The sequence below is a fragment of the Chionomys nivalis genome, chromosome 8, assembly GCF_950005125.1.
Source record: "Chionomys nivalis chromosome 8, mChiNiv1.1, whole genome shotgun sequence".
In the NCBI taxonomy this organism is placed as follows: Eukaryota; Metazoa; Chordata; class Mammalia; order Rodentia; family Cricetidae; genus Chionomys; species Chionomys nivalis.
In genome coordinates, this window is record NC_080093.1 from 44,182,211 (window position 1) to 44,326,389 (window position 144,179).

The 144,179-nt window shown below is 39.7% G+C and overlaps 9 protein-coding genes across 15 annotated transcripts; 2 read left to right on the forward strand and 7 right to left on the reverse strand.

Annotated features, from left to right (window-relative positions):
* Positions 1 to 2,714: 2,714 nt before the first annotated feature.
* Positions 2,715 to 12,835, reverse strand: LOC130880593 (glycine N-acyltransferase-like protein Keg1). The gene is made up of 5 exons (XM_057779703.1): positions 12,758 to 12,835; positions 10,482 to 10,589; positions 8,468 to 8,594; positions 5,869 to 6,040; positions 2,715 to 3,117 (listed from the first exon to the last, which is right to left on the reverse strand). The coding sequence occupies exons 1-5, from the start codon at positions 12,833 to 12,835 to the stop codon at positions 2,715 to 2,717; spliced, it is 888 nt and encodes a 295-aa protein (XP_057635686.1).
* A 12,305-nt stretch (positions 12,836 to 25,140) lies between these two features.
* On the reverse strand, positions 25,141 to 26,079 carry LOC130879767 (olfactory receptor 5B3-like). The gene has a single exon (XM_057778569.1). It carries the CDS (start codon positions 26,077 to 26,079, stop codon positions 25,141 to 25,143), a length of 939 nt encoding a protein of 312 aa, XP_057634552.1.
* Positions 26,080 to 32,751: 6,672 nt separating this feature from the next.
* On the reverse strand, positions 32,752 to 33,690 carry LOC130879770 (olfactory receptor 5B3-like). The gene has a single exon (XM_057778577.1). It carries the CDS (start codon positions 33,688 to 33,690, stop codon positions 32,752 to 32,754), a length of 939 nt encoding a protein of 312 aa, XP_057634560.1.
* Positions 33,691 to 39,151: 5,461 nt separating this feature from the next.
* Positions 39,152 to 39,748, reverse strand: LOC130880191 (60S ribosomal protein L19-like). The gene has a single exon (XM_057779127.1). The coding sequence runs from the start codon at positions 39,737 to 39,739 to the stop codon at positions 39,152 to 39,154; it is 588 nt and encodes a 195-aa protein (XP_057635110.1). The 5' UTR covers positions 39,740 to 39,748.
* A 17,468-nt stretch (positions 39,749 to 57,216) lies between these two features.
* LOC130880277 (glycine N-acyltransferase) lies at positions 57,217 to 101,104 on the reverse strand. Of its 4 annotated transcripts, none has more exons than XM_057779236.1 (6): positions 101,038 to 101,104; positions 67,846 to 67,940; positions 64,729 to 64,836; positions 61,816 to 61,942; positions 58,812 to 58,983; positions 57,217 to 57,635 (listed from the first exon to the last, which is right to left on the reverse strand). In XM_057779236.1, the coding sequence occupies exons 2-6, from the start codon at positions 67,924 to 67,926 to the stop codon at positions 57,233 to 57,235; spliced, it is 891 nt and encodes a 296-aa protein (XP_057635219.1). In that variant the 5' UTR covers positions 67,927 to 67,940; positions 101,038 to 101,104; the 3' UTR covers positions 57,217 to 57,232. The 4 variants fall into 4 exon arrangements, with proteins under 4 accessions (XP_057635219.1, XP_057635218.1, XP_057635216.1 ...); XM_057779235.1 differs by lacking the exon at positions 101,038 to 101,104 and adding an exon at positions 78,734 to 78,823; XM_057779233.1 differs by lacking the exon at positions 101,038 to 101,104 and adding an exon at positions 70,001 to 70,147.
* Positions 74,001 to 74,734, forward strand: LOC130879326 (cytochrome c-like). Its single transcript, XM_057777668.1, has 2 exons — positions 74,001 to 74,005; positions 74,416 to 74,734. The coding sequence occupies exons 1-2, from the start codon at positions 74,001 to 74,003 to the stop codon at positions 74,732 to 74,734; spliced, it is 324 nt and encodes a 107-aa protein (XP_057633651.1).
* Positions 75,719 to 101,150, reverse strand: LOC130880278 (glycine N-acyltransferase-like protein). Its single transcript, XM_057779237.1, has 6 exons — positions 101,038 to 101,150; positions 87,695 to 87,790; positions 82,305 to 82,412; positions 79,720 to 79,846; positions 78,734 to 78,908; positions 75,719 to 76,236 (listed from the first exon to the last, which is right to left on the reverse strand). The coding sequence occupies exons 2-6, from the start codon at positions 87,770 to 87,772 to the stop codon at positions 75,834 to 75,836; spliced, it is 891 nt and encodes a 296-aa protein (XP_057635220.1). The 5' UTR covers positions 87,773 to 87,790; positions 101,038 to 101,150; the 3' UTR covers positions 75,719 to 75,833.
* Positions 101,151 to 107,203: 6,053 nt separating this feature from the next.
* LOC130880037 (serine protease FAM111A-like) lies at positions 107,204 to 117,336 on the reverse strand. Its single transcript, XM_057778855.1, has 4 exons — positions 117,289 to 117,336; positions 113,428 to 113,512; positions 112,640 to 112,762; positions 107,204 to 110,066 (listed from the first exon to the last, which is right to left on the reverse strand). Exons 3-4 carry the CDS (start codon positions 112,718 to 112,720, stop codon positions 108,309 to 108,311), a joined length of 1,839 nt encoding a protein of 612 aa, XP_057634838.1. The 5' UTR covers positions 112,721 to 112,762; positions 113,428 to 113,512; positions 117,289 to 117,336; the 3' UTR covers positions 107,204 to 108,308.
* A 16,690-nt stretch (positions 117,337 to 134,026) lies between these two features.
* On the forward strand, positions 134,027 to 140,790 carry LOC130880050 (serine protease FAM111A-like). 4 transcript variants are annotated; one of them, XM_057778873.1, is made up of 4 exons: positions 134,027 to 134,061; positions 134,898 to 134,997; positions 136,626 to 136,716; positions 138,151 to 140,790. In XM_057778873.1, exons 3-4 carry the CDS (start codon positions 136,675 to 136,677, stop codon positions 139,864 to 139,866), a joined length of 1,758 nt encoding a protein of 585 aa, XP_057634856.1. In that variant the 5' UTR covers positions 134,027 to 134,061; positions 134,898 to 134,997; positions 136,626 to 136,674; the 3' UTR covers positions 139,867 to 140,790. The 4 variants fall into 4 exon arrangements, with proteins under 4 accessions (XP_057634856.1, XP_057634857.1, XP_057634858.1 ...); XM_057778874.1 differs by having other exon boundaries at positions 134,901 to 134,997; XM_057778875.1 differs by having other exon boundaries at positions 134,033 to 134,061; positions 134,898 to 134,978.
* The last annotated feature ends 3,389 nt before the right edge of the window (positions 140,791 to 144,179 follow it).

Below are 144,179 nucleotides of genomic sequence, written 5' to 3' on the forward strand. Positions count from 1 at the left end.
GTTCAGATTGATATTAAGGTCTTTGATCCATTTGGACTTGAGTTTTGTGCATGGTGATAGATATGGATCTACTTTCATTCTTCTACAGGTTGACATACAGTTATTCTAGCACCATTTGTTGAAGATGCTCTCTTTCTTCCATTGTATACATTTAGCTTCTTTATTGAAAATCAGGTGGTCATGGGATTGTGGGTTAAAATCCAGGTCTTCTATTCAATTCCATTGGTCAACTTCTCTGTTTTTATGCCAATACCAAGCTGTTTTCAATACTGTAACTCTGTAATAGAGTTTGAAGTCAGGGATGGTAATGCCTCCAGAAGTTCCTTTATTATATAAGATTGTTTTGGCTATCCTGGGTTTTTTGTTTTTCCATATAAAGTTGATTATTGTCCTCTCAAGATCTGTGAAGAATTTTGATGGGACCTTGGTGGGGATTGCATTGAATCTATAGATTGCCTTTGATAGAATTGCCATTTTTACTATCCTCCCAATCCAAGAGCAAGGGAGATCCTTCCATTTTTGGTACCCTCTTCAATTTCTTTCTTCAAAGACTTAAAGTTCTTGTCAAATAGATCTTCCACTTCCTTGGTTAGAGTTACCCCAAGATATTTTATGCTATTTGTGGCTATCGTGAAAGGTGATGCTTCTCTGATTTTCCTCTCTGCTTCCTTATCCTTTGTGTATAGGAGTGCAACTGATTTTTTGGAGTTGATCTTGTATCCTGCCACGTTACTAAAGGTGTTTATCAGCTGCAGGAGTTCTTTGGTGGAGTTTTTGGGGTTGCTTATGTACACTATCACATCATCTGCAAATAACGAAAGTTTAACTTCTTCCTTTCCAATTCGAATCCCCTTGATCTCCGTATGTTGTCTTATTGCTATTGCTAGAACTTCAAGCACTATGTTGAAGAGGTATGGAGAGAGTGGACAATTAGGGCTGATGCACTGGTTTTTGATCCTACTGCATGTACTGGCTTTGTGGGAGCCTAGCCTGTTTGGATGCTCACCTTCCTAGACCTGGATGGAGTGGGGAGAACCTTGGACTTTCCACAGGGCAGGGAACCCTGACTGCTCTTCGGACTGGAGATGGAGGGGGAGAGGAGTGCGGGAAGGGGGAGGGAACTGGGAGGCAGGGAGGAGGCAGAAATTTTATCAATTAAAAAAAAAAAAGAAAGGCATATTAAAGTCTTGTTTTAAAATGAACCCTTGGCAGTTTTGATTTTAGATTGAAAAATAAAGTAAATATTCTGTCATTTACAGGAATCATGAGGGTGGAAAACAACTAAAACAACTGTTTGGGGCCACAGTACCGGCATCAGATGGATTTGAGTGCTGGAGGGAAGAACTCAGGAGCTGTCTGCTGTAGGAGATTTAGACAGTTGTTGCTGCCAACATATTCAAGAAAATTTACTTAAATTCAGCTAATAAAATTAAGACATAACATTTACCCTCTCTAGTAAAGCGATGGTCTTTCTACAGTTCAAGATCTCCCTCCCTCTTTCTTCTCCCGTTCCCTTAGCCCTCCAGTTTGGCTTCTCTTCTCCTTCTTCACCCTCTCCTTTTTTGTCTCTACTATGTAAAAGACATCCACTTTCCTGGTTTGAGTGCTGTTGTTTCCTCCTCTCCCTCCAGTGCTTTCCCTTCTAACATTTAAGCTTCCATAAATAAAGAATAGTTTTATTAAATATAAACATTAGTGTGACGTAACAAAGCTCAACCTTTAGAACAATGTTAATTTCTTCTTCCTGGTGTGGGAACAAATGGTGAAAGTTATTGTAAATTACAAAAAACCTAGTCTTTTCTTAAAATTACATTATTTATTTGTGATTATACATGTCACAGAATACCTGTGGAGGCCAGAGGATAACTTGATGGAATTGGTTTTCTTCTTCTAGGTAATACTTGACTACAAACATCTGTACTTGCTTATCCCAGGTTTATTTCTTAATAATTCTACAATTTCACCACACATATTGTGCATCTGTGCATGCATGTGTAGTAGTTTTTACATACTAACAGTGTAACAGCTAGGAAGTGACCTGATAGAGAATGATTTTGAATAGGTATTTATAGGTGACAAGCTACTCCTCTCCAGTCAATAAAAGAAAAACAACAGAAAGCCAGAAGCAGTATGAATATGTGGGGTGCAGCAGGTCACAAAACAAACCTACTTGCTAATGGGCATGGATCAGAGGCTATAAAAGCAAAGTAGAAAAGAAAATGATTTAGTTAAATCATTAGAGCAGTGTTCTCAACCTTCAGATGGCAAAACGTTTGGGGGATTGAACAACTCTTTCACAAGGGTTGCCTAAGACCATCAGAAAATTCAGATATATATTTTATGATTCATAACAGTAGCAAAATTACAGTTATAGTAGCAACAAAAGTAATTTTATGATTAGGGTTTAACACAACATGAGGACCTGTATTAAAGAGTATCAGAATTAGGAAGTTTGAGAACCACTGTGTTAGAGGCATCCTGAGAATGTGAGACCTGTGACAGAGTTGGAGCGGGAGACAGTGACCTTCTGCATGACAAGGAAATGGAGTTAAGTGCGTGAGCAATGTGAGGGCAGAGAAATGGTGTGTGCAGTTCATCATATACCCCTGCTTTCTAGAAACACACCTCCACCTAATGACAATTTAGTACTTCTCTCTGTTCACTCAGCTGTTTCTCCATCTACAAGGACTGTACCCTCATCACTCTGTGCATCTTCATAGAGGCTCATAATTCCACTGGTTCCAAGTACAGGGCATGAGGACATGAGCCAGCCTGGCAACCACTCTCTGAATGGTGAAGTTAGCTTTATCCACATGTGCATACATCGGGAAGCCAAGATCATTTAGAGTCTGAATCTGGTGGGAGCCAACATGGTAAATGAGACCCTGGTTCCGGTACTGAGGCAAGGTGCCACCCATTCTCAATTCTCCAGTGTGGTCCATCAGGCTCCACGACACGGGAATCCCCTCAGGCCCCATAATACAGAAGCTGGGGAAGGTGTGGATACAGCGCTCAATGAACTTCTGACTTTTCTCATTGCCACCAAAATGCCAGATGCTATTCACCAATGCAGCATGTGTAACATCCAGGGAGGTGAGTTTGAACAGCTCTTGATTACTATTGGGAACAAGAGGAGAGAGCAGCCCTTAGTCACATAGGTTATGAATAATTTTATTAATTATCCCCTAAATTGCCCCAAGAATTGGACAATAAACTCACTAAGACTGTGTGCTCTGTAGCCAGACTGCCTGAGCTCCTAACAAAACTGTGCGCATTAAGTGTTGGTTAATTGTTCTTCACTTTTTGTGTTTCCCCATCTAATGAGTAGGGCTAATAAGCAACTTGCACTATAGACTAGCACGTTAGTGTGATGGGGGCTCAGATTCAGTGCCTAACAGCAAGTAAAAAATGCTCCACGCAACACTTGCCGTTTTTATTTGCCCATGACTCAGCTAGAGAGTTCAAATATGATCTTTCAGTTAGGGAGCTTCAATGTTATCAGTCTTGTTTTATGTAAAAGGAAACAGTTTTGTGGACAAGCAAACTTCCCTAAACACATGTAGAAAGAAGAAACCAAAGTTCAGAATAATAGAATTTGGTATCTTGCAGTCCTAAGGCATTGTGTTGAGCAAAAGATAAAGTCAAGTACAAAGATTCACAGGAACGTGGAATGAAGATAGCCCACATTACTGAGTCTGATGCCTGAAGATACCTGCAATGGTGTGGGGAGGCTTCAGGAGTCATTTTGGAATGAGCTCTGGAGGTGGAGCTAGACACTCTTATTTCAACCCTGGTTCACTCATCCATGTGCTAAGCAAACTATTCCACCACTAGATTCGCTTTCTGTCAAGATTTGGGCTTTTAGCTCACAGTAAGACAAAAGTTCCCAGTAGCTTGTGGATGGGAGTGTTCTCCAGGTTCCCATGTAGTATACAGGAGAACAGGGTACTTCCAGGAGGAAAATTCCACAAAGGGCTTTAGAATTGAGCATCCTCAAGTCACATGCTCACTGCTGGCTTCTGGTTCTCCTCAGGATTATGTTAAACATAAATGGGGACAGTGTAAAATGTGTTCAAAATTGGTTTATTAGGATTCAGTTGTTGCATGAAGAGAATTCACTGAACACATATTGGTTTAAAACCCACTGTGTGGCAGCTCCTGATGATCCTAACTCTTGCAGGGTTTTCATTATTGGTAGAGGATGAATCAAACATCAAATCTGTAGGATAATTTAACTAGTTTCAAATACTCATGAGTGCTATGAGTAAAATAAATGTGAGTCCTGCACAACGGTGACTTTTATTGAAGTGCTTTACCCAGGACGCTGATGAAGGAACTTGTGAGCTGATCTGATCTGGATAACAAGTAAGTCATTAGTGTAAAGACTGATCGGCATAGGAGAGAAATTTTAGACAGAGGGGAGCTGATCTTGGAGACCTGAGCTCATGAAGGTCAAGTAGAATTGCAGCAAAGCTATGGCATAGCATCAGTACCTTCTGCATTTAGCTCTAACACTAGAAACAATGTCAAATCATTCACATAATGCTTCCTGTCACCTAACCAATATGACAGTGTTAATTGACTTTCTGAGAGAGAGAAGGAAAGAGCAAGAGAGTGAGCTAGTGAGTGAGCAAAAGAGAGAGATAGAGAATTTGAATGAGGTTCCCTTTCCTCTAAATCTAACCAAAACAATTAACAAGAAGTAAACTGATGTGAACCAATCTGTCAAATTCTAATGTGTGTCTTCCTTTTCTATTTTATGTGGGAAATAACACTGAAATGACAAAAGTTTGCTTGTGTTATTTTAGCTTAGCTCAGTCTATAAAATCAACCTCTTTCTCTTTAGACTACATCCATGTGAACACTAGATTGAAAGAATGGCTCAACCTCTGATTTTAGACTCATTTCTAAAAGACAGGTTATGTTTTCAAAATAAACTTGTAATATTTTTTAAAATGTCTGGAAGTTTTGTAGGGAAGAAACAAGATAAGGCCTGAGAAGTAGATGAAAATCTCAGCTTAGTGGGCTGAGAAGTTCAGAGAGATTTGAAAGCATGTCAGGGAGCTTTGGAATTTTGTTAGCAGGAGAGAGACGTGATCCTTATTTAAATTTTATTGTAATTAGAAAGCTACTCTGCAGAATATAGTGGGATAGGTAGCAGGACAAAAGCTAGCAGAGGTAGTGCAGGCACGGCTAGTTAAAAGGTAACCTACATTCAGCTTGTATAGGCAAGTAAGATTTTTAGTTGCATATGTGTGTGTGTATGTATGTATGTATTTTACATGTTCATGTATGAAAATCAGAATAACAATTTTGGGAGTTGGTTATCTTCCTCATCATGTAGGCCCCAGGGATTGAATTCAGGTCATCAGACTTGTTAGCAAGCGCCTTTAGCTGCTGAGACATCTTGCTAGTCCTTCATGCAGATAATACAGTTTAAAAAAGGATTTTTGAACATCAAGTCTAAGACTTCAATATAAGCTCATCTGGGTTATTCTGTGGGTCCCAAATCTATTGATAAGTGTCCTCACAACAAACAAAAGAGGAAAAGACACAGAGGATAAAGAAGGTCGTGTGAAAGTGAGTTTAGTGAATGGAGCATTGCAACCCAAAGCCAAGCTACTCCTGGAATGGCAATGTATGTTGAAAAAGAGCATAAGGAATTCTATCCTGTGCATTACAATGCAGCACAGCTTTGCTAGGATCTTGATTTTTTCCTTCTAGACTCCAAAACAATGATGGATCACAGTGCTTTGATTTTAGCCCTATCCTTTAAGGTGGCCTTCTAACGATCACTTCAGAAATCTAACACAGGAGGCATGTCATTAGTAAGATAATGATTGGTGCAGACAGCTTGGAAACACTTACATGGGCTTGGACGTGTCACTGCTGCGTACAAACTTATTCCCATCCACCAAGGAAGGAGCCAGTTTCCTTGCTGTTTCAAGTATCATAAAGAGAAAGCACTGTGTATGCTTGACCTTGCCCAAGTTAATGGCTCCAAGAGTTTCTATCACTTTGTCCAGGCTTGACTGTGAACCTTGATGGGGAAACAGGGCAGCAAGTGATATACCATTATTCATCTTAACATTTGGGAAGGTAATGCAGTGTAATCAAAGGGAATATGAGCATAGCATCATCAAGTCTTGTTTTAATCATGACCAGCTTCATATGATAAAGGTTATATTCCTCTCTTTTTCTAAATTTAAGTTTTGGATGGTATCACAAACCCTAACTACTTAAGACTACAGTTATATTCAGGAGTTATGGAATTAGAGAAAAACATGGTGCCAGGTAATCTCCCAGGGAAACACAAGGATGACCCCAGCTAAGACCCAGAGCAAGAGTGGAATTGATGCCTGAACTAGCCTTTTCCTGTCATAATACTGGTGACCTCCCTAGTAGTCATCAGAGAGACTTCATCCAGTAACTGATGGATACAGATGCAGAGGTCCACAACCAACCACTGGGCCAAGCTCCAATAGCCCGGCTGGAGAAGGATGAGGGATTATATGAGCAAGGAGCTTCAAGATCATGATGAGAAACCCACAGAGACAACTGACCTGAGTTTGTGGGAGCTCAGGACTCCAAAAAGGCAGCTAGACAGCCTGCATTGGACTGACCTTGGCATTCTGCATTTGGGTGAGAGCTGTGTAGTTTGGTCTGTTTGTGGGCCCCTGTAGTGGGGCCAGGACCTGTCCCTGATGCATGAGCTGACTCATTGGAACCTATTCTCAATGGTGGGATGCCTTGCCCAGCCGTGATGCACTGGGGAGGATCTTGGTCCTGCTTCAATTTGATATGCCCTGTTTTATTGACTCCCATGGGAGGACTTGCCCCTTCTGAATGAAGAATGAGACGAAGTGGATTGTTGGTGTTGTAGAAGGAAGATAGGGGAGGGAATGAGAAGAGAGGAGGAAGGGGGAACTGTGGTTGGTATGTAAATTTTTTTTTTTTTAAAAAAGTACACTTATAGCTACCAAACCAGGTGAGTTAGCAGTATGGTTACTGAAACTGAAGAAACATTTCTGTGTACGCAATCCATTAAGTTGTCAGTATAAGTTTCTCAGTATCTATCTATTGCACTAATATGACTCCCTTTACCCTTAATTGCTTTGGTTCAGTCATAAAACTTGCTTGGGTTTATGGGAAGAATGTGATTTAGTAAACATAGTTCAAAGAGTGCACTGAGATTGAATTTATTTTCTGTTCCTAATCCTGTGACATTTGCATGTCACTCAATCCCCTTCCATCCCTGAGGTTAAGAGTTGGCACAGTGTTATTATGAAATACCAGACTTGGGATCACGGTGAGCTATTTCTATGAGCTCATCATTAGCCTCCAGACAACTGAGCTCATATGTGTGAATCCAGGTGAGACTAGCTGAGCTGCCTAATGGAGACCAATCCAAATTTCCTACCCATGCAATTGTAAGCTAAAATAATTGTTTTAACTGATATTGAAAAGTTGAGCCGGGCAGTGGTAGTGCACGCCTTTAATCCCAGTACTCGGGAGACAAAGGCAAGAGAATATGAGTTCGAGGCCAGCCTGGTCTACAGGAATCAGTTCCAAGACAGGCTCCAAAACTACAGAGAAACCCTGTTTCAATAAACCAAAATAAAAAAAAAGAGAGAGAAAATAATGAAAATTTGAAATTCTCTAAAACTAGATAAAATATTACTGAGAAGATTCTATTAAATATTTTGGAGACGTTTTTATTAAATGTCTCATTTAGTCCTAAGAAGTCTATGTTTGGAATAGTATTATAATCATTTTTTTCTCACAAATCTTTGGTCTCCAAAACACAAATTACTCAGTCCTTCTCCCATAGATAACAACTGGTTCAATCAGAATTCAGTCTTAGATCACACTTCTTTAGAAGGCATAGTCCTAATTACTAAAATATTCCTATGAAAATGTGACAATATAATAAAACAGAGATGGAATGGGAGGTTACATTGCCCCATGTTTATGTTCTTTAGTAAAATATGGGCATGCTAAAGAAGAAATCTTAAGTCCTAAGGCAGTAAGGAATTACATTAAAATTTCCTTTGTACATTTTACACCCTGCAGCTCTTGAGAGTTCCCCTTGCAGGTGGTAGATGCTGAGCCTAGAAACAGATAACAGCATGCTAATTGTCTACAGCTTGCAAAAATGTGTGTGGGTTCAAGCTGGGCGGTGGTGGCGCATGCCTTTAATCCCAGCACTTGGGAAGCAGAGGCAGGCGGATCTCTGTGAGTTCGAGGCCAGCCTGGTCTACAAGAGCTAGTTCTAGGACAGGCTCCAAAAGCACAGAGAAACCCTGTCTCGAAAAACCAAATAAATAAATAAATAAATAGAAAATAAAAACAAATTTCAAAAAAAAAATGTGTGTGGAATATAAGGTGTTGTTCAAGAGGAACAGTGACTTCCACCATGTGTACACAGGAGATAACAACAGTCACATACATACACCCTGGTTCTTACTTTGAATCTGTAGATGTTGTTTCCAGTTAATGACTTCTGATGAGCTGAGGAACTTCTGACAATTCTCGGGATCCTTAGAGTAGATTAGGTAAGTGTTGGTGTAGTGGTCCAGGTCATCTTCCATATCCTGTTTTCAAAAAGAATAAACCAAAATGTTTATGGATGGGTTGGTGTTCGGTTATATTGGTATTCAGTATTCATTTACATTCTGAGAAATTAAAATCCTAAAAGTAATGGCTCCTGTGGATTTATGTTGTAATTATTTACAGTGCAAAAACAAGAAGAAAAGCCTTGACTCAATTCAAAGTAAAATCACCTTGAAAAGCATTATCCAAACTCAAGGGAAACTAGAGTGCTCTAAAATTCATTTAGAAGAATCAAAATAGCAAAATAAAAGAAGAACATTTTTCTAAAAGAATACTCCTTGCTTTGGGCTATGAATACTCTGGTATTAAAGTCTATACTGAAAACAGAATCAGAATATGACCCCATAAATAGGAAGCATTGCTAATGCTAGTAAGCTAGGTAATCCTTCAAAAATAGCTTATTAATGTTTAGTAAATGACAATCTCATAAAGCAAGTAAATGAGCATATATATACATACATGGAACAAGTTTACAAACCCAAAATGGGATTATTTAATTGTCAAAGAATATATCGAAGAAATATTACTTCTACTAATATATAATCTGAATGCTTTTACTCCTCAAATTTTGGTGAAATATTGACTAAAATGTTGTATACTTTATAGTGATACTGCAGATCAAACTATTAATTTTCTTGTTCTGTCTTATTAAATATTTAAGTAATGTTCAACATTCTTGGTATTGAGAATAAACTCTAATTCTCTCCCTGTAACATCAACCACCCTAACTATTTTTTTTCTACCTTCTTTTATTCACTTTGCCTTAGATAACTGACATAGGAAGCAGAGCAGCATCTCAATGGGAAGCTGATATTACAATGAAAATTTATGATGGAGTGGGAATGAGATGGATTATTTTCAGTCCAGTTATCTTTAAAGACAAGAGATCTGTTTTACCCTAGGATAACAGTTGAAAATGGAACTAAGAACTAACTTGTTACAATATACAAACCTAGCTTAGGTATACCTTTTTCTCTACAGATTTCCTTCTTTTATTGTATAAATATGAATGTTTTACTTGCATGTATATATGATATCACATGTGAGTGATGCCTGTTGAGATCAGAAGAGGGTGTCAGATTCCATATAACTAAAATTCCTCACAGTGGCAGCCACCACATGGGTGCCTGGTTCCAAACCCTAGTTCTCTGCAAGAACAGCCAGTGCTCTTAATCACTGAGTGATCTCTCCAGCCCTCGGGAAATGTTTTGATGTTTATAATAAAATATCAAGCTATTTTTTTGTGTATCAACATGATTTTGTGTTGATAATACTTCCCATCAGTTGCCTCTAAATCCTACAAACAAGATGTAAGAAATAATGAAGTGCTGGGCGGTGGTGGTGCACGCCTTTAATCCCAGCACTTGGGAGGCAGAGGCAGGCAGATCTCTGTGAGTTCGAGACCAGCCTGGTCTACAAGAGCTAGTTCCAGGACAGGCTCCAAAACCACAGAGAAACCCTGTCTCAAAAAAAACCCAAATAATAATAATAATAATAATAATAATAATGAAGCGATAAAGTGCGCTCGCAGTTCAAATCAGCCTCTGCTGATGGAGGAATTATGCTGCCAAGTAAAACAAAAGATCGGATAAAAATGAAAGTGTACCATCTGTACCTTTAGTTACCATTCTCCATGACTCATTACTATACCTTTGTGTATTTCCCTTCTTGAAAGTTTTATAACATTCTGTAATTTTGGTGGACTTTTGTGAATTATCCTTCAGGCAGGGTATTGGTTGACATTAGTGTAATTCATGTCTATTTTTCATGATGGGATTAGGCAGTGGCATCAACCATCCAGCCAGACACATGCTAGGAATGCAACACATGTGGAGATACAGGCATATTTATTCTATATTGCAACTTACCTCCTCCCGGGGCCGAATAACAACAGTATTAAAATCAGGCCACTTGTCCACCAGAGCCTTGAGCTTGAATGGGTTTCCCTGATTCATGTGGAAGACAGTCCCATAAACCTAAATATTTCAAGCCAGCAGAAATGTCATCATATTACAAAGAAACAGGAAGCTGCAGCATATTTGACTAGAACAATGATCATTTCTATGAAAATATGAAATTTTTTTGGAAGGATGTAATAGATGAATTTTTCAAATGGTTCCTAATGTCTAGTTGCTTATTGTAACAACAGTGTCTTTTAAACATTGAGATAAAATATAAAAAATGATGCAATTTATTAATAAACTCATTAACTCTCTTGATGTAGAATCTAATAAAAATTTTTTCATAGATATCATATTTATTTCTTTTTATGTGCAGACAAATTTTATGAGGCTGAGACATTTCAGAAATGGTTTCCATTCATTGCAAGTGTTTTTTTTTACTATGCCTTGAGAAATTTCTGTAATTGCTGCTTTAATATTCATACTATGTTATATTTATTTATTTATTTATTTATTTATTTATTTATTTATTTATTTTCCCATTTATGGGTGACGCATGCGCAGTTGCACACAGACAGACAGACATAGACAGAGCCGGGATCCGAACCGGCCACCTCCCTCACCCGGGGCGGCGCCCCTAGCCTCTCGGCCAGCCCGCAGACCGTTACTACGTCATTTTTAGATCTGCAGCATCTGGCTGTTGATATGTGTGGATCACTGTTTCTCATCTAAGTTAAGATTTAGCCAGGGTTAGTGATACATGTCTGTTATCTCAGATAATAGGGAGGCTGCGGCACTCAGGTTGAAAATTCAAGGACTGCCTGGAATAAACAGAGAGTCCTAGGTCAACTTATAAAAGTTGGGTTTCCTTGCCATTAGTATATTTTATGTCAGACAATTTTACCTCATCTTTTCTGAGAACATATATAGGCCAAATTCTAGTTCTCTGAAAATTTCCATAGTGAGTTATGTCAAACATAAGAAAAGAACTAGAAATTCTTATACATTAAATCTTATTTCATTGAAATAATATATGCTACAGAGGCATCTGGTGATACACATTTTAATAGATTTTATACTTCAAAAAGATCTCCTCTCTTGGGAATGCAAGCTTGTACAGGCCCTCTGTATGTCCATGTGGCAATTTCTCAGAAAATTAGGAAACAACCTTACTCAAGATTCAGTAATAAAACTGTTGATTATGTATCCAAAGGATGCTCAATTGTGCCACAAAGACATGTGCTCAACTATGTTCATAGCAGTGTAATGAACCTGGAAACAACCTAAATGCCCCTCGACTGAAGAATGGATAAGGAAAATGTGGTACATTTACAGAATGGAGTACTATACTACACAGCAGAAAAAAAAATAATGACATCTTGAATTTTTCAGGAAAATGGATAGAGCTAGAACACGTTATTTTGAGTGAGTATACCAGATATAAAAAGACAATTATCACATGTACTCGCTCATCGGTGGCTTTTAAACATAGAGCAATGAAAACCAGCTCACAGATCACAATCCCAGAGAACCTAGACAGCAATGAGTACACTAAGATAGACTTACATAGATCTAATCTACAAGGGAAGTACAAAAAGACAAGATCCGTGAGTAAATATGGATCATGCGGACCATGGAGGAGGATGAAAGGGGAAGGGGAGAGGCAGGGAGGGTAACAGAGAAAAATGTAGATCTCAATAAAAATAAATTTAGAAACTAACCTGTTAGTAGCCACAAAAAAAAAATCTTCCCTTGCTAGAGCCATGTTGGGGACACAACTAAATCAAATTTTAAATAAGATCAGAATTCTTATTAGTTAGTTTCTAATATGTTTTCAATATGATTTCAACTAAAGAGTGATTTGTCATTTAAGAATCAGAAAAATTATGTTTTCCCTTGGCAATTAAACCTAGGACCTTGCACAGGTTAGGCAAACACTATTATTGATGTATATCTTCAACATTCTTTCAAGTTTTTATTTTGTGACTGAGTTTCACAAAAATTTTGAGTTATCCTTTGGAAGTAAACAGTGACATTTGACATTTGTTTTAGACAATGGGGAGCAGCACTTTGATTTTTTAATGTTATGCAGGTGACATTATTGAGACTTCTTTCCGTTCTGGTAGCATAAACATAGGTGAGAGGAATGTCATGGTGCCAGTGCTCAGTGAGTCTTGACTCTTTCCCTCCTCTGCCTTACCGTGGTGTGATCCGCAGTTTCTATGAAAACATTCTACTCTCACCTTTAAGGCCTCAGGCAGGTGCTTCCTCAGGGAGTTCTCCAGAACCTGGAGCATCTGAGAACCTTGTAAGTAAAACATCTCTTCCGATACCTTAGATGAAAAGATTAGCGACAATAGCAAGTCAAGAGTGGGAAGATCTTTACACAGTGTGTCCAGACTACCTCTAAAATAAGGAGTCATAGGCATATAAACATCAGGAATTTATTTATCACAGGGCTGGGAAATCTGTGATCAAGACATTGGCATGTTTCTTGTCCTGTAGAACTCTGTTTTCTGTTAGATACACCTTCTAGCTGTGCCTTCTTGGGACGGAAGGAGTAGGTTTGCTCTTAGGAACTTAACCTATGAAGGCATTCATAACATCTAAAAAGGTGGCAAAGAACCTCTCCCAAGGGCTCCAGCTCCTGCTATAACCCATCATATTGGCAAAACTTTCCAACATAGGACCCTTAAAGAGAGCAAAGATTTAGATCATAGCAATGCTAAACCAGTAGGATCTGGATCTACACCAGCCTTTCTTCATATCTTCTTTTTATGACATATGATTTTGTGGTCATATCCAGTTTCTTCACTGCTGAAGGTATATATCAGCTGTAGAAGTTCTTACCATCTGTAAATAGTGATACTTTGACTTTTTCCTTTCTAACTTGTATTCCCCCTGATTTTCTTCAGTTGTTATTGCACTAGCTAGATCTTCTAGTACTCTATTGAATTTTTATTGCAATTGTGGACAAGCTTGTCTTGTTTGAATTTACTGGAATTGCTTTTAGATTTTCTCTATTTAATTTGAGTTTGGATATAAGTTTGCTGTATGTTGCCTTTATTATATTGAGGTATATTTCTTGTATCTCTATGCTCTCCAACACGTTTATCACAAAGCGGTTTTGGATTTTCTTCAAAGACTTTTTTTGGTGGGGGACATCTGATGAGATAATTGGAAGATTTTTTTTTTTACATCAGTTTGTTTATATGTGGGATTACATTGATTTTTATATGTAAATCTGTCCATTCATCTCTGGGGTGAAACCTACTTGGGCATGATGGATAATATTTTTGATGTGTTCTTAGATTTGGTTTGCATTCTAAAAGTAGTTTTACATCTATGTTCATAAAGGAAATTAGTCTGTAATTCTTGTTTTTTTGTCGAATCATTGTGTGGTTTGGATATTAGGGTGATTGTGCCCTCATAAAATGCATTTGGCAATGTTCCATCTGTTTCTATTGTGAAATAATTTGATGACTATTGGCATTAGCTCGTCTTTGAATGTTTGGTAGATTTCTGCACAAAAAACATCTGACTGTGGGCTTTGTTTTGGATTAGGCGACTATAATTTAGAGGTTAGAGGTCTATTTAAATTTATGCCCCTTTTCGTCTCTTTATTTGAAACTATTGGTCATGAAATACATTTTGATCTTCTTTCCTCCTCCCCCAACCCCAATTCCTTCCAGATCCTCCCCTCCTTCTTATCCACTCAATTTTATGTTCTCTGTCACTGTCTCTCTCTTTCTCTCTCAAATATAAACCAAGAAACAAAAATGAAAAACACAGCATGAAATAAAAATTAAACTAATAAAAAATTGGCAAAATAACAATAAAAATGGAAAAAAAGCAAGAGGAAACAAAAATGCCAGAAAGTTTGTTTTGTGTGGTTAGTATAACCAGTGACACCTCCTTTCAGAAAACTTTCTACAGAGGCTGTCATTTTCCAAAAGCTATCTCCTTGATTGTAGGTGCGACCCTGTGCTCACAGTGTTTTCCTATCTCATTGTGTGACCCCATTTGATCTGAATCCATGCAAGTTTTGGTGTGCTGCCATAGTCTCTGTGGGTTCATGAACACATTAGATCCATTTTGTCTGAAAGACACCATTGCCTTGGAATCCTCTGTGACTATTATGATCTTTTAGCCTCTTTTACATTGATCCCTGCGTCTTGAAGAGGGTGTTTATGAGTATGAGAGGGTTTAAGATGGGGGGGAGATAGGGAAGGGAGAAGAGAAAAATGTACATCTCAATAAAAATAATAAAAATATAAAGAAGAAAATGTCTTATTTATGACAAAGAGCTCCAAAATCATTCTCAGCACATTGTCTAGTTTTGTGTCTTGGGCTAATTCCCATCTACTAGAAGAAGAACTTCCTATGATGTGAGTTAAAAGAGTACTGATCTATGGGTATAGCAGTATGTCATTACAAATCATTTTATTTCTATGTTTCTTTAGTAAAAAATACAATATGTTTTCACCAAGGTCATGGTCTATCTAAACTGGGGTTCTTGGCTACAGTATCACTATCAGGCATGTGAAACATTTCACAGAGAAGGCCTTAAGGGTGATTTTACAAAGTGGTTTGTTACTCCTATAACATTTGTGCCATTATTGTACTGGTGTGTCTTGCAGGTAGACCACTGTTTTATGTCACAGGGTTTGTAGCTGGAAAATGTTGATGATTACCTTTCTCTTCCAGTGGTGTGCAAAGTATCTTCCAGTAACATGGACACTATTCAGTAGTGTGGAACTTCTAGTCAATCAACAGCTCAACTTCTCTATTCTCAATGCTATAAGTAAGTGTTGGTATAAGCAATAGGGCCTTACCATCAGATTATAGAGAGTAACCAATGAATTTACAATAGCTTGTGATGTTTTAGAAATCCATGGGACCTCTTGTCCAATAGCTCAAAAAGATTCTATGTGATCCTGGCTCTGGAGGTTTAATTTCATGGCTTATGATATCTAGTTGGGGCCCTGTCTCCCATATTATTTGGAGACTCCACTAAAATTATTTTCATATATATATATATATATATATATATATATATATATATATTCTAAGAAGCTTCTATATCAGTAAATTTCTATGTTTTTCAAGCAACATTTAGTGTTCCTTGTCTTGCTATTTTCTTACCATTCTTATATTGTCTGTAGTTTCTGTATAGTATTCTTTTCCTCATTCATGGTAATGTTAATACATGCCGTTTACTTGTATTTCTTGGTAACATTAGACCAGAGATATGCAAATTGGACTCTATAGTATTTTGGCCAAGATAATTCATTCTTTGTTTTGAAGACAATCTTGTACACTGCTGATCATATAACACAATCCACAGATCTTTAGTAGATGCCAGTGGCAACACTTTATCTCTTGGTAAAAGCAGCGAAAAGGTTTCTTACATTTATTCTAATGTCCTGGAGCGTAACAACATAGTAGGGGTCTAATATTCCTATAGGCAACTGATTTTTTCCACTGAAAACATTTTTCTGAGAGTGTCACAAACACAAAAGGCAAAATAAATTTGGTATAAAATCATAGGCAATGTTATAATGTCAGCAAACTGGATAGCATGAGAAGGTTTGAGAAATGCAGAAACACACACACATAACAAATAATAATGTACAATGACAACAAAAGTGTGATGTCCAGTTAAAAAAACAGATCGAAGTCTGAAGAAGCTACAGAAATGGGAAATGTTAGCATTGTTAATGGAAAATGTTCATTGTGGTCTTTAAGGTCTTCAGACAGAGATTTCACTTTATTGAAAATATATCTAGGTAGAACTAGTCAGAGAAAATGAAAGCAAAGATTAGATTTTATAAAACCTTTAAGGAATAGAACAAAAATACAGTAATTATATCCAAACTATGATGAGATTTTATAATCATAAACTCATAGTCTGTCACTACTCTAAGTAACTATTAATATAAATATTCTTGTACGTGTGTAGAAGCAGAGACTATTGAGTTAAAAGGATGAAACATAAAGTAATACACAAACTTTTGTTAATTATGTATGAGTTTATATACATTTCACATGCATTAATCATCAGAATATGGAAGAATACAAAAAATAAATTAAGATAAAAATCAAAATTTTAGAAACAGCTCATCACATGAACAATATAGATCAAATCTTGTAGGTTAGTTTTCTATTTTAGATAATATTGATTAGCAGTGAAAGCACTTTATGTTCTTCATATTTCTCATCACATTCCATCATACATTTGCCTGAGACATTTTATTTCCTGGTAAGTATCCAATGAAAAAGAATTAAAGACAATGTTAATTGCCCAACATCCCTGTACCATTGGAACTGAATAAAAGTTGCTGGAGCATAATACTTCTTTGCAAATATTGCTAACCAAATGTACTGCCAAGCTTTCACAATATCTCCATAGTTCTTATCTGTTTGGAATGGAAACCTGACATAGATCTTTCAAGAATTTTGACATCAACAAACACACCAAATTGGATAGAGAAAGTCCAAAAGGCCTCAAAACTACACAAAGAACTACAGTCCAGGGAGGAAATCTGGGAAATGAAGAGGCTGCCTTCCCTAAGGAAGAGTACACCATTTCGTTGTTCATTGTCAAATCAGTCCTAAAATATATGTACAGTTAAAATTTTACAGAACAGGTTAGTTATATTTAGAAATATATATGTATATAAATATTTACCTACAATAAAAATTAGTTCCAAAAGAGGCTATGAATTTGAAAGGGAGCAGGGAGGGGTGTATATAAAAAGTTTGGAGGGAGGAAAAGGGAGAAATCATGTAATCAAATTATAATCTGAAAATAAAAATTAAAGATTTTCTCTGTGGTACATATTAGTAGGTATATGCACTTCTCAACTTGAATAAACTCTCCCTTTTCACTGTCTAGGCACCCGAAAAAAAGATCAATATTTCCTTTCTAAAACCAACAACATTTGATTTTTCCAACCTTGTATCAGGAAAAGGACAGGGAATCACCATTCTTCAGTGATAAATCCTTACCTATAATTATGCATCCACACAGAAAGCCTCCTCAGAACAAATAACAAGAAGCAGATCTTTTCTGAAATGCTAGCATTCACAGTGTTTTGGTAAATGTTTTACAGAAATCTTTAGACTGAGGATGTACTCTGGACCTTGATTTTCATTAAAAAGTAAAAAAGCAAAATTCTGACTGTCTTGAGAGTCAGAAGATTCCAGTATCCCCACAGATGTGTGCCCAGGAAGATGACTATGCAAATCTGAGATCCTGATTGTGTATGTCCTCTCAACTTTTCATACATCATTTATTTTTGGCCCACAGGAAAACAGCTGACTAGGACTACAAAGAACCTGTGATTGTCTAGAAAATATCTTTCCTCATCGCCTATGTGGAATTTCCCTCTGTATGCCGTAAACATGTTTATTAAACTCTGTTTAAATTTCTCCCCTTCCCAGTTTCCTGCTACAGTAACAAGAGGAAAGCCAGAAGTGTTGGGTGAAATTAGTTCTGAAAAAATTAGTTTCTTATCCATACACTGTAGGGCACCAGCCCAGACATAAACCATTTCTTGTAGCAGAGTGGAAGTGTGGGAATAAATGAGGTACAATTCACATGACAATATCAGGAGGGAGTCTCAGGGTTCATTTAAATCCTGAAGGTTACCCACATTTATTATCCAAACAGCTTTTATATCAATCATAAACCAAGGTGGAAATTCATTAGCATTCTGTTTCCTAGGCAGCAGGGGAAATGATCTAGGTCACGCCCATAGCTGTGCTTGTTGTCAAGTCCATGCCCATGCTCATTGTGCCACATAGAATGAAAAACACCTCTTCCCCAGGTGACCTCCTAAATTACAATAGAAGGAGCAGAGCACATTATCATATGCTGACCACTTGCTTAGGGTGGCATCAGGTTGTCTCACTATCAAAAAGTTAGGTGACCACCTTCTGTGTGGGAGTTGCAAATTGTGCCTTGCATGTCATACAGAATTCTGACTGCCATACAATGTAGGAATATGGACCTGTATAATCCAGCCCCTACAATCCATCCCTTGTATTAATTTTAATAAAACCTGTGCCTCTGCAACATGACAGATGATCACATCTGCCTTAGGCAAAGACTCCTTCATTTACCCACACTTACCCGTTATCAGAAACAAGCATTCTAATCAAACAAGTTCCTATCTTAGGCATCTGGGGAGATGATTCAAACACATTTCTGACTGCCGACCTCTGTGAAACAAAAGAGATTAAGGGAGAGAAATACCTTTGTGTTCTCTGTCTCAGAGATGACCAGACCCTAAATTAATCCATTACATCACCTATTCCAAACTATGACAACATCAGGGTGCTGCAATAGTCACTGTGGAGCCCAAGCTGCAAAGTCTACACCAGATTGCTCAGATCCCCAGATAGGCTTGCTCTTCAAGTGCACTGCCAGATCCGTGCTTTTTGTCAAGATTGAAGTAAGTGTCTACCTTTCACATCTACAAAAGATGACTGTAAAGTCAAGGACAATTAAGGGACCATCAAAATGCATCAACAGGTACCCAAAATAAAGTGTTACTGACTCATAACTAGAGTGAGATGCACAAGATACCTGAGAAGAAATTTGAAATATCTGCTTTAAGGATGTTCAAAGAACATTTAGAGTTTTCTAAATGTTTATTGTTTAATAAAACTTAAAATAAGGTAGAAATACAATAATTGACTCAACATAAAAATCAATATTTATTTACATATTGAAATAAAACTTTTTTTAATGGTTGAAGTCACTTTTATTTTTTTCTTTTTTATTCTTTTTTAATTAAAATTTCCACCTGCTCCCCGTTTCCCATTTCCCTCCCCTCCTCCCAAATATTGCCCCCTCCCCCCACTCCCCTACCCCATCCCCACTCTTTTTCTCCTCCCCCCACTCCATTCCCCCTCCCTCTCGATACTGAAGAGCAGTCCAAATTCCCTGCCCTGCGGGAAGACCAAGGTCTTCCCACTTCTATCTAGGTCCAGGAAGGTGAGCGTCCAAACAGGCTAAGCTCCCACAAAGCCAGTTCATGCATTAGGATCGAAACCTAGTGCCATTGTCCTTGGCTTCTCATCAGCCTTCATTGTCTGCCATGTTCAGAGAGTCCAGTTTCAACCCATGCTTATTCAGTCCCAGTCCAGCTGGCCTTGGTGAGCTCCCTTTAGATCAGCCCCACCGTCTCAGTGAGTGGACACACCCCTCGAGGTCCTGACTTCCTTGCTCATGTTCTCCCTCCTTCTGCTCCTCATTTGGACCTTAAGAGCTCAGACCATTGCTCCAAATTGAGTCTCTATCTCTATCTCGATGGTTGGGATAGAGGAAGGATGGATACGGGAACAGCGAAGTATATATCTTAACTAAGGGAGCCATCTTAGGGTTGGCGAGAGACTTGACTCTAGAGGGGCTCACAGGTGTCCAGGGAGATGTCCCCAGCTGGTACCTTGGGCAACTGAGGAGAGGGAACCTGAAATGACCCTATCCTATACTGATGAATATCTTACATATCACCTTTGAAATAAAACTTTTTTAAAAATCAAATAAATCCGGAATCTGAAACACAAAAAATAAAATTGAAAACATAATGGAGAACATTGACTGTAGAATAGATCAAGTCAAAGAAATGGTCCATGCTCTTGAAGATGGAACATTTGAAAATATCAATTTAAAGAGCAAAATGAAAGATAAATAAAGTAGATCGAAGAAACAATTTTTGTTTTGAATTATTTTGCTTGAGGGAACGAAATATAAGGTCAAATGGTTCATGACATTGAAATTTTGTTGCTCCACTTTGCCTTTCAAAGATCAATGATTCAGCATAAGGTCCTTCCTCAGATTTTCGCATTAATCTTTAACTTCAAAGCCTCCAGAAACATGGGACAAAAAAATTCTGTTAATTATATGTTACTATTTTTTGCCTTCTGCTATAATGGTGCAGACTGAGACAAAGTGTGTTTTCAACAAACTCTGCTATCAGAATTGAATATCCACACACAAATAATATAAATGTCAAATATCAACTGTAACCATATATCCCTCAAACCAATCTACATGCAAATATTTTTTAAAGCATTGTATTTTTATTTTTGCTCCTTTTCATTGAAAAAATTTCCAGATATTTTGATATATTTTCCCCTATTTCTATTCTTTCCAGATTCTCCATACCTAACAAAATTTATGCTTTTCCTCTTTCTCAGAACAAACACACAAAACAACAGAACACAATAACAGAAATAAAAATACACAATAAATAGAACAATAAAAAAACATTCCCAAAACAAAGCAAAATGATACAAAAAGTCTACAAAAAACATTGAGTTTGTTTTGTGCTAGGCAACTACTAATGGGTATGGGGAATGCCCTGATATGGGGTTAGTATATCCAGTGAGATTCTGTTGATGACAGCAGATGTTTCCTTTACCAGTGGCTGTCAATTGAAGATAGCTTATTTGTTAGGGGTGGGAGGCCATGTCCTTGTCCCCTCTCAGTGCTGGGACCTCATCTCACTTGAACATGTGCATTCCTTGTGCATGCCACCAGACTCTGTTGGTTTATACATATTGATTCAGTCCTGTTGTGTCTGAAAGTCACCCATCACATCCAGCTCTTACAGTCTTTCTGGTCCCTCTACTACATATATCCCTAAGCCTTGAGGACAGGGTTTTGATGATGTCCTATTTAGGATTAAGCACTTCAAGTCTCTCATACTCTGTGCACTGTCACATTGTGCATCTCTGTAAATTCCCATTTACAACAAAAAGAAGCTGTTCTGATGAGGACGGAGCAAGGTACTGATCTATGGATACAGCAATAATACATCATTAGGAATCATTTTATTGCTATACTCCTTTAGCAGAAAAATAATGCTTTCCTCCTAGATCCATGACCTATCTAGTTTTAGCTTTTTGGCCACATTAGCAGGGACAGGCAAGTGTAACAAGCAACCTTGTGTAATTAAAACAGATCAAGCTAATGCACTCACTTTGATTTAGATTGCAGCTGAGCTGCTGCAGAGCACTGTAAAAACAAGGCAGAGTGGAGGGGCAGTGCACATGGGAAGGAAAGTGACTGTCTTATGAAGGAGTCAGACTCTGAATCTCTTTACAGAGAGACCTGAATGTAGTCAAGGAAACTTCGATCCAAGGAAGCAACAAATTCAAGCATCCTGATGTGGAGACATTCTTGTAGTTGAGAAGAACATTAAGGAGATTGGTGTGAGTGGAGTGAGGGGACAGATTATATGAGGGACAAGATGGTACAACTTTATTAAGGATAAATGAGCATCACTAACATTCAGAAGATCTTGCAAAGGGAAATCCTGGGAAACGTGAATGTGTCAGGGCACTTTCAAAGCAGTGAAAATGTGGATAATCATGGACCATAAATTAACAATGCCTTTGTTTTCAGTCCACTTTCATGATGCACTGCCTAATTTTTCCTTTTGAAATGTATACTATAACAAATAAATGTCTATAAATTAGTTTCACAAAGGGAAAAGAATAAATTCATTTAAGATACTTTTTTTTAACCTTAGAAGGGGAACTACAATAGATTTTGCAGGTGGACTGGGGACGGGTAGAGATGGGAACAGGAGTGATCAGGTGGGTAGGGAGTGGTAGAAGGAGAGAGTACTGGAATAGGTAATGGAATAGGGGTAATGTGAAAACCTAATGCTGTGCAAACTTCATGGAACCTATGAGGGTGACCTTAACAAGATTTCCTCATAATGGAGGGCTTGGAGCCTGAAGTGGCCATCTTTTATAATCAGACTAGGTTCCCAGTGGTTAGACTTTGATACTAGCCCAGTCACACATACCTCCTACCCACAACCTGTTCTACCTGCAAGATGTGCTGGCGCAATGGTGGCTCAGAGCTTGTGGGTTTTGTCAAGAAGCCCAAGCCTTAAGACGGAGTTCATGCCCAATACAGCCTGCAGTGCCTAGATTCAGTAGTGGGATGGTTCAGAGATTATCTTAGGGTTTCTCTTGCTGTGATGAGACACTGTGGCTCTGCCAACTCTTATAAAGGTAACAATTATTTGGAGCTGACTTAAGATTCAGAGTTTTAATCCATTACTGTCATGGTGGGAAACATGGTGGCATGCAGACAGACATGGTGCTGGAGAAGGAGCTGAGGGTTTTACATCTAAAGAAGCAGGCAGCAGGAAGTGAATGTCACAATAGACATGGCTTAAGCCTTTAAGACCTTCCTGTGATGTACTTCCTCCAATATGGTCACACATACTCTAATAAGGATACACCTTCTAGTAATGCTACTCCCTATGAGTTTATAGGGCTCATTTTCTTTCAAATCACCAGAGGTCAAGAATCAAACAAGAGTGACAAAAATAAAACAAAATAGCACAACAAAAATCAATGTAGTGATTCCCAATGATATTCTGCTATACTCATAGCTTAGTGCCTACCCCATTGTCATAAGAGTGGCTTCCTCCACCAACTTTTTTTTTTTTTTTTGGTTTTTCGAGACAAGGTTTCTCTGTGATTTTGGAGCCTGTCCTGGAACTAGCTCTTGTAGACCAGGCTGGTCTCAAACTCACAGAGATCCGCCTGCCTCTGCCTCCCGAGTGCTGGGATTAAAGGCGTGCGCCACCACCGCCCGGCTTCCCTCCACCAACTTAATGGGAGCAGATGCAAAGACTCATAGCTAAACACTAGGCAGAGCTCTTAGAACCCCATGTAAAAGGAAGAAGAAGAAGGAGCCAGAGGGGTGGAGGACACCCGAAGAACACAACCTACAAAATCAGCTAAGCAAGGTTCATAGAGGTTCACAAAGACTGAAGTGGCAGTCACAGAGCCTGCGTTAGTCTGCTCTAGGCCTTCTCAATTCATACTGTGGTTGTTTGTGTAATCTGATTGCCTGGTCTGTTATTTGGGTACCCTGTCCCTTTAAGAGACAAACCCTGGCTACCGCCAACTTCCCTCTTCTGCCAAGGCAAGCAGCTCTTCTACCTTCTCTCTGTCTGTCTGTCTGCCCTTCTTCTGGAGAGGCAGCTTCTGCCTCTCTCTCTTCTCCCTTCTCCCTTTTCCCTTTCCCTTTTCCCTCAATAACACACTAAATAATATCTATACCCTAACTCTCTCTGCATGGCCTTTATATCTGTTTGTCTCCTGCTGAGGCCTCAGGCTACCAGCCGGGGACCCACCGAGGCCATGGGTAACCCGCAGCTTCACCATTTGAAGATAGCCTTGGGTCACCAGCATTATGAATGATAACAGTTTGGCTTGGTGTCTTTGTGGGGACTCTTAACAGTGGAATTGGGGGTGTCTCTGATTTTCTTATACATAAGGCTGTGGGGTGGAGGGTTTACAGGAGGTGACAGCTAGTATCCAGAAGGTCAGCCCACCAGTAGAATGACTCTCTGATAGGGAGCCCCGCTTAGAAGAGCTGTGTAGTTACTGACTGTAAATGACCAGTTGCTCTTGTCTGTAATTTCTCTCATGTGTCACTTCATTTCTTCTATAAGAACTGCATTTCTTCCCTAAGAAGAGTTATGGGTGTGTTCCCACTGCTTGTGTGTTTATCTCATGCATATAAACCATCTATTGGGCACATATATAGTTGTTAAGAGTCAGGAAGATGATTTATGCTTAATCTGTATATTGTTCGTGAATATAAATGATATTAAAATATTTTTCATTACTCGCATAAATGCCAGGGAAGCATAGGAGGCCATTTGTAATGCCAACACTGAGACCATAGGGGAACATCTGCAATGCCAGCACTGAGACATAGGGGAACATCTGCAATGCCAGCACTGAGACCATAGGGGAACATCTGCAATGCAAGCACTCAGAAGATAGAGGTAGGATTCCAGAGAAAGGTTACTAACTAGACTGACTATTTTACCAGGTCTGTGTTCATTTGCCTGCCACAATGAATTATGTGGAGAACCATTGAGAAAGAAACCCATCCTCTGGTCTCCACATGTGTACTATCATCCACGGTATGCCCACAGATATGCAAACATGCATACATAAAAACATACACACAACATAGAGATGCAAAAAAAACCCAAACAAACAAAACACCCAAAAAGGAGTGTTCCACTTATGTCTGAATACTTTTCTGTTCTTGTAGTGTGTGCCCATGTGGGTCACAGCAGACACTTCTTCTCATGGCCTTTTCTTTGCCTCTTGTTTTACAGGTATATTAGCAGTAGCTAGTATCTTGTTGTATTCATGGTTTTCTGCATGCCCTGGTACTGACTGGAGGCTGCTTCCCTCCTCAGTTAACAATGCTTTTGCCTGCTCATGAGACCCCTTTTCTCCTACTAGGCTGCCTTGTCCAGCCTTGATGCAAGGGTTTAAGTTTAGTCTTATTGTGTCTTGTTATGTCATGTAATGACATAAATGATAAATAAACACTATGATCTATGAGTGTTTAGAAATATATAGCCCACATATATTAAAATTCCCTTGAACCATGCTAAAGCAGGTATTGTATTTACATCATTGCTTCCCTTTTCTAAGTTACAAACATTTGAAAGGAGAAGGGCATTCTATTTAACATCAGGGTAGACTGGAAATGTCACTAGGTATCTGGAGAAGACCTGAGAGCCCTGAAGCTGCATTACAGCACACCATTACACTAAGCTCAAAAGCCTAGGGAATATTTTGTCTTCTCCACAACTTTCTTGAATGCACTTTTTACCTCTTTGTTCCTCAGGCTGTAGACTACAGGGTTTAGCATGGGGATGACCATGGTGTAGAACACAGACACAATCTTGTCAGTGTCCATGGAGTGGCTGGAGCTGGGCTGTAAGTACATGAAAATAAGCGTCCCATAGAAAATGGAGACGGCAGTAAAGTGAGAAACACAGGTGGACATAGCTTTTTGGTATCCTGCAGATGAGCGCATCTTGAAGATGGTGATGAAGATGAATATGTAGGATATCAAAATAACAACAAGTGCAGAACAGATAACAAAACTTGCCCCATAAAGAAGGACCATCTCACTGATCTTTCTATCAGAGCAGGAGAGAACCATGACTGCTGGAACGTCACAGAAAAAGTGATGGACCACATTGGACCCACAGAAGGAGAGCCTGAATGTGTCCCCAGTGTGGATGGAGGAATTCAGGAGACCACCAGCATAGCAGGCTACAGTCAGACATGCACACATAGTTGGAGTCATTGTGGTGGTGTAGTGCAGGGGCTTGCACACTGCGGCATAGCGATCAAACGCCATTGCAGCCAAGAGAAAATTCTCTGCCGTAGCAAAGACGACAAATAAGAACATCTGAGCAGCACAAGCACTGCAGGAAATGACTTGGTTTCCTACAAGAAGTCCAGCAACAACAGTTGGAGTGACAGCTGAGGAGTAAAAGATGTCCACTAGAGACAAGTTACCAAGAAAAATATACATGGGAGTGTGGAGTCGAGAGTCCCAGAGAATCAGCACAATCATCCCTAGGTTTCCGACCATGTTAATGAAGTAGATGAGAGTGAACATGATAAAGAGAGGAGCCTGCAGTTCTGGTGCATTGGTTAGTCCTAGAAGGATGAACTCTGTAACCTCTGTCTTGTTCTCCATCAGTGTTGTTTGGGAATCAGGAGACGCCCTGTAGCAAAGAGAAGTAAGGAGAGTTTATTAAGTATAAAGGATATTACTAATCAACTGATGTATCTTCATACCAAAGTCATGGTTTATTTCATTATAACAAGAATATGTGTTTCAAACATTTTTATAACTAGGGCCAATGAGATGAGTCACTGAGTTAAAGTGCTTGCCATGAAGTCTGATAGTCTAAATTCAATACTCAGGTCTTAATAGTGTGAAAACAAAGAACCGAGTCTCAAAAGATGTCCACTGGCCTCCACATACTGACTGAAAAACACACACTCACACACCTCATACACAGACACACACACACACTTCCAACAAAAATGGAAGATTCTCTATAATTAAAGCATAAGGTAAATGAGAAATTTCTGCCGAAAGGACTTAGATCAATTGAATGAAATATTTTTAGAGTCCATCACTTCGGTATTAAGTCTTACGTATTTGTGGGCTGATACTTTGGAAAGTCAATGATTACCCAACATAATATTTCTGAAGATTGTAGATCAGCAAGGTTACCATTTCCCATCCTTACGCATTTACCGACTTCTGTGTGAAATGTGTCAAGGACTGCTCTCTGGAAACTTCTAGACATTTACTCCCATATCTCTGACCAAATTTGAACAGTGGCTACTTCTCTTATATTTCAGATCACCAAATGCCAAGTATTAAATACATTGACAAAGCTCATTTACAAACCAACTGTTAGTCCCAGAGGAAAAAAATGGTTATCAAATTCAGTGGTGTAACCTAAGATTAAGTCAAGTTGCAGTTCATAATTAGCCATTGTCTTTCCTGAATCACTTCAATCTTAAAGCTTTTTGCAGTAAACTAACTAATTGAGAGATATACACATTACAGATCTAGTAAGATGATCAGAGCAGAAGGGGCTTCTATAAGCACATTGATAATTATAGTAAAGGAGATAAAGGTACCAGGTAGCATCAGGTAGAAAACTTTGATTTTGGGGAGAATTGCATGCCAGACTTACTTTTGCAGCCAAAGAACAATTGGCTGACCCTGTCTCCTAAGTCAGAACTTCTGTATCTACAAAATGATGGTGATAATGTGTTCAGTGTTGAGGTATTGTTTTCTAAATTGAATGAGAAAATTTATTTTTTAAATGAACAAAACACTAATATCTAGCAGAGCTGCACGATTCCTAGCTATGCAGTCATTGTCTTCATGGTGGTCATCATCACCATTATCATTGTCATCACCATCATCATCATCATCATCATCATCACTAGGTATTAGAATGGAACTCTGTTCTTTTTGAGATCTGAGAAAAGTTTCTGGAAACATATAGGGTATCAAGTGTGCATGAATGGAAATCTAATACCCCAACTTCCTTTTTCAGACATAATCCAGTGGGTCTTAGGTGAACCCCAATCACTCATGCTCTGCTTATTGGATTGATTGTTTTATGGAATCCATATGAGCCACTCTTTTGTTGAATATTTTTTACATATCTCTATTTCAGCTTTAGTAAATTTTCCTTCTTTTGCTGAGGATGCCATAACTTGATTAAAGCAAAACTTTTTCCATAAGTTGACAGTTCATAGTTTGTGCATTATATTTAGAATCATGACTTATTATAGTTAAAATTTTATTTTTGAAGTTTTTGATGGAATCTTTTCTAATATAAGCATAATATATTTAAAATGTTTTGTTGGAATTTTTAAGCCCTAGACAAGCATCTATCCACTACCAACTACTACTTCTTCTTAGGTTTCTTCTAACCCTTCCAGAAGCTCACTTGATAAGCCTAGCAAGCAGGACTTTCTGTAAACCTTAACACATACAACCACATATACATGCTAGGTGTTACAAAATGCCACAGGAGCCTAATGAATAGGTATGAGTGTGATTTCTTGTGTGTATAATTGTGCTTGTATGAGAATAAAACATATTACCACTTTAGATTTTTTACCATTCATTGTTTGTAAAATTTAGTGATTTTCTAGTTTTTACAACTAGTTTCAAGAGTGATGATTCCATATATAAGTAGCTAAATCTTTACAAAAAGTTGTTGTACTCAAAGGTACAGTCTATGGATAAATGTCTTGAGTTAAATTTAAAATGAGATTATGGGATTTGGGTGAGATTCACTAAAATGAATATTAGCTCTTTTTCTCTTAAGTTATAGTCCTTTCTTTGGTCTAAAGACACATCATTTTAATTCATGTTTTTTAAGTTCCAGTGAGAGATCAGCAAATAGCAAATAAAATCATTACCTGACCAGCCAGTACCTCATCTCTACTGTTTCTCTAGGATTATTAGAAAGCAGGACACTGATATTTCATAAGCACCATTCAGCTCTCCAGTGACAAAATTTCAATGTTTGCAAGACAGATCTAACTCTGTGTCTTAGAAAAGGGTTCAGGCCCTTGAACTCTGTGCTCAAATGCCTCACAGTGGTCCTGCTAATACTACTTTTGTGTGAGCTGGACTTTTCACTAAAAGTGAATGGTGAATATTGAAGCTTACCTTGCTCCTTGAACAAGAGTGACAGTCAGTTCTGAACAGTGTGTTTGCAATGAGAAGTCCTTCCATGGAGTTATGCATGGTATCATCAGAGGGTCTCTCGGGCAGGGAACAATCAAAAGGTGCTGAACTTTCTAAAGCAACAAAAAACAGAATTAAAAAAAAAAAACCACTCAAACTCCCCAGCCATGAGAATAGCATGCATTCCCTGTGTCCTGAGAGGGCTCTCTTACTTTTTCCTTACTTGTAAAAGAAAGATTATATCATTGCTTCTCCCATGCAATCCATAGACGTGTCTGTAGAGCGCAAGTGGAGGAAGGTACACAGAAGAGCTTGCTAACTGGTTATTTCTCCCAGGTTGCTCAGAACAAGTTTTATCTTGGATGATTTTTTTCAACCACATTTGAAGATTCCAAGGAAATCTTCAGTTCAAAAGAAAAGCAGTGCGTGGAAGGAAATGTCAACATTCAGATGACTGAATGATAACCAAAGTGGTCAGCTTGCCATCTGGCTCCTATAATGTAGATCACCAGGATTAACTTCAAAGGGCAGTGCTCATGAGCGAGCCAGGCATTCTGGAGACACTGAGCTCTCTGGAGATGTTCCCCTTGAGGGTACCTGTAGGTCCTTATTTCACCTTTATAAGGAAAAAGCAATTAAACTCTTGCTGAATCTAAAACACATGGTTTAAATGTACCATACATTTTTATCACCCATTATTTCCTTTATTCTCAAGTAATGTATAACTTATAAACACCAATAAATAAATGATTTAGTATATCCTTTACAATTTGGTCAAAGGTATATACATGTTACTACTCCCATGATCATCCTTCATTAATTTTTTAAAAGCTCTTGCAGACTCTGCTATTCTCTCATATAGTAGACCTTCAAAACACCAAACCCTTTGTGTCCATATAATTTACCTTTGTGACACCGGCTTTAACCAGACCCTTGGGAATTGTAATCACTGCTTCTGATCCCTTTTACTTAGATTTTTACACGTGAGGTCCACTTGCAGTTTAGCCTTATTGGTCATAGAACCTTTTCTAATGTGCATTTATATTGTATTAAAAGCTGTTGGCACATTGTTTACCCTTCAATTAAGCAACACATACTGTTCTGATTATGATTGGTTTCTTTCCTTATGATTTGTGACAGGGCCTCCCTATAGCCCAGACCACCCTTAGCCTTCTCAGTGCTGGAGTTAAAGATAGGCACCACCTTGCTCAGCTATTTCCACTGGTTGTTGACTGCAAACAAAGATAGCCTGACTGTATTTTCCTAAAGTTTTTTTTATGATCACAGGCAATACTAGGAAATACTTTGTAGCCTATTCTGTGAAGTCAACATTTGTTGAAACCAATGCTGGACAAAACATCAAAGAAAGAAAATTATAGACAATATCTCTCGTGAATACACACACACACGCACACACACACACATTTAAACATGTTACAAACTATTATTATTACTATGTCATTCCAGGAATGAAAAGGTACTTCCCTATATGAAAGTCAACCACATAATAAAACAAATTATTATAATAAAGAGAAAATAAAAGCAAATGTTTTGCTGAACTAACTAAGCACTTGTCAAAGTTTTCTTTCATGATAAATATAGCTAGGGCTAAACATGAAATTCATAACATATGTGACACTCAAGAGGGAAAGTACAGAAATTGCTCATGTACTATCAAGCTCAAAGAAGATATTTCATTTTCACTAGCTTTGCAGAAGTGTATCAGAACAACAGTCAGGAAAACTAAATTGAAACAACTATATGATACTGACAAAATGAAATTGTCATGTCAAGATTCGAGAACATCCCCCCATCTTAGCATGCTAGCAGGAAATAATACAAAAAGGGAATTGTTCCACTGACATCAAAAGTTCTCTTGAATGTGGCATTTTTATTCCATAATTTCTTTCTCATTAATATGCCAATAAACAATTATGGAATTTTTTTATTTGTTTAGTGAAGATGAATGAATAAATCCATGAACAGGCGATCACAACTCTCATGTTTCTAAGCAACCAGAAGAGGACGTTATGGGAACAGATGAATTTAGTGTGCTGCTGGATTAGAGCCAGATATTAACATAAGTTTGTTTTTAGCTTAACATCATCAGGATTGTGAGATACAAAAATAAGTATAGCTTTGTGTGTACACATATAAATATGCACACTAAACTAGAGACCTTTGCATGTATTCACTTCATAAACTCTTTTCCTATAAAGACCCTGTGACTGCAGCACAACAATACTGAAGGGGCAATTACCAGGTTTTCTTGTTTTTTGTTTTGTCTGCAAGGGGCAGACAGAAGTCATCTATGATTCCCCTTTTAATAGTCAAAAAAAGAGAGATGATTCACTTGAAATGGGAGTTTTAGAAAATAATTCAAGTAGCCCACAAATGAAGCCTGCAATTGCAGTGTAAGAATAAAGATGATGAAAATGTCTGAAACACTCTGAAAATAGTCTGTGCCCCTACATGTCTAAATATAATAAGATCCGTTTATTAGGCTTTATACTGTGGTTATCACGCTTCATCAGTGGTTTGAACATTTCATGATACAGCTGGACTCAACTGCTTTAATTTATTAATTCATTTAGCAAATATGTATGGAGTATCTATAATAGGTCAAAATTCTATTCGGGTGCCATGAAATAGTGTATAATTAAAACAGATCAAGCTAATCCTCTTGTTTAGATTTAGATTGCAGCTGAGGTGCTGATGAGCACTGTGAAACAGGCAGAGTGGAGGGACAGTGCACATGGGAAGGAAAGTGACTGTCTTATGAAGGAGTCAGACTCTCAGTCTCTTTACAGAGAGACCTGGATGTAGTCAAGGAAACTTCCATTCAAGAAGCAACAAATTCAAGCGTCCTGAGGTGGAGACATTCTTGTAGTTGAGAAGAACATTAAGGAGATCGGTGTGAGTGAAGTAAGGGGACAGATTGTATGAGTGACAACAGATGGGACAACTATATTAGGAAGACCTTGCAGAGGGAAATCATGGGAAACATGAATGCGCCAGGGCACTTTTAAAGCAGTGAAAATGTGGATAATCATGGACCATAAATTAGCAATGCCTTTGTTTTCAGTCCACTTTCATTATATTCTACATATTTTTCCCTTTGAAATGTATAATAAATTAAGCTTCTGTAAAATGTCCTAGACACACAGGAATATTAGTTCATTTAAGATACTTTATCTCTCAATAAAATATACAAAGAATAGTAGTATATTTCTACATCACTAGTAGCACTTGGAGTCACACCTCAATTAAACAGAAGCAACCATAAACGGTATTCTCTTCTCACAGTAACTTAGTTAATTTGTTTGTTGAAAGCAAACAGTGAAGCAGGGAAGTGACCCAACTAACAAAACAAACGTCACGCTAACGCGAAGACCAGAGTTTAGACTCTCAGAACCCACATAAATGCTAAGAGGGAGTGAGGGCCATCTATAATTGAAGCTCTTGTAAGGTGGAAACAGGGAATTACCAGAAGAAACTAGTTATCTAGACTAGTTGATGGAAGAGATCTTGGTTTAATTGAAAGATTCTCAATCAATAACGTAGATAGCCAGTCATTGATGAAGACTCCCAGTGTCAACTGAAGTCTCTCCACACACACACACACACACACACACACACACACACACACACACATGCACACACAAAATTGAACACACATGCACTCATACACATATGAACATTAAACGTATATGCACGCAGAGCATGGATGAACACACATGTGAAAGAGAACACTTGCAGGATGCCATTCTACTATAGTTATCTTTCTACAACTATATGTGTGTGCCCAAGTGGGCTATGTGGGTAACAAGACACTTCTCATGGGCTTTTCTTTGTCTCTTGTTTTACAGATATATTAGCAGTGGCATATAAAAATGATAACTGAACACTATGATCTATGAGTGTTTAGACAAATATAGCCCACATATGTTAAAATTCCCTTGAGCCATGCTAAAGCAGGTATTGTATTTACCTCATTGCTTCCCTTTTCTAAGTTACGAACATTTGAAAGGAGAAGGGCATTCTACTTAACATCAAGGTAGACTGGAAATGTCACGAGGTATCTGGAGAAGACCTGAGAGCCCTGAAGCTGCATTACAGCACACCATTACACTAAGCTCAAAAGCCTAGGGAATATTTTGTCTTCTCCACAACTTTCTTGAATGCACTTTTCACCTCTTTGTTCCTCAGGCTGTAGACTACAGGGTTTAGCATGGGGATGACCATGGTGTAGAACACAGACACAGTTTTGTCAGTGTCCATGGAGTGGCTGGAGCTGGGCTGTAAGTACATGAAAATAAGCGTCCCATAGAAAATGGAGACGGCAGTAAAGTGAGAAACACAGGTGGACATAGCTTTTTGGTATCCTGCAGATGAGCGCATCTTGAAGATGGTGATGAAGATGAATGTATAGGATACTAAGATCAGGAGCAGTGCAGAACAGATAACAAAGCTTGCCCCATAAACAAGCACCATCTCGCTGACACGTCTATCAGAGCAGGAGAGAACCATGACGGCTGGAACGTCACAGAAAAAGTGATGGACCACATTGGACCCACAGAAGGAGAGCCTGAATGTGTCCCCAGTGTGGATGGAGGAATTCAGGAAACCACCAACATAGCAGGCCATGGTCAGACATATACACACAGTTGGAGTCATTGTGGTGGTGTAGTGAAGGGGTTTGCACACTGCGGCGTAGCGATCAAAGGCCATTGCAGCCAAAAGGAAATCTTCTGTGGTGACAAAGGCTGCAAATATGAACATCTGAGCAACACACGCATTGTAAGAAACAATTTTCTTTCCTATAAGAAGTCCAGCAACAACAGTTGGAGTGACAGCTGAGGAGTAAAAGATGTCCACCAGGGAGAGGTTGGCAAGGAAACAGTACATGGGAGTGTGGAGTCGAGAGTCCCAGAGAATCAGCACAATCATCCCTAAGTTTCCGACCACATTGATGAAATAGATAAGGCTGATCATGATAAACAATGGGATTTGCAGTTCTGGGGCATTGGTTAGTCCTAGGAGAATGAACTCTGTTGCCTCTGTCCTGTTGCTCATCAGTCTTCTTTGGGAATCAGGAGATGCCCTGTAGTAAAGATAACATAGAGAGATTGCCAAATATTAAAATGTCTTTCTACCACTGCCAGGAATTATTTCATTGTTTAAAAACACATGGATTCCAAAGATTCTTAATGTCTAGGGCCAGTAAGATAGTACACTGGGTAAGCGTGCATCTCTTAAGACAGAAGACTTGAGTACAATCCTCAGATTCCACAGTGAAAGGGAGGGGATAGTAACACATGAAAATTATCCTCTGTCAATCACGTAAGTGCCACAGCATGCATGCACCTACACACATATGTCATAAACATGGTAACAATAGAAATCACAATATTAGAAATAGTCTCACTATGGACTTGTGGATGGCCTAGAACTCATGAAGATCCAGCTGACCTCAGACTCCTATAAATCAGCATCCTTCTGCCTCCTATGTTCTGTGATTAAAGGTGTGCTTCATCATATCCATCAACGATTGAATACTTTATATCAGCATCTAGAAGAATTTAAACAGTTTAATGAAGCATTGTCAAAGTTCACCACCCCGATATTTAAATCTTACATATTTGTGAACTAATATTTTGAAATTTAATAGTACTCAATACTTATTTTTATATATGTATTTGTATGTCTGTGTGGGGGGTATTTGCATGTGTGTGCAAGTGCTCGTGGAATTCAGACTCTTCAGTTCCTCTGGAGCTGGAGTTTAAGGTGGTTATGAACCACTTGATGTGGGTGCTGGTGACAGAACTCAAGTCCTCTGCAGGGGTTCATTTTTCCAGCACCATCTTGAAAATTTAATGGATTGTCCAATGTGATGTTTGTGAAAGTAATATATCAATTATATTATCTTTTCCAATCCTCAAGCTTTGGCATACTCAGTTTGTGAATGTGCCATAAACTACCTTGTGGATATGTTTGCATATCTCTTATATATGTATTTCATCTTGAGTACATTCGTTCTATTGCTTAGGGTTGCCATGACTTGATTGAAGCACATACATCATCAAAAGTTGAAAGTTCATAGATCGTGAGCTATATTTAAGTTCATAAATTGTGTAAGAGAAAAATCTATGTTTGAAGCTTTCGTTCGAATCTTCTCTAATGTAAATACAATACTCTAAAATCTCATTTTTAGAATATCAAGTTCTTAGAGAAGTATCTGTCCTCTACCAACAACAGCTTCTTATTGTTCTTTTCCTTCCCATTTCAGCAACTCACCTGACAAGCCTCGCTCTTGAGAACTGCATGCAAGATTTAACAGAACAATCACTTCTGAATATATTAGATGCTACACCATATAATATGGAATTGGTTTGTGTGTAACTTGTTAACATACAAACGTCGTTGTATATTTTTTTCTGAGTTAACTGGGGAAAATAGGGATATTTAATGTATCTGACTTTACAAAGCAATTTGCCTTAAAGTTTGACACATTATAAAGAACACATCATAGTTCTCTGGGCTGGCGAGCACCTCAGAACACACGTACAGCTTGCATGTGGCATGGCACCTCAAGGGTTGAAGGCCCTGATCTTTATGACTCAGTCTCCTTTTCTTCTTTGTAGAGGGCATGAAGTCCTTGTGCTCTCAGATAAGCACTGGGGAAAACAAGGATGTTAAAAACACAGGGTTGTCTGCTCAATGGAGTACATATATATCCGTTTTCCACCCAGGAAGCTGGGGATGTATGTACTTAAATAGTCTGGTGCCCTGTACTATCTATAAGGCCAGGCCACCCCCAGGTCTCCCAAACTATTATGTTTATTCTACATTCTTCCTTCCTGGGGCTTTATCTTTTATTTATTTTATAAGAAGAAAACAAACTATCTTTATTTTATTTTACGTACCAATCCCAATTCCCACTCCTTCCTCTCCTCCCATACTCCATTTACCCCCTGACCCAACCACCCCATCCACTCCTCAGAGAGGGTAAGGCACATTTGCTTTGGGAAAGGTCCAAGGCCCTCCTTACTATATCTAGGCTGAGCAAGGTATCCATCCAAAGAGAATAGGTTCAAAAAACCCAGTACAAGCAGTAGGGATAAATCCTGCTGCCACTGCCAGTGGCCCCTCAGTCTGCCCAGCCACACAACTGTCACCCACACTCAACGGGTCTAGTTTGGACCTATGCTGGTCCCTTAAAATGAAGGTCATGTCTTTTGTTTATTCATTTATAAGACTTTTAAGATTAAAAATTAATCATTTTATCTTACTCTTCTAATCTCCAAAACAAAGTTGGTACTAGATAGATGAGTCAGCATTTAAGATCACTGAGCACTCTTACAAATAACCTAAGGGCAAATCCTATCACATGCATGCCAGCTCATAGTCATCTGTAACTTCAGTTCTAGTTGGGTCCATGACTTTCTCTGGTCTTGACCAGCACTAGAAATATGTGGTGTACAGACATACACACAGGCAAACTACCCATATAAATATAAATAAATAAATATCCAAAAATAAGTCTCCAATGATAAATCAATACATAACAAATAATATCAAAATATTATGAGTTTCTTTTTTTCTTTTCTTTATTTATTTTATTCTTTTTTAATTAAAATTTCTGCCTCCTCCCCGTTTCCTATTCCCCTCCCCCTCCTCCCAATATTATGGGTTTCTACAGGAGACTATGGGATTTGGGTGGGATTCACTAAAATGAATATTAGCTCTTTTTCTCTTAAGTTATAGTCCTTTCTTTAGTCTAAAGACACATCGTTTTAATTTATATTTTTTAAAGTTCCAGTGAGAGATCAGCAAATAGCAAATAAAAGCAAATTATTACCTGACCAGCCAGCACCTCATCTCTACTGTTTCTCTAGGATTATTAGAAAGCAGGACACTGATATTTCATAAGCACCATTCAGCTCTCCAGTGACAAAATTTCAATGTTTGCAAGACAGATCTAACTCTGTGTCTTAGAAAAGGGTTCAGGCCTTTGAACTCTGTTCTCAAATGACTCACAGTGGTCCTGCTAATACTACTTTTGTGTGAGCTAGACTTTTCACTAAAAGTGAATGGTGAATATAGAAGCTTACCTTGCTCCTTCAACAAGAGTGACAGTCAGTTCTGAACAGTGTGTTTGCAATGAGAAGCCCTTCCATGGAGTTATCCATAATCTCATCAGAGGGGCTCTCTGGCAGGGAACAATCAAAAGGTGCTGAACTTTCTAAAGCAACAAAAAGCAGAGAAAAGACACTCAAAGGCCCCAGCCATGCATTCCCTGTATCCTGAGAGAGCTCTCTTACTTCCTCTTTACTTGTAAAAGAAAGATTATAACATCGCTTCTCCCGTATAATCTGTAGACTTGTGTCTGTAGAAGGCAAGTAGAGGAAGGTGCACAGAAGAGCTTGCTAACTGGTTATTTCTCCCAGGTTGCTCAGTACAGGTTTTGTCTTGGATGTTTTTTCTCAACCATTGTTGAAGATTCCTAGGAAATCTCTGGGTCAGAGGACAGCCAGTGTGTATATGTGAATACCAACATTCAGATCACTGAAGGATGACCAAAGGTGGCCAATGTGCAGTCTGGTCTTCTAAACTAATGCATGTAAACAAGTTGGGCTTTATTGGTTCATTGAACTCCCTGGGGATGGTTCCCATTAAGGCATCTGTAGGGCCTCATTTCACCTTCCTAAGAAAGAAACACTCCCAGGTGAGGCCAACTAGAGGATTTAAGTGTATCTATATATATTTACATCACCCATTATTTCTTCTTTTTTAATTAATGTATAATTTATAACCAATAATAAATAAGCATTTTAGTATGTAGAGTATTGAGTTTTGTGAAAGATATATTCGTGTTATGCTGCCGTTATTATCCTTCCCACAGGCTTTCACAGTTGCCATGATCTCCTAACTGCTTGTCCTGGAAAATGCTAAACTCTTTTTGTCCACACAATTTAACCTTTGTTGCAATGGTTTTAAATAGACCCTAGGATATGCAATCATTGGTTCTAGTGCTTTCACTTAGGATATTATATTTGTGGTCTCTTTGTATTTTGCCTTACTAATGGAAGAATCTTTTTTGTAATAAAGTTGTATTTCATGATATAAACTTTATGCATTGTTCCTCCCATACATCAATTAAGGAAACTTTCTATTGTTTTTATTGTGGTGTGTGTGTATGTGTGTGTGTGTGTATGTATGTGCGTGTGTGTGTTTTGTCACATAGTCTCTTTATAACCCAGACCATCTTTAGCTTTTTGGGTGCTGGAAATATAAACGTGACCTTTCTTATCTGCTTTCTCTGTTTGCTGATTGCAAATGAATCTAGCCTGACTTTACATTTTCCTAAAGCTCTTTCTTTCTTTCTTTCTTTCTTTCTTTCTTTCTTTCTTTCTTTCTTTCTTTCTTTCTTTCTTTCTTTCTTAAAGATTTCCACCTCCTCCCATTTCCCTCCTGCTCTCCCCTCCCCCCTCTCCAGTCCTAAGAGAAGTCAGGGTGCCCTGCCCTGTGGGAAATCCAAGACCCTCCCACTTCCATCCAGGTTTAGGAAGGTGAGCATCCAAACAGACTAGACTCCCAGAAAACCAGTACATGCAGTAGAATCAAATCCCAGAGTCATTATCATTGGCTTCTCAGTCCGCCCTCATTGTCAGCCACATTCACAGAGTCCGGTTTGATCAAATGCTCGTTCAGTCCCAGTCCAGCTGGCCTTGGTGAGCTCCTATTAGATCAGTCCCACCATCTCCGTGGGTGAGTGCACCCCTTGCGGTCCTGACTTCCTTGCTCATGTTCTCCCTCCTTCTGTTCTTCATCTGGACCTTGGGAGCTCAGTCCAGTGCTCCAATGTGGGTCTCTGTCTCTATCTCCATCCATCGCCAGATGAAGGTTCTATGGTGATATGTAAGATATTCATCAGTGTGGCTATGGGAGAAGGCCAGTTCAGGCACCCTCTCCTCTGCTGCCCAAGGACCTACTTGGGGACATCTCTTTGGACACCTGGGAATCCCTCTAGAGCCAAGTCTCTTGCCAACCTTAAAATGGCTCCCTTAATTAAGATATCTTCTTCCCTGCTCCCATATCCACCCTTCCTTTATCTCAACCATTCCATTCCTCCAAGCTCTCCCCATCCTCCCCTTCTCCCTTCTCTATCCCCATTTTTCCTTCCCCCCACCCCACCCCCATGCTCCCCACTTTTGCCCGGCAATCTTGTCTACTTCCAATATCCAGGAGGATAAATATATGTTTTTCTTTGATTTCACCTTCTTATTTAGTTTCTCTCGGATCACGAATTATAGGCTCAATGTCCTTTGTTTATGGCTAGAATCCACTTTTGAGTGAGAGCATACCATATTCATCTTTTGGGGTCTGGGTTATCTCACTCAGTGAAGTGTTTTCTATTTCCATCCATTTGCATGCAAAATTCAAGATGTCATTTTTTTTTAAGGCTTGTTTTATTTTAATGACTGATCCACCTGAGGCCACAGGCAGCCCACTATGTACAGACTCGAGGGAAGCTCTATTTCTTGGTCTCTTCCTCCTTGGACAGAGTCTTCATGATCTCCTCCTTCTTGGCCTGGAGGCACTCCTCCCAGCGCTTTCTTGCTTCCTTGGTCTTAGACCTGCGAGCCTCAGTATGGTCAGCCAGGAGCTTCTTGCAGGCCTTGTCTGCCTTCAGCTTGTGGATGTGCTCCATGAGAATCCGCTTGTCTTTGAAGACATTCCCTTTGGCCTTCAGGTAAAGGCTGTGATACATATGGCGGTCAATCTTGGATTCACGGTATCTCCTGAGGAGGCGGCGCAGGATCCGCATTCTTCTCATCCAGGTCACCTTCTCGGGCATTCGGGCATTGGCAGTTTCCTTCCGCTTTCCTATGCCCATATGCCTGCCCTTCCGTCGAACCAAAGTGTTTTTCTGGCATGGAGCCCGGGAATGGACAGTCACAGGCTTCCAGATGATCAGCCCATCTTTGATGAGCTTCCGTATCTGCTGACGGGAGTTGGCATTGGCGATTTCATTGGTCTCATTGGGGTCCAACCAGACCTTCTTTTTACCACAGCGCAGGACGCTAGAGGCAAGCCTCTTCTGTAGCCTGAGCATACTCATGGCTGCGGACGCAGCAGCGAAAGGAAAGAGCCAAGATTTCATTATTTTTTACCGCTGAGTAGAACTCTAAAGTGTATATGTATATTGCCACACCTTCTTTATCCATTCTTCTATTGAGGGACACCTAGGTTGTTTCCAGGTTCTGGCTATTACAAATAGTGCTGCTATGAACATAGTTGAACAAATGCTTTTGTAGTATGATTGGGCATCTCTTGGGTATATTCCCAAGAGTGGAATTGCTGGATCCCGAGGTAGGTTGACTCCCAGTTTCCTGAGAACCCACCACACTGATTTCCAAAGTGGTTGGACAAGTTTGCATTCCCACCAGCAATGGATGAATGTTCCCGTTACTCCACATCCTCTCCAGCATAGGCTATCATTGATGTTTTTGATTTTAGCCATTCTGACAGGTATAAGATGGTATCTCAAAGTTGTTTTGATTTGCATTTCCCTGATTGCTAAGGAGGTTGAGCATGACCTTAAGTGTCTTTTGGGCTTTAGAACTTCTTCTGTTGAGAATTATCTGTTCAATTCAGTACCCCCTTTTTAAATTGGGTTAATTAGAGTTTTAATGTCTAGTGTCTTGAGTTCTTTATATATTTTGGAGATTAGACCTTTGTCTGATGCAGGGTTAATTATTTTCTTTTTTTCCATTTTTTATTGAGCTCTGCATTTTTCTCTGCCCCTCCCTGCCTCTCCCCTCCCCACTTCAACCCTCCTCCAAGGTCTCCATGCTCTCAATTTATTCAGGAGATCTTGTCTTTTTCTACTTCCCATGTAGATTAGATCTACATGATTCTCTTAGTGTCCGCATTATTGTCTAAATTGTCTGGGATTGTGATTTGTAGGCCGATTTTCTTCCTTATGTTTAAAAAGCACTTATGAGTGAGTACATGTGATAATTGTCTTTCTGTGTCTGGGTTACCTCACTCAAAATAATGTTTTCTAGCTCCATCTATTTACCTGCAAAATTAAAGATGTCATTATTTTTTTTTGCTGTATAGTATTCCATTGTGTAAATATAACACATTTTCTTTATCCATTCTTTGGTTGAGGGGCATTTAGGTTATTTCCAGGTTCTGGCTATGACAAATATTGCTATGAACAAAGTTGAGCACATGTCCTTGCGGCCCAATTGAGCATCTTTTGGATATATACCCAAAAGTGGTATTAATGGGTCTTGAGCAAGGTTGTTTCCTAATTTCCTAAGAAATTGCCACACTGACATCTAAAAGGGCTGTACCAGTTTGCATTCCCACGAGCAATGCAGAAGTGTTCTCTTTTCACAACAACCTCTCCAGCATAAATTGTTATCAGTGTTTTTAATCTTGGCTCTTATTACAAGTGTAAGATGGAATCTCAGAATTGTTTTGATTTGCACTTTTCTGATGACTAAGGATATTGAACATTTCCTTAAGTGTCTATCAGGCATTTTAGATTCCTCTGTTGAGAGTTCTCTGTTTAGGCCTGTACTCCATTTTTTTTTTATTGGATTATGTGTTCTTTTGATGACCAATTTCTTGTGTTCTTTGTATATTTTGGAGATCAGACCTCTATCTGATATAGGGTTAGTGAAAATCTTTTCCCATTCTGTAGGCTCTCTATTTGTTTTGTTGACCATGTCCTTTGCTTTACAGAAGCTTTTCAATTTCAGGAGGTCCCATTTACTAATTTTTTCTCTCAATGTCTGTGCTGCTGGGGTTATATTTAGGAAGTGGTCTTCTGTGCCAATGTGTTCAAGTGTACTTCCCAATTTCTCTTCTATGAGGTTCAGTGTGGCTGGCTTTATGTTAAGGTCTTTGATCCATTTGGACTTGAGTTTTGTGCATGGTGATAGATATGGGTGTATTTTCATTCTTCTACATGTTGATATCCAGTTATGCCAGCACCATTTGTTAAATATGCTTTCTTTCTTTCCATTAGATATTTTTTGCTTCTTTGTCAAAAATCAGGTGTTCAAAGGAGTGTGGATTAATATCCGGGTCTTCTATTCTGTTCCATTGGTCCTCCTGTCTGATTTTATTCCAGACCAGACTGTTTTCAGTACTGTAGCTCTGTAGTAGAGTCTGAAGTCAAGGATTATGATGCCTCCAATAGTATTTTTATTGTACAGGATTGTTTTGGCTATCCTGGGTTTTTGCTTTTCCATATGAAGTTGAGTACTGTTCTTTTGAGGTCTGTGAAGAATTTTGCATGGATTTAGATGGGCATTGCATTGAATCTGTAGATTACTTTTGGTAAGATTGCTATTTTTACTATATTATTTCTGCCTACACAAGAGCATGGGAGATTTTTCCACTTTCTGGTGTCTTCTTCAATTTCTTTCTTTAAAGATTTAAAGTTCTTGTCATAAAAGTTTTCCACTTGCTTGGTTAGTGTTACTCCGAGATATTTTATGCTATTTGTGGCTATTGTAAAGGGTGTTGTTTCTCTGATTTCTTTCCCAGCGCTTCTATCATCTGTGTACAGGAGGACTACTGATTTTTTGAGTTAATCTTGTATTCTGCTACATTATTCAAAGTGTTTATGAGTGGTAGAAGTTCCTTGGTAGAATTTTTTCAGATCACTTATGTAAACTTTCATATCATCAGCAAACAGTGACAGTTTGACTTCTTCTTTTCCAATTTTTATCCCCTTGACCTCCCTTTGGTGTCTTATTGCTCTAGCTAGGACCTCAAGAACTATATTGAATAAATATGGAGATAGTGGACAGCCTTGTCTTGTTCCTGATTTCAGTCAAATCACTAGAAGTTTCTCTCCATTTAGTTTGATGTTGGCTGTTGGCTTGCTGTATATTGCCTTTATTATGTTTACGTATGTTTATTGTATCCCTGCTCTCTCCAAGACCTTTATCATGAATATATGTTGTATTTTGCCAAAAACCTTTTCAGCATCTAATGAAATGATCATGTGGTTTTTATTTTTCAGTTTGTTTTTATGGTGGATAATGTTGACGAATTTTCGTATGTTGAACTATCCTTGCATTTCTGGGATGAAGCTGACTAGTTCATGGTGGATGATTTTTCTGATGTGTTCTTGGATTTGATTTGCCAATATTTTATTTAGTATTTTTGCATTGATATTCATGAGTGAGATTGGTCTGTAATTCTCTTTGGTTTGGTAATGTCTTTCTTAGGTTTGGGTATCAGGGTATTTATAGCCTAAAAAAAAAGAGTTTGGTAATGGCCTTTCTGTTTTTATTGTGTGGAATAATTTGAGGAGTATTGGCATTATTTCTTCTTTGAAAGTCTTGTAGAATTCTGAGCTGAAACCATCTGGTTCTGGGCTTTTTTTGGTTGGGAGACTTTTGATGACAATTTCTATTTCTTCAGCCATTATAGGTTTGTTTAATTTACTTATCTTGTCTTGATTTAATTTTGGCAAGAGATATTTATCCAGAAAGTTGTCCATTTTCTTTAATTTTTAAATTTTCCAATTTTGTTGAGTATAGTTTTTCGAAATATGACCTGATGATCCTCTGTATTTCCTACGTGTCTGTTGTTATGTCCACCTTTTCATTTCTGATTTTGTTAATTTGGAAATTTTCTCTCTGCTTTTTGGTTAGTTTGAATAAAGTTTTGTCTATTTTGTTGATTTTCTCGGTGAACTAACTGTGTGTCATTGATTTTTTGTATTGCTTTCTTTGTTTCTATTTTGTTGATTTCAGCTCTCAATTTGATTATTTTCTGCCGTCTAGTTCTCTTAGGTGAGTTTGTTTCTTTTTGTTCTAAAGTTTTCAAATGTTCTGTCAATTCACTAGTGTGGAATTTTTCCAGCTTCTTAATGTAGGCATTAAGTGCTATGAACTTTCATCTTAACACCACTTTCATTGTGTCCCATAAATTTGGGAATGTTGTGTGGTCATTTTCATTGAATTTTAGAAAGTCTTTAATTTCTCCCTTTATTTCTTCCTTGACCCATTGATGATTAAGGTGAGCATTGTTTAATTTCCATGTGTTTGTGGGTTTTCTGGAATTAGTATTGCTGTTGACTTCTAGTTTTAAAGCATGGTGATCTGATAAGGTACATTGGGTTATTCCGATTTTTTTTTTGTATTTGTTGAGGTTTGTTTTGTTACCGAGTATGTGGTCAAATTTTGAGAGGGTTCCATGAGGTTCTGAGAAGAAGGCATACTTTTTTCTGTTTGGATGAAATATTCTATAGATGTCTGTTAAGTCCATTTGAATTATAACATCTGTTAGTTCTCTTATTTCTCTGTTCACTTTTAGTCTGAATGACCTGTCCAGTGGTGAGAAGGGAGTATTGAAGTCTCCCACTATTAGTGTGTGGGATTTAATGGATAATTTAAGCTTTGGAAGTATTTCTTTTACATATGAGGGTGCCCTGTATTTGGGACATAGATGTTCAGTATTGAGATTTCCTCTTGATGGATTTTTTTCCCTGTGACTAATATGAAATGTCCTTCTTTGTCCTTTTTGATGGATTTTAGCTTGAAGTCTATTTTGTTAGATAATAGGATAGCTACACCTGCTTGGTTCTTAGATCCATTTGATTGATATATTTTTTTCCAACCCTTTACTCTGAGATTATGTCTGTCTTTGAGGTTGAGACGTGTTTTTTGTATGCAGAAGAAGGATGGATTTTGTTTTCATATCCAATCTGTTAGCCTGTGCCTTTTTCTAGGTGAGTTGAGTCCATTTACATTTAAAGGATATTAATGACCAGTGACTGCTATCTCCTGTTAATTTAGTTTTCATTGTTGGTAATATTAATTTGTTCATTTCCCCCTTCTTTGGGATTTGCTGCTATGAGACCATCAATTGTCTGTGTTTTTGTTTGTGTATCCAACTTCTTTGGGTCGGAGTTTCCTTTGACTATTTTGTGTGGGGCTGGGTTTGTGGCTAAGTATTGGTTAAATCTGGTTTTGTCATGGAATATCTTGTTTTGTCCTTCTATGGTAATCAAAAGTTTTGCTGGGTATAATAGTCTGGGCTGGCAGACTCTTAATGTTTGCATAATGCTTGACCACAACCTTCTGGCTTGCATTGTCTCCAATAAGAAGACAGGTGTAATTGTGATAGGTCTACCTTTATATGTTACTTGGCCTTTTCCTTTTGCTGCTCTTAATATTCTTCCTTTACTCTGTATGTTTAGTGTTTTGATTATTATGTGGCAAGAAGATTTTTTTTTGATCCAGTCTATTTGGTGATCTGTAAGTTTCTTGTATCTTCATAGGCATATTTTTCTTTAGGTTGGGAAAGTTTTCTTCCATGATTTTGTTAAGTATATTTTCTGTGCTTTTGAGTTGAACTTCTTCTCCTTCTTCTATACCTATTATTCTTAGATTTGGCCTTTTCATGGTGTCCCATATTTCCTGGATATTTTGTGTTAAGTTTTTGTTTGGTTTAATGTTTTCTTTAACTGATGAGTCCATTTCCTCTATTGTATCTTGAGCACTTGAGATTCTTCCATCTCTTGTATTCTGCTGCTCATGCTTGCCTTTGGGGTTCATGATCATTTTCTAATGATTCCTGTTTCTATAATTCCCTCAGTTTGTGTTTTTTTTATTGTCTCAATTTCAGTCTTCAAATCTTGAAATATTTTCTTTCATATGTTTGATTTCTTTTTCTTTTTTTTGGTTTTCTTTAAGGGATTGGCTGATGTCTTCCAATTTTTTGATTTTTTCTTCCATTTCTTTGAGGGAATTTCTCATTTCCTCTTTAAGAGTTTCAAATATTCTCTTGAAGTTATTTTTAGGTCATTTTCTTCTGCTTTATCTATTTTTTTTTGTTCAGGTCTTGCTCTTGTAGGGTCTTTAGGTGTTAATGGTGTTGTGTTTCTCTTTGTGGTGTTGTGTGTGTTCTTACTTTTTCTACTCATCTTTTCCTCTAATAGGTGTGGTTTCGGCTGTCTGAGATTCTGTTACTTAATTGTCTAGGTGCCAGTGAATCCAAAGCTCAGATGATTGTTCCTCATGGTACATTCTTTGCCACAGTTCTCGTTACCCAGTTGGTTACTCTGTGTTCCTGGACATAACTCAGTGCTCCTGGGCTTTGCTCTGCTACCTTGGAGTTTGCTGTATCAGGCCTTTTTTGGCCTAGTTTCCCAGCTTTGACCTGTTTCTGTAAACCCTGTTCTGAACCCCCTCCTGCAGAAGTCCCTGGCTTGGAGTTGGTCCTGCAAATGTCTCTGGCTCTGGTCTATTGCCTCAGAGTTCCCAGGCTTGGGTGTGACCAGAACTGCAGAGGTCCTGGTTCAGGCCTAGTTCCTTGGAGGTCCTAGACTCACACCCATACCCACAGGGGTCCTGGCTTAGGTCTACTCCTTTGAAGGTCTCAGATTTGCATCTGGACCCTAAGCAGTCTCTGGCTCTGGCTCACTCACTAAGCGGTTACTCCCCTGTACCAGGTCCTGCTCCCGTGGGGATCGCTATCCCTAAAGCTTTTTCTTATGAACATAGGCACTACTAAGAAATCATACAACACTCATCCTGTGAAGCCAGCATTTCCTGGTACCAACTCTAGTCAAAAATGTCAGGTGAGTAAAATTAAACAATATCTCTATTTAATATACATTTAGAAATACAAAAAATAAAAGAAATTCATCAGTTTTTATACTTAGTTTCTCTAGTAGTTTGAATGATAATGGTTCACATTGGCTCCTATATTTTAATGCTTAGCCAGCAAGTAGTGAAACTGTTTAGAAAGGATTAGATGGTGTGGCTTTCATGTAAGAGATATGTCATGAAGAGTGGGTTTTGAGGTTTCAAAAACCCAAGCTATATCCAGTCTCTCTCTCTCTCTCTCTCTCTCTCTCTCTCTCTCTCTCTCTCTTTCTCTCTGCCTGTTGCCTACAGGTCAGGATATAATACTCTCAGCTACTGCTCTAGTGCCATGCCTGTCTATGTCCTACCATGATGATTAGAGACCCTCTAAAACTATAAATCTTCAAGTAAATGCTTTCTATTATGAGAGTTGCCTTGGTCATAGGGTCTCTTCAGAGCAATAAAACAGTAACTAAGACTTAAGAAACCATTAATATTTTATTATTAGAAATATATAGGTACTTCAATATGTAAAAGTCAATGTTGTAATAAAACAAATTAATATAATGTAGAGAAAAGAATATGTGAATAATATTATTAATGTATGATAAATATAAGTTATTTCAATGTTTTCTTTTATGATAAAGTTGGGTGGATAACTAGTAACATGTGAATTACACACATACAAAAACAATGATTAAATCTCATAGCTAATGTTATACTCAAGAGAGACCTTGGGTCTTCAGTAAGTGGAGAATATGCTGCTAGCCACTGATCCATCTCTCTAGCTCTATTTGGAAATAATGAATTACCCACTTTGACATATCTAAAATAAGTAAAAAGGAAAGTAAGAAAACCTGTTATATAAGTTTTCCAACAACCCAAGTGTTATTGTTTTTATCTGTTTGGCTCAAATTTGTTCCAGAAGCATCTATCCAGAGCAAAGAGTCAAAAAATACATCAAAAGACAAAAAGGGATAAATAAAACTAGAGCCATTTTTAAATAACATTACCTTTATACTCTTTTTTTTTTCTGCTTGAGAATTTCGTACATCCTGTTTTCATCAAATCCACCCCATTTGCTGTCTCTGATTCTTCTCTTTTCCCTCCATCAATTTTCTCTCTCAACGTCACGGTTTTTCTTTGAACTTACTGAGTCTACTTACTCCTGCCTATATATGCAATGGTTGGAGGGCTACCTAGTGGAGCTTGAATAGCTTCTCAAGGGAACCATGTCCCTGAGGATGACTGACATCCATCTCTCCATCAGCAAGCATCATTCCCTCAGTTCCTCTCCCATTAGGGCTGGCATTCTGCCTGGCTTAATCTTGTGCATGTAATCAGAGCTGCTGTTAGTCTCTGTGCAATGGTGCTGGTATGTCCAGAAAATACTGTTTCACTTGCAGCCATCAACTACGTCTGGCTCTTACAGTCTTCTGACCCAACTTGAGCAATGTTTCCTGACCCTTGGGGGAAAAGACTGTGCTATAGAAGTTTCATTTAGACTTGGGCACTCTACAGTTTCTTATTCCTTGCATATTAACCAATTGTAAGTCTCTATATTAATTACCATCTACTGCAAAAAGAAGGCTCTCTGATGAGGCTTGAGAAGTGCACTAACTTATTAGTGCAAACATAAGAACTTGACCAGGAGGCATGGTGGCACACACCTTTGATCCCAGCATTTAGGAGGCACATGCAGGAAGATCTCTGTGAGTTTTAGGCCAACCTGATCTAGTTCAATTTTTATGTCTTCAAAATCTACATAGAGACACCCTGTCTCAAACTAACAAAAACCCTTAAATAAATAACGATTCTATTAATCATAATTCCAAACTGGTGTGGGATTGTTTGTGCCTTACGCCTTCATCCACCCATGCATGCTTACACAACAGCTCACATGTGTACACACACAAGTTTCATATACACATTGTACATAGACACATATACAAAATTAGTAGAATGAAATAAAAAACATAAATGCCAGTATATCAATAAATATGACATTTGGATGTTTCCATTACTCTAATTGGCACAATTATACATTTTGAAACAATGTATAATAGAAATATCAAGGTTCATTATTTTGTTGTGCAATTTAAGGTGTTTAACTTGTCTATACTTTGTAGTGGCATTTCATTTGTATTTTAATAAATAAAGTTTGCCTGGGGATTGGGAAAGTAAAACACCCATACTGGCCAGCCTTACAGACTAGCCAGAACAATGACATACACCGTTAATCCCAGTAGCCACATTGGTTGCTTCATGAAGATACACAAATTAATAGAAATAGATTAATTTAAGATATAAGAGCTAGCTAGAAAGGCCTGAGCCACCAGTCAAAAAATGTTGTAATAAATATAGTTTCTGTGTGGTTATTTGGGTCTGTGCCGCTGCAAAATGAAAATAGTCTCTGTTAAGAGCATACCAAGTACCTTCAGCACCATGAACACTGCTAGTAAGTAGGAATGAAAGCTCTGGGTTGGCAACAGCTTGATTTCTCCATGTTTACTGAGTTATGTAAGTGTCTTAAGCAATATGGTCTTACCATCAATTTGTGGAGAGCAATGAATTGGCAGCCTGAGTTGTTGGGGAGTTCCCATGGGGCTCCTTTGGCCAACAACTTGATTAGATGTAACCTGTTCCTAGAATTGTTAGCCTCATTTGGTGGTGAGAGATGTCCACTTGACGGTTTGTCTTCTCTGTTATTTGATGATTTCATTTAGTTCACCTTCATATATGCATATATTTTAGGATGCTTCTATTATATTAGGTTTCCATAAGAGCCCTAAGATAGCCCTTAGTTTTAGCTGTCCCACTCCATATTCTCTCCTTCACTTCCCTCTTATTTTCCTTCAGTTCCAGTCCTCTGCCATCAATCTATAATTATATATTCAACTTCCCTTTCCTAGGATAATGTAGTCCTTCTCTCAGTTCCTTCCTCTGTGTCTAACTTCTCTCCTTGGAAATCTGCTGGCCACATTAGCCAGGATAGGCAACTTTCACTCTCTTTTTCTGTTCTCCAAGTCCAATCCACGAGTCTCATCCCCTGTCCTGTAGCAGACCACCTGCAGGGGCCTGTCTTCCCTCTCTTCCATTCCCTGTGGACTCCACAGATCCTTGTGACAGACTCAACTTTCCTCCCTCCCACCCTCTCAGCCCCACACCCTGTTGGCCCATCCCCATTCTTGCATGTCAGCTTCCAACACAGAACGAAGTTCTACCCGGGACCCTCAATGGTCACACCTGGTGAGGAATCAGAAGCACACCTACCAAACAACCCACTGCCATCACAGGGTCCTTGGATCCAGAGAGGGCTACAGAAACTGACGACCATAAAATCCACCCAAAAAGGTAAAGTCGGTGACAACACTGAGAATTGCAATTGTCCCAAACATTTAGACATCTTAAATGTCTAAAACTCAGCATAAAAGTTCAGTCGATAACAGTTAGGACAATATGTTTCCACTAGACCCTAGCAGCCCCACTACAGTGAACCATGAGGAATGCAATATGGATGAAGTATAAAACAAGGACTTCAAAGTACCTATTATGAATATGCTCAAGGACCTTAAAGAGAATATGAATAAACCCTTTAATGAATATATTAAGACACAAACAATGGAATGAAATGAAAATTGCTCAAGACATAAAAGTTGAAACAGAATTAAAAAAGAAAACCCAAACTGAGCAGAAAAGAAATTCCTTACAGCACATAATAACCAAAGCACTAAGTATACAAAAGAAAGAAAGAATATTAAACGTGATGAAGGAAAAGGACCAAATGGCATATAAAGACAGACCTGTTAGAGAATAACACCTGACTTCTTTTTATATTGTCATCATCATTTATTTTTTATTTAAAATTCCATATACATGGCAAAATATGATGTCAGGCATATAGTAAGTATTCCATTAGTGTTTTTTACTAAATGACAGACACCACCTGACATTTCTTTTTCCCACTTTTATTAAAAATAGATTCATTTCTCATATAATATATCCTGATTACAGTTTCCGTTCCTTTTACTCCTGCCCAGGTCTTCCCCACTTCTCCTCCCATCTGGATCCACCCTCTTTCTGTCTTTCAGTGTGAAAAAAAGAGGCTTCTAAGAGCTAACAACCAAACATAACAAAATAAAAATAAGATAAAAGAAAGCTACTGGCTGGTTTTGTGTGTCAGCGTGACACAAGCTAGACGAGATCCAGCTGAAAGGCATTTTCTCATTTAGTGATCAGTGGGGGAGTCCATGTGGGTGGTTCCATCCCTGGGCTGCTGGTCCTGGGTTCTTTAAGAAGGTGGGCTGAGCAAGCTATGTGGAACAAGACAGGAAGCAACTCCCCACCATGACCTCTGCATTAGCTCCTGCCTCATGGATGCTCACCTGCTGTGAGTTCCTGTCCTGACTTCCTTCAGTGATGAACAGCAATGCAGAAGTGTAAGCCAAATAGGCCCTCACCTCCCCAGCTTGCTTTTTTGGTCAGATGTTTCATTGCAGAGTTTCATTGAAACCCTAGCAAAGACAAAAACCCATCATATCAAAGTTGGACAAGAATCTATTTTTAATAAAAGGAAAAAATAACTGAGCGGTTCCTGTTTTGTTTACTTTGTTTCCATTTTTGAAACAAGCTCTCTCTATGTAGTCCTGGCTGTCCTGAAATGTAGACCAGGTTGGACTCAAACTCACAGAAATCCACCTGTCTCTCTCTCCCACGTGCTCGAATTAAAGGCATGAGCGACCATGCTCTACCTAGAGTTGTTCTTAAAACCTAAAATCCTACGGAATTTTTCTAGAATTGCCTATTCCACAGCTTCTAGACATCAAGTAGAATCATCTACCATGGGAGCGGCACTCTGTTATACTGGGAAAATAAAGCACAATGTATTTGTACACTTAAAAAGAATAACACCTGATTTTCAATCGAGACTTTAAAAGCCAGAAAGGCCTGGACAGGTGTTCTACAAACTATAAGAGACCACAGGTGTCAGCTCCAACCGCTATACCCAGAAAAACTATTCAACACAGTAGATGGAGAAAGAAAGACATTCCAGGGTAAGACCAAATTTAAGCAGTATCTACCAGAATAAAAACTTCAACCTGAAGAAGTTAACCACACCCAAGAAAACACAAGGAATAAATTATCTCAGACCAGTAAATCAAAAGAAATCTATGGGATTAATATAGTAAGAAAGACGACCATGCTGCCAAAAGCAGTTTTTTTTTTTTTTTTTTTTTTTTTTTTGGTTTTTCGAGACAGGGTTTCTCTGTGGCTTTGGAGCCTGTCCTGGAACTAGCTCTTGTAGACCAGGCTGGTCTCGAACTCACAGAGATTCACCTGCCTCTGCCTCCCAAGTGCTGGGATTAAAGGCGTGCGCCACCACCGCCCGGCCAAAAGCAGTCTTTAGATTGAATGTAATCCTCATCAAATTTCCAACTCAATTCTTCACAGGTCTTGAAAAGTTCATTTTCAGCACCTGAATTCTCCTTTCTGCTCCCTCATCTGCCGCAGAGTGAGCAAGCAACCTCACATTTCTGCCACCACAGCCCACAGCTGCTCCCTTTCCCCGCACCCCTGCAATTGATAGCAGACCAAACCATCAACCCACTAGCCAAAACAAACCCTTCACGCTTTAGTATGCCAGGTGTTTCATCACAGCCTGAGAGAATTAACTAATGTGGAAAACTATCCAGAAAGTACTCATAAAACTACAGAAGAAGAGAAAATATTTGCGAGTCACTTAACTGGTAAAGATTTAGTATCCTGAATATGTTAAGAACCTCTATAGGTCAGTAACAAGGAAAAGTCAGAGACAAGGGAAAGAAAATATTAAAACCTGAAAAAGAACATCCTTGAGAACTGGAAGAGAGTATCTTGATGGATTAGATGTTACTGCAGCTAGAGGTAAATCATTCCTGGGCAGAAAGGACTCGAATACACCGGATGTTTGAAAGACGCCTGGGAATGGGAAGTAGGAAGTCTACACAGAAGACTCTTGCTGGGACCCTCTTTACTGGCCAGACACTCCTGCTGACTCCTTTGCTTTATACTAAATACACTCCTTCAAATCCAAAGCACAGATATTATGGTATAGGTGGAAAACAACTTGGAAGTTACTCACTAAGAAAAATTAAGGCATCATATAGATCTGCCACTCCTAATTATATGCTCAACGATTTGCAAGAACTCAAAATGAATTTCTGTACAGTGTTCATGTTTATCCACCACCTCAAAAAGGCAGGTAAATGCTAAAGCGAACTGCACTGCTGGGGATCCTCAAGATGGAGCTACGCTTGATCTTACCCAAAAGACCAAGAGGTGATCTAAAGTAGGATTTAAGTCAAAGTAGCCAGAATAGAAGGTGGCAGGCTTTGCTACCCTTTCCATACACGGAGTAGGTAAGTTTATAGAGACGAGCAGATTAGCGATTCCCAGAAGAAAACAAGTGCTGCTGATTTGCTGGTCCAAGTGTTTTAGACTGTGCAGATATGATAGCTGGACATTACAGTGTATGCAGTGAATGCCAGTTACTTTGAAAACAAAGAGTTTTATATTTTGTGGATTTCATAGCAAATTAAAAAGAGCAGCAGAGGGAAGTTAGAGAAACACAAAGAGGGAAAAGGAATGGGACCAGAGAGGTAGAGCTAAGTTCTGCATACATACTAAGTGACAAGCTAGGGATGCTGGTAACCACCTAAGGGAGAGGCAAAACAAACTCTTCTCTAACTCGCCTCTAGAGGGCGGCTCACCTGTGAGTCTCTGATTTTTCTTTTTTTTTTTTAAACTCAAGTCGTTTTTATTTATTCAAGTTCTAAAGCATTCAAGCATGCGCAGTTGCAATTTTCCAAGAATCATTAATATTTACCCATTTTAGTTTCTTTTCCTTGTCTCACTCCTTTGGTCATTGACCTTTACCCCAAATCATTAATTTTTATATTGCAAGCCAAATGATTATATATAGCCAGGGACATCTCATTCACACTGTGCCCTAGCCGGCAGCAAGCACATGTTTACAGAAAACCAGTGTGATATTTTTGTAATCAGTTGAGTGTATGACGCCATACCTCAGATATTATTTTGAGGTGTAAATCAATTTGTAGATAATCTGTATATCACTTTTATGTGGACAACAGTTATAATCCTATTCTTTAAATTGTCAAAATGGTAATGATTGCCTAAGTTTTAAACAGTTGGGACCAAATTTCTATTCTTCCTGAAAGTTTCTATGCGTAGTTTTACTTCCAAGGGAACCGGGAGCTTTAACTGAAAACATATCTAACCATTCGTATCCTGCACCAGAGAGATGTCTGACCCTTTGTATCATTTATCTTTACCTTATGTCGCATCATAGGTTTTCAGTGTCATCTTTTAAGAAACCATCTCCCAAGTTCTTAAGCTCTTTGGAATATAGTTTTCTCTTTTTTAGGGTAGTTAAATAAGCAAGAACCATTAACGTTAGTGAGTTCCTTCTGCTTACTCAGAATGACTGGAAAAACAGCCAGGGGTGGCTGGAGAAACCGGTTTCTGTGAATGACTGCAGAGAGCCTTGATTTCTTTATAGAGACTTTCAGAAAAATTATCCCGGTAAACTCAGTCACAATCACAACCGGCAAAGCGAAACTAAGAATTACCATGAGAGTAAGCAAAGGAAAAGTTAGAGAAGCCTGAAGCCTATGAGCTCCCTGGGACCAGTGCTGGGGTCAGCAGCCTCACTTCCACAGGTCCTTCTGGGTGGATGGGGTTCTCCAAAGGGCCACGCCTTAAGGACATTTATGCACCATTTTCAGAGAAGACAGCTTGGCTTCTGCCTCTTGATCCTTTGTTTTCTGATTTATTTCTGTACCCCAGATGTCAATCCTCTGTCAGCTATGTAGCTAGTGAAATTGCCTGCCATTCTGCTGCTTTCCTTTTCACCCTGTTGCTTGTTTGCTCATCTATATAGGGTCCTTTTAGTTTTATGAAGTTTCAGTTGTCAATTCTTGGTCTTAATTCCTGGGGACACAGAGTACTGTTTAGAAAATCCATTTGCACACCTATTTTGAAGGGCGCTGTTTATGTTTTTTTTATGACAGTTTTAGTGTTTCAGGTTTCATATTGAGGCCTTGATTTTTCTTTTGTGCAGTTTTTTTTTTGCAAGGAATTACATACTGTCTCATTACGCATCTCAGATTTTTCTACAAAAGTCGGTTGACCCCTACATGAAAGCATCATGGAATATGTACCCTTTCTCACTGATTAATTATGGCCCAATTTCATTCTCAGCACAAATGGTGTATCTATGATTACATAGACAATCTCAAAGTTTATAAATATTGCACGTTATATATTATGGAGAGGATTTATCCTTGAGAATGATGAGGGAACAGCAGAAAACTAACTGTGGCAAGAGTTCCCATTTATTAAAAAAATGAAAAGGAAATCCTGATTTAAAAAAAAAATGAGGGTGGCTCAGTGGTTCAGAGCATTGGATACTCTTCTAGAGGGCCTGGGTTCAATTGCCAGCACCCACATGGCAGTTCACAACTGTCTGAAACTCCTGTTCTTTGGGATCCGATACCCTCACCCTCACACAGACATGTACGCAGGAAAAACACAAGCGAACATAAAATTAAAATAAATAAAAGGATAAAATGAGGGAAAAGACAGTTCTTTGAAAGTTTGGAATACCAATAAAAAAACAAGATAAAGAACCAATAAGAACTAAGAGCTGGTTATTTAAAACTATTACAAACCTTTAGTTGGATTGATGAAAATAAGAAGATAAGCAATTGCAATTAAGAAAATTAGAGTTGTGCAGAGTTATATGACAAGAGATTTAGAGGAAATTCAGGGAGACATACTTTTTAAAAATCTGCAATCTTCCACTAAACTCTAAAACACGGAGGGATTTCTTAGTACACATGACCTACTAATGGTAAACCAAGATGAGCTTGACCTTCATAATATAATGATCCAATAATATGTAGTGATGCGCAAGAAAAAAAGTTCCAAGTAAGAAAATTGTAGGGTAAGATGGAGTCAATGTAGAATTCCAGCACTCTTCCAAAGAAGAACTTACCAGTTCTCCTCAAATTATTCTGTAAAACAGAAGCAAATGAACAGTCCCATGCTCCTTTCATAAAGTCAGTATTGCTCAGAAAGCAAAAGCAAAATAATAGCCATTATAAGGAAATTCTAGGCACTATCTTTGTTGTTTGTAGATGTAAAATTGCCAATAAAATACTTTAAAACTGTATTTAAGAACACATAAAAATAATTAGCCACCATGATAAAGTTGATTTCATCCAGGAGATGCAAGGACGGTTCAGCAAACCTAAAGTATTTAATGTAATCTAGCACATTCATAAAGGTCAGAGACAACATGACCAACTCATAAGCTGCAAAACTGAATTTGAAATTATTTACCACTTCTGAAAAACATACTTGAGAGTATAGGGATACCCAGAACACAGTTCAATATAATAAAGACAACATATGGAAAACCCACATCAAACATCATCCTAAACAGATAAAACTTCAAAGAATTTCCACTAAATCAGAAAGAAGACAAGTTTGTCTCCTCTTCTCCTGCATAAAATACTTGAAGTCTTAGCTGGAATAATGAAACAAATGATTGATTTAAATGGGGTACACACAAGAAAGGAAGAAGTCAAAGACTCTTTGCTCACACATGATAGGTTTATATACATAAAAGACTCTAGGAGTCTCTGATTTTTCATCGAGTTGAACTTAGGTTGGAAAGAAACAGAAATTATTTGTTGGGGGATGGTGTGCACGCATGCGAATGAGTTTATGGTAAAATAATTATTAAATGCCCTTTTAAATGTACTATTCAATAGTATTGAATACCTGTATGTTGATGTGTACTATTCAATAGTATTGAACATCTGTACGTTGTTGTGAACAGAATGCATGTATTACTAAGCTCCATAATATTCAAAATTAAATGCATGAACATTATGTAGTATATTAGAATATGTAATGTTTGCGATACTTATTACTGATACATATTGTCAATTTGTATCCAATGCAGACTTTTACAATGATTTCAGTCAAGTGTATAATAAATAATTATGAAGTAGTTTCCCAATTTAATTCTAGGAAACTGACATCATTGTGCTGAGTGAAAATTTAGATCAAAATATCTCAGCAAACTGGAAAATTGGTGGTATGTAAGTAGCTACAGTGCAATAAAAGTGATATCATTTAGCATAAAACTTGTGCGACCAACCACATACTCTATTTATTCTCACAGGATTGCAGTAGATTGGGAAGTTAAGTTTTTGAAAGCCACACTGCTTCATTTTCTTGGGGCTAAGATGGAACTGGAAAATCAAAGTTAGGCTTTTCCTTGTTATCTTCCTTTGCTATTTTATGTGTATTTTGTTTAATCTGATAAACTGTATGGTTCATGTATAATGTATTTAATACACACACACACACACACACACACACACACACACACACACACATATATATATATATATATATATCAGCCAGCAAAGGAGTGGCTACTTTCTTAAGAACTGATGAGAATACACTTGCTGATCACTGAAGGAAAAGCCATAGACAGAAAGGAATAAGGCACAGAAGCCAGAAAACATTATCTCATTATCACGAGCAAGGTTAGCAGACGTCTCCAAGTTGTGTATTAGGGCTTCCAAGAGGAACTATTTGGAGCTTTGTGTAGTTGATAAGGGAGTGTCATATAGATCCAGGAAGTGTGACTAAATTAGAAGAGTTCAATACAGAAGGACATAGACCTTCTTCAGATCATGAACTTAAGGGAGGCTAAGAGCAATCTGATGAACATGAACTATGGCATATCTGTCAGCCATTCACACTGCTTCCCCAGAGTACAGACAGCACCACTCCTTTGCATCTGGTTTCCATTTATTCTCTCTTTTTGGTCACCTTTATTCTTTGTCTGCCATCCAATTACATCCCCAGGTCCCCCCCCCAACACCATCTTGTGTTCAAGGCTAGCTTCACATAGGTACACACTTCCATTGGTTCCAGGCACTGGGCATGGGGAGATGTTGCAGTTTGTAACTCATTTTTTGCATGGCAATATTGCTTTTGTCTGTGTGAGAATAAACAGGAAAGCCACGTTTCTTCATAATCTGGTCTTGTGAATAGACAACAAAGGAGACAAGACCTTGGTCTCGATACTCAGGCATGGTGCCTCCCATTCGCATCTCTCCAGTTTGGTCCATTAGGGTCCAGGATGCAGGGGTCCCCTCAGGCCCCAGGACACAGCAACTTGGGAACTTCTTTATACAGCGTTCAATGAATCTATGGCTCCGCTCATTGCCACCAAAAAGCCAGAATTTATTCACCAAGGCAGCATGGGTGACATCCAAAGATGAAAGTTTAAACATGTCTTGATTGCTATAGAGGGTCCAAGAAGAAAGCAAAGCCTGTTAGTATAAGGGTATAGTCTATTCCTACCTCTATTATCTTGAGGGGCAGAGCATTGGAAGCAGCAAATACAAAGTCCTGGAATATAGATGGACTTATGCTGAAAGGACAGAAAGGTCAGTGTGGTAGGAGAAAATGAGCAAGAATAATAAATGTCAAACAGTGAACAGAGGACTTTACTTTTACAATAATGCAAAAAAAGAGGAACCTGGTCAGATTTATACTTTTGTAGATTATTCTTATCATTTTTAATTTCCCTTCTTAACTTATTTAATGACTTTTTGTGTGGGGATGAATAAGAGGGTATGAATGTACATGGACTGGGGATTAGAGAAGAATCTGTGGAGATAGTTATCTCCTTTGACCATGTTGGTCCCAGGTATTGAGTTCAGTTGCTGAATTAGTCAGCCTTGGCCATCAAAGTCCTTACTTGATGAATCATCTTGCTGGCAATATTATAATTCAAACTTTTTAAAAGTTTGTTATTTAATAATCTGATGGAGGAGTTGATTTCATTGGTTAAATAAAGAAACTGCCTTAGCCCTTTAATAGGACAGAAAATTGGGTAGGCGGAGTAGACAGAACAGGATGCTGGGAGAAAGAAGCTGAGTCAGTGAGTCGCCATGATTCTCCCACTCCAGACAGACGCAGGTTAAGATCTTTCCTGGTAAGCCAGCTCATGGTACTACACAGAATATTAGAAATGGGTTAGATCAATATGTAAGAGCTAGCCAATAAGAGGCTGGAACTAATGGGCCGGGCAGTGTTTAAAAGAATACAGTTTCCGTGTAATTATTTTGGGACATAAACTAGCCATGCGGGTGGCCGGGTGCCGGGGATGCAGCCCTGCCGCTCCAATTGCAACAATAATCCCATGAATATATGTCACTTATGTTAGTTTTAAGCACTCTTAACTACCTTCATTCTACTGTCCTCACTCTATTGAAGCTCTGCCCAATAAGTTCTTCTTTCATTTCCTTTGTGTGTGTAGTGTAACCAACTGAATATAATTAGAGTTGCTTGCATGAGCATGGGTGGGGTCATCTACAAGAATGTGGACAGCAAAGACCAGAGTAAAATCAGCGTCAGGCAGTGGGGCTGTAGAAAAAGATGTGAGAGATATATAGCAGCTCTGATCAAACTCACATGGCCTTGGGCTTGCCACTACCCGGAGATAAATTCTTTGGATCCAGCAGGTCAGGGAACAGTTTCTTGATTGTCTCTGATGTTACAAAGAGGATGTTTTCTGAGCGGTTGACTTGGAAAGACTGAATATTTGCAATATTTTGTATCGCCTCATTGAGGCGAGACTGGGAACCTAAACGGGTTTATAAGAAAACATTGTGAACTTCTAAGAAGAGAGGAAATGGATAGATATGTTCTGGGTGGGGCCTCTCCAATGGGGCAGAAAATGTGAGATTTAAGATAGAATTTGATTATGCTCATGTTGATGCTGCTGTGTGAACGGCCATATAGACATGGCGGGCAAAAATGATGACATGACAGGGAATGAATTAATTCATAGTCATTTTGTGAATGAACCAAGACTGGAACTAAGTTTTTTTAAGGTATATAATTGTGAGGTTTTGAACATCAAAGAGAATGAGCTATAAAATATGGTAGCCAGCTTCTTCTGAGTCATGTACCCAATATAGTAGATTATTGAAGCAAGAATTTAGAATTTAATTCACTGCATCTGTTCCCTGGAGTAGTTCACTTCCATACCCCATCTGATCAAAAGGAATATAAACTTATACAAAAGGAGGCTTAACAGTGTTAGACCTTGAGTCTTTATTTATTTATTGATTGATTGATTGATTGATTGATTAATTGATCCTAGTTACCTTGAAACCAAGTGCATAGAAACTAGCATAGGGTAGCTGGCCAGAGACACATTGTACCATCATCACAACCAGTAGTTGGCATTGACTGACAGTCAGAACCACCATCTACACATGTGAATGAGCCTACGGTGAAGCAACATGTATTGAGTTCTCCAGTCAACATATGACACATGAACAAATCTAGTAGAGAAGAGTAATGTGCTGCCTGCAAAGCCCAAACTAAATTGTTGATTCTCTTCATTATGAGTTTTCTATTACAGCAAATGTTAGCTGACCTATCCCCTTGTTCTAGTTTCATACTGTGGCTGTTAAGAACACTATAATGAAACTCAACTGGGGGTGGAAGGATTTATTTGACTTATTGTATGGGAGAATTGTCTGTATTCTGTCAATCATATTTTGAATAAATGCTGATTGGCCAGGCAGGAAATATAGGCAAGTCAACCAGACAGGAAGTAGAGGTGGGGTGATGAGAACAGGAGAATTCTGGGAAGGAGGAAGCCCATTCCTTCCATTCCTGCCCAGACCACAGAAGAAGCAGGATGTGACCTGCCCCACTGAAAAAGGAGCCATGAAAAAAGCTGCGCTATTTTATAATGATGGCGTTCTGGGCTGTCCTGCTAGGGCACACTCTGACCCTTTCAGGCAGGTGATCTGACTATGGAACATTTGAATGTGTTTTCTGAGTGCAGTGCTGCAGCTTGCAGGGACCTTGAAACTCCATAGAGTTGTGGCAATAAACATGGCTACAGCCGGTAACTCTGCCATGAGGCTGGAATCACATAAAGCTAAGTAATGGGGTGGATCCAGCTGTCAAAGCCACAGCCTTAATCCTACCCATATTGCTTGGTTAATTAAAGACTTGTATGGTTAAAAAAAGAGAGAGATATACAGTAAAGAGAGTCAAAGATGAAGAAAACCTCTAAATGGTTTACACTGTGTTAAAAATATATGCAGGCTAAAGGTTAAAGTTCTTAAAATAAAAAAAAGAGAGTAGTTGGGTGTGGTGGTACACACTTTTAATCCCAATGCCTGAAAGGCAGAGGCAGACTGATCTCTGTGAGTTCAAGGTGTGGTGGCAGACACCTTTAATCCCAGCACTGGGGAGGCAGACACAGGCAAGATCTCTGTGAGTTCAAGTACAGCCTGGTCTACAGAGTTATTATTCCAGGACAAAGATATACAGAGAACCTGTCTCAAACAGTAAAAGTAAAAATAAAAGAAATAGAGGTTAAAATAAAGCCACATAAAGATAAAAAATACATAAAGAATCTTGATATTGTATGATATTGTGCTCTTTTTGAATTGTTTAAATGCTGTGGAAGGAGCAACAGCTGCTAAAAGATATTTGCTTATAAATACTGCTGAACTAACACAAGATAGGTATTTTGAAAATACCTTGACTTCAAAATTGAAGTCAAAAGATATGTTACTTTGGAGAAGAGATTTTGCTTTTGTTTCCACAGGAAATGAGAGGCTGTGGATTCATTCTGAGTTAGAAAACTCAGGTTTGATCAAGGAAGACCACCTGAAAAATCTCTGGTAGGAACAGATGGCCCAGATGTCTGAGTTCTACTTCCAGAACAGATTCAAGATGCTGTCTGAGATGATCAAGCCTCACAGGATACTCCAGTAAGGACTTGATCATAATTCTAAATTTTCTTTAGGTCCCCATAAGATTATCAGTGCCCCCAACCAGCTGAAAGTAGCCTGAAAAACTACACCCACATCCCCAAAAAATGGACTATGAATATTTTCCTTTGTTTAAAAAAAAGAGGGGGAAGTGGTACGGGAGAATTATCTGTATTCTGTCAATTATATTTTGAATAAACGCTGATTGGCCAGGCAGGAAGTATAAATGGGTCAACCAGACAAGAAATAGAGGTGAGGTGATGAGAACAGGAGAATTCTTAGAAGAAGGAAGTCCATTCCTCCCATTCCTGCCCAGACCACCAAAGAAGCAGGATGTGACCTGCCCTGCTGAAAAAGGTACTGAGCCATGTGGCTAACATAGATAAGAATAATGGATTAATATACATTATATGAGCTAATATGAAGCCTGAGCTAATGGGCCAATCAGTTTATAATCTTCTGGAGACCTCTGTATGATTTTCTCTGGGACTAAATGGCTGGGGGACTGGGTGGGACAGAAACCCCAATGAGCCCAGCCCTCATGTTACAGACTTATACTTTGAGGTCACAAATTGTGGACATCTGACTGAGGATATGGAACTTGGCAGAGAGAGCATGGAGATCTTGTGAGATAAGAGACGGAAGGGATTGAGCTCATTTCTCATTGTTCTTACTTTGAATCTGCAAATGTTGTTTCCAGTTGATTACTTCTGGGGAGTCCAAGAATTCCTGACAGTTCTGGGGATCTTTAGAGAAGATTTGGTAAGTATTGGTGTAGAAATCATGGTCATCTGCCATGTCCTGTTATCATGGAGAAAGGAGAGATAATACTTATTGCTTATTGTTTATGACTGAAGTGCTGGGAGAAAGAAGGAGGAGTCAGCAAGATGCCGTGGAGCAGCCAGAGGGGAAAGATGAGAGCTGCCAGCTGGAACCTTGCTGGTAGGTCACAAGATACATGGTAAAATATAAAATAGAAATGGGTTAACCAAATGTATAAGAGCTAGCTAACAATATGCTTAAATATGTTTAAGTGATTGGCCAAGCAGTGATTTAAATTATATAGTTTCTGTATGATTATTTTGTGGTCTGGGTACAAACAAGCAGCTTCCTACAACAGATTGTTACCCCATGTGGTCAACTAAATCCACTTAAAACCTGAGAGAGTTTGAAAAGGAATTCTAGACACGAAAGAACAGAATTTAGCACAGTTTCTTGGTAGCCACAATTTTTTTTCTAGATGGGCTTGTGGCTGCTTTAAGAGAGGTGCAGTAAAGAACTGTGCAGCTTCTTTTAAAAATAGCAGCTTCCTGGTTCTCCAGCACAGGCAGCTCTAACTCTTTTGGGAGGTCTGGCTACTGAGCATTTAAAGGGGGTTTGTGAGTTTAGTGCTACAACATTCTTAATGGCAACATAGACCCACTGTGTGCCTGAAAATGGGGCTGTGAGCATGGCTCACACTAAACAGACCTCTGTCCCACCATGTTGAATTGGGCAGAGCCAAAAGGCAAAACAGCCTTAGTCCTAGTAAGGCTATTAAACATTTTAAGAAGCACTCCTGGACAGAAAAGGATTTCAGATACACTGTAGGACAGATTCAGACATAAAAGAGTTCTATGTATAAAAGATACAGTGTGTTAAAAAAAATGTATGTAGGCTTGGGAGAGAAAAAAAGAGTAAAGAGACAGTAAATGTAATGTAAGTGTACAGATAGTCATAGATTAAAGGAGTAAAGATAATAAAATAAATATTAAACTTGTATTAAAAGTAATGGAGTAAGAAGAATGTCATGTAGAGATGGGAATATACATAGAGAGTCTAGATTATGTATATTATTGTGTTTTCTTTAAATTTTTGACTGTGAAGGAGCTAAGTACGGAGAGACATTTCATTGTATGGGCTGCTAAGCTAAACCAACATGTATATTTTAAAGGTATCATGACTTCAGAATTTGGGTCAAAGGATTTGTTGCTTTGGAAAAGAGATTCTTCTTTTGTTTCCACAGAGGATGAGAACCTGTGAATCCTTCCAGACTAATGTGGTTTGATGAATTAAGACTCCCCAAAAGGTTGCCATGAACACACCCAAAAATTACTTTGCTCAACAAAAAGCAGGAAGCAGTTTGGAGAGAACTATACCCAAATTCCCCAAATAATCTTTATAAATGTTTCTCTACATTTAAAGGGGGATATGATATAGAAATGAATACTTTGCTTTGGTATGGATCTTGGTCTATCAATACAAATTTAAGGTTATATGTATATTTCTGTTCTTGATTAAGGAACTGTGTTTGGGCAGTTCATTTAAAATTGCAATGTATAATTAAGAAATATAGGTTAATAGATAGCAATCTATGATAGTCAAGCTTGTAATCATGTTAGTTAGGCTTCTATGTATATAGAGATATATTTCAGATAGGTATTCTTCAAACCTTCCAAAGACAAGAGAATATGACATTTAAAGTGTTTTAAAAAGTCAGGACTTTTCATGACAATGAGACACATCTTCTCCTGGCAGCACCAATCTACATCAAGAGAATGATGGGCACCAAAAAGGCTCTTTATGGTGTTGGTTAACCATTTTGGCAAGAAACTGCTGTTACCTGGACTGCTTAATGCTATGCTGTATGAACTGGACATGCAGGACCCATAGAAAAATGACTGCTGAACTTGCTTAAATGTGAGAAGATCCTTCAGGGTTCCTGCTTCATGAAAGAGTCTGCCAGACATTCTGCAGGACACAGAAGAAAGTGACTGACAAACTGCCAATATAGGCAAAACTGTCTTTGAAATTTCCTGCTTCATGGAAAAGTCTGCCAGATACTATGGGCCTATAGGCTGAAGATGGATGCCCCAAAGGTACAGAAGAACTTAGGGTGACTGTCTAGGCAGTAAGATGTCTCTGTAAATTCTAGTTTTGGAAGTTGCTTACAATGCACTTCCTGTTAACTTAGGTAATTTTATAACCTTCTGGAGTCTTTGATGGAGTTGAAGAATAGTTACAGTTTTCCTTAGCTATGATAAAAGATAAAGTAGATATAAATATTTTATCTGTAATTCTTGTTTGACACCTGTTTTGTTATATGTAATTTTACTATGTTAAAACTAAAACCTTCCTTTTTATTTAGACAGAAAAGATGAGGTGATATGGGATTTCCCTTTCTATGCTATGGTTACCATTTGTTAATAAAGAAGCTGTCTTGGGCTTGGCAGGGCAGAATAGAGACAGGTGGGGGGAACTAAACTGAATGCTGGGAGGAAGAAGGAGGAGTCAGAGAGATGCCATGGAGCCAGCAGAGGGGAAAGATGAGAGCTGCCAGCTGAAACTTTGCTGGTAGACCACAAGCCTCATAGTAAAATATAAAATAATAGAAATGGGTTATCCAAAGATATAAGAGCTAGGTAGCAATATGCTTCAGTGATTGGCCAGGCAGTGATTTAAATAATATAGTTTCTGTGTGATTATTTTGTGGTCTGGGTAAGTGGTAACAAATAAGTGGCCTCCTACAGCATGTAATCTGGGATAAGATGTTTTAGATTCTACATGAATAATCATATAAGCATATTTGTTCACACCTGGTTCCTTACCTGTTCCTGAGGACGGACAACCACTGTGTTAAAATCAGGCCACTTGTCAACTACAGCTTTTAGGTTGAATGGGTTTCCATGGTTCATGTGAAAGACAGTCCCATAAACCTGAAAGGAAGTGAGATGGTTAGTTTATTAAGATGAATCAAAAAGTACCTTGTGTGATCTGGAAGAGACATTCCTGTGAAATTGTGACAGTTGGTGATGACAAAGAGCCAAGGAAGAATCTAGGACAAACAATCTCATTGACTACTCTTTTCTTTATGGATATTCCAGACTTCTCTTGGGAGAAAATGTGTGCATTAGTGTATGACTAAAGAGTTAAGTATTCCCTTTTAAAAGCTAGAGAGTGACCTCATCTCACTCCATGGGCTCAATAAAGCCACTGGGAAACACCCAGATTGTTCTCAAAATGCCTAATATTCACCTTTAACATAAGGAATGGAGAAATTACATTTTAATATTCTATATCAGAGAGCATTAAAAATAGCATTTAGCCTTTAGAATTTCTAAAAATAGTTGTTCGACATAAAAATAACTCATGAAAAAAATAATGTATCAAATGATATAATTTCCAGGAAAAATTTAAGTTTACTTTCTCCCTGAGAGATTTCTTGACTCCTGTGGATTGCCAGGGAACATAGAAGGTCTTGGCTCTTATCAGTGGGCTTTACTAAAATGTGGGTTTTTTTCATTTTAGTTTGATTTATTTGGGTAGTAAATAATAGGATTGGTTGCCCCATTAGACTTTATTATTAAATAAAACAAAACAGTCTATAAATAATAGAATGATAATATTTTTCTTCTTTATAAAAGGGGGTAGAAAATCTGCTAGAGAAAGTAATAACTGAGGGCTGGAGAGATGGCTCAGCCATTAAAGGCTAGGCTCACAACCAAAAATATAAGAGAAAGTAAGAACCAAATCTACTCATTTTGTTTTAAATAATTTTGTACAAAATGCCTTATTGAGTGACAGAAATCTGGAACTATTTTTTCTCTAAGCCACACACATGCAATCACACAAGCACAAATATTGATATATTCACACACAAAGATGAGCACACACACACACAGAAATTTACAAACAGGTGAAATACACATGAACTATTTTACACACATACAACTACTCACACAAACACACATACACACAGAAATACATATACAAATACATGCATATTCACATATATGTTATGGAGTAATCTTTGTACACAGTGAATATGTATTACTCTCATTGGCTAATAAAAAGATGATTGACCAATAGCCGAGGAGGAATAGATTGAACAAGAGAGCCAGAGTAGGAGAATTCTGGGAAGAGGAAGGGTGGAGTCAGAGGAGTCACCAGCCGAATGCAGAAGGAATTGGACACACAAAATGAGATAGAGGAAAAATTTACAAGCCTCAGTGCAGCACAAAGATGAATAGAAATGAGTTAAGTTGAAGAGATAGTTAGTAATAAAACTGAGCTATAGGTTAAGCATTTATAATTAATGTAAGCCTCAGTGTGTTTATTTGTAACCAAGCGGTCAGGACAGGAAAACTTCACATAAATACATCCATACATATGTCCATACATACACCACCACAAGCACACACAGAGCACACAGAAAACATAAACACTTGCATACATATATACACACATAAACCACACACACAAACACACATATGCAGCACACACAAACATTGTTATACTTAAGCTCCACTGGAGTGGACCTCACCTCATTTGATAAAAAAAAAAAATCAAACATCTGAATCCACCATTAGAGCTGTTTTTATACAGCTCACATGTAAACATTTATATCAATTGACATATTTCAGTCAACTCTAAGGTCTTTATTCAGTTGCACTGGGTTTGTGGAGAAAAAAATGGAAGCCACGTCCAAAATATTCTGATATGCGTTAAGTTCAGAGCAACAGACCCGTTTCTAACTTTAAACTCAAGATGGTTTAATTTTCACATGGCAAGCATTCTTCTGGAAGGAACAAATTAAACATTAATAAGTACCCTCAACTAAATGTGAAGGAAAACCCCAGGGAATCTCAAGTGTTGCTAAGGAATGATTCTTGAAAAGAAGCAACAGAAAAACTTTATCAGTCAGCAGAGGGCAAAGTCCATGTGTGCACATGACTGCACTACAACTCAATGCCTTTGAGATATGAAGAAAGAGATATCCCACATATTCTTGCATTTTATTTATGTATTTTATTCGTGGGGCATCCATGAGTCACAGCGTGTGTGTGGAGGTCAGATGGTAACTCTTAGGACTTAGTTCTTTTCTGTCGCCAAGTGGGATCTGGAGATCAGACCCAGGCTGTCAGGCTTGCAGGCAAGCACCTGTCTATCGAGAAGTCTTGCTTACCATAGTGTTTAAATTACTTCTTTATATCACCACAGTCTTCTTGTGATGGTTGAGTCTCACACTATGTATCCCTGGCTGGCCCAGAACACGTATGTAGATAGAATGGCCTCGAACTCACAGAGAATCACCTGTCTATTGGCTTCTAAGTGCAGAGGTTAAAGGTATGCACTACCTCACCTAACTATATCTCCATATTCTTAACTAATGACATAGATATAGTGGCAATATAGTGGAAAAAAGGTTATGTAAATTAAATTGGAAAAATATGAAATATGTATTGGCTCAAAATAATATTGCATAGGATCTGGGAAGATGGCTCAATGGATAAAGCACTTATCACACAATAAACTCCACATGTAAACTCTAGTTCAAAGTTCTATCCCCAGTACCCACACAGTACCTAGTAGCATTGACATCCTGCTTATAATCCCAATGCTTGGAAGGAATAGTCAGGGTAATTTCTTGAACAACCTGACTATCTATACTAATGGAATTGGTCAGCTTCAGGTTCACCAAGAAACCCTGTCTTAACATATAAGGTGAAAAGTGATCAAGGAAGACACTGAACATCAACCTTGAGCTCTTCAGGCATGCACATATTCTATTCATGCATGTACACACCACACACACATCAATCACACCAAACACATTCACACACACACACACCACGTGCATGCGCACACAAACAATGAAGCATAAATGTTAGACTCTTTTTCACTTCCACTTTCTCCTTGTTGACCTTCACATTTTCTGAGATCACCTTTAAGGATTCAGGAAGATACTTCCTCAATGATCTCTCCAGCGTCTGCAGCATTTGTGCACCTTGCAGTGTGACAGCCATGAGGACACTTTAACCTAGAGAAATAATAAATGGACATTCATTTGTGACAGAAACAACAGTAGCCAGTTCTGTTTGATTAGCCAAATCTTCCATTCACTAACATCCTCACCAGCCCTGAAGAAACACCAGACTTGCAGGAGGAACACAGGAGTCTCTCTCTTACCTTCTCAGTTTCTCATCTCACTACTGGATTCAAATTACATGAACAAGTGCATTTTATTCTTTAGAGTTTCCAGTGTGCTGTTGTATCTCCTGGCATCTCCAGTAATGGTGTTACTCAGGAAGTTGCCTAGCCTCTGTGCTTTGGTTTCTTAAAAGGTAGATGGGATGGTAGCATCATCGGGCTCATAGAATGTTTGTGGGGCTAATATTAGATTGACTAACATTCAACGTGTTTTGGCAGAGAGTTGGTTATATAAACAATATTCAACTGTGCTATTTATTTTCTTGCTAATGTTTCTCCTCCTATTTCTCCTCATGTGAGTTAATATTGCATATCTTGATGAAAATGTTTCATTGTAAAATACTTTGACATTTTTTGATATAAATAATAAAACTTTATAACCAAGTCACATTCCAGCTGCTATTTTTAGTCATTGTTTTGTGCCTTTCTTGCATAGTTTCCTCTCTAAATAAATTCTTGAGTAGCACTGAGCAATGTGTAATTGAACTCTGGAGCTTCTGACCCTGCCATGCCAGAAATAGAAATTAATCTGATGAAAGCAATTTAAAAGAACAGAACAGAATTTTTAATAGCTATACAAACACAGGTATGTGCTAAATAGAACTTCAATGTTAATGACTAGGGAACAAAAATGTAAAACCCAATCTAGCAAATATGATAACTCTAAAACATTAACACCATACCTACAGGCATGATATACAGTGAATATAGGTATAGGATTGTAGAATGTGGGCATAACATTACTATTAAAAGTATGATCAGAACATATAGGGCACAAAATAGCTTCTAAGTAACATGCAAAAGATGAGTTTAAAAGAAAACATAGGTAAATTCAAAACTAGTCTTCAGATGCAACCTTGAGCATAAACTAGTCTGTGGTAGTAGTCTTCAGATACAACCTTGAGAATACATTTTTCTTGCTATCTGATTAAGTGACATCACCGTGGGGTATATTCTTGCTACCCTCTTACCAGTAGTGGACAGAGAAACCCACGTACCCTGGAATACAACCGGAAAGACTGAGAACAGCAGTGCAGTACCTCCACACAGTAGATTCTATATTTAACCACTTCCAAAAACCATAAAATACTTCCTCATTACTGCATAGAAGAAATATCTAAGAATTTTTCATTATACTTGACAAACTACCTTTTACAGAATACGTGCATGCTATGTTTCTTCAAGTGACATTGCTATTTTTTCCTTAAGGTATTTTTGGTACATATTCTGAGAGTCATTCAGTATGATCATTTTGATATCATTTATTTGAGAGGAGGAAAATGTTAAAAAGCAATAATGACCTTTTACAAACCATGTTGCTTTATATATTTAAGGTATACCACGAGATTTTGTAGAAAATACACACAGTGCATAGCTTTATGTTAAATTTTTGGATGCTGTGTATGTATGTATGCTGCCAGACTGAAGCAATTAACATAGTCCATTATGTCAATAGGTATGGAGAATTTTGTTTGTTTGGATGCTCTATGAGCACAGCTGATACCAGAGCTAGGGAGATGACTCAGCAGGCAGAGGTACTTACAACACAAGTTCGGTGACCAGAGTTTGATCTCCAAAACCCACAGAAAGGTGAAAGGAGAATATCAGCTCTTCAGAGTTATCCACTGCCCTTCACAAGAGGGCTGTGGTACACATGCTCCCAATATAAATTAATAGATAGAGAAAGAGATGATGATATGATGACGATAGATAGATGATAGATAGATAGATAGATAGATAGATTAGATAGATATTTTAATGAACAGTTAAAACCCACTCATCACTTATGCATCCCACAAAAACATTTTATGACCTACAGTTCCTGTGTTGTTCATTTGGCTTCCAGACTCTTTCATCCCACAGATCTACTGCTCTGAGACACATCCTCACCTGGAAAGCTGTCTCCACAAGAAGTATTTGTAAAAGTGGACTTCTGGGAGGTGAAAGACCCTTCCGAGGCAGCAGGCTCAGCGGGAATCTGAAGAGTGAGTGAACATTGATGTGCCTCTTGCAAAAATTAACTGAGCTGGGGCTGGAAATGTGAACCTTGCACTTGGCACGTTTGCAAAACCTTTTTGTTGTTAGTTCTAGTGAAATCCAACCCTTCCCTCCTTCACTGGTCTCAGGCTGTTGGAAGTGGCTCTGCAAGATGAGGCTAACATTTGCTCTCTGAACTTCTCTCTTGTAAACATTACCTCGTCCTTCACCCCACTTACCATTAGTATGCCAAACAAAGGTATAATAGGCCAGCAGAGTGGGAAGGGACAGTTAGGTAAGCAATATCCTCTTCCACCCCATTCTTACCATCAAATATCATCAACAGCACAAGGCAGGAAGTTTGAGTTATAGAGCTTAATATCATATCTTTTTTTAAACGTATAACATAAAAGAAAATGACATTCCTGCAGTGTTAGAGCAATACGAATCCCTTTCTTCATAGTCTTTTTCTGCTGCTGGAGACCACTTTGTGTTCTTGGTCTGTGATCCCTCAGGAGGCCATATTTATGTCCATGGTCTACGCTGCTGCCTGAAGTCATGTTGATGTCTGTGGCCTGTGTTACCACTGGAGGCCACGCCAATGTCCATGACCTGTGCTGTGGTCAAGGACCATAATGGTGCCAGGGGTCCAGACTGTAGCCAAGGATTGTAGTAATGTCTGTGATCTTAACTGCTGCTAGAGACCATGCTGAGGTTCGTGGTCCAGGCTGATGGATGCTGGAGGCCATGGGGATGTCTATGGTACCTGTGCTGTTTCCAGAAACCCATGTATAAGTTCATTATCCATGCTGCCTCTTTTTTTTTGTATTTTTAAATACATATCTTAATGTTTTATTTATGTATACAATGCACTGTGAACACATGTGAACACTGTGAACACTGTGAACCCTTACCATTTCTTATCCCCCTTCCTACCCCTTCTAACTCCTATAGACAATCTTATTTCCAACCAGTCCCCCTGTTATTGTCCTGTCTTTTTTTTTCTGTGTGGTGTGAGTGCAGGTAGACATAGCTCATGCGTGCTCATTATTAGAGTGGCCACATCACATCACATCCGGAAGATGCTATTTCACAGAAGCCCTCCCATCCTCCAGCTCTACAATCTTTTTTTCTCTTTGATGTCTCCTGGGTCCCAGGGGAGGTGATAATAGTTGTCCTGTTTATGGCTGAGATCTCACAGTCTTTGAGTCTTTGTATTCACCTCCACCTACTACCAACAGCAGCAGTGCTAGTCTAAAGGGATGAACAGAAACATTTGAAGGAGAGTGTGCTGTCACACCTATTTAGTGTAATATTAGTTCTAAGACTGACGTAGGGCCAATGACATCTCCAGGCACAAGGGTTTGCTTAAATTTGCAGTACCAAGTATTTCTGTAAATGTCAAGGAAGCTTCTGCTGTAGTGGTATCTATGACTACAGACTTATAGTTGAGAATGAGAGACATAGAAGGGTTCTGCGGCATCTGTCTCCCCCACTCTCCCCCCAAAGAAACAGTCTAGACAGAAAGTCATTGAAGAGAACTCTTAATCTCACTTTTAGGGAAACAGAAACTGGTGGCTACTGTGGTGAAGATAGAAAAATATTCAGTACAGAGATCGTTTATTCTTTTATAAATTCCACAAAAGGGCTGCATTATGCTATTGTCATAATGTATAGGATATATGTTGACTTTCCATAGTAGTAAATGATATGCTGTATCTGCCTACCCTATAACCCTTTCTTATCTCCTCTCACTTTACCCTCTTTTCTCTTCTAAATCTCTTAGAATACTTCTCTTTTTACTCTGTCATTCACATGACAGAAAATATGTGATGCTTATCTATGTGAGCCTGCCTGTTCCACTGAGGATCCCATTCAGTTCTGTACATTGTCCTGTAATGCAATTTTATTCTTCTTTGTCACTAAACAATGCTCTGCTGTGTGTGTATGTGTATAACACATTTCTTCCATTCGTCATTCACTGATGGCTGCCTACCCTGATTCATACCTTGGCTATTATGAAGAAGTAATGAAGCACAGGCATGCAGACATCTCTGTAGTAAGCTTTGATTCTCTGGGTATGGCCTTAGTATGGATAAAACACCGGGTGCTTTCAATTTCTTTCTATAACATCCTATTGAGTTCTACCGTGGCTGTACTAGTTGGCATTGCCACCAGCAGTGTCTAAGGGTTCCTTCTCTGCTTCACTGCTGCCAGCATTTTCTGTCTGAGTTCTTAAGGCTAAACATTTTGACTGGAGTGAGAAGGAATCTTGATGCAATCTTGATTTTCATTTTCTTGGTGGCAGAGGCTTTTCTTTCTAAACTGACAACACTTATTAACATTTGATCCACCTTTCTAAGGACCGACAAGGTTCGTTGGGAAGTTATCTCAGTCCCAACTTCGCTATATGAGACAACTAAGGGAGGAAGTTTGACAGTCTCTGGGTTCTTGGAATCAGTACCATTTTCCCAGCTAGTCATGAGTTCTACTAAGGAAAGAAGAGATGCTCAAACTGGAGAACCAGAGAAACAAGTAGCTATTACCTACACAGAGAGTCAAAAGAGCTTGCGTTTTCCTTCAGTCAATGAACTGGCACTGTGCAAGTCTGCATGTATTTTTCTCTGTCTCATTTTAGGATTCTTATGTGAGATTTCTCTCTTTATGCTTGAATACTATTAATGAGTAAAGAAACTGCAGGGCAAAGTTTAAGTAGGCTGGGAAGACAGAACTGAATGCTGGGAGAAAGAAGGCCTGACTCAGCTAGAAGCCATGGAACCACTACCAGAGACAGATGTGCTAAAACTTTTCTGGTAGGCCATGAGAACTCATGGTGATGCACAGATTAATGGAGATGGGTTAAATTAATATGTAAGAGTTAGCCAATAAGAAGTTAGAGCTAATGGTCCAAGCAGTGATTTAAATAATACAGTTTCTGTGTGATTATTTCAGGGCTAAGCTAGCCAGACAGCCAGGAACCAACAAGCAACTCCCTCTTCCAACAGAATTCTGCATTTCCTTGGCACATTAATTCCCCTTCTCATCACTTGGGGTTTGAAGCCATTGTGATTAACCTTGACTTTATCCATAACATAACTCCGTTAAACTGTTTTGATGCTGTTAACCGGGTAAACACATGGATTGCATAAATCACAAAGGCTGACTACAACAGAGGAAAGGGGTCCTCCTTTACCCCAACTACAGAAGCAGACCCCTCCTCTTTTGTCTTCTTCAGCCTACTTGCTTAAACATACAGCCAGTCAAAAGACAAGGAATGTGCCCACTCTCCTCTTCCCAAGGACAAGTCTCTTAACTTTTTTGATGCTTGGGAGGGAGATGTATTGAAGTGGGGATATAGGGAGTGGGAGGCAGTGGGGGCATATATGATGAATTTATATTGTATATATAAATGCAGTTCTCAAAGAATAAACACCCTTGTTGGAATGGGTGTGGAAAAGAGGAAAGGAACTATTCTGCATGGCTGGTAGGACTGTTGATTGGTACACCCATTATGAAAAATTGTATGAATACTTTAAACGAAATTTAAAAACAGAACTATCATGTTATCCATAAATACTTCTTTGGGGCATATATACAATGAAGACCACCCTATCTTTACTTCATGAAGGCAAACTCATTGTGGGGCAATTCATAAATTGTCAAGATTTGTTTGTTGATGGACAAATTGGTAAAGAAACTATGGCATAAAAAGTATGATCACAATGTAATAATATTGGCCTTGGCAAGAACAAGTTCTTACCATTTCTATAAAGTGAATGAACTTGACTGATATACCAGCTAAGATAAACTAGGCAGAGAAAAACTAACACATGGATTCACTTATATGCGGAACTTAAAACCATTTTTAAAAACACAGAAATAGAGAACAAAATGCTAGTCACAGAGGTTAGGCATGAGGTGAGAAGGATAGTATGTGTATCAGAGGATTACAAAATTTCCCTCATGTTGATAAGAAAATGTGGAGATCAATTTATAACATAAATATCAGAATAACAACGAATTTTATATGAGATTCAGACTAAATGGGATTGTAGATGCTCTTAATGTCAAATCAAAATAAAGTAAATATGTGAAGTGATGGACTTGTGAAATTGATTCACTATAAAAAACATTGTTGTTGTCTATTTCTTCTAAAACTTCATGTTGTACATATTTAAAATACACAATAAATTTTCTTAAAAATTAGTCTCCCAAGAACAAGTGCAGTTCCACCAACACCAGTACATAGGTGCGGGCTGGTGTGTCTTTGGGCTAGAGAGCTGGATGCACATCTTTGGGTCACAGTGGTTGTGGTGTTGATCACCTAGGAGTGATTTAAAATTGGGTGATGTTGAGAAAGGCGAGAAGATTGTTGTTCATAAGTGTGCCCAGTGCAAGGGAGGCAAGCATAAGACTGGAGCAAATCTCAGCGGTCTGTTTGGGAGGAAGACGGGTCAGATGGCTGGATTCTCATACGCAGATGCTAACAAGAACAAAGGCATTACCTGGGGAGGGGATGCCCTGATGGAGTGTTTGGATAATCTCAAAAAGTACATTCCTGGAACAAAAATGATCTTCGCTGGAATTAAGAAGAAGGGAGAGAGGGCAGACCTAATACCTTATCTTAAAAAGGCTAATAATGAGTAACTACACTGCCTTATTTATTACAAAACAAATGTCCCATCTCATGACTTTTAATGTGTACCATAATTTAATTCATAACCAAAATTCAGATCATGAATGGCTAACAATATTTTGTTGGACAGTCCTGATTTAAGTGAAACTGACTTATAAAAAAGTGAATATGATCTTTTATAAAAATGACAATTCCAGTTGCATAAATGCTATCATTGCTTTCCCTTTCTCAAAGTAAGATTGGACTAAATTATTAAAGACCTACTTTCCACAAAAATGGGGGTGTCACCTCAAACCTACTGAATATTTTTATACTGAAATTTATATAGCTGGGCATATGACTATGTTTAAACACTAGGGAAATTCTGTCAACATCTCAGAAACAAGAAGACTCGCCCGTGTTTTTCAGTTTGTACTCACTGGCCTGTTACAGGCAATGGCCAGATGTCAGGAAGCTGCTGTCTATACTTGACTCAAAGATGTTTTAATTAGAATTTCCTAAGTCAAAGGATGCTTCCTTTTACCACTGAAAGGCACTTACTGTGCTCTATGTATAATAGCAAATGAAGAGTATTTAGCACTTGCTAAAAAAAGTTTTCTTCCAGATACCATTCCATATACTATCATATATTCACTTATGAAATATTTATCATGGTTACTGAACAGAAATCACAGGTCTATCAGTGAAGTGATCAGTCCAAAGCACCTCTTGATGAAGAGCACTCTAGCTCCTAAGTAAAGGAAAGAGTGTAAGAGGAAAGTGTGCGCTATCCACAAGTCAGCACCATATCCTGACAGGAGAGATCGCAGACAACAGTCCACAAGAGGATGGGGATGTGCAGCTGAAGAGAAGTGTCACTGACATTCAGAGTGTAGAAAACTGAACAAAGCCGGTGGCTCAGTGGAGAGGTCTGCCCATGCTTCATCTGCTGGATCTGAAAGGCAATATGAGGGGGGAGCTGTGGCATACTGTTGCCCATTCACACTGCTTCCCCAGAGCCCAGTGCCCACTCCTTTATTGTTCATTACAGTTTGTATTTCCTCTATGTGCACCACTCCCCTCCAGCTTTATTGTTGCTTATCCAACACAGCCATTTGTTCAGCACCAGAGTTACAGAGGCACACAATTCCACTGATTCCAGTCACAGGGCATAGGGACGTGCTGCAGAGTATGGCTCATTTTCTGCATGAGTTTGTTGGCTCTGTCCATGTGATTATACACAGGGTAGCCACGTTCATCCATAACCAGAGTCTGCGTATGAATGATGTGGGAGATGAGACCTTGTGCCCGGTAATCAGGCACAGTGCCTGCCATTCGCATTTCTCCAGTTTGGTCCATCAGAGCCCAGGAGACAGGGGTCCCTTCAGGTCCCAGGAGACATGAGCTAGGAAAGGTCTGGATACAGCGCTCAATGAATCTCTGGCTCCTCTCATTGCCACCAAAATGCCAGAATTTATCCACCAAGGCAGCATGGGTGACATCCAGGGATGAGAGTTTAAACATTTCATGGTTGCTGTTGAAGAAAAACGAAAAAGTGCAGCCCTAAATTCTATGGACAGAGAAATATTTGTCCCTCCTCATAAAAGTCTCCTGTGAGGTGTGAGCATTGCAGTGATGGTAGGCATCAGCTGGGCAGTGTCTGGCCATCCGTGGCAGTTAAGTAGGCAACCAACTTAACTTAACCCCCCTCCGTTCCCCTGCTACTCTCTTTAGAAGGGATGAGTTAACAGCCATTCTATCAGAAGACAGAAATTAGGATGATAGGAGGTTTCATCTTACAAATATTCAGGACTGTGCAACAAAACAATTAACTCTTCACTAAGAACTTAGTACTGTTCTCAACATTGCTGTGACCCACCTTCCCACAGGAAATAGAGCAGATGACATCATATAGATAAGAAAAATGGACAAATAAAGAATAAGTACTCAAAAGCACATGCTAGAAAGCAGCAGTGCAAAACTATAGAATCGTGGAACCGTGTGTGTGTGTGTGTGTGTGTGTGTGTGTATTTTCTCAGTCTTGCTCAGTCTCACTCACTTAACCTGGAGATCATCACTGTCCAGTGGTTCTCCATTATCTTCTTGACTCTATTACATCAGCACCAGGGTAACAGACACACTATCACATCTGGGTTCTTATGAACATTCTAGGGATCATAACTCAAATCTTCAGGCTTGCATGGGAGACACTGTATAGACTAAGCCTCCATATCATGAAATCTTCAACACTGATATCTGAAAGTCCTTGGCTGCCATATTGATGCATGGCAAAGTAGAAGTTCAAACGGTCAACAGCATGGCATATAGACGTCTCCTCCTATGTCTACTAAAGTGTGAAGACACCTACAATGAGATAAAAACTCTTCTCAGGATGCATAAGCAGAAGATACAGACTCGGGTCACAACCATGCCCTTCATCATCCTCATGGTGAGCAAGCCACTCCGCCATCAGAGACTATTTCCTGTTGTGAACTCTAAAATTATGTCTCCTGTCCTGACTGTCCCCTGAGTAGCTGACTCAGTGCTACTCTGGATGAGGAGCTGCTCTTTGGCTCCTAATGCCCTTTAGAGTGTGAGCAAAGTTCTTCTGGCATCCTGAACCAGAAGGCCATGGGACTGAGCATCTGGACATCAAGTTCCCACCAGGTTTTAGTGCTGCTCTGTGTTACCTTGGAAACCAATGGAGGGAAAATCATAATTTGCTTAAGCGTTCTTAACTAGAAAATATTTTTTCTGTGAGATGCATTGATTAAGCATATATTTATTAAGGACCAACATAAATTGACATGCTAACATGGAAGGGTAAAAATACATCACTAGGCTGTACCTCTAAGAACTACAGGAAACTAACAAATGCTGAGAGCAGGAGAAATAGTCTTCCCCCAGGATGAACCTCCTAATTGGTTATCCAATCTATTGGTCAGCCATGAAATCATACAAGTAATGCTAAACAGACTGAATATGTTATATGTGTGTGTGCCTATACACACATTGTAAAAATAACAGTTAAAGAAAAAGAGTCCATAAATTTGAGAAGGAGAAGGGGAGGCACAGGATGAAAAAAGGGGAAAGATGTGATTATATTTTCATTTCCAAAATCAGAACTTTCTATACAGTCAGGTACTGTTCTGCCTCACACTGAACAACACAAAAGAACTCTTACTGTTTTTGCATTGTTTTTCATATTGTTGGGTCACACATGTGGAGGTCAGAGGACAGCCTATGAGAGTAGGTTCTCTTCTTGCACCATGTGGGTCCCAGGGATCTAACTCAGGTCATTAGCTTTGCAGCAAGTGACTTTGCCCACTGAGACATTTCACTCACTCAATATTCTTACCCTGTGAAAGTCTAAATATTGTGGCAGGCTTCTAGCAACACATAAGTAGAAATTTTTAAAATAATCTGATTTCAGCTAATTAAAGTACAATAACAGAAATAAAAACAGTCATAACAATTATAAGTGGCTTTTTATGGGGTGTTCTGAAAAGCATTGTCAATGGAAATAAAAACGAAACTATGAGAAACATAGCAAAAGAGAAAGAGAGAGGAAATATGTGAATATTGGAAGGACAGTCTGATCCCTATATCCCTTGTTTGTTTAAAACTGGGTAGAGAAGTACAAGTCTGCAATCATAGCTCTGGGAAGCAGGAGACAGATGGATTCCGGGACCGGGCTGGTCAGACAACCTGTCCTCCTCAGTCAAATCCTGTCTCAAAAAGCAAACAAGCAAAACCAGAAAATGGATGGCTCTCAAAGGAAACACCATCTGAGGTTCTCCTTTTACAGCCACCTGTACATGCAAACACATCAACACATATACATGCACAGATTTCAAAAAAAAAAAGCCATGAAAACAATTTTAAAAAAACTGTGGCATTTGAGGAGATATATCACACAGTTCTTGTTACATTTTTAAAACAATTATCTTGGAAATGGGCTTGTACAGAAGTTAGGGAGCTGCGGTAGTGAGAGATCGGAGCGGAACAGAATTATCTTCAAACCAACTCACATGGCCCGGGGTCTGCCAGATTTATGATGTAAATTCTCTGTATCCTCCATCAGGAAAGGAACCAGTTTCTTTGCTGTCTGGGGCATCATGTAAAGAATACATTGTGTTCTCTTAACTTTGACCAGCTTAGCAGCTGTAATGCCCATTATTGCTTCATTCAGGCTGGATTGTGAACCTAGAAGGGAGTGAAACAGAGAATACATAACTGTCTGTCTAGGTCAAAAAAGCAGTCCAAAGATGTACACAAGATTTAGTAAGAAAACCTTGCCTCGAGTATGATTCCTATGTGTCCATCCCTAAGTTATTCCCTGGAAATTTTTTCTTTCATGTCCAGCAGAACAGTAAAAATCCTTACTGTCTCTATGAACAGAAGCATATTTAAATAATAGTCAATCTTGTTCAAGCATGTTACATGCTCAGGCATTAAGCTTATGTTTCATTCGATCCTCTCATTGATTCAAGTTTTAGGATCTTTCAGTATCAGAATTTTTATACATGAGGACACTGAATAATGAGAAAGTAATGTGCTCACGAATCACAACTTGGAGGCAGAGCCGGGAAGTTTTCTGTGGTTTTAACTCCAGAGGGCACATTTGTAACCACACTAGACATAAACCTGAATGACCTAGCAAGAGCTCCATGTCACAGTAAGCTGTCCTGCTTGTTCCGGGAAGAGAAGGTCAGAGGTAAAGTTCTGTCTCCCATCTAGTGTCCTGAGGGCTTCTAAATATGTCTTCAAAACACATGAGGTTCACCAAGAGCTACACATTTGCTGCTTCTTCTATTAATACCATAGTCTGTAATATTAGAAACTGGTTCCACCATAGAGGTTGTGGAAGCTAGACTAAGAAATATGCATTAGGTTTAAATTCTGAAGTTTGTAGAAAAAAAAAAAAGTTGCAGGGTGAGGTGCCGAGTGGAGAGTGATCCTACGGATGTTCATGCAGGAGGTCCCAGCAGCCAGCAAGCAACTCCGGTCCTCTTACTTTGAACCTGCAGATGTTGTTTCCAGTTGATGGCCTCTGGTGTGCCAAGGCACTCCAAACAGTTCTTAGGATCTTTAGAATAGATCTGGTAAGTGTTGACATGGGGATCAAAGTCATCTGTCATCTCCTAGTGGGTTGGGCAACATAGAATCAATACAATTGATTATGCTATCTATGTAAGTTCAATATTTTTCAGAATTTCATTACTCTTTTTCCTATTATTTTTTAAATTTATTATTTGAAAATTTCATATGTATATACAACACATTTAGTCATATTGACCCCACTCCCTCCAACTCCTCAAGACCCTTCCCAATATATAGCCTCTCCAATTTTATTTATTGTTTTAAAATTAATCATTGAGTCCAGTTAGTACTGTCCAGAAGTATATGGATTTGAGGTGACCCACCAGAACACGGGCATCCTGCCAGCGGCCACTGACCCAAAAGAAGTGGCTCCCCCTCCCTCAGCAGCCACCAGCTTCAGTCAGGGTTTGGGGTTCAGGAAATCTTTTCCCATCCTTTCTAGCATTTTCAAACTCATTTATTGCTGGGCAGCAGGGGCACACTCCTATAACACCAGCACTTGGGAGGCAGAGGCAGGTGGATGTCTGTGAGTTCAAGGTCAACCTGATCTACAGAGCGAGTTCCAGGACAGGCTCCATAGCTACTGAGAAACCATGTCTCAGAAAAACCACAAAAAAACCTCCTCAAATTTATTTATCAACCCCAAGCAGAGATGTTTTTCTCAAATGTCAGCAGCATTTCTTAATTATTAACATCATGAAACCAAGACCAAAACTTCACTCTATTTATAAAAATGTTTTTATTAAACCTTATTAAATTTTATGTGTAGGTACCATTACAATTTAAAATCAATTAAAGATGGTTAATGAAGCATTCTCCCCTAACTTAGTAATACTCAAAAAAAAAAAAAAAAAGAAAGAAAGAAAGAAAAAAAGCGATACTGTCAAAGGCCTTATAAGAATAAGTCTTGTTGTTCCAAACAGCCTCAAAACGAATGTGCCTTTTCCTTCTCTCTGTATGCAGAGTGTTTGCACAGGGATGTGAGATGTGCATGGAGGTCAGAGGTCATCTTTGAGGGCCAGGCCTACCTTCACCTTGTTTGCTGATGCCAGGGCAAGGCCATCTGCTTAGCAAACTTCCAGGAATTCTCCTGGCTCTCAAGCCCCACCTCTCTGTAAAATGCTGGGATTACACACACGCATTGATCTATATAGAGCTTTATGGGGCTGCTACAGATCTGAATCCAGGTCCTTATACTTGCATAACAAACCATCTCTCCAGCTAATAGATATATTTTTGGCACAACAATATTGAAATTGGCAAGATGAACTTGTATTTGAATTTTTATATATGCATGATAAAGTCATACAAGAATAAAACATGATGTCTTTAAACTGTAAAGCACAAAGCACCATTCTTCAAAAATTGTGTATTTCTGGCAAAATCATCATGCAAGTTGTTCAAAAAGCTCTTCTCAAAGTAAACAAATGACAGCTGGGATTTTTTGAAGATAAAGGGAAGTACTGAATACTCAACTAGGGCAGGCTAGCCAGAAAATATTGCACAGAAATGCCCCTGCAGCAAGACAAAACTGCAACTGACAATCTATTTTATCAATATATTTGAAAACCAAATATTATTTTTATATTTTAAGTAAATTAAAATTTAGTTTATAGTGTATGTTGTTTGTTGAGTTTTTTTAAAAAAAGAGATGCTCTTGTGTATGTAAGAAGGTACATGTGATATTATGAAACACATCTTCACCACCATCCTCGTCAATAATAATAATAACATTGAATATCCTGAAGCCAATTAGCAGGTCTGTTGTCTCACATAATTGCTATTCTTTCTTTGGAAATAGTAGCAAGAACTTAACTAATTTAGCAATAAATAGCATAAAACTTCATGCTGCACATTAGATCTTTGGACTTGTTTAGCCTACAGATCTACTTGTTTGATGCCTTAGGCATGTAGCTCCTTGCTCACCACCATCAGCTACATGGGTTTCAGTTTTGTTCAGATATTTAGAAAATTTTTAAATACATAGAAAATTATTTTAATTCACATGTAGATGAGATATTGCTTTTCTGTGATCACCAATTTCACTTACCACAATGTCTTCCATGTTAATCTCTATTTTAGAAGACAATAGGATAACATTATTTTTCTGCTAATAATATTTAATTTCGTACAGATATCACTTTCCCATTAATCTTTCTGTGGGTTCTAGGGTTATTTACAAATAATTCTGCTATAAATATGGCAGTGTAGATACTTGCTGTACTGATTTTATAATATTTCTATATTGTACCCAGAAGAGAGATTACAGGATCAAATGACAGTTCCATTTTGTAGTGAGGTCCTTTCCTCCTACACATAGACTGTTAAGAAGTTTTGTCAAAAAAGAGTAATAGATTCTGTCAATTTTTTTCTCATCCACTGACATGCCATGTGGTGTTTTGATGAACCACAACTGCTGGTTTGTACGTGCTAAGCCAGCCTCCAATGACAGTGAGTCACTTCACTTAACCGGAGTATAATCTTTTTGATGTAACTCACCTGCTCCTGAGGACGGACAATCACTGTGTTAAAATCAGGCCACTTGTCCACCAGAGCCTTGAGCTTGAATGGGTTTCCCTGATTCATGTGGAAGACAGTCCCATAAACCTAAATATTTCAACATGCTAAACAGTCAGCTCATTACACAGAGACAGTAAAAGCCTTTCATTGCCAGAATAATGCTGATCTCTATAAAATTAGTGTGTGTAAATTACACAATATCTAGCCCAATATTCAAGTAAATAGATTTTTAAACAAAAATCATGAAACTATTATAATAGGTAAATATGCAGATACAGTAGATTAGTAATCACTCAGTCTCACATCACAGAATTTTGTCCTATACATTTCTGTTTTCTGCCATATAAACATATGCCCATACAACCTTGTAAACAATGAAATTTCCTAATGCATATGAATTTCACATATACTGTACAAAGACATACTTCCATGTCAAAATCAGAAATGTACATATTAATGTTTAATAACTGTCTAATTGTTAGTATTTGGGATGAATTACATTTGACATGTGATAAACTATTCAATAATCACTGTTTAGAGAGAGACTCTGTAGCTACAATACACACATCTTTCTTTTACTGTGACTTCAGTGAATATTGATCAAGAATGCCTACAAAACTATTGACTTATTGACTCTACTCACTTTGTGTGCAAGCACACCAACACCTGGTATAACCAGGATCCATCCCCGATAGTGGACAGTCCCAGCAGAGAATGTAAAGGGTTGGTGAGGGAGGGAGTCAACCAGGCCGTGGGAGTCAGGAGAATCTTGCAACCCGACTGTCTAGCAGTCAGAGTGCTTCTTTATTTATACAGAATTTAGTAAGTAGGGATACATTCATGTTGTTCCAAAACATAGACCATATCATTTTTGTTTTTGCATAAGTTTTTCACTTCTTTGCTCATCTTTTAGTCATTATTAGTAAACTATGACAGAATAGGGTTATCATTTCCAATCATTTTCCCTCAAGTTTTGGCATAATTGATAAACAGAGTTATTATTTTTACTCATTAACTTCATAACCCAGTTTCTAGAAATTTAGAGGCATATGACAAGTTTTTCTCAGGCTGCTTACTTCCTTGACTACAAAGACATTTGACCAAAACAATCTTCAAGCCATTCCAGGCACGCTGCCATGTTCCAAGCAGTGCGTTATTAACTCTTAATGGTCACAGTGCCCAAGAAACATCCTTAGGCCCAAGTTGCTGCAGTTATTATTCAAATTTTGGTATAATGTAATATTTATATTTTATCTTTATAGAATACTGTGATCATCTTTCTACATCATTTTTTTGTCCATCAGTATAAGTCTCTGTGTAGGACAGAGGTAGCTTCAGCTAGTCTAACTTTGTTACTATACGTAATTGCTTGAGGGTATAGTGGGAAGAGACTTGCAGTCTGAACTGTGGCCAACTCCTCTAGCCCACCGATTCTTGTTGACCTTTTAAAGTTTACTTTGTTTTTATTATCTTGTTCCTGGGTAAGTACAGGGACAGATGTTTCAAAAATATCTCATAGCCTCATAAAGAGACCTCTGGCTTCTTTATGTGTGTCACAATCTCCAAGGCATAAAGAAGATCTTCAAGTAGATAAGGGTATCTCTCTAAAATGGGGGGAATACTATGTTCTGGACTCTCAGGGAAGCTTGGAAATAGCATTCCAGGGAGAAGGCATGAATGATTCATCAGAAATTTTCCATCAATCCAATATTCCCAAACTGTACAAATACTAAAAGTCTCTCATGTATGCAATGGTGGAAAGGAAAAGCTAAGGTGGCATGGAAGCCATCATGTGGCTCAGCCTTACTGGATCCTTGTCAAACAGCTGTGCTGGCATTATGACTCCTGCCATCCCCGTCAGGTATAGTTGTGCTGCGGTATTATTTAACTGCCCAATGAATTTTTTGGATAAAGTATTTTAAACCTGAACCATGGACTCTGCCATTTTGATGATACCTTCCCTGTTCATCAAAAGCAGTGACTTAGAATTATAGAAATCTCATGTGGTTTAGTCTACGAATGACATATTGTATCAGTCTACGAATGATACGTATTGTCAGAGCATCTGGGAAAGTTAACAGAATATTATACTGTTCATGTTTCTCATCCTCACAATCAGTATAATAATTGTACTAAATACATTATGTTCCTGCTGCCCAGAAGAATACAGATATACCAATGAGAGTCTCTATCTACTGCTGTGGGAACTTGGCATTTGGTGGGGATTTTGTTTTGTTTTGTGCTATTGTAAATGGTAACTATTTTAAGTTTTTTATTCCCATCATTAATTAATTGCTAATGTGTACAAATAGAATTGAGTTGTTCTACTTGTATATTGATCTCGAATCCTTTAGCCTTATTAAACTTAAGTCCAGAAGATTGTTTTGTGGACTCTTTAGGTGATCATGTCCTCTGAGAACACACTACATTTTACCTCCCCCAACCACCTCCATATGTACTGCTTTAATTTATTTTTATTGAATTATATACTGGTTAGGTCACCGATGTTTCATTAAATAGGATCAGGGAGAATGACTATCATTGCTTAAGTAATCCATCTTAAGCAAAATATTCCATTTCTTTGCTAAATAGAAAGATCTTAATTGTGCGTCACACCTACATGCTTTTTTGTCAAATTGAACAAATTCTCTTTTTTCCTAGTTTTCTGAGTTTCATATTTATCAAGACTACTATATTTTGTCTCACATTTTCTCTCTACCTATTAATACAGGTCAAGCTAAGTGTGGTGGTGCACAACTGTAATGTAGGTAATCAAGGGGTTTAGGCAGGGTGATGATAAGTTAAAGGGCAGTTTGGACTACTTATCAAGTTCTTGTCTTAAAACACACAAAAAAGTTGGTCATGGTGGTTCACACCAGTAATTTCAGCATTTTAGAGACTAACGCAGAGGATAGTCATGAATTTGAGGCCAACATGAATCATTTGTTAGATGCAGGCAGTTTGGGCTACATTGTGAGAGTCTGTCTCAGAAAAGAAACTAAGAAGGATCTTATGAGTTTTATTCAGTAGTGTATTGGTATGATGATTTGTACTGATTAAGCATGGAGTCACACCTATTGCTTAAATACATCTTGATGTCTTGGTAGTATTTTTGAGGACTTTTGTGTTTATGTTAATGATGAATATAGTTCTCTAGCTTTCTATTGGTATATAATTTTGGTTGTGTTACCATAATAACTCTGATCTTATAAAATAAATTTAGACATAGTCCCTCCTCTGTTGTATGCTGACTAATGTTGTGTGTGGTTAGTATTATTTATTTTTTATGTATGTTATCTAGATAAGGCATTTCCTTTGTCAGAATGTTTTCATATGTATCTGTGTGTGCAGGACTATTTAAGATTGTATATTCTTTTTCTTTGTTTTTTTTTTTTTTTTTGAGACAGGGCTTCTCTGTAGTTTTGAAGCATGTCCTGGACCTAGCTCCTGTAGATCAGGCTGGCCTTGAAATCACAGAGATTTGCCTGCCTTTGCCTCCCTCCCCGCCCCCCGCTGAGTGCCGGGATTAAAAGGTTGCCTGGCTATTAATTGTGTGTTCTTAAGAAAACTTTGTTACCTTGTATTTGTCACATAATAACAGCATATCTGAAATCTATGAGCATATTTTCAATTATAGAACATCCTTGTTATGTTTATGATGCCCTTTAGATTTTTGAAGATATCTCATATATCGTTCTTCATTTGGGGAATATTTATCTTCTCTATTCTAGGTCAGTTTGGTTATAATATTATCAACAATGTTTCTAAGAACCCGATTATAAATGGATGATTGATTTTCTATACTTTTATTTCTCACTCAGATACATTTTTTTCTGTTCAAATGTGTATTATTTTTCTTTTACAGTTTACTCTGCTTGCTAGAGGGTTTATTTGTTATAATTTTTATAGTTTCTGGGCTGGAAATAAGCCAAGTAATTGAGATAATTTGTATGGTTTTAGTAAAAGAAGTTCTATGTGTTTCCCATTAAATAACACATTGGTTGTTGCTGTACCTCCATTGTAGGCTGAAGATGGAACAGTACAGAAGAATTTTGAGATAGCAAGATGTCTCTGTGAATTATAAAGTTTTGGAAGTTGCTTACAATGTACTTCCTGTTTACGTAGGCAATATCATATCCTTCTGGAGTCTTTGATGGAGTTGAAGAATAGATAGTTATAATTATAGTTATCCTTAGTTATGATAAAAGATAAAGTAAATATAAATATTGTACCTGTAATTCTTGCTTAATACCTATTTTGTTATATGTAATTTTACTATGTTAAAGTTAAAACCTTCCTTTTTATTTAAACAGAAAAAGGGAGATGATGTGGGAAGTCCTTCTGTATATGTGTTGCTTTTATTGGTTAATGAATAAAGAAGCTATTTTGGCCTGTGATAGAATAGAATTGAGCTAGGCAGAGAAGACTGAACTGAATGCCGGGAGAAGGGAGGCAGAGTCAGGAGAAGTCATCTAGCCCCACCAGAGACAGACACAGGACAGGACCATGCTGGTAAACCATAGCCATGTGGCCATACGCAGATTAATAGAAATGGGTTAAATTAATATGTAAAAGTTAGCCAATAAGAAGCTAGCACTAATAGGTCAAGCAGTGATTTAATTAATACAGTTTCTGGGTGGTTATTTCAAGAATCTGGGCAGCTGGAAACAAAAAAGTGGCCTCCCACAACATGTGGGTTTATTTTCCTTTTAGTTCTACCAGCATTTCCCTCATACTGAGCCTTTATTTCTATGAGTATAAATTCTCTGGATAAATCAACATCTTTGCTGTAATACAAAGATATTCCTTATTCTTAGAAACATTCTATCCATTTGTAATATGCATAAATAATTATGGGGAAAGCTATAATACACAAAGTTATGGATACATTTCTAAAATATAATTTCTTGCTCATGCAAAATTACATGCAGTTCTTAGGAAGCTGGTGAAACAAGAATTGAATAATTATTAGTTTTGAGAAAGTGTCATATGGCTTAACCTCTTCTCAGATGTCATCAGTTAGAAAAATATTAAACGTTAACATCACCGGCTTTGTCAACTTGCAACTCTGGGAAACAGCCTGTGTAATATAAAACAATTCCTATGTGAGCACAAGGAATGTCCCTGAGTCAGCAAAGATCACCTAGATCACATTGCCACTAATTGTGGTGTGATCTAACAGAGCTTTTATTTCTTCTTCGGTTAAATGTATACAGTATGCCTCCCTTGCCGCAGGGTGATAGCAACTAAATGTTGGCCACAAAGTAAATACCTAACCCAGAACATAGCTCAGTAAATGTTCCTTCTCGTTACCACCTTGTTCCTAGACACTTGATAGTCCATTTTCCACAAGGACATTCCACATTCACCTTTAAGGACTCGGGAAGGTGTTTCCTTAAGGACTTCTCCAACATCTGCAGCATCTGTGAGCTTCGCAAATGGAGCATCTTGGCAGCTACCTTATCCTAAAGAAGAGATTAAGAAATGCCAAAGACATCTGCTGTGAGATGGTGTCTTCTATATATGTGGTGGTTTGAAGAAGAAAGGCTACTGTACGTGTACATATTTGAATGCTTAGTCATTAGGGAGTGGCACTACTTAGGGCGGGAGGTGTAGCCTTTTTGGAGGAAGTGTGCCACTGGAGGTGGGCTTTGGGGTTTTGGAAGCCTAAACTAGACCCAATGGCTTTCTCTTCCTCTTGCTGTGGTCTGTGCATCAGGTTGTAGAAATCTCAGCTCCTTCTCCAGCACCATGTCTGCCTGTATACCACCATGCTCCCCAATCTGATTACAACGAACTAAATCTCTGAAACTGTAGGCAGGACCCAATTAAATGTTTTCCTTTATAAGAGTTGCTGAGGGGCTGGAGAGATGGCTCAGTGGTTAAGAGCACTGGCTGCTCTTCCAGAGGTCCTGAGTTCAATTCCCAGCAACCACATGGTGGCTCACACCATCTGTAATGAGATCCGGTGCCCTCTTCTGGCGTGCGGGCATACATGGAGGCAGAATGTTGTATACATAAAAAATAAATAGATAAATAAATAAATAAGAGTTGCTGAGGTTATGGTGTCTCATCACAGTAATAGAACACTGACTAAGACAATATATGACAGCGAAACTATACCTCAGAAATCTCAACAGTATGGTTACCAAAATAAGACCAAAAAAATGACAACGTCAATTGACATGCCAGTGTAGACAGGGGAATTCCCACAAGGCTCCTCCCCTAGCTGAAGATCTACAGATGATCAATGGCTGCTGAGAGGAGTCAGTCTTCCCAGTAACGAGCCTCCTGATAGGTTATCTGATCCCAAGAGGTCAACCCTAAACAGAAATGCACAGCACTAAATAAACTCGGCAAGTTGTGTGTGTGTGTGTGTGTGTGTGTGTGTGTGTGTGTATACATGTAACCATAATGGAAGAGTAAATGTTCATGAATTTAGAGAGTCAGGGAGGAGCACAGGGAGGAAGGAGAGGGAGAGAAAGGAAAAATTATATAAATATAGTACTCACATAGTTAATTTTCAAAAAATTCAAAAAGAAAGGCCATAGAATGAGAAGAGTTAGAATACATGCAGACATAATGGGCCATTCTAGTTCATGATTTAAGGTATATTCCTACTGTTTCATGGGTTCCTCCTATACTAAAGTTTTCACTGGGGCTGGAGAGATGGCTCAGAAGTTAAGAGCACTGACTGCTCTTCCAGAGGTTCTGAGTTCAGTTCCCAGCAACCACATGGTGGCTCACAGCCATCTATAATGAGATCTGATGCCCTCTTCTAGCATGCAACCATACTTGGAAGGAATGTTGGATACATAATAAATAAAGTTTTTAAAAAGGTTTTCACTAAATTGAAGAAGGGATGGGTATCTCTGTAAAATGATCACAAACTTCATTTTTCAAACTTTAAAAATATTGGGGATTACACCTAGGTCCTTAAGCATCCTAAGCAAGTACTCTACCACTGAGATACATACACTGATAAGTCCATTGAGTGACTTTTCTTCTATACAAACACTTGTAAATTTGAAACAAACTGAAAGGATTCAGATGGATGGGTTATCTGTGTCACTAGCACTTGGTAAATGAGGTCATGATAAATTAGTAGCCTTTAAGTCTACTGCAAAGCACCTAGCTCTATGCTTGCCCCTTATTTGTCAACATACCTTAATATGTAGGTGAAGCACACCATTTCTCAATATTGACAACAAAAAAGAAAAGCAAAAGGTGAAGGTGTTTCTTCTGAGCGCTTCCATGTGGATTGTAATGATGTTATAGTACAGTATTATCAGAGTTGACATTGTGTTAGAAGAATTTTACATAGGGATAAACAAATTAATAGGTAGATGGGTGGGTGGACAGATAGATAAATAGACAGACAGAAGGACAGATAGATAGATAATAGATATTCTTTAACTTTGATTCAATTTTTAAATTAATTTACTTTTATTTTATGTATATCGGGATTTTGCAATGGGTGTTGGTGTTGGGCCCCCCAGAATAGGAGTTACAGAGAGTTGTGAGCTGCTATGTAGGTGCTGGGAATTGAACCCAGGTCTTCTGGAAGAGCACTAAGTAATCTTAACTGCTGAGCTATCTCTCTGGCTCGACTCATTTATTTTTAATTTAAGTATGATAAAACTAGCCAGGTGGTAGTAGCACACGCCTCTAATCCCAGCACTCGGGAGGCAGAGGCAGGAGGATATCTGTGAGTTTGAGGCCAGCCTGGTCTACAATAACTAGTTCCAGGACAGACTCCAAAGCTACAGAGAAACCCTGTCTTGAAAAAAAAAAAACTCACCAAGTTTAAATTAATAATTTTAAGAGTTTTGATAAATGACTACATTTGTTTAACTAGCACTATAACAATAATTCATACCATTTCCACACACTCATAAATCCAACAATTTCTTTATCTGACTCTTGTATCCAAGAAATCACCAGTAGTTTTCTGACTCTCTAATTGTCCTTCAACAAAACTGTAAATTAAATGGAATTATTTAGTACAAATTTATATACTAAATCTATATCAGAATTATGTTGTATTTTTCCATATATAATACATTAAAATATATTTTGACACTGGTTTCTTTTAATAGTCAAATACATTTTTTTTATATCTCAGCAGTACATTTATTATTTTTAATCAGTAGATAATATTTCATAATGCATGAATCAGAATTTTTATCCTTTACTCTTATGGACACTTGGTCTGTTATGGTTTATATACAGTTATTCATAAAATTATTATGCCAGTAAATGTACACATTCATGAGAATGTTTTTATTTCCAGAACTATATGCCACGCATTTGGCTTTTTAAGTATCTGCTTATCTTTTTTCCAAAGTGAATGAACAATCTTCTATGATCATTGTATAATGTGAGTGTCTCACTGATTCTTCTCTAAAATAATCAACACTTGTCTTTGTAGCCATAGCAGGAACCACGGATGCAGTATTCTGAAGCCTTAGCTCCTCACAGAAAATCATGCAGGGTTCATTACCAAGGCAGCAAAGGTTAAGGCCAACATATATTTCAGAAGATCAGTTTTCCAAGAGATTGGCAATGCTGGATTTTACCCAAACACTGACTTAGCACAAACACCGGTTAAAGAAATCCTCCTAGTATAGATTAGGAGGGATCCAGGGACTATGGGGGAATGGGGGAGTGGCGGAGGTAAGAAATGGGAAGAGAGGCGTGACGGGAGGCTGCATTCTGGATGTAAAATTAGTTAATTAATTAATTAGCTAATAAAAAACTGAAAAACAAAAAAGAAAAAGAAGAAATCTTCCCAACCCAATTTGTATTAGGTGAACAGCCCACTAGAAGGACCATCCTCCCCATCTCATGTGGGTCCTGCATGCGCCCTCCTTGTTCACCCAGGACAGAGATAAATACAGACCCTCCAAATCCCCATTTTTGCTTCAAAAACAATGAGCAGAACTCATAAATCAATCAGAAAATAATTATTAACTAAACAGATCAAATGTCTCTACTTTTCCTTGCTCAGTATACAGCATCCTTTCCCCCTAACAGCTTCCACAAAATAAACTGAACTCAGGTGAAATGTTCTCTGATCCATAGCAGACACTGCTGCCCGTTCCAGGTCCCTGTACAAAGTTCTGTATGGTTCTGCTTATTCCTTTGTCAAAAACAACTAAACTGTTCATTCTCGTGGACCTGAAAGAACAAGGTTTGTGTTAGCCAACTTGACCCAGCTTCAGTTGTTTGCCCTCATCACCTGACTGAACTTTGGCCCACTCTCAGCCTGAGCCAACACTCCCACACAGATGTCTCCCCTTCGCCATGAGGACTCTCCATAGGCTGGCTTTCTCCACCGCAAAGGAGAACACCCCTTCTCCCCTCTCCGATGTTTGCAGATCATAGGTCTGCTGAATTTCTATTTCAATAGTCTCAACCTCCTGCAACCTGTTTTTCAATAATTCTGTACATAACAATTCTTCTCTCCTTACCTAAACCTTGAATTATTTCATCTTCAGTTAAAAAAAAATGCTAAGGCCTCATTATTTTTTATTTTAATTAATTAATTTATTAAAGATTTCTGCCTCCTCCCCGCTATCGCCTCCCGTTTCCCTCCCCCTCCCCCGATCAAGTCCCCCTCCCTCGTCAGTCCTAAGAGCAATTAGGGTTCCCTGCCCTGTGGGAAGTCCAAGGACCACCCACCTCCATTCAGGTATAGTAAGGTGAGCATCCAAACTGCCTAGGCTCCCACAAAGCCAGTAGGTGCAGTAGGATCAAAAACCCATTGCCATTGTTCATGAGTTCTCAGTAGTCCTCATTGTCCGCTATGTTCAGTGAGTCCGGTTTTATCCCATACTTTTTCAGACCCAGGTCAGCTGGCCTTGGTGAGTTCCTGATAGAACATCCCCATTGTCTCAGTGTGTGGGTGCACCCCTGGCAGTCCTGAATTCCTTGCTCGTGCTCTCTCTCCTTCTGCTCCTGATTTGGACCTTGAGAATTCAGTCTGGTGCTCCAGTGTGGGTCTCTGCCTCTGTCTCCTTTCATCGCCTGATGAAGGTTAATATTCAGGAGGATGCTTATATGTTTTTCTTTGGGTTCACCTTCTTATTTAGGTTCCTAAGGCCTCATTATAAGTTTACCTGTGACTAGCATAAGAACCCAAATATCTGCCACGTCCGTCCTTTCAGCCCTTTTCATAATAAATCATGAATGAATGCTTAATGGTTGTTTTTCTAAGGAGTCAACTTTTTGAGGTTGAACAAAACTATTTTGAAAGTCTCTTCATTCCATGAGTTTTATAATTAGAGTGGACCACAGAAAATTGTGTGTGTGTGTGTTCCTATGGGGAGCAGAGACTGATGTTGAATATCTCTGGCAACTTTTCTCAATTTTATTTCCTTTCTTTTCATATGTGTATGAGTACACATGTGTGTATAATGTGTATGTGTGTGTTCACACTCACATTTGTGTTTGTATTTGTGTGTGAATACAAGCACAAGTGTCTGTGGAGACCAGAGGACAACTTTGCTTGAGGCAGAGTTTCTTGCTTCTTCCTGCTGCACCTGCCAGGCTAGCCTGTGAACTTCCTGGGTTTCTCTTGTCTCCTCCCCTCATCTTCCCATGCTAGGATTACACGGTCTATTTTGCAAATCCTGGGGACCGGAACTCTGGTCCTCATGCTTGCATTATAAGCACTTTATCCACGGATCTGTTTCTCCAGCTCTCAGACCTTAACATTTTTTATTTTGATTAAGATCTATAAGAAGGTTATAAATTTAGCTATAAGCTCCAGTGGTCTTCCTGTTTCTTCATTTCCTGCAGTAGGATTATAGGCACATGCGTGTTGTGCCTGGCTTCTGACATGAAGATGTCATGTTTCTGGAGCAAGTTCTTAACCAACTCAGCCATCTCCCTAACCCCAATAAGAAATATCTGAAGGTAAAACTGAAACATCACACTTTTTTTAAAGCTCAATTCAATTCACAAGGCAGCAAATTGTGTGTGTGTGTGTGTGTGTGTGTGTATATATATATATATATATATATATATATATATATATATATATGAAAAATTACTGAAGAAGCCAGAGTCAGCAAGGACCAAGAAGATTTGTCTACCTCTTTTGAGTTCTTGCTTGTGTTCCCTCCTACTTCATGTCCATTTCCCTCTTCCTAAATGCCTTCCCTGTGTGTTCCAGTCTCCAGCATAAGAAAGGAAGAAGCAGCCATGTAGAAAGTGCTTCAGCAGAACATGGTTGTATCAGGCTAGATTCCTGTGACAAATTGTCAGCTGCTAGTGCTATACATGTAATCATTTAATCAATTCACTAATTAGGATGTTGGGGTTTGCATGCCATGGTACACATATGCAAGTCATACAACATATAGGAGTCAATTTTCTTCTTCTACCATGTAAGTTCCAACTCAAGTAACCCAGCTCATTGGCAATCAGCTTTACCAACTGAACCATTCCATCACCAGCCTCTTTCTATTTTGAAATAGCCTTTGGCATAGAACCTTTTCTATTATCTTAAAAGGTTATTATTATTATTTGCTCTAATTACAAAGTAGTATTTGAAAACTATTTAACTTCCTTTCCCCCAATTCTAGTATCTTCCTGAATCTTGTCCCCTCTTGAAAGAAACCTAAGGGTCTGATGTACACACTGTGTATGATCTAATATAAAGTGGCCTTTCTGCATCTTGACCCACTGTATAAAACTGAAATGATCAAATAATGGAATCCTAGTACAGAGTGAAATGATGAAACAAAGCCTGTGACCAATGACCATATCACATGTCCTGAGCAGCAGGACTTCACAAGGAGATGGTTAGTTGTAGATCTGTAAAGACCTTAAAGAAGCCTGCATAACAACCATTGAGCAGAGCAGGCTGTTAGAAAGCACACTAGTGACCATGCCCCCATGGAACCACTGGGTATCTTGTAAGGAACTAAGGAAAATCCATCTTGTTGAACTTGAATAGCAGCTAGACTTTGGTGTACAGTTTGCACAACTCCATCTTTCAAGACAAAGCCACCTTTATCCTAGATCATTTCCTCTCTGTTCCTTCCACTTTCTTGGCAATTTTAAGTGGCCCTTGGCCTATTTCGGGTGTCCATGAACTTACTTATCAGTGTTTAGGAACTAGTTCCAGCTGGCTCCTTCTGTTTACTCTGACTTCTAGCTCTCTGGTAACTAGGTTCAGGGATTTCCATTCTTTTGTTTGACCCTTTGAAACACTGGTTCTTTAGATGATCTAAGACAATATATATCTGCATGGTGTAGGAGGTCGTTCTATGTGTTGCTTTCATTAGTTGAATAAAGAAACTGCCTTGGCCTTTTTATAGGGCAGAAACTTAGGTAGGCAGGAAAGACAGAACTGAATTCTGGGAGGAAGAAAGCAGGGTCAGAGAGAACCTCCATGGAGCCAGCAACCAGGTCAGACATGCTAAATCTTTCCTGGTAAGCCATGACCCCGTGGTGATACACAGATTACTAGATATGGGTTAAAGCAAGATGTGAGAGTTAGCTAATAAGAGGCTAGAGCTTATGGGCCAGGCAGTGTTTAAATGAATAGTTTCTGTGTAATTATTTCGGCTATAAGCTAGCTGGGTGGCGGGACGCAGCCCACTCCTATCCATACTACATCTGCATAAACAGTGCTTGGATGAGTTTGCTCTTATTGGCTCAAATGACCAAAGATCTCACTTGTCTTTTGATCTTATTGCTTTAAGATGTTGAGAAATGCTTGGACTAATGAATCTTCCATGTGTGATCCCTTACCTATGTTTGTTCATCAATTATGGATGGGCAATGACAGGCTTTTAACTTACCCTTGAGCTCTCTATGTAGAAATTTCTGTTTATTTTTTTACTCTGCTCTCATACAACACACCCTGACATAAAAACAGTCTCAATCAGAACCACTGGAGCAAAGGAAGGCTTCGGAGGATTCACTTAGTTCTGTACTCTTCTTCAGTGCTTCGGTGACAGAGCCCAGGGCTTTGTATGTGAGTTCTGTAGCAGAGATACATCTGCACCCTTTCTAAGTGGTTCTTCTTTTAGCCACCAAGTTCAGGTCTATTAACCTTATCTGTGGTCTCTCTTTTCCACACAGAGTGTTCCCTGGAACATCTCTTTATCATAAAACTATGTTGTAGCACCCCTGATTTTTCTTCATTTTATTATTGTAACACTACCTTCAATGCCTTACTTTAAGTTTCTAGGTCAGGTGGCTCCATATAAGCAGGAAAATGATGGAATAAGAAGAAAAATTACTCAAGAAAAGAAGAGCTTTGGAAATTCACAGTCAGAGATGAAGATGGATGATCACTGATTAGATGCACGCAGAACACCACTACAGAAGCACAGATCCCTGATAGGGGAAAGAAACAGAAGCCACTTCCTACAGGTAAGCCAGGTGGGGGACAGGCACTTCTATCCTGTGGACAAACTAATAGTCCTCACTGGATTCAAATCCAGTTATGAAGGAGACAGTGACTTCTCTGACAAATGATTTAGAGAACGGCATCTGGATGACATCTTGAAAGAGAAGTTATTGTTAAAAGTTGAGTTACTATGGGGCCTGAAGTCAGGAATGTGGATACTCAAGCCTTGTGAAAATAGAATACAGTTGCCCTTCCCTCATGGGGACTCCTCTGGGATATATGCTCAAATTATTTATTGTTCTCATCCAAAATGCCCACCACATTGTCAGATAAAAATTGACAGCCTGTCAGAATAGTACAGTTCCTAAGAGAAAATTCTAGGTCATCTGAGTGGAGATCTAGGTTTAACAAAATGACAGCTGGATGACTGCACAATTACACGTGTGTGTGTGTGTGTGTGTGTGTGTGTGTGTGTGTGCATCTTCTCTTTACTCCATGTTCCTCATGGATAAGAGATAATCATAGTACCTGACCTCTATATTTGTATAGTAATTTAATGAGTTAATATCTATAGTGTATGAGAACAGAACCAGGAACACTGTAGTGCTCTATAAATATTTCCATTACTATCATGAGCTAACAGTGTAGTAATCAGACTGTGAAATTTTGTAATACGTGTCAACATTTCGAGTTTAGTAACTGGACAGACCTATTAAAACACAGGATAGTACTTCTCTTACTATTGAATGTTATTAACTTTGGTCTCCAGAAATACTACTTATAAATCATGAATACAAAAAGAAGAACAATCACGAAACATAATTTTTATTTAGTTGACAACTGCCAAAGTCTATCAAATAAAAAAATTATGAAGTATTTATATTATTCCAAGTTTTCTCATTTCACCTGGTGTAAGGATTCATTCTTCATTCAACATGAATATTTATAACCTCCCTCTATCCATGTGTTGAAATTCTAACAGTCACTCTTTATATACTGAAAGGTGAGACTTTGGAACTAGGCCTCAAGGACACACTACAAGAACACCATGCCTGAATCGGAAAACAGGTTGCTTCCTGGCATCACTGCAGGTTTTTTGGACTTGGACCTCCCAGCATCCAGAACTGTCAAAAGTGAAGCTGCTGCTGTCTATGAGCTTGCTCTCTTATGAAATTTGGTTTGAGCAGCCCCAAGAGTCTAAGACAAAGTAGCTACTGAAAGCCAGCTACTGAAAAGAATGGGGATTTTTAGCAGACAGCATCTTTTCCAAGTCCCAGAAAGACACACGATAGTAGAAGAGAGATATTCCAAGAGGCCAATCCGGCGTTCAAGTAGAAGCACCTCAGAAGTTTAATGCAAATAAGAAGCAAATTGGAGTCTGATGCCAGAGCACAGCAGGAATAATAGTGAGTATTGCTGGGTACATTTGGAACCAGCTTCTGTACGTGTGCATCCGCACCCTGCAACAGAAACATGTGATTCGGCTAGTACAGGGAGAGAGAGAACAGGCACTCATTGGTGAGCTGCCAGTGCTGGCCATGGGCAAAGTCCTCTTAAAAATGGTATTTGTAAACTCCTTACGAAACCATTTCAACATTTGGAATTTGTCCCCCCAAAAAATCCATAAAGAAAATTATTTATGAAAAACTATACAAATACAGACACATCACCCTTTATGTACGTTCATATATATGACATAAAAATATTTTTAAATTAAAAGTCCTTAATAATACAGTTAGTTGCATTATAATGAGGATTTTAAAATACATATGTTTTTATGGTTTTGAATAAGTAATTCACATTTTCTAAGTGTTAGCATATTTTTCAAAGTGATTTTAAACAGGGAGATTCACTTATTTGGATAGTAGTAGCCCAAAGAAATCTGACTACTTTAGTATGTTACAAAATAATATTTGCATATACCCACATTAATATATGTATATATATATATATGTGTGTGTGTGTGTGTCTGCATACACACATATATATCTCAACTGATAACACCTCCTGAATTAGCACACTTCCTCCCAGCCTCAATTACATTTTCTGTCACAGAACTACAAATAACAAGCTTTCAGTTTCTTTGTATTTTCCAATTCATAATAAGCCCTGCCTCCGTTCAATCAAGCATTTCTCACAGATACCAGCAAACTACTCTGTATATTTCTCCCCAGACATACATCTCACCACCAGCGAGCTCTAACAATTTCTATCCACATTCAACAGGAATATTGTGATGTGTCCCCTTCAGTAACGAGTCAAAAGGAGATGGCAAGTCCTCCAGTGTCCACTTCTCCTTGTCCTCACCTACAATGCTGTCTCCTCTTCCAGTCTCCACAGACGTCAGCCGGAAATACAGCTTGCCCTCAGAGTACGTGAATTAAGGGGTGCTTTGATTCAGTTTCTGGGAAGCTTTTGAGCGGAAGTTCTTAGAACATGTGTACCAAACTCAAAACAGTATGAGATCAGGCCCCTCCCTCTGGGTGGTCCTTGTTCCAGAATCCTCTCTGTAACTGGGAAGTTAGTAATATACATTTGGGGCTTTTTTCCAAAAGAGTGGACAACTTTCTGCTCCCAGAAATCCCACTGTCATTCAGAAACTGAAGCCAGCAGACCAGGAACTAGGGGATGTGTGGGTATAAACATGCAACAGAATATTATTTGGCCATAAAGGTATAAAGTTTGATATGTGCTATGATATGGATGAATCTGAATACACTGTATTAAATGAAATAAGCTAGACACAGGTGAGAAATATCATATGATCTCACTTAGGACATCCGTGTAGTGTAGGCAAATCCCCAGGCACAGAAGGTAGAATGGAGGTTACCAAGAGCTGAGGAAGTTAAAAGTTATTCTTCAGTAGGTACAGAGTTCACGTTGGAGAATAATGATATAGATTGGGGTATAGATAATGGGGATAGTTGAAAAATACAGTCAATATATTTAACACTACTACAGTGCACACTTACAGTAATTAAAAGTGTTATGCAGACTTTACCACAATATATTTACTTATATGTATGGATATATGCGAATGTGTGTATATGTATGCATATATAAGTGTATATGTGTGTGTGTGTGTGCGTATGCATTTTCACAAAACAGAATAATCTATCCCTTTTCTCAGAGATCAGGTCATTTTCCTTGTCTGAACTTCTCTTATCATTGTAGTTTTTATTGGCTTCAGGTAAATACATTTTGTTTTTTCTCAGCATAGCTGAAGGTGATCATTGTTACTTAAATATAACTAGGTGTGTGTGTGTGTGTGTCCCTCTGCATATGAGGGAGTGCTCATGACTGTGTGTATGCATATGAAAGCCAGAGATCAATGTTAGATGTCTTCCTCAATGACCCTCTACCTTATTTTTTGTATGTGGAACTTTCCAATTTGGTCAGACTGGCTGGGGAGGGAGCAAAGCCCCAGAGCGCCTCCTATCTCCTCTTCCCAGTACTGGGATAACAAACATGTATAGCTTGTGCCCCAAGTTTAACTGGGTGCTGGCGATCAGATAGGTTAGGTCCTCTTAATTACACGACAAGCACTCTACCAGCAAACATCTCTCAAATGTAAAGTCTTAGCTAAGCAACTTTAGCCAATGTTTTGCTGGTCAGTGTTTTGAACACAGCTCATGTTTGTAGAGTCAGGCAAAATCCAGAAACCAAAGGCTACACAGAAATTTCACATGCCTTGTGGTCCTTAACAGAGCAAAGTTTGGATCACTTTCTAATTTTACTCTTACACAGTACTATCAACATTATACAAATTCCACTGAAGCACAAAAACCTTGAACTCAGTGCCTCTGGGTTCAAAATTTGATGTAACATCCCTTGAGTGAAGCCATTGAACTAGCAAGAAATCTGGGTATTGGGGTATCTGAGAACTTTGAAACTGTGTTTCAAAGGGAGGAGGGTAGGGGATCAGGAAGGGGAAAGAAGGGGAAAGGGAAAAGAAACATTTTTAGACTTCACTTTAACGCTTGCATCAAAGAATTATGTCACAGAAATTCCATGGTTTATTCAACCATTCTGTTTTGGAAATTTAGGATGCTTCCAAAGTCTTACTATTATTAAAGAAAAACTACATGAGAGGCATATTTGTACATACTTCTCAATTTTTGTACTTTTATTTTTAATTAATAATTGACACACAGAACTAGGTTTCATTGCACCATTTCCACATAAAATTTATCTTGGCTCTCTTCCCCTGTCTCTTATGCCCCTTGACCTCTCACCCCTCCTTGTACCCTTATACAAACCCTCCCTTCCACACTCACGTCGCTCGTGCTGACCCCTGCTTCCTCAACACTCCTTTCCCTTCTCGTGCTCTTTTCTGATTTCAGAGCCTACAATCACATTCACCCCAACTTATATACATACAGACATACTTTATAAACTGGAATCTGAAATATGAGAGACTCACGTGCGTTCTGACTAAACGTGGATTTTGGTTTTTGCTAATTCCCATATTAATTCATTTTTCCCCTAAAGTTACAGGATTTCATTTTCCTTTACAGCTGAATAAAATTCCACTGTATATATGCACCACATTTTCATTATCCATTCCTCTTGTTTCCACTTAGGCTGCTTCCATTCCTTCCTTATTGTTTACTCTGTTGTCTGTTTCCTGCTCTGGGAACAAAGGGAGCAGCTTCCCTGCTAGGCTTTCCAGAGCCCAGTCCCCCATCCTCTCTGCTTCTGCTCTGGCCTGTTGCTTCAGCGCTTGGAGTATACAAGCAGAGGCATCTGTGGATGCCACCACATCCAAGATGTTCCAGCCCCGGAACCCCTGACTTCATTCTCTCTTCCTAGGAACACTCCCACACTTCCACATACTAGGCTACAATTAGAGTCGGGGGATTATTCTGTCTCCCCAAGTCTTACACCCAGGAGTAGACACTGGGAAAGTTGGGTCCACAGAGGAGGGCCAGAGACAGTAAGGTTAAAAAGGGAAAGTGTAGTAGCCCCAAGGGTGCTTGAGACAAAGCAGGGTCAGCCAAGGCGTGAGCAGCCAAGGGGCTCCAGCAATGTTTTTGCTTGCTAAGGAAGCACTGCTTGGGGGGGGGGGGGGGCGGCTGCAAAGTCCTAGAGCAGCCAGGTACTGAAAGGGGGTTTAAAGGGGTCTCCTGCTGTTAAGCTGTAGCTGAGTTTGCTTAATCAAGACACTTTAAACTACTTGGAAGGACATTTATTTGGAGGTGGTCATGGGATCCTGAGAGAATCTAGGGAAGGGAAGCACCTGCCTTCAACACCGATCCCTGACACCAGTAAGAGAAACTGCCCACAACGCACGACCACGAGGGCGGTAGCTCCCGGGATAGACAAGGGCTGTGGGCGGCTCACCCGTGTCTTGACGGAACTGGTTCATGGACTGCAGGTCGATGATGTAGGGCGCGAGCCGACTGTCCACCTGGCCCAGTACCACGCTGCCCCCGGCGCGGGGACCCGAGCGCACCACCGCCTCGATGTGGTGGCTCACGGCGGGGCTGTAGGGACGCCAGCGGCCGTGCTCGTTCAGCCATTCCCACACCACCACGGCCGAGGCCAGGAGCATGGCGAGCCCGGGGCTGTGGCGCGCCGCTGCCCGTCTCCCGGACCCGGCCTCCTGCGCTTCCTCCGGCGCCGCCGCCTCCAGGCCTGGACCGCGCCCCCCGCCCTGCGCCCCGCCGCCGCGGGCAGCCTCAGCAGCGGCCCATGGGGGAGTCCGCAGCCGCGCAGGCCCCGAGACGCGGACCCCGGGGCCGCCTGCCTCCGACCGCGCTCCGCCGGGCTCCGCCGCTGCTGCCGCCGCTGCTCCGAAGGGTCCAGCGGCTTCATGCAAAGGCCCGGCCCTGCGCCCTCGCTGCCCCTCCTTGCAAAGCCACCCGGGGGCGCGCGGCCTGAGCGGCGCTGCACCCGCCTCGCACCAGTTGCGCCTCGGGCTCCGCGGGCGTCCGCGTGGATCGCGCCGCACGGTCACGCCCTCCGCCCTCTCTCCGTGCGGAGCGCGGCGACCGCGGCGGCACAGCTCCCCCTCCCTGCGGCTCGGCTCAGTGCCTTCCCGAAGGAGTCGCCCCTCCCCAGCAGCGCCCCTATTTTGCAGTCTCTGCCTGCCTGTCCTTCCGTCCTTCTGTCTGTTTTGAGCGTTGCCCCAGCCTAGTCCGCAGCCCTAGCTTGGAGCTCGTCTTCCTCGGGCCCGCTCACGCACTGGCACACCCACACTCGCGCACTCGCGCATTCACACGCGCACAGCCTCAAGTCCTCTTCAGTCCGCCTGCTATTGCCTCATCCTGGCCTGCGAGCCTTCTTTAGCTGTCCCTAAAGCTTCTTCGCCCCCTGCTGGTCTGAGTCTTACACTTTTGACCATTGAGAGTCAATGCCAAGGGATGCATGCGTTTATGGCATAAATTTTATGCTGTCTTTGTAGAAATCAGAGGACGCTGAGATGTTGTACTGGCTGCTTGAAAAGTGACTATGAAACAGGAAATAGACTCTATTTTCTGTGCCGGCCCGGATTTTGTATATTATACGTACATATATAAAAGGGAAAGGAGCGACCCCAGACGCTATTGACTATCAATCAAATGAAAAGCTCAGTGCTAGATATGGGTTATCTCCTTTAGAGCTGTCCCACAGAACCTTCGACACATTACAGGTTATTCCCAAACCTCTAGGTTACTCTCCAGAACTTGATAGGAGTGTTGATAAAGATGCCCCACTTAGGTCTGAGAACTCTGTTTTATTCTCAGTATGTGTCTCTGCATTGATTAATATCCACTGTGTCTAGGGGCATAGACATAAATACTTGGAAGGAAGTTTGACTGTTTAGGAAATAGCAATGGCAGCTTCTACCGTAGGACCCAGGACCTCCCCGCCATTGATTTGGGGCCAGATTTCCAGCGTGGTTGTGCCGTTTCATCCTTTCGCTTAGCAATGTACTCAACGTCTAGTCTCTACCTCCTTGTGAGTGAAACCGAATATATTATATATTATATTATTATCATTAGCATCGTTGTGAAGAGGTATACACAATGTGTGTGTGTGTGTGTGTGTGTGTGTGTGTGTAGAACAACTTTGTAAATTCAGTTCTCTTTATCCACCACATGGGTTCTGGAAGTTGAACTCAAATAAATCATCTGGCTTGTGTGGCAAGCTCCTTTAGCCCCTGAGTGTTACAAGGAAGCCGCTTGTTGGTTCCTGGCTGCCTGGCTAGCTTAGACTAAAAATAATCACACAGTAACTGTATTAATTAAATCACTACTTGCCCCATTAACTCTAGCCTCTTATTGGCTACCTCTTACCTACTAATTTAACTCATTTATATTAATCTGTATATCACCCCCACAAGGTTGTGGTCTATCAGCAAAGTTTCAGCACATCTATCTTCGCGGGCGGCTCCATGGTGGCTCCCTGACTCTGCCCTTCTTTCTCCCAGCATTCAGTTCCATCTTCCCCTTCCCCGTCTACCTAAGTTCTGCCCTGCTACAGGTCCAAAGCAGTTTCTTTATTCATTAATGGTAATCACAGCACACAGAAGGGATTCCCACATCAACTGAGCAGTCTTGTGAGCACATTGTTGCTAAATTACTGTATTAGTGTTCCTAATAGGAGTGTAGCGATAATGTCTGTGCTCTTCGTGTGTGTGTGTGTGTGTGTGTGTGTGTGCGTGCGCATCATGCATTGATGACAGTGATGTTGACATTCCCCTGGATGACTATTTCCATCTCCGTATCTTCTTTGAGAAATGTTTGTTCATGTGTTTGGCCTCTTTTAAAATTAAAGTTTCAGAACTTTAAAATTTTTCTTGATAAAAATCTTTGGGTACATGGCTTTTCACCACTTTCTGGCTTTCATTTTCCATATTACATTTAAGAATTATTCGACTGTTTCTCAGATTTGATGCCTTTCCTTTTTCTTTTATAAGGTTTATGACTTTACAATTTATATGTAGATCTATGGTATATTTTAAATTAATTAAATGAAAAATGATCCATCCCTCCCTTCTCCTTCATTTGTGGCTCGAAGAACTTATTGCTCCAGTGTAATTTATTGAAAAGTTTCCTCTGAATTTCTTTGGTCAAATTTCTCTGTCAATGACAACTGGACATATTCCTGTGAACCTATTTCCAACTTTTCTATTCCTTTCCATGAGCTGTGTGTTCACCCATAGTATTTACTGATGTTACACAAACTGTTTTGAGAAGACATATCGTGTTATTGTAAATAGGACTAATTTAGAGTAAATAATAATGTTTTAAAATCAAATTTCCATCATTTATTTCTGGTAAATGAGAGAGAAATTATTTTTATTGCCTATTAATTCTACAATTGCTTTAATTTCCACTGTGAGCTGAATGTATAATCTCTCCAGAACTCATATGTTGGTTTCCTGCCATTAATCATCATCACAGATGTAAGATCTGAGTAATATACCCAGTTTCTATACCCAGTGAGATAGCCACTTGTTTTTAATCTCAGTTACATCCTTCTACTGCTGTCATTTCCATTCCCCTCAGCCTTATCTAGCATTTATCCCAGGACTGGGATTGCCCAGGATGTCATGAACAAAAGCTCCCTTTCTTGGCCCTCTGAGACCCTGTCTATCATGCTTTCCTGAGGCTGAAGTGGATGCAACCATCAATGAGCTATCAAATATGGTCAAAGAGTAAGGGGAAAGGCTCAAATACATCACTTGACTGGTAATCATATTCCTTCCTTCCTCACTGACCCAAAATCTACCAGGGGGCATGTGTCCTTCTTCCTGGTGGGGTGTAGAAGATTTGATGGTCTCCCTCTACCACGTCTGGATAAAGGTTCTGGAATGTCCCTGGTATTCGTCTCTCCTTATTACCCATGGGTTTGCTCTCTTTCCTTCTGAAATGCATGTGGGCCAGGGCCTCTTTTGTGTTCTGTCAGTGAAACTGAAGTGATAAAGAGAAAAACTGCCTTTGCCAAGACAGCTAGCTCTCATTTTTTTTTAAATCATTAAAATTGAGATCATGCAGGCTAAACTCTTAGCTAAACTATTTAAATTTAAATATCAAGGCCTTTTACATACTTCCGTTCTTCACTTGGCATACTCTTTTGGGATTGACTCAATGATGAATATCAGTTGAGTCACCACCAAAAGAGTATGCCAAGTGAATAAAGTCTTGCGTCCAGCTGTCAGTTTTGCCTTGGCTTCCTGTTTGGAAGGACTGTAGTTCCTGGATGCGTCCGACAGAGGGAGATGTTGTGCTAGGAAATGGCCTCTAAGCAGGTTAGGAGACTTGAATCACCACAGAGGGACTTTCCCAACCTCCTTTACTGACTCAGATTTTGATAGCCTACACATAGGACCAGGGGACAATCTACACGTTCAAACTGAGCAGAGGTCAAACAAGAGGTTCCCTTCTGCACCACTCATCTGAATCCACCCAAATTATCCTATTTTTTTGGATTTTTTTTCTTTTCCTTCCTCCACTGAAACCTAAGCTCCATCAGTTGACTCTTATTGTTTCCCTCCCACTAACAGAATCACAATAAAAATCAAGAGGCTTATCTCATATACTCCTGCTCAGAAGCGCAGGGAAATGAGAGATGCGGGTAAGGATAGCCGGAGAAAGGAAGGAATGACAGTGGGGATACAGAGAGAGGAAACTGGACTGTTGGCATCTTTTCACACCAGTATCCTTTTCTCTCCCGGTGTCTTCCCCATCCGTCATGCTGTCTCGCACTGTTTCTATCAGATTGATCTGACTTTGACCATGTCTTCATTGGAAAGGGAAGGATACTGTGGCACAGTTGAATGAGTTAAAGCAAGAATGTTGAGTCCTGCTTTGAGTTCCTGCCAATGTGGGCATACAATTATGCATGGCCTCCAGAACCCCTTTGGGATAGTAAGCTCTCAGAACTATGTCTTACTTTTTCCACCCACAAAAGCAACTGAAGATAAGATGAGGGAAGAGTGAGTTCAAAATAAGAAAAGGAAATCACCTCTGGGGTTTTAACTGTAATTATTTCAAATGTCTTGGTTCACCCAGTGCTATGTATCACATTACTGTTGACAAGATTTATTTCCACATTAGTAATTTATGTATTCAGTAGCTGTAACTGCATCCCTTTACTGCAGAGCCATGGAACTTGCTCATCCATGGTCACTGCCCATCCTGTCCTGCTCCTCATCAGAGAACAAGATGAGTAACAGTGAAGAACCACATGGGTCACTATCTTCAACCTTCCCTCCTGTAGTCAGACCTCTGACATAGGGATCAGTGGGGATGTTTGATCCCCTTCCTTCCCCCACTACATTTATTTCTTGTTTGACAGACTTTGTTTCGAGATCCCGGGGAATCCTTTCACGTTCTTGAATGTACAGTAGTGAGTATGTAACAGAAAGGACAGTTATTTATAGATTACAAGTTGGCAGCCAGGGTTTGCACCAGGGTTATGGACATTTCTTCCAGAGGACCAGGGGTTTGGTTCCCAGCACCTCCATGGAAGCTCACAATACTCCAAGTGTAACTCCAATTCCAGAGGGTCTGATGACCTCTTTTCTGGTCTCCTCAGGCACTGGTCAAATACCTAGTGTGCAGGCACACATGAAGACAAAATACCATACACATAAAATAAATAAATCTTAAGAAGTTTTATAGATTGAGAACTGAGAATTTAGACCGTAGCCTTGTTTCATCTCAGATGGGAATGAGTGTAGCATGCAACTCACTCAATCCTCTGTGCAAATGACAGGAAGCATTACAAGTACTTGATTTGAGATGTTTCCTAATTAATTTTAGGGAGCAAATATGAAAACTTGTAGGAAATAAAGCTTAGAGTAAGCATGGAAGAAACCAGGATTGTCAACCACATGCACCTATTTTCTTCAACAAAATGGATGATGTCTGGTCACCTGGAATGCGGGGCAGTGGTCAGACAACCTGGTGATCCTTTTGCTATTCTATTAAAAGCCAGCCTCCACCTGAATTTCCCCCAGATCCTGAGAATTGTTTAGGACCTAATAATGAGCTTTGTATCTCTCTCTCTCTCTCAGTGAATGGAAATCATCCTTACGAAAGAGGCTCTGCGTACTTCACCTCCTTCATCAGTAGAATCCATCCTTGAACTTATTAAACATTCTTCTTTTCCAGGTCCTAGTCCTGAGCACTGTTTCTCAGTCAATAGAACCTATTCTTATGATAAAGGTCTCAGATACTATAAAATAAACTATAAATGGGGTATGTTGCAAAGAAATTTCTATGTAGCCATCTCTAAACTTTGTTACAAGAACTGTCACATGGGAACTTTTCCCCCCAAATTCTACTGTGTTTAAATGTGTAAGAAAATTGAACCGTGGGATCAGACTCTCTGGAGTTGTACCACATTTTCATCTTTGAGGATAATCTCCCTATCAGTGGTGATAGTTACAGTGACCCCCATGCCCCAACAGAACTTGAAAATAATGAGGATCTTTTGGCTGCTAAGCTTTAAGAAATGCATAACTAAAGGACAAACAGCTGTGGAAACCATCTTTATTATTTTAGAGCACTGAGAATGCATGTTTGGAACAAACCAATGGGAATGCCATTCAAATCATCTTTATGCTTATTACTTCTAACTCACTACATATACACACTTTTAAAGTTTTGGTCCCTCTATATTTCCTTTGGGAAAGACAGACAGAGCAGGAGAAAGAAAACATTACAGAATAAATAGTGCTAGGAGATGTATGGGAAATAAGGGAAAGTGAAGAATCGATGCAGTTGCTGGTGAATCTGACCCCTTAACAATCAGTCCACACTATCTTACCCACGCCTGCCCCTTCCCTCAGATAATCTAAGACCGCCAGCTGTCTTCATTACATACTTCTCTTCATTTTGATGGTGGTGAGCTTGTTTCCTGACCATGCCTTCCTTTCTCATCAAGAGAACAGGACTTGAGTGTCACATTGCTGAGACGTGTTCTAGGCTGTGTCCAGTGTCCTCCTGGCCCACTCCATGGTGAATGCCATGAAGTAAAAACCATCTCTTCCAGTGTTCGCTCCCCATGACCCAAGTCCAGGAGCTCCTGTGTCCACATTGTATAGCAGAGACCAGTTCCCTTGCCTGCTCAATGACTTCCACACCATTCCTTGAAGATGCATTCCAGACTCCAGTCTTAAGCCAGAAAGCCAGAGTAGAAGAAAAGCAAATGACTTCAGGGACTTCTTGGAGCTAAGAAACCTGTGACTCAGTGATCTGGCTGAGCTCTGGTCAGCGGAGAAGGAAGATACAGATAAAAACCAAATGAAGCAGTGCCTTTAAATCAGTTGAAAGAAATAAATCCTTTTCCCTTACTCTCTTTGGCCCACAACTTCAGTTTCCAGGCTCTGAATTTTTTCATATCTTTGCATCTCCTACTTTAAGTTCACTGAGACCCGATGTTTGCTTAATCTTTTTCATGTTACTTTACTTAAATAGTTCAACTAAACTGGTTTTTGTGTGTTTTCGTGTTGTTCATGAACTTTGAAAAAAATGCCAAATGCACAGGGAGTAATCTAGAACATCCATATTTTGGTAGTATCCATCACTTTAAAAGTTCATAAAACATTATTGTCTGTAGAATAATAACACCATGGGCAATTCCCTTAAATGTGGAAAATAGATTAAATTCTTTTAGGACTATGGGTTCAGCATTTCTTCAACCTGACAATTTCCAAAGATTTTATTATACCAATATTTATTTTGCTTAATATCAGCAATAATGGATTCCATAGTAGAACCAAACTCAATAATACTGTGAACTCCACTTTGATACTCACAAATGAAGCCAGCAGTGTGCATGGCCACCAATGAGCAATTAGAATCAAACACCGGGGACCCAGAAGAGCCACCAAAAAAAGTGGTGTCATAGGTAACTATATCTGAATTGTCAAACAGCTCCTGGAAGCTTCTTTGAGTGTATATGGAGAGAAAAGACCCACAGACATAGTCACCTGCTGCCTCTCTTGCCTGAATATTTTCCTCACATTTTCTTCCTCGATTATATTGAGGGACCACTGTACAACCATCTTTAGACTTCTTTTCTCCATCTGGGTGGCCAATGATATAAATCAGCCCATTAAGTGGCGTAGGTCCTATTCCATTATAAAGTCCGGCAGGTACTTGTCGTCCATTTTCCTCTAGTTCTAGGACAGCGTAGTCAAGGTTTTCACTAGATATCTCAAACCAGGGTTTAACATTAAAAGCATTGTCTGTTCTTGGTGGGAACTCTTCATAATCAAAGATCACCTTTACACATCGAGAAATTGTGTTTGCCAACTTACTTGGCTCTACGCCTTCCCCCACGATGTCAGTTATCACATGCCGACAAGTGAAAACATACGACTCTTTAAAAACAAAGCAGGTGGCACAGCCCTCATTTCCATTATTGTTCCACCGCAGGTACCCAACTGAGTCACTGGCCTGTGAAAGATGTTTGAGCACTTTAACAGAAGTCGAATTTCTTGTCAGTTTCCCAAAGTTTTCTTTGTGAATTTTGAATAAGGAAGCTTTCTTCTTTCTTTTGTCGCTTTCTTCCTTGATGTATGCTCTGAGTTTTTCTCGTTGTTCTTTCAATACAGGGTATTGATCTACAATGTATTCGTCTACCCTATGAAAGCTTCTGTTCTCTAACGCAGAATTCTGAGTGATGGATGATATCCTCGGGTTGTTTGTTTGCTCAGCCTCAACTTGAAAGAGCTTGCCATCTAACTCATCAACCGGCTGGGTGATTTCTATGACGGTGTCCAGTTCACTAATGAGCTTCCAATCGTCACTCTCTACAAAAGAAAGAAACCTGCCATCCTTCCTCAGAGTGTCCTTGATGGTCTCTCCTTTGAGGCCATAGACACAGAGTCTGTTCCCCTTTTTGCGAAGTTCTCCATATTTCAGAATCTTTCTTCTCTTACTCCCAATTGCATGAATATAAAATCGGACATAACTGGTAGACGGATGGTCCTGTGGTTCAAACAATTGCTTATTATCTTCCAGCTCACTTTTACACGGTGAAAATGTAATGACCAAGTGGCAGCCTTCTGGAAAACAGCAGAGGGGCATGCCAAGGTTTATGTACCCTTCGATTCCTTCTTTCCCACACACCAACATCTCTTTGCCTTGTTGATTTTCTATCTCTCCTTTAACAGCACTGAGAGTGTTGAGTGCTGCATATAAGCTACTTTCCTCACGATGTGTCAGTTCATATTTCATATTTTTGTTTTTTCTGCGGTTAACATCCAAAGTGACTATAATTTTCTTATTTGGGGGAAGAATCTGATCTTGTTGAATTTTCTTAGATGAAAGTGATCTTTGGTCCTGGATGTTGGTTATGTCTCTTGGCATTTTCCTAGAGTCCCCTTTTATTTGAGAAATACTAGAATCATTCTGTTCTTCTTTGGGGACCTAAAAATAAATGGTGAATACTTTATAACTAAAAACTCTGGTCATATTTCTTTTTTTTAGTGTCAACTCCCTTCATTTCTGTGGGAAATTAAATGCCAATTTCAAAAGACCAGTAAATAGAATTAAAACAGAGTTTATCTTGGGACCTAAAATACTATCTCAACTTGCTATCACATCAGTCAGAAAAGTTCCTCTTGTTACACATGGTGCATTTTATAACAAATAGTAGAACAGACACAAGTGTTATCCAGCTACTCAAAGGTCTACCAGCTTGCATGAATGGTATTTCAAGTTATTTTTATTATTTTCAGCAACATACATTTTATCTTATCCAAGCATAAGGTGTATTGCAATAACAGTTTATTAAGCTATTTATTTATCATTAATTGAGTTTTTTAAGATTTATTATATGTATATGAATGTTCTGCCTACATGTATTCATGTGTTCCATATGCAAGCCTGGTGCCCACAGAGGTTAGAAGAAGGCATCAGATTCACTTGAACTGGAGTCGCCAGGGTTTGTAAACCACATGTGGGTGCTGGGAATCAAATTCAGTTCCTCTACATCAACAACAAATAATCAGTGATTTATTGAGATAGAATCTTGCTATGTAGTTAAGACATCCCTGGAATTCAGTGTGCCACCCAGGTTTGCTTCAAACTCATAATTTCCATATTTCCTTAATAGCATGATTCAGGCAGCATTTATCATGAAATAAATGGATACTATTCCCTTTGTCTTTTTGCATGAGCTTATACATTTTTTTGTGAATTTTCATCATCTCCCATTTTTTTATAGGACTTTCATTAAGAAAGTTCAGGAAGGAGGAAAATGGGAGGACATAAATCAAATTCAGTAAACAGGAAAGTCTCAATGAAAACTAAAAATGTCCATGGCAGTTGTTGCTTACTGTGTGCTTGACAGGACTTCAAATCACCTGGGAGATGGGTCTCTGGACACATCTGTGGGGGTGTTGTCTTGGTTACATCAATTCCAGTGAGAACCAGCCTGAACCCTGCTGGCAACATTCTCTAGGTTAAATCCTGGACTATTTAAGATGATAAGGGGGAATTGAGCATGCATTCATTGCTCTCTACTACTGACTACGCGTGCAATGTAACTAACTCTCCCTGGGACCTACTTCTGTGACTTCCTTGCCATGATGGATTGTAAGAACTGTGAGCCAAACAAACCCTTCCTATTCTAAGTTGCTTTTGTTGGGGTATTTTATCACAACAACAGAAAAAGACAGTAGCTGACAACTATGTCTGAAAGGGTCATTTTCCCTTGGTCATATTCATCATGAGAAGGATGTCAATACGCAAAATACGCAACCAGTTCGCATGCCAGTGAAGTCACTCACCGGGAATGGAAGCAGCGATGTTGGAACTTAGTTAAAAATTATACCTGTTATCAATTTAGTGACACTAACATTCTCAGTTAAACAGACAAAAAGTATGCAAGGCGCTATAAATCTAAATTATATCTGGGCATAGAGTCTCTTTAAATACATTTCTGTAGTCTAGATTTGCTCAGAAACATGCTTTTCACTTCCACAGGAGTACTACAATAGACCTTTATATATTCAAATACTCCTGGATAGATATGGATATTTTTGTCAGTTTTTTTTCTTTTCCTTGTTGAGGCATTCTATAGTTCAGTCTGGTATCAAATTCATAGTCTTCTATTCTCAGCCTTTGGAATGTTGGGATTACAGCATTGTGTCACCTTTCCTTGAAAGGGAAAAAGATCACATGTATTCCTCGAGCTTGCTGTTACAGAAATAAAGAGATCTTGGCTAAACATGAGTTTTCTAATTATTTAGATGCCTCATTTTCTAGAATCTAGACACAAATAAACAAGAAAAACACTTTGAGTTTGCACATCAAGTGCCTGACACTTCTCATTTGTCTTGATATAATAAAGGAATATTTTAGTCTCGGAGGACACAATTGTTTGTCATAACAGAGCTTGAAAACAGGAGGTTCTGAATATCTCAGCGAACTTGCCCAAGTCTTTATCACAGGCTCAAGCACTCTGCTCTCTCTTCTGTTTTCATGCACAAATGGGAACCAACCTTCCTCACTTGCCTATGAAGTTTATAGGAAGAATAAATATACAAAATCCTTTGTAAACTATAAAGTACCAAGCAAATATAGGATGGTATGATTGAAGGGACCAATCATACTCAGGTATTTCAGTGCTATTAAATAGTATTAACTTTGTTTCACAGATTGCTGTGACATATTAAATTTGATCTCATAAACAGTATTAATTTTGTCTGTTCCACAGGTTGATATGACATATTACATTTGATCTATTTTATTAAGGTTTCACATATGATTGCAACTTTTTTTATTAAACACTGCTTTGATACAGCTAAAATCTGTATTATATTCCCCATCTTTGCTATCATTCACCAAATTAAAGTAGCTGAGAAAGATCCTAGAGTGTGTCATTGTCCCAATCAACAATAAGGCATTTTCTTGGCAGTAGATCCTATGTGACCTAAGACCCATGGTGGCTAAGACTGCTACTAGTATATCTTTACAAGCAAAATTTATAGACATACCTGATGGAGAAATTCATAGATTTTTTTATTTTTCCTTGCATTGAATGGGATCATCTGTGATCTGCGCTTCTTAGAGCTCATGATGAATTTGAGATGAGGCAGGTGGCTCAGCTGAAACACAAACTTCAAAATGGCTCAAGTTGAGTTGGGAATTTAGGTCAGTGGCAGAATGCTTTTCTAGTAAATGCAAGGCCCTGGTTCAGTCCTCAGCTCAGAAAAACAAAAAAGAGTGGGGAGGAGAAAGAGGAAGAGAGGGAGGGAGGGAGAGAGGGAGAGAGGGAGGTAGGGAGGGAAAGAGGGAGGAAAAGAGAGAAGAAAGAAAGAAAGAAAGAAAGAAAGAAAGAAAGAAAGAAAGAAAGAAAGAAAGAGAGAGAGAGAGAAAAAGAGGAAAAGAAAAAAAGAGAAAAAGGTGTTTCACGTTTCAAGTTATGGCAGTATCTCTACATACAGACTACAAGATGAACTGGGTCCTATATCCTATCTTTCCCCTTCAGCTCTGGCCTTGCTTGTCCCAGGATGGTATCCACCAAACATAGTCACCCAAATAACAAAAGCACAGCATCATATGCCATGTCCTCTACCAAACACTTAACAGAAATCATCTGTGTTAGCTAACCCCGCCACTGCCATGGAAAGCAGGTTCTATATAGATTTTGTTGAGAGAAAGGATATGTCTGACAAGGGAGATGGTGTATCCAAACCCACAGCTTGAAGTAAACAGAGAATTCAAATACCCATACCCTACAAAGAGCTTGCAGTTGGGAAACTCAAAACAATGTCCTACTTACATTCGTGTTAAAATCAGCCCTTTGTTTAATAAAGAGATGATAAGGGCAGGGAACTATACAGAACTATAGAGAACTGAGCAGTAACCTGAAAACAAAGGAAATAGAAAAGAATTATCAAAAAGAAGTCTGAAAAGCTGACCAAAATGACAGTTAGAAACATTAATTACTACATTAGGCCTTTTTCTCCTGCTGTCGCTGCAAAGGGAAAGAGCAGTTTAAATGCAATGCTGAACTCTCTCCGGCAGTGCTAAATATCACCTGAAGAACATGCACCACAGAGGGCAGAAAGCTCATCTGTCTTCTGTGCGTCGCCATCAGAACAACGCCTAGTACATGGCCAACACTAACACTTCAGTTAGAAAGACACATTCAAAGAATGAGTGAGAGCTTGACGTCTTTCTAGAAAGGTTAAATTTTCATTCAAAATCACAAAACTCAGCCGGGCAGTGGTGGCGCACGCCTTTAATCCCAGCACTCGGGAGGCAGAGGCAGGCGGATCTCTGTGAGTTCGAGACCAGTCTGGTCTACAAAAGCTAGTTCCGGGATAGGCACCAAAGCTACAGAGAAACCCTGTCTCGAAAAACCAAAAAAAAAAAAAAAAAAAAAAAAAAATCACAAAACTCCAGTGAGTATACTTCGCCAAATTTGTATCAACATCATTTTCTAACTGAAAAGACAAGAAAGTGAAATCAAATAATGAACTTCCAAATATCTATCATACAGCAAACAATTTGTTCTTAGAGATTCTTCTCATATTATATATTTTTCTTCCTGAGACAAAGTATCATGAAACTTAGGCTGGCCATAGACTTTGAACCCCTGATCCTCCTGCCTCCATCTTTCTACTGTCTATACCAGACACATCTGGCATATGTGATTCAGAGAACCAAACCCATGGGTTCTTTCATGAAGGATAAACACTCTACCAACTGGCCACATATGTAACCTTAGAGTAGTGTTCTCAACCTTCCTAATGTTGCGATCCTTTAATACAGTTCCTCATGTTCTGTTGACTCACAATCATTAAATTATTTTGTTGCTACTTCATAACTGTAATTCTGCTACTGTTATAAATCATGATGTAAATATCTCATATGTAACCCTCAAAGGTTGAGAACTGCCACCTACAAAGTCTTTTTAACTAGTAGATTGCATATAGCGACATGGTAAGATTTTTTTTTTTTTTTTTTTTTTTTTTGGTTTTTTGAGACAGGGTTTCTCTGTGGCTTTGGAGCCTGTCCTGGAACTAGCTCTGTAGATTAGGTTAGTCTAGAACTCACAGAAATCCGCCTGCCTCTGCCTCCCGAGTGCTGGGATTAAAGGCGTGCACCACCATCGCCCGGCCATGGTAAGATTTTTAACACTAAGTTACTTTCTGTCTGTACAAGTTAAGGACATTTTCTTATATATTTCCAATGCCAATTTATTCACATCAAAATATAACTGAGATACATAAATCATATTTTAAATGTATTTTTCTTTAAAACAAGTTTTGTTTTCTAGCCCAAAATTACCTCAAACTGACCATCCTCCAACCTCACCCTCTTCAGTATTAGAGTTTAAGTGAGCACCACCACACCCAACTTAATTACGCTTTTTAACTCTTTCCATTTAGAAAATTATCAGAAGAAAACACAAACGTTGTCTACAGACAGCCACCCCTGGCTACCTTCTCTCTGTTTTATAACTAAAGTGCTAAGTCAAGTAGGAGCCATCCAAAGACTTAGCCATGATCTTAACCGTGATGTCTATGGTCTTAACCCCTTCATTGTGGAGCCTGAGTCCTAGATTTCCACCAGTAGCTACTGCTAATGAGCTGTGAAAGAGATCTTCTGCCCTGCCTGGGCCTGGTTTCCTGTTGGTGAAAAGCAACTGTAAATAAGACAAGGACCGCCATAAAGACATGCACAGCAGCGTCTGTGGCAATGAGTCTGAGCTCAGCTCAGACTGCCACCCACCTGCTGCATGACCCTGGGCACATTGGCTATTTTCTGCTTCTCCCTTACCCTGAGAGGAATGACAGAGTCATCCTCCACTGTTGTGAAGATTAAAAAACATGTAATGTGGATAAAGTCTTCGAGCAATGACCACATGTAATAGATAGTTCTGTGAGCATTATTGTTAGTGCTGCTGTCAGTACCAATATTCAATCACGAGTATACTCCTTGGACTGTAGAAAATGAAAGTGGATGAGTACTTGAAGAACCAGACTGGACTATATGATCTCTGCAGGCCAAAAATTTTGTTCAACCAGAAAAACAAGCTCAGCTTCTCTGTTAATGGATGACTTATACTACGACTATTTATTTATTTTATTTTTTTATTTATTTATTTTTTTTTTTTTTGGTTTTTCGAGACAGGGTTTCTCTGTGGTTTTGGTTCCTGTCCTGGAACTAGCTCTTGTAGACCAGGCTGGTCTCGAACTCACAGAGATCCGCCTGCCTCTGCCTCCCAAGTGCTGGGATTAAAGGCGTGCGCCACCACCGCCCGGCTACTACGACTATTTAAAAATTAAAGTGCACACAGATGGGCAATGGTGGCTCACTTTAATCCCAGCTCTCCACTCGGGAGGTAGAGGTAGGGGAATCTTTGTGAGTCGAGGCCAGTCTAGTCTACAGAGTAAATTCTAGGACAGCCAGAGCTGTCACAGAAAGAAATATGAATCTTGTCATTCACTGGCACATACTTAAGCAGTTACAGTATGGAATGTGAACAGGTTATGAACCATGCCATGCTCATTTCCAGTATCCATGTTGGATCAAGTTACATTAAAGTGTGAAGTGTCTGTAGTGATCCTCGACCAACCCCATTATAGTTTGAGAAGACAAAGTCCACTGAGCTAATTATATTTGTTTTCAATAAAGCAATAAGCCCACACAGCTTGGACAAGGTCCTGCCTCCAGTCTCCTGGACAGTTTCCTGGAATTTCTCTTTCTCTATCTTCTTTCTGTTTCTCTCTCTCCCTCTCCTTTTTCTTTCCTTAAGCCTTTCTCACCCTTCCTCCCTACTCCCCAATCACTTCCCCCTGTCTTAAGGTCTCTTGCCTCTTTTTTTCCCCCTACCACCATGTGTCTGTTCTTTCTGAGGGAAACCCTCTCAATGCCCTGAAAAGACACAGGATCCGACAATGAACAAACATGCCATTTAGAACTTTGAGAACGCTACTGTAATGAATAATAAAGACAACTGCTACTGTCTAGCCCTTGGCAGAACATTCTGGGTTAGTACATTTATGTTAATGGAAACAGCAGACAAACAAGTCAGGTTAAAGTAGTAGCCAGTTATTTGTGTATAGACGGCTTCCACGCTACACACTAGGCATGCCTGAGGAAGAAGTCAGTACTTTTCACTTACTCTGTGTATATTTATTCTAAAAAAGAAACAGATTTAGGAAATGTATTGGTGAATTTTTGCTATGCACAACATTTGGATACGAAGAAATTATCATTTTATATATATATTTTTATTCTTCCCAACCACTGCTTCCCCTCCCTTCAATCCTCCCGGCTCCTCTTCCTCTCCCCACTTTCCCTCTCCTTCATATCCATCCACCCTCTGTCCCCCCCACCCCAATCCACGTGCCGTCAAAAAAAAAAAAGTCAGCGATGGCTTCACAAAATTCTTAATTCTTTACAGACTTAAAGGACAATACTTAACTTCATATGGAAAAAGAGAAACCCAGGATAGCTAAAACAATCTCGTACAATAAAAGAATATCAAGAGTTTTCACCACCCCTGGTTTCAAGCTGTACTACCAAGATATTCTAATAAAAACCGCATGGTATTGTTATCAAGAGACAGATTGATCAATTGATTCTAACTGAAGAGCCAGAAATTAATCTTAAGGAGCATTTTACTCACCGGCTTTTTCTCCAGGGCTTGATTTTCCCTCCAGCAGCTAGAATCCCGCGTCTTTTTGAAAAAAATGAAACCAGGCAGTCACTATATGTCATTGGTCTCTGGGAGTAGAGACTGTGGATTGGTCTTTTAGCTGTCCAGCAACCCGCTATGCATCATTCCATTGGCCGAGCTCAGCGCGGGTTTTGACCTGAAAGATCCTTCCTGGTCCCTAATGGCCAAGTTGCGAAAGCAGCCAAACGCTCTTCGAGTGGGTGTGGACCTCTAACTCTCCAGGGATCCCCTCTAAAAGTCCAGTCGAATGACCGGTGCTGACTGGACTAGGCGGGAAGCCGAGGAGCCAGGACTCGGTGGAAGGTTCAGCCTGGCTTCAGGAAGCTGCGCGTGACCAGGGATTTCCCACCCCCCACCGCAGCGGGACAAGGCAGGAGCGCCCAGGTAGCTGGTGCAATTGGTTGCTGCAGGCAGGAAGTGGATGAGCAAGGAAGAGGAGAATGAGAACCCAGGGTTTTTCTAGGGGGCAACATCCCTACAGGAAGAAGCTGCAAATCCTTAGAAAAGACAGACGGGTCTTTTTTAAAATCTAAGTTGTTAAACATACAGAGCATTTGTTTTTATTTATTTGTGTGTTATGTGAATTCGTGCACCTGCCACGTGTCACAACTTTCAGAAATTGCTTCTTCCCTACTATGTGGGTCTGTCTCATGGGTCGAACTCAGATTATCGCGTTTGGCAGTAGACGCTGAGCCTAACCTGTCTTCTAGATGTACATCGTTGAGAGTAAATATTGTCCACCAGTAAAGAAGACTGTGTCCACTCCAGAGATGTACATCTCAGATATTCTGTTAAGTATTTGCCATCTGTTAGTCTGATCTGAAATGTGATGTTAAAAAAAAAAAATGGGTCTGAAGCCAGCCTGGTTTACAAAGCGAGTTCCTTCTATATCAAGGCTACACAGAGGAATTCTTCTGTCTCTAAAAACCAAAACCAAACAAATAGTATAAAATTATAACTATGTATATTCTATTTTAAGGGAAAACACAAGCTACCTCATCAAAACACACATTGATCATATGTTGAAATGGTAACACTGAAGATCAGGATGGAGTGAGGCACTGTAATTAAATCAGCCCTTCTACCACTCACCATTCAAATTGTTCACAGCTCTTTGGCACCACAGGCAATGCTTCAGTAACATATGCATACAAATATCTTCACATCCTGGCAAGTTTCTCACAAGATTGATTTACAAAAGGAGCATTATCTAAACAAGGAGTATGCTCCCCCTTCCCTCCTCTCTCTCTCCCTCCCTCCTCTCTCTCTCCCTCCCTCCTCTCTCTCCCCCTCCCTCCTCTCTCTCCCTCCCTTCTTTCTCTCTCCCTCCCTCCTCTCTCTCTCCCTCCCTCCTCTCTCCCTCCCTCTCTCTCTCTCTCTCTCTCTCTCTCTCTCTCTCTCTCTCTCTCTCTCTCTCTCTCTTCAGGTTGACACTGGGTATTTTCCAGGATAGCCCCTCACTTTATTTACTGGGGCTAGATCTATCTCAAAACCCAGAAGGTAGATGTCTCTGTTAGTCTTACTAGCCAACCAGCTTGGTCCAGGTATCCCCAGTCTCTGCTTTCAGTTGACAGGGATGACTGGCAGGCCACCAGGCCTTCAGGAGTGTTTCAAGAGTTTTGGAGATCTGTGGTCTTCTCTCTTGAGTGTCAAGTGCTCTACCACTGAGCACCTGCTTTCTTAAGAGCATTTTTTTAAAAAGTGGTTTTAAAGAAAGAGTGTACTGGAGAAAAGACTTGGCAGTAAAGACCACTTATTACCCTTGCAGTGGACCCCAGTTCAATACCCAGTACCCACATAGAGGCCCACGACCATCTGTAACTCCAGTTTCAGGGGACTCTATGGTCTATCCTGACCTCTGCCTGTACCTCCAGACCCTCACATAGCCTATTATCTTTCTAGAGGTAGAAGGACTGCATATACCAAGGCTTAATTGCTGGGACCTCAGGACTGGTGGTGGTTGTGAGTTTAGAGACCCTACCCCAATTGTGATGGTAATTCTTGCTTGTCAACTTCACTATGTCTAGAATGAACTACAGTCCAGAAATGGAGGGTATACATGTGATCAGGAACTTTTTTTCCCTTTTACCCAAAAGCTCATACTCTGTTTATTCTTTTTTTGATGTAGTTTTTTTTAAATTGTTTTTATTGAGCTATATATTTTCCTCTGCTCCCTTCCCTTCCTCCCTTCTCCCCTTCTACTCTCTCTTTCATGGTGATCAGGATCTTGAAGCAGAAAGACAGCAGGTCTTTGATCTGGATCTTGAGACTAGAAGATACAGGCTTTTGATCCAGATCTTGAGGTGAGAAGGCACACCTTTAATCTGGGCCACACCTTCTGTAGGAAGAACGATGGAAGAAGGAAAGGGATATGTTGGTTCTTTGTCTGCTTGCCCTTGCCTTGGCATCACATCCATTCCTTTACTGGCATTGGAGTCTGCTTCTTTGGGATTCTAACATCTACAGAAATCCAGCTGAGGCACCCAACCTTGTGGGAGTGAGCTACTAGATTCTTGGATGTTCCATGCATAGCTAACTATTGTTGAATAATTGGAATGCAGCCTGAAAGTTGTTCCTTATATATATATTCATTCCTTATATATATTCATTCCATAAGTTCTGTGACTCTAGAGAACCCTGACTAATACACTAATCCTCTTGCAAATGGAGGCAGTTTCTCTGCAGCAAAGAGAGACTTAAGCTCATTGTCAATTCAGTAGTGGATAGGAAAGATCATTCCTCTGTGCTTGAGCAGCACAGAATAGGATGTCTAGGCTCTTGTCTGTAATCCATTCCCAGAAGCCTTGTCTCCTTATTGGTTTTCTTACCAATTGGTTTTTCCTTAGTGCGTGGGATGACACTTGAGCTCTTGTCCATCAAGCTATCCTTCACTCACTGAGTCCAACTCATAAATCACTGTCTCTGTGATGCACCATCCAGGTAAAGGCAAAAGTGCTTTTCTCTGTTTCCCCAGAACACATCTGTAGTTGTCAGTATTTTTTACTCTTTTACTCTAGGCTCTTTGTTCTTTTGGGGTTCACCACCCAGTTCCCAAATAATTCACACACATGGAGGCTTATTCTTACTTATAAATGCCCAGCCTTAGCTTGGTTTGTTTCTAGCTAGCTTTTGTTACCTTAAATTATCCCATCTACCTTTTGCCTCTGGATTTTTTTCCTTTTCTTCCTTCTGTATATCTTACATTCACTCTTGCTCTATTGCTGGCTTTGTGGCTGAGTAGCTGGCGCCTGACATCCTCCTCACTTTATCCTTCCTTCCTTCTTTCTTTTTTTCTTTTTTGAGACAGGATTTCTCTGTGTAACAGCCCTAGCTATCCTGAAACTAGCTCTTGTAGACCAGGCTGACCTCGAACTTACAGAGATTCACTTGCCTCTGCTTCCCAAGTGCTAGCATTAAAGGTGTGTGCCACCACCACCTAGCTACATTCTCCTTTCCTAGTTCTCTCTTGTTTTTTTCCCTCTTCTTCCAGGTTTCTCCTTCTGTTTATACTCTTCCTGCCAGCCCCACCTATCCTTTCTCTTGCCTTGCCTGTTCAGATCCTCATTAGACCATCAGCAGTTTTAGACAGGCAAAGAATCACAGCTTCACAGAGTTAAACAAATGCAACATAAACAAAACAACACATCTTTACATTGTTATACAAATGTTCCAGAGCATAAACGAATGTTAACACACCTTAAAATAATATTCTACAACATACATCAGCAACTTTACCCACTGAAGCTGGCCTGGTCTTTTGGGGTGGGGAAGGCTCTTTCAGTGGCTATTGAAAGAGTCAGTACTGAAAAGCACTGATCTTATCCTATTAAATACGGCATTATTTTATCTATTTCCATCTATCCCAACCATGTGAAGGATTTTGCCAGGTTATTTTGTTTGGTTGGATTTTTTGTTTGTTTGTTTGTTTGTTTTTTAATTGGATAACAGAAAAATAGCCCAACACCCTTCACTTGGCCAAAAATATTATGGGCATGCCTAGAGCCAATTAGATACATCATTTCAGAGGAATATAGAAACAGGCCCTTTTTCAAGGCCAGCACTGTCCCCAGCAATGTCAGACAGCTCCAACAGCCCTGTCTGAGCATCAACAGAAGGGGGATTCCTTGGTAACTATTCTCTATTCTCTCTCTTGCCAAGTTGCAGAGGGTTTATATCAAAGGCCTCAGAAGAGAGCTTGGAAAAGGCAAGCAGAGCTGAGTTCTTCAGTCCTAAAGGTTCTGATTCAGCTAACCTGGCTGTTCATAACACTTAGCTTTAAACTTCAAGAAAAAAATGAAGGCTGACTCTTAGAACTACAACATCAGACTTATTTTTAGAGCGATGTTTCTTGATGACTAACATGATCAGGGACAGGATGTATCAGATGCTTGCTGCCCAACAAGCAACCAAATGTCAAGATATCCAGAAAGTACCTACTCACTAAGTGCCAATAGTACTGGACAAATGAGAAGGACAATGTGGAAGAACTAGACCACTCCCAAGAAACCAGAGTGGGTGGAGGTAGGGGTGGGAGATAGCCTCTGTGAACATGTGCCTTAATTTTCACCGGCCTGCAATGCAATTGCTCTTCTCAGTTAATGGCCAACATGGTTACTGTCATGGGTCCAAACTTCTCTCTTTTTCTAGCCTTTTGTTCATTTTCATTCCTCACATGTCCAGTCCTTGTCCCTCTTCGACCTCCCTGGGCTCTCACCATCCACATTATCTGCTGAAAGTGACTCTTTCCACTTCAGCCTTTATATTTTAAATGGAGCTGATTAATATATAGAAAATCGGGTCATGACAAGGATTTATCTGCTGCAGGCAAATATGGGTTCTCCCTGATTGTTCAGGACCTGAAGCTTGCTCTCCCACCCACACCCTACCTCTCGGTGGGGAGCTTTGTCCTCTAGTCACCCAAGTTCCCCACTTCCAGGAAATACCAAGCCACAGTGGCTCCCCACTGCTGCAGCAGGCAGAGCTTCAGGACCCAAGGCTTCTCACTCTTGGTCTAGACTGTAAGATAAGAGCTCACTTTCCCTACTGAATGTAAAGCTAATTCTTCCAAGGAGCCTTCAGGCTCTGTGACTTGAGCTCTTTGGCTTCCAGGGCTGTGTTCTGTTGTACCCATACTTCTCAAGCTTGGCCGGTACGATGTACACCTCCCTGCCCTTTATTCCCACCTCCATGCCCACTAGATAACAGAAGAGAGAAACCTGGACAGTAGAAAGCTACACTGACCCAGTGAGCTGCCTCGTTTTGAAAAAGGGTCCAATTCACCGTCTGAATGTGGCTGACAGTTGGGGCAGACTGAGAAGCCAATGATAATGGCACTGTGATGTGTTTCTACTGCATGTAGTGGCTTTTTGAGACTCTATTCTATTTGGATACATACCTTCCTAAACCTGGATGGAGCGGGGAGGGCCTTGGACTTTCCACAGGGCAGGGTACCCTGCCCCCTTTTAGGACTGGAAGGAGAGAGGAGGAGGGTGAGTAGCAGAGCGGGAGGGAAATGGGAGGAGGGGAAGAAGTGGAAATTTTGAATGGTATTATTTTTAAAGCAATAAAAAAAGAAAAGAGGGGCTGGAGAGATGGCTCAGTGGTTAAGAGCATTGCCTGCTCTTCCAAAGGTCCTGAGTTCAATTCCCAGCAACCACATGGTGGCTCACAACCATCCGTGTGCAGGCATATACACAGATAGACTATAAATAAATAAATAAATAAATAAATAAATAAATAAATAAACAAATAAATAAATAAGAAAAGAAAAAGGGTGCAATTCATGATGACAAAGCACAGAGGTGGGGGAGAAAAGGCGAGGGGGCGTGAGGGGGGAGGGAATGAGCACCACTGGGATTTGGATCCAGAAGTCCTCTCCTTCCCTCCTCTTTCTCTGGTAGCTCCAGTAATTCCTTTGATCTTCAGAGTGAGTTGCTAAAAAGAAAAGCCCGAATCAACATCTCTGCTGCTTGCCAAGCATCTCTAGGCAGGATTCCTTCAGCTGGAGAGAAAGATCCGACCTATGGCAAGCAGGAGCCAAATGTAAACCGCTGTTTACAATAGATGTTCCTTTTAGCCAACTTACTGCTTTAGTTCTGGAACAGACCTGGAGTTTGGGGGGAATTAATTAGAGATGGAATGGTGCAAAAAGACAGCGTCTCGGTGGAGAGTGGGTGAGAAAGACCCGTGCGCCGGAGTGCTGTTGTTTCTGAACGGGTCGTTGGGGTGCAGTATGCAGTTCTTGACAGAGTAAAACGAACAGAAGCCAAAGTCAAGTTATGTGAGGGCTTTTTAATTTTGTTTCATTTTATGGGGCTCAAGAGATAACGTGTTCTCATTTTTTTAAAACCGGTGTCTGTAAATCCTGTCACTCACTTTATGAAAAACGCCTCAAACTCTTTCCCTGTGTCTGAATGTTGTGTGCAGCAAATATTCATAAATGTGTTTTGTTGACTGTGCTTCATTTCATAACGAAAATACACCTCTTGTCATATACTGGTTTCCTTCGCAGCCGTGCCCAGCATTTGGCAGAGCTGAATCATCTTGTGGGAGAGCTGATTCCTGCATCAACCCTCACCATAAATGTACTTCCCCAGGAAATTCCATCAGGGACTAGAAGGTCGTAGTTCCCTCAAAAACCGGCCACTCTTTATAGAAAATATTTTTAAGTAATTTTAAGCATGTTCTCAATCCCTTCCCTGTCTACGATATACATTCCCCCTAATGTGTGTGTGTGTGTGTGTGTGTGTGTGTGAGAGAGAGAGAGAGAGAGAGAGAGAGAGAGAGAGAGAGAGCTTCTTACACAAAGTATTGCAACAATTTAGCTTATAGGGTATTTTTATGTGGCTGAATTTCTCTACAATTTGTATGTTATTATTAACCAGCATGGGTACCACGAGGTTAGCTCTAAGAATGCAGAAAATCTAAGATAAGAAGAAGTAGGTGAGAAGAAGAGAGAATATAGGAGAGAAGAGGCTGACATTTGTAAAAGTGAAATAACCAATTAAACATCATAACAAAGCACATTTTTAAAAAATTTTGTTTGCTGACAGCAACAATAAAAAGAATAAAATGAAGAAAAAACCCTAACACACCCCTTCTCTAGAGAGGTTTCTTAAGGGAGGGGGGCTTCCTAAGTACTTATGCCCCTTCCAAGCATTTCTACTGAGGTGGGCACATCTCATTGGCTAGACTGATTCAAGCGTATATACACATATACATATAAACCAGACCTTAGTGGAGGCAGGTGCTGGTGTTAGCTGTGAGCATTAGTGATAAGTCCGCGAGCACATGGGACTAGTGGGTATTCAGGAAGGTGTTTCTGAGCTTAGGGGACTAGCCTTCACTGCTGGAAGGAATTGGAGACCCTTGAAGCTGGAGGCAGAATTGCCACCAGGACTTCCTTAGTGACTCCATTTTGTACTTCACCCAACTGCTCCCCCGCCCCAACCAACCCCATCTTACAGATCAGAACCCTTTCAGACAGTCACACTTTCAAATCCTTGTTTTACAGTAGAGAGAAATTGTTTCAATCAGTTGAAACACCTGTTATCCGGCCACCCCTGGTAGGATGCAATTGTAGGGACTGGCTCTATAAACCCTAACCCTTCATGGTGAAGAGTCCTTTCTGGCCACCTGCAGGAAATAAAAGATTCTTATCGTGACTTTCATTGAGTGGCATTGTTCTGTGTCTCGCCCAGGGGATATCCCACCACCCTTGCCGATAGCCCAGGGGGCACACACACAGTTTATTTACAGACCTGCTTCCTGTTCTGCTGTGTGCTGAGAAAGCAGAGTGGTGAGCTGGAAACAAGCTTAGGTCGACTGTGATACTGCCTTCTGGCCAGACAAGCTGAAGAAAACCACAAAGTGAGAGTGAACAAGCTGTCTAGAGAGAACAAAAGATAAAAAGAGAACAAAAAATAAAGAAAGAGAAAGGAAAGCAGAGAATGAGGAAGAAGTGGGGAAGGAGGAGCAGAGCGGGGAAGAAAAGATGGAGTGGAAAGCAAGCACTTCATTCAGACCAGTAGGATCTGGCTTCTCTGTCTATAAAATGGGCTGGTCAAGGCTTCTGGTATAATATGATTCAGAGTAGGCACTGGAAATGATGTGTGAGGGAAGTGAAGTGTTTCTTTAACCTCTTGATTCTTCCCACTTGCAGAGAAGTCTGTGGACTGACAATTTCTATTTCTCTCGGCTCACTTTTTAAACAGCTGACCACAGTGTGCCTCATTAGCAGAGGCAGGACTTCCAGTGGTCTGCCTGGCTAAGCAATGAATGTCTGCCTGCAGAGACAGAAACATCATAGTCTAGTTCCTCATTTTCTTACTTTCGTTCTCCCCGGTCTCTACAACCTAATGAGTGTCCCTGCAGTTAAGCACTGATACTGATAACAGCACCTGCCCTAATGTTAACTGGGCAGTCTTCCCATGTGGCCATTGCCTGAAGATTTTACCTACATGAGGTATTTTTAATCTTCCCAGCAGTCAGGGTTCAGGTTTGTACCACTGTGCCCATTTGTACAGCGTTAGATACAGAACCTAGGGGCCTTGTGAGGAGGACATGCAGCTGATGAGTGGCAGTAGAGCAGAGCCCAGTTTTGTCAGCACTCACACTGGTGTGCATGTTTTCATGTCGTTACAGTTGCTGCTGCTTCTCACAAACAAGACATTGACAAAGAGAGGCTAAGTAGATTTCTTTAGTGGGTCATTACCAATAGTTCTGGGAAGGAAGCTTAGGATCCTCCTCTATCGTGGAAGGGTTAAGACATAAATACAGTGTTTAGATGGCTTCTTATGACTGTAATTATTAAAAATTACTGCAGGTCTCCAAGTGGTGGCAGCGGGCCATGTAGCAGCAGGCGGGCCCTGAGAGCAGCTAGCCCCAGACAGGGGACTCACAGCAGCAGGCGACACATGCTGCAAGTCCCCAGCAGCTTGCTGTGGGATTCCAGCAGCAGCAGACAGTGGGTTCCAGGAGCAGCCAGTCCTAGGCAGAGACTGCACAGGAGACCGTGCAACAGGTCTCCAAAGGTGGCTGGTCTCTGGCAGTGTCCCCTTTGGCAAGCCATGTGGCAGCCGCTGGTGAGAGACAAAATGATAGGCACACCATGCAGATTGAGGTCAGATATTTATTTAGTGGTTATGGGAGGGAATGGAGAAGGGCAGAGAGGGGGGGGGGGAGAGAGAGAGAGAGAGAGAGAGAGAGAGAGAGAGAGAGAGAGAGAGAAAGAGACAGATTCTGCCTCTCCAAGAGGGAGATGGAAAGAGAAGAGGCTAAGGCTGCAAGCAGGAAGGGAGTGGACACGGCTTGTCTGTTAAAGAGAAAGAACATTACAATTCTTTTGCATTAGTTCTATGAGGGTCTGAAGAAATTATCAAGAAGTAAATATTCTGCAGATGAATTCTCTGTTCTTTTCAATAGTCAATGATTGCTGTAGAATAAAACACATTTAGAAAGCATAATAAATTCATGTGTAATGATACAAATTTGTAAGCTGAGTGATCAGGAGGGCTAGGCAAAAAGATTGCATTATTTTTTCTTCTTCTTCATAGACAGATGCATAGTTATTTATTCTTGTACATTTAAAGGATATGTGGGAGCAAAGACAGGCATGTTCCATGGTGAGTGTATAGAGGTCACAAGACAGCCTCAGGGGTTAGCCCTAGGGTTCCACTTTGTTTGAAACAGACATTCTTTGTGGTTCACTTCTTTGTACACTAGGCTGGCTGCCAGAGGAGCTTCTGTCTGCCTTCACCTCTCACCTCACTTTAAGAACACTGTGGTCATACAAGAAAGCACTATGTCTGCTTATGTGAGCTCTAGAGTTTGAATTCAGCTCTTCATGAAAGTGTGGCAGAGATTCTTTACTCACTGAGCCAATGCCACACCCCAAATACACTGCTCAAAACTACTTAGGCTACACAAGAGGATGTCTTTTTAAAAAGCAAAGGTGAGGTGTGTGCTTCAGATGTATCAAGGCAGGAAGAAACTTGGAGTAGTGAAATTGATGCCATGAATAATTAACTGTGATCTAGAGACCCCAAGTAAGACACCATCCACTGCCTAATAACACCCCCTAAAGTCTTTTTTTTTTGATTTTTCGAGACAGGGTTTCTCTGCAGCTTTGGTGCCTGTCCCGGAACTAGCTCTTGTAGACCAGGCTGGCCTCGAACTCCCAGAGATCCGCCTGCCTCTGCCTCCCAAGTGCTGGGATTAAAGGCGTGTGCCACCACCACCCGGCCCCTAAGGTCTTCTTAACAGCCCCCAACTGCACCCTCTCTCCTGGGCTCTATATCCTGTCCCACAACTTTGGCAGAAGACTTCTGCTCTACTGGAGGCCACACCATACTAGGAACTCCAGAGAACAAGCAGGTACTCAGAACCTCAGGGGTCACATAGATAATTGGAACCCCAGAAGCAACATTGGCACCCAAAACACCAGAGATCATATAGGACCCAAAAACTTCAGTGGAGACACTTGACTGGACCTGAAGACTCACTGGTCACTATCACCCCTGACCACTCAGTCCAGAAGACCAGAGAGGAAACAGAAACCAAGGGAAAAAATATCTATCTGAAAAGATAAACTCAGAAATCAGCACCTAAGTCTATAATAACCCCAAACCAGATGACTAGAGGCCAGCACAAGAACACAATCAACAACAGCTAAGGCAACATAACACCACCAGAGCCCAGCTATCCTACTACAGCAAGTCCTGAATATTCCAACACAACTGAAGCACAAAAAAGTGACCTTAAATCCAAGCTTAGGAAGATGATAGAGACACTTAAAATGAAATGTAAATCTCTTAAAGAAATTCAAGCAAGTGAGGGGAATGAATAAAACTGTTCAAGACCTGAAAACAGAAATAGAATCAAGAAACAAACACAAACTTATGGAATCCTGGAGATGGAAAATCTAGGTAAGCAAACAAGAACTACAGAGGCAAGCAACACCTACAGAATACAAGAGACGAAAGAGAAAATCTCAAGTTTGAAAGATACAATAGAAGAAATGGTTGCATCAGTCAAATAAAATGTTAATCTTTGGAGGGATACCTTGCTCAGCCTAGATATAGTAGGGAGGGCCTTGGACCTTCCCCAAAGTAATGTGCCTTACCCTCTCTGAAGAATGGATAATGGTGGGGTTGGGGGGTATGTAGACGAAATGGGAGGAGGAGAGGGAGTGGGAACTGGGATTGGTATGTATAATTAAAAGATGTAATTTGTTTTTCTTAAAAAAATAAAAAATAAATAAACAGTAAAAAACAAATCTGTCAATGTAATCCACCATACAAACAAACTAAAAAAAAAAATTATCATCTTCTTAGATGTTAAAAAAAGCCTTTGACAAAATCCAACACAGGTTTGTAAATTCATGCACCTATAGACACTTGATTTTTGACAAAGAAGCTAAAATTAAACAGTTAAAAAAAAGTATTTTCAACAAATGGTGCTGGTATAACTGGAAGTTGGCAAGTAGAAGAATACACCTAGAATCATATCTATCATCATACACAAAGCCCAGGTCCAAGTGAATCAAAGACTTCAACATAAAACAGAATGCACTGAACCTGATAGGAGAGAAAATGAGGAATAAACTTGAATGCATTGGCACAGAAGACAGCTTCCTGAACAGAGCATTGATAGCACAGGCACCAATATCAACAGTTAATAAATGGGACCTCATGAAACTGAAAAGTTTCTGTAAGGCAAAGGACCTAAAGAATGTGAAAAGATCTTCACCAATTGTACATCTGACAGGGGTCTGATCTCCAAAATATATAAAGAACAAAAGAAAGGAGACATCAAAAATCCAAGCAAACCATTTAAAAGATGGGATACAGATCTAAACAGAGAGTTCTCAACAGGAATCTCAAATGGCTCAGATTCACTTAAAGAAATGTTCAACATCCTTAGCCATCATCAGGGAGATGGAAATCAAAGTGACACTGACATTCCATCTCATACCTGTCAGAATGGCTAAGTTCAAAAGCACAAGTGACCACTCATGCTGGCAAGAGTGTGGAGCAAGGGGAGCATTCTTGCATTGCTGGCTGGAGTACAAACTTGTACAGTCACTTTGGAAATCCGTATGGCAGTTTCTCAGAAAACTGAGACTCCATCTACCTCAAGACCCAGTAGACCATTCCTGGGTATATATCCAAAGGACGCTCCACCATACCACAAAGACCGTTGCTCAACTACGTCCCTAGTAGCTATATTCATATTCTCGACAATCTTGATGTCCCTCAAATGAAGAATGGATGAAGGAAATGTGACACATTTACACAATGGGGTATTACTCATCTGTTAAAAGCAATGGCATCATGAAATTTGCTGGCAAATGGATAGAAGTAGAAAAGATCATCCTGAGTGAGATAACCCAGACCCAGAAGACAAACAAACACATGGCAGGTACTCACTTATAAATGGACATTAGCTGTACGATAAAAGATGAACATTTTACGATCAACAGACCCAGAGAAGCTAAGCATCAAGGAGGGTTTGGGGGTAAGGGGGTTACATGAATCTCACTGTGAAGACAATGGAATAGACATTGCCAGTGGACAGGGGGAGTGCTCTGAATTGGCGTGGGGTGGGCGTGGAAACAGGAGGGTCCAGGTGGTAAGATAAAGGGAGGATACTGGAAAGACAACTGGAATTTGGGTGAGTGGAGAACTTCTCTTGGGCAAGCTAGAAACCTAGTGCAATGGGAATGCCCAGGAATCTACGAGGGTGACCCTACCTAAGACTCTTAGCAATGGGGGATACAGAGCCTGAACCAGCCATCTCCTGTCACTAGACAGAACTTCCAGTGTAGGGATTTTGACAGCAACCCAGAAACAAAAGCTTCAGTCTAACAATTGTCCTTCCTACCAGCTGCGCTGGCGTAAAAGTGGCACAGAAATTGTGGGAAGGGTCAACCAATAACTGGTTCGGCTAAAAACCCACACCACGAGAGGAAGCCCACCCCTGACACTTCTGGAGGGACAGGGCCCATAGGCTGGATAGCCAGCCCAGAGGAAAAAAAAAGTCAATTAAATGATTCCTAATGATATTCTGCTATACTCAAAGACTTGTGCCTAGTCCATCTGCTACCAGAGGCCTCACCCAGCAACAGTTGGAAATAGATGCAGAGACCCACAGCCAAACATTAAGAGAATTCTGAAGAAGAGGGGAGAAAAGGATTGTAGGAATCAGAGGGATCGAGGAAACAACAAGAAAACCCTCAGAATCAACTCAGCTGGGCTCACAGGGGCCTCACAGAGCCTGAACTGCCAAGCAGGGAGTCTGCATGGGACTGACCTAGACCCTCTGCATATATTATTCAATTGTGTTGCTTGGTCTACTTGTGGGCCTCCTAACAGTGGACACAGGGGCTGTCTCTGGCTCTGTTGCCTACATTGGGAATCTTTCCAACTAGAGGGTTGCCTTATCCAGTCTTACTAGGAGAGGCAGTGCCTATTCTCGGTCGACTTGACATAACTTGGCTGGTTGATATCCCAAAAAGGCCAACCCTTAGCTAAAGAGAAAGAGGAGGAGTGGACATAGGTCCAGTGTTAGGGAAGGGTTGAAAGGAGAGGAAGGAGGGGAAACTGCAGTCAGGATATAAAAAATTAATAAATAAACAAATAAATAATAAATAAATAAAGACATAAATAAAAAGAAAAACTTATTAATAAACTTGCTTAGAAATAGTAAGTTATACAAAGTAGAGTTCAGCTAAAGGAGCACTGCCTCCAATGTAAATAACTGAAAGACAAGTAGTGTGCTCACTACAACCTTAGAAATTGTGAGGAAGAAAATTCTGTACCACAGCTGAAATTGCGTTTGCTGAGAAAGTTTCTGCTAATGTTTGTTCACCAAGACTGACCTCCAAGTAGGCTCTATTCTCATAACAAAAGGAGACAATCCTGACTTCCATAGGCCATTAGGCCCATCCCCATATCAAAGGACACTCCTCTAAGGGGCATCTCAAGGGAACACAACTCTCTTCACATCCTGGTGCCTTTAAGCCCCCTGTGCTCTCATCAGAAGGTGTGTAATTCTGTCTTGTGAGGAAGATGAACCTAGGAAAAACATTATTAAAACAAACAATAAACAAAAATCGAAGAAGCAGAACAAAAAATCAGAACTGGTGCCCTTAAGAAATTACTGTGGCAATGTCTTTGCAGTAAAAATCTCCCAACTGCCTAAAAGTGACCAGACTTGCAGTCTCCTGACTCTGTTTAAAGTGTTAATGTCTGGCTTGAGATGGGGACCTGAGAGATTTAAGGATGACAGTGTATGTGGGATGCATAAGCCTCAGGTGTACATAGTTAATAGAATCTTCTATTCCAGGCCGGCTCCTCTTTGAGCAGTAGCCAGAGCCAGATCAGCACCACTCAAGAGATTTGCCTTCATTAATCCCTAACTACCGGGGGTGGTTTCTCACTGGGAAGGCAGCTTGTTTCTATGTCAGTACTAATATGTTGATGTGACTCGATTGCATTTTGTTAGTATGACAAAAAAGTCCCTTCTTTTGGAGATGGAAAGTCTTAAGGTTAAAAGTCATGATGTCTGTATCTGTAATCTAGCAAAGTAAACAGATAGCACAGGACTGGAGATGTGGCTCAGCTGGTACAGTGCTCACCCTTCTTCACGAAGCCCAGGGTTTGATCACCTATGCTGTGTAACACTAATGTGGTGGCACATGCCTTTAATCCAGGCAGTTGGGATGACAGGTAAGAGGACCAGAAATTTAAGGACCAAGGCCCCTCTTCCTTTTCCTCCCCATTTCCTCTTCCCCTTCCATATTTTCATCTCTACCAGAAAGTGTTCTTAATGGAAGCTCTCTCAAGTGTGCTCTCTGGTGTTGTGTGGCCTTGAGTAAGAATTTAACCTCTTTAGAATTCCCAGCTCTTAGTGGGTAAAGGAAGATTATTGATACCATCTTTTAGGACTGAACAAACTATGTGAGATATTTATATGAAAAGCACTTAAAACACGACGTAGCATGGCATATACCTACTCTATTCATTTGTGGATTATGCATTCTTAAAGGGATTATTATTAATTCCATGACAATTCTGTAACTGATGTCCTATCCCAGGCATTGTTGAGAGGGTGAGGTATTGAACACAGGTGCTCCTCCTCTCTCAGTGGTCTTTGCTTTTCTAGTGGTTTTCAGCACTGTTAAAGCTTTGAATATTTTGTTTAAATTGTTCATTTGTTTGAAAGATACAAGAAAATATTTCTTCAAACAAAACTCAGATAGTAACGCAGGTTCCTAACTATTATTTTAGATAAACTTTCTCGAGTTCTTTCTGATAGCTTTTTACAAATCGTCTTGCACATTTTACCTAACTCCTTTTCTACTTCTTTCCCTGGAGTTTACCATCCTTCTCCTCCATCTTAAAGGAGGTCCAGATTTTTGCATCAAATTGAGTAGAATATGTTTAGAATTCCTCAACTGTAAGTTCCTTTACAAGGAACTGATTTTGCATTTGAATTCCATCTCTGTTCCGAGCTGTGGGCTTGGGCACATCAGCTCCTTAGCCAGAAATCCTTTCACTTATGGCAAAACCTACCTAGGACCTGCTTCCCAAGGCAGCTGTGGAAGTTAGCAATCAGAGATAATTTCTGGTAAGAATTTGACACAATATTTTCTTGAGGTGTGTCTATAAATACTTTGACGTTATAACCACAGTAGACTCAGTCATTCTGTGTTCTGAGTCAAATAGTTCTTCTTGCTCAGACACTGCCTTCTTGCATTTTGGGAATATTTGATACACTGAAACATTCGCGAACACTTTTATTCTTCCTGTTTTTGGTAGATGGATATGGGAAATGCAGTTGTTAAACAATTTCATCTATATTAAAGAAGTGTTTAATTTTAAAAATTGCTATACTCTCTTTTTAATTTTTTATTATTAAAAATTTCCGCCTCCTCCCCACCTCCCATTCCCCTCCCCCTCCAATAAAAAAAAGACTCATTATCCAAATAGTTTATGGTTTTGATGAAATTTTAATACCTATTTTTATGATTCAAAAGAGAGTTCAATAACCTGATTAAGCAATCTGAAAAATCATGTTAATAAACACATATTTATAGACAAAAAAAAGAAAAAATAATTACTATACTCTTTGGAACAACTACAAGAAAGAGCTACATAAACTGATGTACGTTTTGAAAATCGATTCGTGACAAGGGCATTTGGTCCGTCATCTTGCCCTTGTTGGAGCTGTTGCCTCCTAGGAAACCACCTGAGTTTCCTAACTCCCACGCCTTCGGTGAGCCTCAGCGGTAGCAAATGGCAATGCAGAACCCAGAGTCTGTGCTTCTCTGCCCTAGCCCTAGTGGTGAGTCAGGGCTCAGCTTCCAACCTCCACCCCGAAGTAGGTGGTTCCCAAGGGCCCAGCTCAGGTCTTTTCCCGCGTTTTCAAGCCCTGCCCAGTCAGATCTATTAGAGTCCTGTCCCAGTTTGAGACAATTCTAAACCCCCACCCCCCGCCCCCAAAAGAAAACTGAGAAGTAGAACTGACGCCAATCCTTTCAGACCGGCTGGTGATTGGCTCCGGGGAGGCTGTGTTTACGTCACAAGCTGCTAACTCTGTAAAAGACCAATCCAAGACCCTTGGGTAAGAGAAGTTATTTAGGCGCACTTTTGTTCTGGCAGAGAGCCGTTTCCGTGACTGGCAAAAAACATTCTGCCGCGACAGAAGAGCGAGTGGTAGGTGAGTTTGTAGGGAGATCAGCTCTTGTGATTGTGAGGGTTTACCCCTCACTTCCGGTTTGACCTGAAGCCTGGTAGGACTTGCAGGCAGTGGATTGATGCAGAAAAACCGCAAGCATTTTTAGATGAGAAAGGGTTGGGAGGAGAGTGAGCTCGGTTCCATTTGGGTGGTGTCTGCAGTTGTTGGGAGAGTAAAAGAACAAAAAGAAAGAATTTAACGTTTCTGTTTTTGTTTTTCAATGCTCAAGAATACCTTTAGTTTAAAAAAGCTGGTGTCTGTAGTAGCCACTGTTCTTTTTCTGAAAATGCCTCCTTAAATGAACTAACCCGTGTCTGATTGTGTGTTGCAAACAGACATGAATGTGGTTTTCTGTCTGTGCTTCTCTCCAGCATAAAAATGTGGGGAGTAACGACAGAGACTGACTTCCTCTCTCAGACTTTCAGACTTTCAGCGTGCTCGGGTGGTGGAGCCACATGTGCTGACTTCCTATGCCCCAGTTAACCTGACTCTGAGTTAGCTACTAGCTACGTTACCCGTTTCCATTACCATAAATGCACCAAGGCAGGAATGTTCTTTTATTTCAGTAGCTTTCTCCAGGAAAATATCAAAGGTATTTATTTGTAGCCCTGGTCCCAAATACCTGGGTTTGGTATACTCAACCATTCCTGATCTGTTACAAATACCCTTACCTCCACATTACAGCCTGAGTTAGACCAGAGTTTAGAATACCAGATCTATTTGCCTTTCCTCAACCTTGCTCTTCTCCTTCAGCATGAACAAACATTTGTTAAGTAACTATTGCCTCAATAGCGGTAAGTTTAGCTTGGTTTTATCAGCAGGTTTCTGGAGGCCACGTTGGACATTATCAACCTCCAGCTAGAACCCGTGTGTTTCTGTTTCTTCAGCCTTCTGTACAGGTACTGTCTGACTGCAAAGGTGAGAAAGGCATTATTGTGTTAGATTTTCAGTGTGTTTTATTGCATTTCACAAATTCTTAATTTTATTTTATAGGTAATGGTACCTTTTAATAAATTCTTATATTATCAGATTTTGAAACATTTGGATAATTGTTTTTTAAAAAATCATCCGAGGCCATCCCAGACAGCACACAAACCCTTGTCTTACAAAATTTGAGTCCAGAGAAACCCTGTCTCGAAAAACAAAACAAATCAAAAACAAAACAAAAAATTGTAAAGGTGATAGTGTGTACCACAACTGTGTTAATATTTAATGTGAATAAACTGGCATTGTTATTATGAGGAAATATTCCTGAACTTTTAGAGATGGAAAGTGATACAGGGTTAAAATGTCACAGTGCTTCTAAGTGTAATCTAATACAATTAAAAGGCAGTGTGGCGCTCGGAGGTCGTTCCATTGGTAGACTTCTTGCCCAGCTTGCATGAAGCCTTGGGTTGGATTCTAAGTATCACACAAACCTGACATGGCAGTACATAATTGAGATGCTAGCACTCGGAGGCGAGAAAATGAGTTCAGTTTTCAAGGCCAGCCTTAGCTACAGGAGACATTTTCTGAGGAAGAAAAAAAGAACAATTATTAATGATGGGTGTAATATTTGGAAATTCACTGTGACTGGTTCTTTCCTCTGTCTGTTTTCTTTGTCTCTTGCTCTTTCCGTTTATGTTAGAAACATTCACAGTAAAGCTCTCCAAAGTGTATTCTATCGAGTTTCTGTCCTGAGAGAAAGTTTAACTCCTTTGGAATTTGATGATCTTCGTGGGTGAAATAAGGCCGACAACATCAATTTCTCATGCTTGAAAGAGTTATTTTGTTAAACTATTCCTTTTCTTTTTAGAGACAGCATATGGAAAGGTAGATGTAAATACATACTTCTTCACTCTCACACACAAACACACATGCATACACACACATATGCACCTATACAAATAACAAACAACACCCCCACCATTAAAGCAAACAAGCAAACTCTAAAGTATAAATTATGTGTCCTGAGTATCATCTTGGATAACTTTCAAGATTTCTTTTCAATCTGTCCTTCTAAATTTCTTTTGTTCTCAGGGCACTACCTACACATTTTCTTCCCACCTGTCTCCCTGTATTTTAACCATCCTCCCATATCCACTCTAAGTGAAGACCAGATTTTAGCATCAGTGTGAATTAAAACACTCTTTTGAGTTTCCCAATTGCAATCCTCTGTTGGAATTAATATCCACTCTTGGTTTGTCTCTTTGCTTCAAGTAGTGAGCACATTACTGTCCTTGTCAAAGACATACCCACTCCCCCAAATTCTAGCTAGAACCTGCTGTCCATAGCAGCGGTGGGGGTTAGCAGTTAGATGTAGTTGATGCTGTGTCTGCTCTGGTTCCTGACACGCAGTACCTTGATTTGATTTCTGGGGTGACTCTGCTGGATGGGTAAACTCTTGGCTATGAAGTGATCACCCTGTGAGAAGCAAGACTGAACAGAGGGGGAAGATGTGATGTGGGACCTCAAAAAATATTCCCCTCTATACATCACCTATGAAGATACTGATATGACTTGAAACCATTTTGAAATTAGCAATTCATCTGAGTTATCTGTTTCAGGTCTAGTCCATTGGGTGTTAGAGGCATACCTCACAGAACATCCTACTTCATGCAAAGAAAAAACATGGAAATCCTACGCTACTTTTCCCAGGTATGTCTGTAAATACTGCACATCCATAGCAGACTTAGCAATCCTTGATCCTCAGTCACAAGGAGCTTCCTGCCAAGAAACTATCTGACTGTGAATTGGGAGTATTACACACTCTGTTTCCTGTCCATTTGCTTCTTTCTAGCTTGGCAAATGGCACTGGGGAAGAGAATTATAAAACAAATGAAATCCATATCAAATGATTTCAACACTTAATTGAAAAATAATAATGCCTGGAGCAATAAGGGAGGAAAAAGATAAAATACATTGTGTAAGATTAAACTAGGGGAAAGCAAATGGGTGTAGTTCCCTGGCGTGGAAGCTTCTTTCTGAGTGTAACTTAATCCTAAGAATGTTTACCTGTATAGTACTTTGTAGTTTATGAAATGACTGTGTCATTCATGCTTACTACAACCCTGTTAGACTTGTGAGAAGGATTTGCTTACAGAATCTCTGCTTCATGTGCATGTGTAGGCTCCCTGAGGTGCTCTCCAGACAGAGCATCATGGCTGTACAGGGCTCTCTGAACTGACTAAGAAGGGTAAGAAGGGTCAGACATTTGAGATGCTCCTTCAAAGGCATCCGCTCGTTTTCATTATTCCATGTTCTAGGAAACTAGAACATCCAAACACCTAGATAGCCACAAAAAGGTTAAATCTGTTTCTGCCACCTCCCACCCCTAGCTCTGTGGTTATAAGCAAGCTAATAACCACATGCACAATCCCCTGTTCTCTTTCTTAAGTATCAGGCCAGGCATGATGGCACATGCCTGTAATCTCAGAGCTCTGAAGGGAGAGGGAAGGGGATCAGAAGTTGAGGGCAGTCTGGGTTACAGTGTCTCAACACTGAAAACAGAACTCTTGGATAAAGTATCTATGGTCTGTGCCGTGGCTGAGGGAATGAGAGCACCTGAAGTACAGACCTAACTAAGCACCTGATTTAGATGCCTAGAATGTGTGAAGAGAACTGGCTCCTCACTACTGTCCTTTGCCTCCACATGAGTGGCCCAGCATGCTTCAGGCCTGCACTCTCACAGACACTCATGGTGCTTTTAGGAGACTCTGGTGAATAGTCAAAAGTGTATCTCAGTTCTTTCTATTGTGAATTTGAGACCAACCTGGGCTACACAGATCTAGGTCCACAGTAGCCATGGTTATTCAGTAAGACTCTCCTCTCAGTTCTGTGCATACATGTGCAAAGAAATTACAAAAGAGTTCTAAACAATTTTCATGTCTAAAAATTTTAATCTATTGTTTAAAATAATAAACAAATTATAAATAAAATGCTTTCTATTGGAACTGGTAGATTTTGAGACATCTAGATGAGTTCTGCTCTTTCTGCCTGCTTATTGAAAAAATATGGTACATACTGTACAAAAATATCACAGGAATACCATTGCAGTCACAGTTTTCTAAAGTGTCTATCGTTTCTCTTTAGGTCCCCAAGGAGCAGAATGATCCCATAATTTCTCAAAGGAAAAGAGAATGTAGAAAAAGACCAAAGGAGGTGATCAAAAACCAGGACCAAAGATCACACTGTGATCAAAAAGCTCCACAAGTTCAGAACTCTTTCCAAAATACAACAATTACCATCACCTTTGGTGTAAACCATGCAGTCTGTGAGGTAGCAGATAAGGGGACAGGGAGCTTATATGAGGCACTGAACACCCTTGACCTTGTCAAAAGAGAGATAGAAAAACAGCCAGGCAAAGAAATGCTGGTGTGTGGCAAAGAAGGAATAGAAGGGTACATAAACCTTGGTATGCCCCTCCGTTGTTTTCCACAAGGCAGCCATGTGGTCATTACATTTTCCGAAACTGAAAGTGAGAAGAAAGAAGACAATGAAGTGTGTGGCCGCTTTGACCAGTCATCTGTTGAGTGCGTTGTATTTTACATTCATGCAGTCGGGAATGGGGAGCAAAGAATTTTGAGGTGCAGGGAACTTCACGAGGAGGGCACCAAACTCTGTGTCTATGGCTTCAAGGGAGAGACCATCAAGACCACTCTGAGGAAGGATGGCAGGTTTCGCTCCTTTGTAGAGAGTGACCATTGGAAACTCATTACCAATGGCACCATCATAGCAAACAGCCAGCCAGTTGATGTGTTAGAGGGTAAGCTCTTTCAGATTGATGTTGAGAGAAAGAAGAACCCTTGGAAGGCAGTGGCAACTCAGAAATCTGAGTTAGAGAACAGAAACTTCACTATATTAAAAGAATACATTGTGAATTTGTACCCCACATTGAAAAGAGAACAGGAAGAACTGAGAACATACATCAAGGAAGAGAGTGAGAAAAGAGAGAACACTTCCTTACTCAAAGCACATAGAGAAAACTTCAGGAAGCTGACCCAAAGCTCCATCCCAGGTAAAGTCCTCAAACTTCTTTCCCAGCTCAGTGACTCAGTTGGGTTCATAGTTTGGAACAACAATGGAAACAGAGGTAGTGCTACTTGCTTCCTTTTTAAAGGGCTGTACATTTTCACTTGCCGACATGTAATAGATGACATAGTAGGGGAAGGCATAGAGCCAAGTAAGTGGGCAGATATAATTGGGCAGTGTATAAGAGTGACGTTTGATTTTCAAGTGTTCCCTGTCAAAGAAGACAGCTATCATTTTGTTGAACCTTGGTTTGAGGTGTCTGATGTCACTCTTGACTATGCTGTCCTGAAACTGAAGGAAAGAGGACAGCACATCCCTACAGGACTCGGTAATGGAACACCTTCTGAATCACTTAGTGGATTTCTATTTATGATTGGTCATCCAGATGGAAAATATAAGGTTGTTGATGGTTGTACTGTGATGCCTGCAGGCAAGCAAAGAAGGGAATGTGAGGATATTCGTGGAAGAGAAGCAGTGGGGAGCAGGGATCCTATGCAGTATATCTATATGTACACCCAAAGAAGTTTCCAGGAAAACGTCCATGAACCTGGTGTGGTTGCCTGGGATAACACTTTTTATTGTGGGTCTTCGGGATCTCCTGTATTCGATTCTAAAGGGTCACTGATAGCCATGCACACTGCTGGCTTCATTTGTGAGTATGAAAGTGGCGTTTCCAGTATCATAGAGTTGGGATCTTCAATGAAACACATCCTTGATGATATTAAGCAAAAACATGAAAAATGGTACAATGAAATCTGTGTATTCAACGGGATGTAGAAATACTGAGTCTGAGAATTCCATTTCCTATTTTCTGTAGGAAGTCCTACAGCCAGTGGTTACCTGCCCACTGGGGCATTGCCTCCTGTACTATATAGGCCAATTTAGAGGATGCCTCTGCTCCCTTTTTCTGGCTGCGGGATTTGGTTGCTGTTCTCCTTTCAAGCAGAGAATTCTAATTTGTGAGTCTAGCCCTAAATAGATAACCATCTATTTCTGAATTCTGAGCTAGTGTGGGATTTTTTTTTAAGCATCCTTCTTTACCTATTGTTAAAGCAGTTCCCTCTGCATTGTTTTTGTGTAGGCAATGATAATATATTTTTTGGACTTTTAGATGGCGATTTTCCTTTCATAAACAATTGATGTTTTAGTCTATGTCCTATATATACCATGCATTTTTGATTGTAAATTTTTCAGTGTATTCTGATCACAGTTTCTCCTCCCTGAACCCCTCCCAGATAATTCCCATCTTCCCACCCACCCAAATTCACACAATATATTTTTCTTTCTCCTATAAGAAAACAAGCATTGGTGAGCTCCCATTAGATCAGCCCCACCGTCTCAGTGGGTGGGTGCACCCCTCGCGGTCCTGACTTCCTTGCTCATGTCCTCCCTCCTTCTGCTCCTCATTTGGACCTTGGGAGCTCAGTCCAGTGCTCCCCGGTGTGGCTGAGCTAATGAGTGCTCACCAAAGCAAGCTGGACTGGGGCGTATGGAGCATGTGATCAAACCGGACTCTCTGAACGTGTCGGACAAGGAGGGCTGACTGAGAAGCCAAGGACAATGGCACTGGGTTTTGATCCTACTGCATGTACTGGCTTTGTGGGAGCCTAGTCTGTTTGGATGCTCACCTTCCTAGACCTGGATGGAGGGGAGAGGACCTTGAACTTCTCACAGGGCAGGGAAACCTGACTGCTCTTTGAACTGGAGAGGAGGGGGAGGGGGATGCAGGGAAGGGGAGGGAAATGGGAGGAGGGGAGGAGGTGGAAATTTTTAAGTAAAAATAAAAATTAAAAAAAAAAGAATTCCACTAAAAAGGTTGAAATTAATCATTGTATTTTAAATTATGTAAAGGTTAATGTCTTACTTCTGTAAACTGTTTATCCTGTAAATTTTAATATGGGGAGATGACATACCAACCATAAAGAACTAATTTTAATATGGGGAGATGACATACCAACCATAAAGAACTAATTTTAATATGGGGAGATGACATACCAACCATAAGGAACTCCTGTACTAGTTTCATAATCCTGCAACCTAAAGTTATTTAAAAATAAGCAGTTAGAAAAGACAGGCCAATTTAGGATATTAATTCCTCTGTACAAGCAAAACTAGGCAAGAATTATGGAGGAGGGTCATCTGTCTATCTGTTGCTTTCATTGATTAATTAATAAAGAAACTGCTTGGCCTGATAGGTCAGAACATAGGTGGGTGGAGTAGACAGAACAGAATGCTGGGAAGAAGGGAAGTGAGTCAGATGCCATGAGCCAGCCGCCAGGTCAGACATGCTGAATCTTTCCTGGTAAGCCACCACCTCATGGTGCTATATAGATTACTAAATATGGGTTAAAGCAAGATGTGAGAATTAGCCAATAAGGGGCTACAGATGACAGGTCAGGCACTGTTTAAAAGAGAAAAAAAAGAAAGAAAACAAGCAGGCATCTAAAAAGATAACTAAAACAAACAAACAAAAAAAAACAGGATTGGAACAAAGGAAAAGAAACAGAGACACAGAAACACATACATTCACACGCAAAGAAATAATGTAAAAAATATACAACAACCAACCTATAAGCAAATAACATACCATGTTTGTCAGTCTGGGTCAGATTTACCTATCTGAGGATGATTTTGTTCGAGCTCTGTTCACTTCCCTGCAAATTTTATCATTTGAGGGTCTTTTTCTTTTCTTTTTTCTTTTTTGTCAACATCAAGCATGATAGCAGTTTTATTCTTGTTTTAATGTTATGATAGATAGCTTAAAATTTTTTATTCTGAAAATTGAACAAAATGTGGATATGACACTCTGATTTCTTTTTTTTTTTTTTTACTTATTTATTTATTTTTATTCTTTTTTAATTAAAATTGCCACCTGCTCCCCATTTCCCTCCCCTCCTCCCAAATATTGCCCTCCCCCCACTTCCCTCCCCCTATCCCCACTCCTCTTCTCCTCCCCCCACTCCATTCCCCCTCCCTCTCGATACTGAAGAGCAGTCCAAATTCCCTGCCCTGCGGGAAGACCAAGGTCCTTCTATCTACGTCCAGAAAGGTGAGCGTCCAAACAGGCTAAGCTCCCACAAAGCCAGTTCATGTATTAGGATCGAAACCTAGTGCCATTGTCCTTGGTGACACTCTGATTTCTGATCGCACAGAAAAATGTCATCTCTACCCCATTTGAGGGTCTTTTTAACTACTTAGTAATATTCCATTTTCTTCCTCCACTTAACTGCTGATGGACATCTGGGCTGTTTCCAGCTGAACATGGTTGATCAAGTGTCTCTGTAGTAGGAATCAGAATCCTTTAGGTATATTCCCAGGAGTGGTATAGCCAGATCCTGAGGTAGACCTATTCCCAGTTTCCTGAAGATCCTCCACACTGTTTTTCCTTAGTGCCCGTACAAGTTTGCACTCCCAAAAGCAGTGTATGAATGCTTCCCTTACATCACACTTTCAGTATGAGCTATCTCTTATTTTATTGATCTTAGCCATTCTGACTGGTGTAAGATGATATCTCAAAGAATTTTGATTTGCATTTCCTTGATGACTGTTGGCCAATTGTATGTCGTCTTCTGAGAATTCTCCATTTAGATTTGTACTCCATTTAAATGGGTTATCTGCTTTCTTGATAAACATAAACATGCCCTTTTAGTTTTTAATATGTGTGTGTGTGTGTGTGTGTGTATTTACTACTCTATTGGATATAGTTGGTAAAATTGTTCCCCATTCTGTAGTCCGCCACTTTGTGATATGGAATTCCCCACTGTATGCTGTGAATATGATCGGGTAATAAAGAATTTGTCTTGGGCCTGGCAGGGCAGAATAGAGGTAGTCAGGGTAAACTAAACTGAATGCTGGGAGAAAGAAGGTGGAGTCAAGGAGACACCATGAACCTGCCACTGGGAACAGACATGCATAGGAAACTTGCCTGTAAGCCACAACCACATGGCGATACACAGATTAATAGAAATAGGTTAAATTAAGATGTAAGAGTTAGCTAATAGAAAGCTAGAGCTAATGGAACAAGCAGGGATTTAATTAATACAGCTTCTGTGTGGTTATTTTGGGGCTTAGCAGCTGGGAACAAACAAGCGTTCTCTTACAACAACTTTGTCTAAATGATGGTGTTCTTTGCCATATAGAAGCTTTTGCTTTCAATAAGGTTCCATTTATTAATTATTTTTCTTAGTGTCTGTGCTATCAATGTCCTGTTCAGGAAATCTTTCCTATGTCAATGAGCACAAGGGTATTCCCCACTTCCTTTTCTATTAGTCTTGGGGTCTCTGACTTTATGTTGAAATGGTTGATCCATTTGAAGTTGAGTTTTTTTCAGAGTGATAAATATGGATCTCTTTGCATTCTTCTACATGGAGATATCCAATATGACTAGCAATATTTGTTGACAACACTGTCTTTCTCCAGTGTGTACTTCCAACTTATTTAACAAAACCCAGGTTCTCAGAGGTGTGTGGAGTTATGTCTAAGTCTTCAATTCTATTCACTGATCACCATGTCCATTTTTATGCCAATACCATGCAAAGTTTATTACTATAGCTCTCCAGCACAGGCTGAGGTCAGGCATGGTGATGTCTCCAGAAGTTCTTTTATCATTCACAAGTGTTATAGCTATCCTGAGGTATTTGTTTGCTTTTTTTTTTTTTTTTTTTGGTTGCTGTTGTTTTCCATATGAAGCTGAAAATTATTCCCTAAATTGTTTTTGGTCTTACTGCTTTGCTTGTTTTGTTGTTGTTTATTTGTTTTTATAATGATATTTTATTTATGCTTTAATAAATAAAGCCTACCTGAAGATCAGAGGGTAAAACTAAACCACTAGAGGCCAGGCAGTCATGTCACACACCTTTAATCCCAGGATTTGGGAGATAGAGGCAAATGGATATCTGTGAGTTCAAGGCCAACCTGGGCTATACAGGATCACTGCAGAAATAGATCCAGATAGTGGTTGCTCACATGTTTAATCCCAGTACTAAGGGACTCAGGGCTCAGTCTGCAGTTATCAAGCCTTGGTAGAGGTAAGACTTCTCTAGTGGCTTGGCTGTTTTGCTTTTCATATCTTCAGCTTGAACTCCAATATC

Coding starts and splice junctions, on each gene's coding strand:
- LOC130880593 (XM_057779703.1), bottom strand. CDS start 12,835: ATGTTTTACTTACAAGGTTCTCAGATGCTCCAGGTTCTGGAGAACTCC. Junction 10,590..12,757: donor ACCTGCCTGAGGCCTTAAAG/GTGAGAGTAGAA, acceptor TGAAATATTTAG/GTTTATGGGACTGTCTTCCA. Junction 3,118..5,868: donor AGTGACACGTCCAAGCCCAT/GTAAGTGTTTCC, acceptor TGTTCCCAATAG/TAATCAAGAGCTGTTCAAAC.
- LOC130879767 (XM_057778569.1), bottom strand. CDS start 26,079: ATGGAGAACAAGACAGAGGTTACAGAGTTCATCCTTCTAGGACTAACC.
- LOC130879770 (XM_057778577.1), bottom strand. CDS start 33,690: ATGAGCAACAGGACAGAGGCAACAGAGTTCATTCTCCTAGGACTAACC.
- LOC130880191 (XM_057779127.1), bottom strand. CDS start 39,739: ATGAGTATGCTCAGGCTACAGAAGAGGCTTGCCTCTAGCGTCCTGCGC.
- LOC130880277 (XM_057779236.1), bottom strand. CDS start 67,926: ATGGCTGTCACACTGCAAGGTGCACAAATGCTGCAGACGCTGGAGAGA. Junction 64,837..67,845: donor ATCTTCCTGAATCCTTAAAG/GTGATCTCAGAA, acceptor ACTTCCTTTCAG/GTTTATGGGACTGTCTTTCA. Junction 57,636..58,811: donor AGTGGCAAGCCCAAGGCCAT/GTGAGTTTGATC, acceptor GACCCTCTATAG/CAATCAAGACATGTTTAAAC.
- LOC130880278 (XM_057779237.1), bottom strand. CDS start 87,772: ATGCTCCATTTGCGAAGCTCACAGATGCTGCAGATGTTGGAGAAGTCC. Junction 82,413..87,694: donor ACCTTCCCGAGTCCTTAAAG/GTGAATGTGGAA, acceptor TGAAATATTTAG/GTTTATGGGACTGTCTTCCA. Junction 76,237..78,733: donor TCTGGCAGACCCCGGGCCAT/GTGAGTTGGTTT, acceptor TTTCTTCAACAG/CAACCATGAAATGTTTAAAC.
- LOC130880037 (XM_057778855.1), bottom strand. CDS start 112,720: ATGAGCTCTAAGAAGCGCAGATCACAGATGATCCCATTCAATGCAAGG. Junction 110,067..112,639: donor TCTATGAATTTCTCCATCAG/GTATGTCTATAA, acceptor ATTTATTTTTAG/GTCCCCAAAGAAGAACAGAA.
- LOC130880050 (XM_057778873.1), top strand. CDS start 136,675: ATGCAAAGAAAAAACATGGAAATCCTACGCTACTTTTCCCAG. Junction 136,717..138,150: donor TCCTACGCTACTTTTCCCAG/GTATGTCTGTAA, acceptor GTTTCTCTTTAG/GTCCCCAAGGAGCAGAATGA.